The sequence below is a fragment of the Nicotiana tabacum genome, chromosome 18 (genome assembly GCF_000715075.1).
Source record: "Nicotiana tabacum cultivar K326 chromosome 18, ASM71507v2, whole genome shotgun sequence".
Taxonomy (NCBI): domain Eukaryota; kingdom Viridiplantae; phylum Streptophyta; class Magnoliopsida; order Solanales; family Solanaceae; genus Nicotiana; species Nicotiana tabacum.
In genome coordinates this window covers 64,139,137-64,283,315 of record NC_134097.1, presented here as the reverse complement: position 1 = coordinate 64,283,315, position 144,179 = coordinate 64,139,137, and the positions used below count along the sequence as shown (strand labels likewise).

Genomic DNA, 144,179 nt, shown 5'->3' with positions numbered 1-144,179 from the left:
GACTAGGTGCATTTAGAAGAGATGGAATGCTTCCCTGGCAGTAGAATAAGGGTCTAATTGTGATATATAAGAGGATGATACTTAGGCCTTTGATTGAGTAAAGATTTAACGAGAAAGGGATTTCATTAATTGCACGGGATTAGAATACCCCCATAAGATGAATCGCGTTGGGATGCAATGAAATACGGTTATTGAAGTATAGTATTATCCCTTGGTGGATCAGGAAAATCACTTCATATGTTCCCCGATAAGATATGAGCCCTAGTGACAGTGTATTACGTAAGAGGTTGCAAGTTATCAGTGATAGATTATAGATCAACATTAAGGTGAATAAACAATAGATGGGTACGAGTTCCAAAGTTCGAGATGAGATATGTTTGTTATTCTTAGATGAATAATAATGAGTAAGCACTAAAGGACTTAGATTTATACATATAAGATAAGCAGCGAGAGAGTAACCTGGAGTTGGGTAGCAAACCTCGGTGATAATAAACCGAAGTAAGTTTTATGGTATAGTATAACCAACCTAGATGTAGTAAACCCATAAGGATAGATATACAAGGCTATGAAACAAGAGATATAAATAGTCTTAAGTTCGATAAAGTACCAAGCAAAAGACATCAGTACACCTATAGATGCCTAGAGGGACAGCTTGTCATAATTCTGTATATGTTCATAAAGTGAGGCTTAGAGATTGGCTAAAAGATGGAGGAAAAAGAGAAGACGAGTCGCTAGGAGCTCATACAAGGACACAGTCGTACATACTGCATGACATAAGGTATCAAATGTTACAATGTTGGAAGAATTCCAACCAAATGTCATAGTGTGACAAAGAGGCCTAAAAGGGGGTGGGGGTGGGGAGGAATGCCCAAGCATTTGGATTTATTCACAAAACAGCTGCTTAGATGGAAAGATGAGCATTAAAGTATTCGTAAGAGCCATAGTTTACGAAATTTATAAATGATTTGGACGCCTATTTTTGCTCATTTTCAACTAAAATTCGTCTCCAAACCTCTCCTAACCCTCCTAAACATATACCACAAGGGTTTGAAGTGATTCCAAAGTGATTACACCATATTTCAACATCAAAACTTAGTTCTAGTGAAGAACAACACCTCTTTGAGGTTGTGTTGTCATTGAGGATTGTTGTGGGCTGTATTTGGATGAAATTCCAAGTTGTTTCTGCTGTCTAAGGTGAGTATAATAGCCTACTAATTGTTCTTAAGCTTGCTTGTATGTTGGTTAAGTTGTTAGGATGATAAACTACAAGATAATACTTGGATTAGCTTAAGTCACTTCTATGGTGTTGTATTGCTATTGAGGGTTATGGTAAACTGAATATAACTTGGATTTTGACTTGAAGTTACTGTAGGAGGTATTTATATTGTGTTCTTACTTGTGCCTAAGGTTATCTTGATGTTTATAAAGTAAATGGATGGGCTAGACATGAACTAGTGAATAAAGATGCTAGTTGGGGATAGTTGAAGTTGTGGATTATTTTCGTTGTTATAAATATATGGTATAAGGCTAGAATCATTGATTAATGACTTCATTATCATGTTAATGATACTTTTATGTTGAAGTAAGAAGTCTATAATGATTTATAAGGGGTATACGGATTCCAATCGGAGCTTGCCGCTCGTCGTAATGTAGTTGTGACTTGTTGTTGTTATATGGTGTCTTGATATTGATAATTATGTATTGATGAATTGCTCTGGTAATTGTTGTTGGTATATGGTATTGGAGGAGGCCCTTGTTACAAGGGAGATGCTGCCCAAATTTATTTAAACGAGCTACTAGCTTAAGTTATAGACTTAGCCTTTGCTCAGCACTGATTTTGAATCTCCTTATACTATGATAGATTGAGTTGACTTGTTTGAAGAGTTGCTTGGAAGGGATTAGGGACTCAACGGGTTTAAGGTATGTTAAGGCACTTTCTTCTTTCTTTTGGCATGATCTAAAGTGAAATGAATACGCTACTTCATAACGGATCTACTCCTAGCAACTAAGGTTGTCCATGTTGTTCTTTCCTTATAAAATTATTCTAAGCAAGTGTGTATGATCCTTGAATCCTACTAAGGTTCATATTGAGGGTATGGATGTCCATAGTGCTCTTAAGTCACTCCAAAAGGTTTAGAAGGTGATTCCATGAGTCGAGCATGCATTATATATATGTATCTATTTTACTCTACCGAGCCGCGCTATAGTCGGTCGGGTACGACACCTATTGTGCAACCACTGATCAGTTGGTTTACCGAGCTCCACGTGGCCGGGTACGATTCTACCGAACCTTATGACTGTCGGGTACGCTTTTACCGAGTCCTCTTTGAGGCCGGGTACGATATGATGATGATGATGCCCACAGAGGCGAATGTTTTAAAAAGTTTATGTATATATATGTATTATGCATTTCATATCAATAACCCCAGAGGCACTCTGATGTTACATATTGTATCTCCTCTATCTCTCTCTTTACATTACTGTTCTTGTTTATGCTTTCCTACCTAACATACTCGGTACTTTATTCATACTAATGTACCTTTTTCCTGGGGACGCTGCATCTCATGCCCGCAGGTCTTGATTGATAGGTTGACAGTCCTCCAGTAGGCTATTAGCTCAGCGAAGGTGTTGGTGCACTCCACTTGCTCCGGAGTTGCCTATTTGGTCAGTATGCTTTGGATATCTATTGATTGGTATGGCGGGGCCCTGTCCCGACCTTTATGATTTTCTGTACTCTTAGAGTCTTGTAGACAGATGTCAGATGTATGGATACTTGTATGGCCTTGTTGGCCTATGTTTCGATTTTACTAATGGTCATGTCGGCCTTATAGGCTCGTATGTCACATATATTAGTTTGTATATCATGTTGGGTCTTCATATGTTAAGTATTCCCTTATGTTTTATTCTTTTTATCTCATGACGGGTTTTTTGGCTCATTTACTCATGATTACATGATAAGAAAGATATGTTACGTTGGTACTCGGTTGAGTAAAGCACCGGGTGCCCGTCGCGGCCCTTCGGTTTGGGTCGTGACAACTGCCTCAGTCTCTTGTGTATCCACTCGGATGTCTTTACCTGAAATAATATGCCCAAGGAAAGCTACAGAGTTCAACCAGAGTTCATACTTAGAAAATTGTGCATACAACTTCCCTTCTTGTAGAACTCTGAGCACAGTACGGAGATGATCTGCATGCTTAGTCTCTGAACGAGAATATACAAATATATTGTCAATAAATATAATTATGAACAAATCTTAAAAAGGGCTTGAACGGTTCATCGAATCCATAAATATTGCTGGGGCATTGGTCAAACCGAACGATATAACATGAAACTCAAAGTTCCCGTATCTGGTTTTGAATGATGTATTCGGAATATCTTCATCCTTAACCCTTACCTGATGGTACCCGGACCTCAAGTCTATTTTTGAAAAATATTTGGCACCTTGTGACTGATCAAATAAGTCATCAATCATTGGGAGCGGGTACTTATTCTTGATCGTCACTTTATTCAACTGTTTATAATCAATACACATTCGTAAGGAACCATCTTTCTTTCTTACAAACAAAATAGTTGCTCCCCACGGCGACGTACTAGGTCTGATAAAGCCTTTTTCAAGTAAATCCTTTAATTGTTCTTTCAACTCTTTCAGCTCTGCAGGGGCCATTCTATAAGGAGAATAGATATTGGATGAGTATCTGGTAGTAGGTCGATGGCAAACTCAATTTCTCGCTCTGGCGGAAGACCCGAAAGTTCATCGAGCGAAACATCGGGAAACTTATTAACCACTGGAATGGACTGAATGGTTGGTGACTCTACTTTCATATCCTGAACCCGAGCTAAGTGATAAATACAACCATTTCTAATCATCTTTCTTTCCTTTAGATAAGAAATAAATCTGCGTTTAAGCGACGCCGTATTACCTTCCCACTCCAAAACAGGATCTCCTGGAAATTGAAATCGGACTATCTTTGATCTACACTTGATGTTAGCATAACAAAAGGCCAAACAATCCATACCCATTATAATATCAAGTTCTACCCAACCGAACACCACGTACGTTATCCTTGTTTATTATCAAATCTGTCATAAGCCATTTCGGGCCAGATTCATATATATAGGTAACAATATTAAAACTTAACTTGCATAAATAATTTACAAAAAGGTTTATATACATAGGGGTCGACTAGGCTGTAGACATGTCATACCCAAAACTATATACAGGATAATGTCTGCAAAACCTTTAAGTAGGCATAACCATAATATATACAAGTCGGGATGGGGCTCCGTACGTCCTCATAAAATGACCTAACACATTTCGAACCCTGACTTGGTAATATTCTAAGAAGAGGTGGAACTCACCAACCAAAAATTGACACTTGGAGGAAGTCTATAGTAGAGGGTCCTTGCCTCGTCCTATAGAAGAACCTCAATCGGACACACATCGAAGCAGAATCTTCATGTCCTTATCACCTTCCTCTTCTTGGCCCGACTACTATCTTCTTCCTCTGCATATCCCATAACATACACCGACGAACCTTGATTGACGGACTCCCAAGACTGTGGACTATCCAGAATCTCAGAAGAGCTGGTGTCCGCAAATACCTTGACATAGTTTTGAGCCTGAGGAATCCCGGCTGTGCCAATCCATGCACTAATCCCCTCATAACCTGATCAACGGGCTGTGAAACTAAGGGCCTTGGTGAGGTCGGAACTCCTCTCACCCCATCTACTACCGGAGTGGTAGAAACAACTCGAACAGATGACTCATATGGATCCTCGGATGGATCCTCCTCAATAGAACCCTTGATCCCCGATGAGTCTGAATCCATAGTATAACTTATCTCTATTTCTAACACCTTTATAGCCTTTTGACCCGTGCTAGCGGCTGTAGTATTCAGATGCATCGCTAAAAAAACGTAACACATCATTAGGAACATAAATGCTTATATAGCATAATCTAAGATAACAAGAGAGGATAACATCCTATATGTCCTGTAGCCTCCTGTCTATAAGTGTGGTGCACGACACACCCATAAACAAGACTCTACTAGACATGGTCTGTAGACAACTCTAGGACAGAACTGCTCTGATACCACTTTTGTCACGACCCAAACCGATGGGCCACGACGGGTGCCTGAGTCCTACCTGTCAAACACCCCTAAGCATGTGTCTAGGATATGAACATGTATAACATCTTCTGAATTATGAAGATAATATATATGAAGGAAACCTGCCATTAAGGCATATGTATGTATATCTGCAGAATATACGGGGCGAGCCGGCAAGGCTGCTATAGACAACTATACATCCAATAACTGAAAGCCAATAAGGCCACATACATCCCAACTAGACATACTTTCTACAGATCTCTAACAAAAACATATCTGTACAAAGATGGGACTAAGCCACATCATACCCATTTATATATATATATATATATATATACACAAACGTATACCAACATCAAAAGCAACTCCGGATCAAATGGAGCACGCCAACTCTCGCTGATCAGGGATCCTAAGAAGGTGGACCGTCAGCTTGCCTACCTGCACCTGCGGGCACGAAACGCAGGCCCCGTGAAATAGGGCGTCAATACAAAAAATGTACTGAGTATGTAAGGCATGAAAATAAGTAAGTAAAAGACATAGATGAAACATGGAATACAGAAATACATTTAAATCTAAATAACTCTGTAAATCTTGAAACGTTTATAATATCATGCACATACGTATAAATGTCATGCTATGCATAGGTATATGTGTACATGATATCATCAAGCCAGTGAGGGCATCCCATCATATCGTCTCAGCCACTATGAGCAACATCATCAACATATACCAGCTGATCAGGTGGTGGTGCGTATATAATGCCATAATCTCTTCCCATATCCCATATACATATACATACATATATACACGTATATAATGCCGTTTGAATCATATTTCAGCCACTGTGGGCAACATCATCATCATATACCAACTGATCAGGTGGTGGTGCTATATAACGCCATAACCTTTTCCTATATCCCATATACATATATTTACATATATACCCGTATATAACGCCATCTGGTCATGGGTCAATGCACATGTGCAAATGAGTGAAATGCATGACAAATACATAATAATGTCGATATTCCTTCCGGATAAACTTTTCCAACTGCGAATTATTCTGAGACCCATGAACAGAAAATAATAATAATTTTCATGGGGAATCAACAATATAGACACCCTTAATAATTCTATGATTAGTGTAATTTATGGAAACTGTGTGTTTGCTCGTTTCTTCAGTATAATTTGGACCATGCCAAAAGAAAGAAGGGATGACCTTAACATACCTGGAGTAGGGAAAACTCCGTATAATATTCTTGGAGAAGATTGCACCATACTTCTATAGAACCGTAAAATTTTACGTTGCTACGATTCTAACAATTCACGTTGGAATTGTTTTGATGCAAGAATTTTCGTTGGAAATTTTGCTAGATAGAGGTTGAGCCGTAAGTGTTCATAGAATTAAATTCTTGTTTGAGCGTAAGTGTTCTTTGAACTAAATTCTTAGTTTGACAGTATCTTGTTTGACATAAAATCAATTGTTGAATAGAACCAATTCTTGAATAGAATTGAAGAACTAAATTTTGGTAATGTTAAAAAAATAGATTTTTTGAATCTCACTTGTAAAAATGCCTTATAATCAATAAATGGCCACTAAGCCACTATGACTTAAGAGCCATAAGCCACATTAATCGCTTGTTGCCACGTTGATTAGGGATAATTATTAAATTTTTATCCGCTTATTAGTTAATAGGGTAGTGCCTCGTTACCCGGTAATTATCCAATTACCCGTATAATTTAAAAATTACCATAAATTACTTAAAATTCTATTTATTTTTTGAAAATACTTCATATATACGTTATATATTATACTACCGTGGTCATATGGTACCTTACTTGGTACTAGTTCATAATTATCGGGTATTATCGCTCGACCCGTATTTTATTTTAAATTGACCACTTTTAACGAAACTCGTTTTCTTTAATCCGTGTACCCCCTTTTACTTCATAATACTTATTTATCGCTTGCTATAAATAGTATAAGTACATTAACCTCAAGATAATATCATCTTGAGTCTACGTTGGTTAACTGAAAACGAAATTTTATTGTACGAAAATCGCGAGTTGTAACACCTTCCTTCTCAAACTGCACAAATCAGATCCAAGATGTTAAAACACGGGGATATGGAAAAACATTCAGGTAATGGAAAACGGGGACTAGATAACCTATTCAGTAAGGAGAGCCTTCTCATGCTCGAGACAGGTCACCTCGACATGATACCGGGTGAAGGTCTAATTGTAAAGCGCCTTGGCCTGAAGCCATGAAAAAAGACAAGTTAGAAAGAAAAAGGTCAAGGCAACCAAGGCCCGGAAGACAGGTAGGGTTCGCAAAAATTACCTGCTCGCAAAACCTGCTCATCTCACCAAAGAGGAGGGAAGCATCGATCTCAGGGACTCCCTCGGGAATGGTTGTAAGCCTTTTGATCACATCTCCGCCTCGGACAGGCATCCCGCATCGGGAGATTCTTCATGTCGGGCATCTTGCACACCTTTAGAAGGGTGGGTCATTCCCTGAGGAGAGTTAATCACGACCATGGCACTATCAGGGTCAGTCAGGACCATCCCTTGTACATTCAGGGCCCCGAAACTAGGCCCCTCCAAAATAACTAACGAAGGAACCCCAGATCGAGGGGAACTCTGACTGCTGACCAGCTCGGGGGAAGAACCCGATACTCCCTCAGTTGCCTCTCCACCACAAAATTGGACCACAATGACATCAAACTTCGGCTCGGAAGCCACCATCTCTACGGCCTAGGATCGGTCAGGTTTATCCCTTCTTTAGGCACTGTCGAGAAGCTATTTTCCTGCTCACCCTCACCTCGAGGTTTTCCCGCCGTCTCCGGGGTTAGAGCTGCCGGGTTGGCCTTAGCTTCTTCTTCCTTAACCTTCTTAGATTTAGAAGGCCCGTCCAACGGATCCCTCTTTCTCTTCTTCCCTTCATCGGGTACCAAATCATCCTCCTCGTCATGAAATGCTCCCTTCTTCAAGGGGACTTCCCCCAAACCTACACAAATGCAAGAGGCAAGCACAAGGAATGAGAGAGTTTCCAGTCGCGATTTAGGTCGAGAAGAATGACTACGACAGAGGTAGAGACTCACCATGATCTTTAGCTTCCCACCGAGCCTGGGACAAGTCATGCCACACTCGCTCAGCATACGGGCAAATCAAGTCTAGGCGGCCGACCCAACCCAGGAGATACGAAACTGCACTAGGATAAATTGCTGCAGCTGCATTAGCAAGAGAAATTAAGTTCCTAAGGGAATAGGGTCAAAAAGAAGTGAGGAAATAACTAGGTAGCATGTCTACTTTCGCTACACGTTCCACCTCTCGGGAAACGACATCTTTTCCGCCGGGATCAGGTCAGAAGTCCTTACTCGGATGAAGTAGCTTATCCATCCCCCATTCCCGGGCTCCTCGTTGCAGGCAAAGAGGGCCATTAGGGCTCGGCAGTAGTGTTTGATTTGACCCTCACGGAAGATATGGGGGCTATACATCCTGATCAGATGATCAAAGGGGAAGGGCACCTCCTCGATCATGTTCACGTAGTACCTGATCATATAAACAACACGCCGAAGAAGGATGAATTTGGCCAAGGGTCACTTGGCACCGTTGGCAGAAGTCGAGAATCATGGGGTCGATTGGGGGCAAAGATGACCGCATCGGCCCTAGAGTAAATAGATAAGATACACACTAAGAAAACCTGTTTTGTATGTCATAATATCCTCCTCCCAAGAAGGGATATCCATAAGCACTGCGTCCCCCCAACGACAATCAGCTTTCACTCTTCCGACGTCCGTCATCGAGCTAATATACTGAGTCATGGGCTCACTGCGTCCTGGCTTCGAAGAAGGCCTCTCGACCTTGAAATCGGAACCCATCGCGAAAGATCGTGGAATGCATTCCTCAGCACGAGGAGGCATTGCCGCTTTACCTTGAGATAAGAGAGAAGAGGATGAGGCCGCATTCTCCTGGGAAATGGAGGCGGAAGTTTTCGCCATTGCTAGAAAATTCCGGAAGAGAAAGGGGAATCGTGTTCCTAGGAAAGAACAAGGGTAAAGGAGGAAGGAGCCTTTTTTGAGTTTTGGAAATGTAATGAGTTGGGAAGAACAAGGAGGGGAGTATTTATAGAAGCCCCGCGTGTGCATTGAAGGAGGCCAAGGGGCAGCGAACTGCCATAATCAATGCGGAGGCCGTCAAGGGCTGCGTGTGCACCATCTTTTGGCACCTTATGACTGTTTTCATTACGAGAATATCGAAGGGGACAAAGGTTCAAGGTCGTTTCTTATCACTTCCACTCTAAGAAATGCGGAGACTATTTGTGTACGGTCAAATCGGAGGGTCCAATTCCTCGTTATCGAGGTACCCCGAAAGATCATCTCAAAGCCTCGAGGCTGCAAGGCTACAGTCGAATCTCCCCTTCGAGGTTCGTCGACGCCCGACCATGGGATAACGTCGACCACAGCTATGGTCGGAGTAGGGAGTTTCCAAGGTACACGGCTAGGACAGACAGAGCCTGGTAGATTACCCTAGCCCTGGATCAGGGTGTAATCTAGACGTCCCATCCCTTTGTCTTTGTAATTAATGTATTTTGTACTATGTTGGGATTCCCCTCCTATATAAAGGGGATCCTTGTCATCTTGTAAAGGCCTATTGCTTCAGTTGCTCCACAAGAAATATACAAAAACATTCTCTTTGCTCTCTAACATATTCTCTTGATATTATTGCTTTAATTTATTATCTTCATTGTTGTTCTTCATTTATTGCTTATCATTGGCCATAAAGAGTCTCGGTTAATTTTATTATAACTCTTAGCCATATTCCGACCCCACTCGATAGCTCCCTCCCGAGCTCCGAAATCGACCTCGAGGCCCCCGAATCAACATGCTCGAGGCCCCGATAATTGGCCTAACGGTTTGATTATCGCCCTATCCTTAACTCTCATTTCGTTTCTAAGTCTCACATACATAGAATCAACTACTTAACAACTAGCATAAAAATAGATCACATATTTTTAGAGTCTCTTAATCAAATTTAATTGTTATTACCATTTTTACGGTAAACAACCAATAGGAAATTAAGTTCATTTCCCCCTCCAACTTCGTGCAAATTAAGTGTATCTTTTCCTTTCAAATCATAGGTGTTAGTGCACCTGCGTTATATTTGCAACTTCATAAGAAATTTTACTCCAAAAAGAAAAAAAAGATCTCGCAATTATCCACCGTGCAAATTACATGCATTTTTAGGATTTGTGGCAATAAATTAAAAAAGAATGAAAAATTGTCATAATATTAGTTAATCTTTGGCACTATGCCAACTAGAATGTTACCGCAAAGCACCCTTCTTATATCTTAACCAGTTGTGTTTAACATTCCTTTAGTAGTAATTAAGTTTTGGCAGTGATCCATTTAGGACTCTATGCCAACTAGTGTGTGACTAGAAAGTTGCAACAATTTTAAATTAGCACCCCTCTTAGTTGAACTTGTACTATATTGGGATTTCTACCTAGCCTTTTAGACGTAGCTGTAGTAACTTGGTGGCATTTTGTCCTATTGAATTTTTGCTTCTCTATAAGTAAAAGGTACACTGGAAGGGCAAGTCTCACCTTTTTAATGTCTTCCTAGAAATATGCTCTGCTTTTCATTATTTGCTTTTGAATTAAGTTTCCTTATGCTCTTCTCGAAAATGGATACTGATGCTAGATGGACTTAGCATTTACTTATATGGACATGTTCCCACCCTTCTTTAAAGTGTAAACATCTAATCTGTTTGCTCTAGATACTTTTAATCTAGAAAAGTTGGTTCAAACATAAGGTTTTGTTTGAAGGCTAGGTATTTGGTACTAAGTTACTGAAGGACACATAAGGCGGAACCATTTCTTATTTTGTGTGAGAAGATACATAGAACATATAATAAAATTACGCATAACATGACGATGAAATAAAGAGAGTGCCGTTGAATGTTGAAACATATATGGCTATACTCCAGAATTATCGAGGTTTATCCACCAAAAGAAAAAAGAACAAAATTATCGAGATTTCAACGTGCAATCTAATCATGAGACTACGTAAATCTTATGCCTTTATAGTTTTACTTCTTGGTAATTTGCCTTCACAGGAAGCCCTTAGAGTCAGTCACGATCCGGAATTTTCACCTTCAGACCGTGATGGCGCCTCACATTTCATTTACTAGGCAAGCCAACATTAGAACAATTTATCCATTTCAACAGTTCAAATTAAATGAGATGAAAGAAGGTGAATAACTGTAATAATTTAAAGTAAAGTGCGGAAGCCATAACATCTGAAATATCTGATACAACCTTGGACCCGGTGTCACAAGTGCACAAGCTACTAGAGTAGTACAAATAAAGGTCTGAATAAAATATAAAGCTATCTAAGGTAAAGTACACAGCTAATGAAAAGGAAAAGGGACTCTAGGGGCTGCAGACACTGAGCAGATGTATCTCAAGTCTCCGCAACGCTAGCCAACCCGAGCACGCTAATGATCGTTGGGTCCGACTCTAAAATCTTCACAAGAATTGCAAAGTGTAGTATGAGTACAACGACCCCATATACTTTGTAAGTTTGGAGCCTAACCTCAATGAAGTAGTGACGAGGCTAAGGCAAGTCACTTATATTATAACCTGTACACAATATAAAATAAAGACAGGAAAGGAATATATAGAACGAAATAAGGCATTAACTGAAGATAATAGCTAAATCCTCGAAGAAAACCAGTAACTGGTGAATTATATTACTGATTTTGTGATATGGTCGGATCGGTTGCGTGCCGCAAAATATATTTATTTATGAATGTTGATATTATTACGGTGAAATAAAGGGAGATTGAGTTTTTGGTGGGATCAGGTTGCGCGCCGCAACAACCTATGTGTTTCTATTTTCTTGTGATGTGTTGGTTTTCTGTATTTTTCATACGAAGCCTTGTTTCACCTGCTGCGGCGTGCAACCTGATCTCACCATATCAGTACAAATTCACCCTTATTCCACTATATTAATCCACACTTATTTTACCCGTTGCGACGTACAACCTAATCCCACCATATAAGTATCAGATATTCAATGAGTACAATCAAATCAATAACTCAAATCACAAGAACCTCAACGATTGATGAATATGAAGCTGAATCATAAAGGAAGCCTCGTACCAACTTTGGAATTCACATATGAAACATTACATGGTAAGACAAGTCTAGTAAATGACAATTAAAAGGTGCAATTAAAAAATTAAGGCAAATAGAAGTGTGTCATGAAAGCATGGAAAGGTCTAACATTTTTAACACGAAAAACAATGATTAACAAGTAGCAAATAAAGCATGGGAGGCATTTAAAGCGCATAACAACTAAGGCATGAAAGGAGATAATTAAGGGAAAGCGGAAAATCAGGGAAACTAATAGTTCAGCAGCGTATAAGCACTCGTCACCTCGCATATACACCGCAACACATGAAATTAACATAGCACATACTCTGAGGGTTCCTAATTCCTTCAAATCAAGGTTAAACTCAACATTTACCTCACTCCGCATTCAACTCAAAGCTCTATCAGGGCCTTTTCCCTAGAATCCGGCTCTAAACCACTCGTATCTAACCACAATTGACTCGATAATGTCAAATATTGCTAAAGAAATCAATTACAATGCACAAATTTAGGATTTCCACACTTTTCCCCAAAAAAGTCAAATATCAACCCAAAACTCGCTTGTTCAAAACCCGATGTTCGGTCCAAAACCCAATTACCCATTCACCCCCGAGCCCAATTATGTAATTAGTTTCGAAATTCGACCTTAATTGAGGTCTAAATTCGTAATTTGAAAAAACACCCCAATTCTTTCTAAATCCCTAGTTTTCTACCTTGGAAGAACAAAAATTAGTGCTAGAAATTAATTGGTGACGTAAGAAATGTAAGAAAATGAGTTAAAGTGCACAAACATATGAATTAGTGTTGAGTTTATCTTTAAAATCATCGCTAGGCCGAGCTCTAATGGAAGGTTTATGAAAATGGGAGAAACCTCGCTTTTGAAACATTTAAATCACTAGGCATCGGGCCTTCTTCGCGTTCACGAAGGGCCTGACGCGATCGCGAAGGAACAACTCAATTAGCCTATGCATTCGTGAGATACCCTTCGCATTCACGAAGGCTTACACCCACCTGCCTATGTGTCCGCGAGCCTTGTGCAGCGTTCACAAAGAGTAACGGTCAGATTCCCCAGGTCCCAAGCCTACGGGTTGGCGAGAAGCTGGTCGTGTTCGCGAATGGTAAGGCCCCTATTGCTCCACAATTGTGACCTAGATATCGCATTAGCAATGAAGGAATTTCCACCCCAGCCAAGTTCACTCTTTGCGATCATGAGAGTCCATCGCGATCGCGAAGAAGGAAACACCATATCAAAGAAGAAGTTTAAAAACCAGTTTTTTCTAAGTTACAAACATCTGTAGCCTATCCGAAACTCACCCGAGCCTTCAGGTCTCCAAACCAATTATGCACACAAGTCAAAAAATATGATACGAACTCGCTCGCGCAATTAAAATACTAAAATATCACCTAGAACTACGAATTGGACATCAAATCAAATGAAATTTTAAATGGAACTCAAGAATTTCTATTTTAACAACCGGACGTCCGAATCATGTCAAACCAACTCTGTTTCTCACCAAATTTAGAAAACAAGTCATAAATATAGTAATGAACAAATACCAAGATTCGGAACCAAAATATGGACCCGGTACCATAAAGTCAAACTTGGGTCAAATATTTAAATTCATTAAACCTTGACATAAAGCGATAACTCGAGCTAGGGACTCCCGAATTCGATTCCGGGCATACGTCCAGGTCATATATCATGATACGGACCCACCGGGATCGTCAAAATAAGAATCCGAGTCCGTTTTCTCAAAACGTTGATCGAAGTCAACTCAAATAGATTTTTAATGCAAAATTTCACATTTTATCAATTTTAAACATAAAAGCCTTCAGGAAAGAGGCACGAGCTGCACACACAAATTGATGAAGGTTAAAATGGGATATTTGAGGTTTTGAAAAAATAGAATTAAGGTTTAAATCTATAGATGACCTATCTGTTCATCACATTCTCCACATCTAAAACAACCATTAGTCGTCGAACAGATATAGAAAAGTACTGGACTGGTGAAAAGGTGTGGATATCTACTTCGCATGTCCGACTCAGACTCCCAAGTAGCTGCCATGATCCGCTGACCTCTCCACTGCACTCAAACTAAAGGATAACTCTTTGACCTCAACTGTCGAACCTGCTGGGGTAGAGTAGCCACCAGCTCTTCCTCATAAGTCAAATCCTTGTCCAACTAGACTGAGCTGAAATTTAACACATGGGACAGATCACCGTGATACTTCTGGAGAATGGACACATTGAACACCGGATGGACTGCTGATAAGCTAGGTGGCAATGAAAGCTTGTAGGTCACCTCATCCACTCTCTGAAGAATCTCAAAAGGTTCGATGTACGTAAGGCTCAACTTGCCCTTATTTTTAAACCTCATCACACCCTTCATGGGTGAAACATGGAGTAATACCCACTCTCCGACCATGAATGCAACATCACGAACCCTACGTTCGACAAAACTCTTTTGCCTAGACGGAGCTATGCAAAGTCGATCCTGAATAATCTTGACCTTATCCAACGCATCCTATACCAAATCTGTACCAACAACTGAGCCCCCCCAGCTCGAACCATCCAACTGGTGACCGGCACCGCGTCCCATATAATGCTTCATAGGAGCTATCTGAATGCTCGACTAGTAGCTTTTGTTGTACGCAAACTCCGCAAGTGGCAAGAACTGATCCCAAGATCCCCCAAATCTTTAACACAAGCACGGAGCATATCCTCAAATATCTGAATAGTGTGCTCAGACTGTCCGTCCATCTGAGGATGAAATGTTGTGCTCAACTCAACCTGTGTGCCCAACTCACGCCGTACTGCCCTCCAGAAGTGCGATGTGAATTGTGTACCTCGATAAGAAATGATAGACACGGGCACACCGTGAAGACAGGCGATCTTGCAGATGTAGATCTCAGCCAACCATTATGAAGAATAGGTAACTGCCATAGGAATGAAGCACTGACTTGGTCAGCCTGTCCACAATAACCCATACCGCGTCAAACTTCCTCTAAGTCCGTGGGAGTCCAACAAAAAAATCCATAGTGATACGCTCCCACTTCCACTCAGGAATCTCAAACTTTTGAAGCAAACCACCAGGTCTCTGATGCTCATACTTTACTTGCTGACAATTTAGATACCGAGCTACATATGCAACTATATCCTTCGTCATCCTTCTCCACCAATAATGCTGCTGCAAGTCCTGATACATCTTGGCGCTACCCGGATGAATAGAATACAATGAACTGTAGGCCTTCTCAAGAATCAACTCACGAAGCCCATCTACATTAGGCACACAAATATGACCCTGCATCCTTAAAAACCTATCTCCAACAGTAACCTGCTTGTCACCAACGTGCCGCACTGTGTCCCTAAGGATAAGCAAATGTAGGTCATCATACTGCCACTCTCTGATGCGCTCATACAAGGAAGACCGAGCGACTGTACAAGCTAAAACATGACCAGGCTTTGAAATATTCAACCTCATGACTGATTGGTCAAGGCCTATACATCTGATGCAAGCGATCTGTCACCGACTAGAATGTACGCAATGTTGCCCACACTCACTGCCTTTCTACTCAAGGCATCGACCACCACATTGGCCTTCTTGGGATGATACAAGATGGTGATATTATAGTCTTTCAATAGCTCCAACCACCTCATCTGCCTCAAATTAAGGTCCTTTTGCTTGAACAAATCCTTCAGACTCCGATGATTTGTGAAAACCTCGTACGATACGCCATAAAGATAATGCCTCCAAATTTTCAGCACATGAACATGGTAATTCTTCTTATGAACTTGCTCTAATGCATATGTAATCACCCTACCAACCTATGTCATTAATGTACCAAGCCCAATGCGAGATGCATCACAATACACCGTGTAAGATCCTGAAAGCTCTCCCCACACCCGTCTGACCATATAAATGGGTCACCCTTCTGGGCTACTATAGTTGAAAACCCCTCCACAAACCGACAGTAATATCCCGCCAAACCCAAGAAACTCCGGATCTCTGTAGTAGAAATGGGTCTAAGCCTGTTCTGAACTGCCGCAATCTTCTTAGGATTCACCTATATGCCCTCTACTGATACGAGGTGCCCCAAAAATGCGACCGAGTCCAACCAAAACTTGAACTTTGAAAACTTGGCATATAAATGGCCGTTTCTCAAAGTTTGAAATAAAATTTGAAGATGTTGCTCGTCCTCCTCTCGACTGCAGGAGTAGATAAAGATATCATCAATAAGCACAATCAAAGGAATCCAAATAGGATTTGAACACCTGGTTCATCAAATTTATAAACGCTCCTGGGGAATTTGTCAACCCAAATGACATCACTAGGAACTTTTAATGCCCGTACCGAGTCCGAAAAGCTGTCATAGGGAAATTGGATGCCCTAATCCCCAGCTGATGGTAGCTAGACCTTAAATCAATCATCAAAAATACCTTGGCACTCTAAAGCTGATCAAATAAGTCATCGATCCTCAGCAATGGATACTTGTTCTTGATGGTGCCTTTGTTCAACTACCGGTAATCTATGGACATCTTGATCGATCCATCTTTCTTCTTTACAAAAAACACATGCGCACCCTAGGGTGAGACACTAGGCCTAACGAAGCCCTTATCAAGTAAATCTTGCAACTGCTCCATTAATTCGTTCAACTCTATCAGAGCCATATAGTATGGCGGAAATAGAAATGGGCTGGGAGCCTGAAGCCAAATCATTACAAAAGTCAATATCTCTATCCGGTGACATCCCTAGTAGATCTACATGAAACACCTCTGGAAACTCACGAACTACTGGTAAATCTATAGAAGGAACTTCCGCACTAGAATCGTGGACCTAAGCCAAATAAGCTAGACACCCCTTCTCAACCATATGCTTAGCCTTCACATAAGAGATAAACCTACTGGTAAAATGGCTAGGAGTCCCTCTCCACTCTAATAGAGGTAACACTGGAAAAACTAAGGTCACTGTCTTGGTGTGACAATCCATTCTAACATGATAAGGTGACAACCAATCCATACCCAAGATGACATCAAAATCTACCATATCAAGAAGTAGAAGATCTATGTTAGTATCAAGACTTCCGATAGTCACCCTACACGAATGATAGACACGATCTACAATAATAGAATCTCCCACACGTGTGGACACATACATAGGAGCACACAAAGAGTCACGAGGCACAACCAGATATGAAGCAAATAAGATGACACATCGGAATAAATAGAGCCCAGATCAAATAGAACTGAAGCATCTCTATGGCAAACTGGAATAATACCTATGATAACATCGTCATTTGACTCAGCCTCTGGCCTGGATGGGAAAGCATAAAATCGGGGCTGGGCCCCACCACTTTGAACTACATCTCTAGGACGGGCTCTAGCTGGTTGGCCTCTACCTCTAGCAGCCTGACTTCCACCTCTAGCCGCCTGACTTCCACCTCTAACGACATGATCTCCACCTCTGGCTGCCTGACCCCTGCCTTTAACTAGTTAAGCGGGCAGTGCTGCAATCGGTGTTAGAATCATAACATAATAACTCTATTGTGGCGTGCCGTCTAGTAATCTCGGATAAGTCCTCCTGATATGCCCAAAACCACACAATCGAAACATCTATCCTGGTGCTCTGGCTACAAAAATTGAGGCTGACCCGAACGGACCAGATAACCACGGTGATAACTCTAAATTGGAGGGGCACTGATAGGAGCTGATGGTGCACCATATATGTAGGATTCCCTAGATAAGGCACATAATGACCACGACTGCTTGAAGCACTATGAGATGGCTGAAGCGCTAACTGGAATATCCTAGGAGGATGGACCCTACAAAAAGTACCCCTACCTCCAGATGAGGCACCACTAAAACTATCGGAATAATGAGGCCTCTATTCATACCCCTGCTCTCTCTCCAGTGCAAGAACCATCTCGATCTGCCTAGCAACATTAACATCCGTTTGAAAGGAAATCTCACCCTCGATCTCCTTAGCCATCTGTAGCCTGATTAGGATGAACTAGTACATCAATTAACCTCTTCATTATCTCCCTATCAATAGGAAGCGAGATATGGGCATGATGAGCTAGATCCACAAAACAAGTCTCGTACTGAGTGACTAACATACTGCCCTGCTAGGACGCTCAAATTGCCTGCGGTAATCCTCCCTCAGTGTGATAGGAAGGAATTTCTTTAGAAATAGCTGAGAGAGTTGGTCCTAAGTAAGAGCAGGCGACCTAGCTGGTCTGGTAGATACATAATACTTCCACCACCTCTTAGCGGAACCCATCATCTCAAATACAGAAAAATCGACCCCATTGTTCTCAACTATACCCATGTTCCGCAGCACCTCATTGTAACGGTCAAGATAATCCTGTGGGTTATCAGAAGGCTCCCCACTGAAGTGAACTAGGAAGAACTTTGTAAACTTTTCCAATCTAAACAAGCCCTTAGAAGCCATGGCAGGATTATCACCGGCCTGTGCTACAACAACCGACTGAACTACCCAACTGGCAGGGCAGCTGGTGTCTGATACTGGGGAGCCATCTGCTCCGGAATGTGAGTAGCGGGAGTGTGTGCTCCTTCCCCAACCTGGGTGATGGCTGGTGCCACGGGAAATTTACCAGCTTGGGTCACACTCTCCATAAGGCCTACCAAACGAATTAGAGCCTACTGAAGCACCAGGGTGGCAATGAACCCCTCTAGGTCTTGAGCTGGCCCAATAGGTACGGTCCAAGCTGGAACCTCCTCATCAAAATCTACCTGAGGATCCACTGCTGGTGTTGCTGCTCGAGCTCTAGACTGAGCCCTGCCTCTACCTCTGCCTCGGCCTCTAGCGTGACCTCGATGTCGTCCTTTGCCCCTCGTAAGAGCTGCCATTAGGGGTTCCGGCTACTGTCTAGCCAAGGATGTAGTACATGTTCTCGCCATCTGCGAGTGAACAAGAATATAAGAGAAGAATAGAAGTGAAATTGTTCCTAAGCTCCATAACCTCTGGAAGATAAGTACACACGTCTCTGCACCTATCCTCCAGACTCTACTAAGCTTGTTCGATACCCTTGAGACCTAACTAACCTACAGATCTGATACCAACTTGTCACGACCTAGAATTCCCACCTTTCGAGACCGTGATGGCACCTACATTTCACTTGCTAGGAAAGCGAACATTAGAAATATTTATCCATTTCCAATAGTTCAAATTAAATGATAAGAAAGAAGCTGAAATAATTGTAATAATCTAAAGTAAAGTGCGGAAGCCATAATAACTGAAATATCTTATGCAACCCTGGACCTAGTGTCACAAGTGCACAAGCTACTAGAGTAGTACAAATAAAGGTACGAATAAAACATAAAATTGTTTGCGGGAAAATACACAGCTAATAAAAAGAAAAGGGGACTCTAGTGGCTGCAGACGCCGAGCATTTGTACCTTAAGTTTCCGCAATGCTAGCCAACCCGAGAATGTTAATAACCGTTGGGACTGACTCCAAAATTTGCACAAGAAGTGCAAAGTGTAGTATGAGTACAACCGACATCATGTACTCTGTAAGTGCCGAGCCTAACCTCGACAAAGTAGTGATGAAGCTAAGGTGACTCACTGACACTATAACCTGTACACAATATATAATAAAGACTGGAAATGAAAATACAGAACGAAATAAGGTAGTTAACTGAAGATAATAGCTAAATGCTCGAAGACAACCAGTAACGATCGGAATTACTGTCACGTCCCAAATCTCCCTCCATATGATGTCGTAACGGAACCTAGTCTCTAAGACTAGGTAAGCCAAATAGTTACAGAATAATTGAACAAAAACAGATATGACGTCTAAACATTAACAATAATATATATATATATATATATATATATATATATATATATATATATATATATATATATATATAACAACATCTGAGTATAAACATCTCCCAAAGACCCGGTAGTCACAAGCTCTAAGAAATTGTTCTAACTGTCTCTGTACATCAGTAACTAGGAAAAATAAAGGAGAAAATACGTAAAATGGATAGAGGGGGACACTAAGGTCTGCAGATTCTAGCAGATATACCTTGAAGTCTTCGTAGCACCAGCAAGTACTCTCAACTAATAGCGGGGCTGGTAGGAGCTTCCTGGGTCTGCACACAAAATATGTGCAGAAGAGTTTCATGAGTACACCATAACGGTACCCAGTAAGTGCCAAGCCTAACCTCGATAGAGTAGTGACGAGGTCAGGTCAGGCCCTACTAGAATATAACAAATAAGGCAGAAGATATAGCAATATAATGAAAGACTGAGAATTAAACAACGAGAAATACATGAAGAGGAAACTACACAGCTAATAGGGGTAAAGAACATGGGGCACTCCCGAAGTACCTCCTCGTAGTCCCAAAAGTAAATACTCAATAGGGGATCTCCTGAGGTAGCGCCTCGTAGTCCCAAAAGTTATTATGCAATGTGGGATCTCCTGAGGTACCGCCTCGTAGTCCCAAAAGTAAATATGCAATAGGCATCTACCGAGGTATCGCCTCGTAGTCCCAAAGGTAAATATGCAACAGGAGATCTCCCGAGGTACCGCCTCGTAGTTCCAAAAGTACACACATAGGGAACAACGAATTCACAGCAAGAAATCCTACAATTTAAGACTAAATACAAAAATCAAGGAAAAACAAGAATTCAACTAAACATGTTGCAGAGATTTCAAATAAGCATTTAAGACATATAGACATGCTATATTTGGCTAAACATGATAACTACGCATGCTGGGATAACTAATTTAAGATACAACATGTTACTATTCAGCAAAAACCGGAGTTTCAAAAATTAGCCCGTGTACGCACTCGTCACCTCACATACACAACACTCACATATTACAGATTTATCACAACAATACCAAAACCTAATGGGATTTCCCCCACGCAAGGTTAGGCAAGCCACTTACCTCAAGCCATGCTCAATCAATCAACAAGAATGCCTTTTCCGCAACTTTCCAACTCCGAATGGCCCAAATTTAGCCAAAAGCAATTACATACCATAAACATAACTATAAGAATCTAATATAATCAATGAAATCGACTTTAGCAAGAATTTAGAAATTCGCCCAGAAAAGTCAACTCGGTCCCACGTCTCAGAATCGGGTAATAGTCATAAAATACGAACTTCCATTCGACCACGAGTTCACCCATACCAAAATTACTCAAGTCCGATACCAAAACCTCAATCAAAACCCAAAAATTTTATTTAAGAACTTTCCAATTTATTCCCCAAATTTCTCAACCTAAATCTTAATTTAAAAGATGAAATTAATGATAAATTAGAGGAATATAACCAAGAACGAGTCAAGAATCATTAGCCAAATGCTTCCTCTGAAAATCCCTCAAATGCTCAGCTCAATCCGAGCTCTGAATGTCCCAAAATCAAAATGGGATCAAACCCTCAGAACCCGTTTTTGCCCAGCAATTTCGCTTCTGCAAGGGATTTAACGCATCTACGGCTATGCACTAGCGGAAAAACCATCACAGGCGCGGACTTCACTTTAGTCCACAGAGTCCACTTATTTGAGCAAAGGGCCGCACTTGCGCGCCCGCTTCTGCGCTCCATCTTCCGCCACTCCAAGTCCGCTTCTCTGGGACTCTGACCACATCTGCGTCCCAGCTAGGCAGGCCCAAATTCGCTTTTGCGGCTCGATGGCCACTTCTGTGGTGTCGCACCTACGGCCCAATGTGCGCAGATGCAATTACACCAGGTACTGCAATGCTTCAGCAAATCCAACACCACTCCAAATGATCCGTTAACCACCCGAAATCAACCTGAGGCCCCCGAAACCTCAACCAAACATACAAACAAGTCCTAAAACATAATACAAACTTAGTAGAGCCTTCAAATCATATCAAACAACATCACAAATATGAATCGCACCCCAATTCACGCTTAATGAATTTAAAAAATTCAAACTTCTAGAACCGATGCCGAAATCTATCAGATCACGTCCGATTGACCTCAAATTTTGCACACAAGTCATAATTGACATTACCGACATATCAAACTTCCGGAATATGAATCCCACCCCAATATCAAAAAGTTCACTCCCGATCAAACTTCCCAAAAATCCAACTTTCGCCATTTAAAGCCTAATTCAACTACGGGCCTCCAAATCATAATCTGAACACACTTCTAAGTGTAAAATCATCCAACAGAGCTAACAAAATAAAAGAAACTCTATTCCGGAGTTGTCTTCACATAATTCCAACTACGCTCAAATTCCTAGAACTGAAGCTTCCATTTTAAGGATAAGTGTCCCATTGCACTCCAAAACCAAAAACAAAACCTCCAGCATGTCACATAGGCATAAAATGATACAGGGGAAGCAGTAAATTAATGATCAGGGCTGATACTCTCAAAACAACCGGCCAAGTCATTATATCGTCCCCCTCTTAAAATAATCGTTTGTCCTTGAACAAGCATGAAGACATACCTGAAGTGGTGAAATGATGAGGATAACGGCTATGCATATCATGCTCGGTCTGCTAAATCGTCTCCTCAAACGGATGACTCCTCCACTAAAGCAATGTTCTTTGACCTCAGCTTTCGAACCTGTCTGTCCAAAATAACCATCGACTCCTCAACATAATACAAATCCTTGCCCAACTAGACCGAGCTGAATCTAACACATGAGACAGATCACCATAATAATTCTAGAGTACAAAAACATGGACTACTGGATGAACTCTTGTTAAATGGGAGGCAAGCCAAGCTCATATGCAAAGTCCCCAACTCACAACAACACCTCGAATGGGCCAATAAACCTTGGGCTCAGCTTGATCTTATTCCCGAACCTCATAACACCCTTCATGGGTGAAACTGGGAGCAAGACTCGCTCTCCAACCATGAACGCAACATTGTGAACCTTCCAATCAGCATAACTCTTCTGTCTGGACTGGGCTATACAAAGTTGATCCTAAATCACCTTAACCTTCTCCAAAGCATCTTGAACCAAATATGTACCCAATAGCCTCGCCTCGCCTCGCCCGGCTCGAACCAACCCACTGAAGATCGACACCCTCTACCATACAGAGCCTCATACAGAGCCATCTGATTGCTCGACTGATAATTGTTGTTGTAGGCAAACTCCACAAGTGGCAAGAATTGATCCCAAGAACCCCCAAACACCATCACACAAGCACAGAGCATATCCTCCAGTAACTCAATAGTGCGCTCGGACTATTCGTCCGTCTTAGGGTGATATGTTGTGCTCAACTCAACCAAGTACGTAACTCATGCTGTACGGCCCTCCAAAACCGCGATGTGAACTGCGTACCCCGGTCGGAGATGATAGATACTAGTATGCCATGAAGCTTGACAATATCACAGATATAAACTCGAGCCAGCTGCTCAGAAGAATAAGTAGTCACCACTTGAAGGAAATGAGCTGACTTGGTCAACCTATCCACAATCACCCAAACAGGATCAAACTTCCTCTGTGTCTGTGGGTGCCCAACAACAAAATCCATTGTGATCCGCTCCTATTTCCACTCCGGAATCTCTAGCTTCTGAAGCAATATGCTTGGCCGTTGTTGCTCATACTTCACCTGCTGGCAATTTAGACATCGAGCCACATACTCTACTATGTCATTCTTGATTTTTCTCCACCAATAATTCTATCTCAAGTCCCGATACTTCTTCACGGCACCCGGATGAATGGAGTACTGCGAACTGTGAGCCTTTTTGATAATCAACTCACGTAAACCATCTACATTCAGCACACATAGCCTGCCCTGCATCCTCAATGCACCATCATCTCCAATAGTGACCTCTTTGGCATCACCGTGCTGAACCATATCCCTAAGAACTAGAAGATGGGGGTTATCATACTGACGCTCTCTGATACGATCATAAAGAGAAGACTGAGAGACCATATAAGCCAAAACTCGGCTTGGCTCAGAAATATCCAATCTAATAAACTGGTTGGCCAAGGCCTGAACATCCAACGCCAATGGCCTCTCTACAGTTGGTAGATATGCTAAGCTCCCAAAACTCTCTGCCCTGCGATTCAAGTCATCAGCCACCGCATTGGCCTTCCCGAGATGGTATAGAATAGTGATATCATAGTCATTAAGCAACTCTAATCACCTCCGACGATGCAAGTTATGATCCTTCTGTTTGAACAGATGCTTCAAACTCCAATGATCAGTGTAGATTTCACAAGGGACACCGTAAAAATAGTGTCGCCAAATCATCAAGGCATGAACAATAGCTGCTAACTCAAGGTCGTGTACATGGTAGTTTTTTTTAATGCACCTTCAGTTGTCTAGACGCGTAGGCAATCACCCTACAATCCCGCATCAATATCGCACCGAGACCAATACGCGACGCATCGTAATAGACCGTATAAGACCCTAAACTTATAGGCAATACCAATATTGGGGTCGTAGTCAAAGTTGTCTTGAGCTTTTGAAAGCTCTTCTCACATTGATGTATCCACCTAAATGGAGCACCCTGTTGGGTCAGCCTAGTCATAGGTTCTACAATAGACGTGAAACCTTCTATAAATTGGCAATAATACCCCGCCAAAGCAAGAAAACTCCGGATCTCCGTAGCTGAGGATGGTATGGGCCAAGTCTGCGCTACTTCAACCTTCTTTGGATCTACATTAATCCCCTCACTGGACACTACGTGACCCAAAAATGCCACTGAGCCTAGCCAAAACTCACACTTTGAAAATTTAACTTCTTTTTTCTCATGGTTTGGAGCACAGTCCTCAGGTGCTACTCATGATCCTCCCGGCTCCGGGAGTACACCAAAATGTCATCAATAAACACAATGATGAATGAGTCAAGATAGGGTCGGAATATACTATGCATCAAGTGCATGAATGTTGCTGGGGAATTGGTCAGCCCAAATGACATCACAAGGAACTCGTAGTGACCATACAGAGTCCTGAAAGTAGTCTTCAGGATATCTGGCTCCTAAATCTTTGACTAATGATAGCCTGAATGCAATTTGATCTTGGAAAACCCTTTGGCATCCTATAACTGATCAAATAGGTCATTAATACGAGGCAATGGATACTTGTTCTTCACCGTAACTTTGTTCAACTGGCGATAATCAATGCACATACGCATAAAACCACCCTTCTTCTTCACAAACAAGACCGGAGCACCCCAAGGTGACACACTAGGCCGAATGAAGCCCTTATCAGGCAACTCCTCTAACTGCTCTTTTAAATCTTTTAACCCCCATCTAAAGGTTAGGCAAGCCACTTACCTCAAGCCAAGCTGAATCAATCAACAAGAATGCCTTTTCCTCGATTTTTTGACTCAGAATGGCCCAAATATAGCCAAAAGCAATTACATATCATAAATATAACTATAAGAAACTAATATAATTAATGAAATCAAGACTTTAGCAAGAATTTAGAAATTCTCCCCAAAATGTCAACCTGGGCACACGTCTTGCAATCAGACAAAAGTCTCAAAATACAAACTCCCATTCAACAATGAGTTCACCCACACCAAAATTAATCAAATCCAATACCAAAACCTCAATCAAAACCCAAAAATTTCGGTTTAAGAACACTCCAACTTTCCCACCAAATTTCTCAACCCAAATCTTAAATTAAAAGATGAAATTAACAATAGATTAGAGGAATATAACCAAGAACTAGTCAAGAATCATTACCAAAATGCTTCCACTGAAAATTCCTCAAAGTTTTGCCTCAATTCGTGCTCTTAGAGTCCCAAAATCAAAATGGGATCAAACCCTCGAAATTCCCCCTTTTCTGCCAAAAGATTTTGCTTTTGCGAGGGATTCACCGCATATGCGGCTCTGCACCTATGGAAAAATCATCGTAGGTGCGGACATCACTTAAGTCCATAGAGTCTGCTTCTTCGAGCAAAGGGCCGCACATGCACACCCATTTCTGCGCTCCATCTTCCACCATTGCGAGTCTGCTTCTGCGGGACTCTAACCGCATCTGTGTCCCAGCTGGGCAGGCCCAAATTCGCTTCTGCGGCTCGATGGCCACTTCTGTGGTGCCGTACCTGCGGCCCAAAGTGCGCAGGTGTGATTACATGTTGCGACCAAAAATACTCACGCAAGTGCACGCGATCGTCAAATAATAAAGTAGTGAGTAGAGTATCGTTCCCACGAAGACTTGTGATTGACTATTGACTGATTCAAACTCAATTAACTTATCGATTCAAGAGATTTTTCCCAAAATATAGAAGTGACTAATTTACTACCTAAAACTGTCAAACAATGAATTTACTAGAAATCAACCGAACAAATAGCAATTTCAAATAACAATCAATAGGAAAGAATATTCCAGTGTCACGGGTTAGCTAACAATCATGTTGCATTCTTGGCTTAAAATGACTAATTGATTTATCTGGATTATTGATTGACAGGGTTGATATTGCTCATAAGAATCTGTCGAATTCTTACTCGCCTATTCAAGCTAACTTAATGCCTATATGTCTATGGAATTAAGATTAACGAAAATGCATTTATACTTCCTGTATTTCAACCAAGCAAGACAATTAGGTATATGTCTATCCTAATTGCGAATCCGTTCCCCGATGCCCGGGCTCAAGAACTTGCTCTATTTAATTCTATATGCAATCTAGAAATCCCACTTTCAAGTTGAACTCTAGATTCGTAGATAGTATTTCACTGTTACCTACCCAGTAAAATAATTAAAAACATTATTAAATAAACAATCCAATATGATAAAATCAACTTCGTCAAATTAAACTTCAAACATCAACATTCATGTTTTACCCATGATCCTAGAACAATAGGGTTCTTAGCCATGCATGCTCATGGTAACAATATCAAGTAATTCCCAAGAACACATAAAAATCAATAAAAGAAGGAAAAAGTAAGAACTCAAGATGAATTTCGTGGTTCCCAAGCTTTGTCATGGCTTTTTATCCTTTCCCAATATGTTAGATGACCTAAAATAGGTGTTTTTGACTTATATATTGCGTACAAAAGTCGTGGGCCCAAGTTCTCCTATTCCTAGTCCAACTCAGCTTCAGGGATTGATGCTGGGTTGGATGCTTCACATCCACCTCGTCCTCCGCTTCTCAGCTTCGCATGCTAGGGTGGATGCTCTGCATCCACCCTTTATTCCTCTATCTCAACTTTGCCCAGGTGCAGATGCTATGGGCCGACTTCATTGCTAAGGGGTGCACCAAGTAACCTTCTTTCTGAGGTTGGATGCGATCTCCTCTAGTTGGAGCATCGTTTCTTCATATTTTTGCACTCCAAACACCCTAAATCATCACACACAACTCCATTAGTTATAAAATAAATAATTAAACCATATTGGGCATTTTTAACACCAAATAGCAACAAAAAGCGGTCAAAAACATGGGTAAAGTAACATCAAAACATATAGAAATATGCTCAACATCATTACACCAGGTACTACAATACTTCGGCAAATTCAACAAAACTCCAAATGATCTGTTAACCACCCGAAATCAACCCGAGGCCCTCGAGGTATCAACCTAACATATCGACAAGTCCTAAAATACAATACAAACTTAGTCGAGCCTTCAAATTATATCAAACAACATCACAAACACAAATTGCACACCAATTCAAGCTTGATGAACTTCAAAACTTCAAACTTCCATAACCAATGCCAAAACCTATCAAATCATGTCTGATTGCCTTAAATTTTGCACATAAGTCATATTTGACATTACTGACCTACTCCAACTTCCGAAATTGGAATCTGAGCCTGATATTAAAAAGTTCGCTCCTGGTCAAACTTCCCAAAAATCTAACTTTCGCTATTTCAAGCCTAATTCAACTACAGATCTCCAAATCACAATCCGGACACGCTCCTAAATCCAAAATCACCCAACAGAGCTAACAAAACCGACAAAACTCCATTTTGAAGTCGTCTTCATACAATTCCAACTACGGTCAAATTCCTTGAACTTGAGCTTCAATTTTAGCGACTAAGTATCCAATTTCATTCCAAAACCAAAAATAAATCCTCTTGGTAAGTCACATAAGAATAAAATGATATAGGGGAAGTAGTAAATAGGGAATAAGGGCTAATACTCTCAAAACGATCGACTGGGTCGCTACAATTACCAATCCTTAACGTTTCGCATAAAAAAATACAGAAAACCAACACATCACAAGGAAATAGAAACACATAGGTTGTTGTGGTGCACAACCCGATCCCACCGTACAACAAAATCCTCCTTTATTCCACCATAATAATATTTACAGTCATAAATAAATATATATTGTGGCGCGCAACATGATCCCACCATATTACAAAATCAGTATCATAATTTACCCTTACTTCACCGTACCAATCCACTACCCTTATTTCACCTGTTGCAGCGTGCTACCCCATCCCACCATATCATTACAATTTACCTGTATTCCACTATATCAATCTATCCTTATTTCACCTGTTGCGGTGTGCAGTCCGATCCCACCATATCATTATCAAATATTCAATGATTACAATCAAATCAATAATTCAAATCACAAGAACCTCTACGATTGATGAATATGAAGTTGAATAAAAAAGGAAGCCTCGTACCAACGTGGGAATTCTCATATGTAATATTACACGGCAAAATAAATCTAGTAAATGACAACTAAAAGGTAAAAGTAAGATGACTAAGGCAAATAACAGCGAGTCATGAACGCATGGAAAGGTCTAACATTTTTAACACGAGAAACAATGATTAACAAATAGCAAATAAAGCATGGGAGGAATTTAAAACACATACTGGCTAAGGCATGAACGGAAATAATTAAGGGAAAGTGGAAAATTAGGGAAACAAGTAGTTCGGTGGCGTATAAGCACTCGTCACCTTGAATATACGCCACAACACATGAAATTCACATAGCACATAGTTTGAGGGTTCCTCATTCCCTCAAATCAAGGTTAAGCTCAACACATACCTCACTCCGCAGTCAACTCAGAGCTTTACTGGGGTCTGTCCTCTAGAATCGGACACCAAACCAGTCGTATCTAACCATAATTGACTCGATAATGTCAAATATTGCTAAAGGAATAAATTACAATGCATAAATTTACGATTTCCATACTTTTTCTCAAAAAAGTAAAAAATCAACCCCGGGCCTACTTGATAATAACCTGATGTTTGGACGAAAATCCTTTTACCCATTCACCCTCGAGCCCGATTAAGTAAGTAGTTTCTGAATTCGACCTCAAATTGAGGTCTAAATCCCTAATTTGCAAAAACTCCCCAATTCTTCCTAAATCCCTAATTCTCTACCATGGAAGAACAAAGATTAGGGCTAGAAATTAATGGTGACGTTAGAAATAGAAGAAAATGAGTTAAATTGCACAAACCTATGAATTGGTATTGAGTTTTATCTTCAAAATCGCCCCTAGGCAGAGCTCTAATGGAAGCTTTATAATAAATGGGAGAAACCCCATTTTTGAAACATTTAAATCATTGGGCGTAAGGCCTTCTTCGCGTTTGTGAACGGCCAGACGCGATCGCGAAGCAGCAACTCAATTAGCCTACGCGTTCGCGACCCAGCCATCGTGTTTGCAATGAAGGAATTTTCACCCTGGCCCAGTTCACTCTACGCGATCGCGAGAGTACCTTCACGATCGTGAAGAAGAAAACACCAGATCACCCTCGGGTCTCCAAACTAATTATGTACACAAGTCCAAAAACATGATACGAATTCGCTCGTGCAATCAAAACACCAAAATAGCACGTAGAAGTACGAATCAGATACTAAATCAAATGAAATTTTCAATGAAACTCAAGAATTTTTATTTTAACAACCGGATGTTTGAATCACATCAAACCAACTCTGCTTCTCACCAAATTTAGCAGACAAGTCATAAATATAGTAATGAACATCTACCAAGCTCCGGAAACAAAATCTGGACCCGGTTGAAATAAAGTCAAACATTGGTCAAATCTTTAAATTCGTAAACCTATAAACTACAAATTTTGGCATAAAGCGATAACTCGAGCTAGAGACCTCCAAATTCGATCCGGGCATATGCTCAAGTCCCAAATCACCATACAGACTAACCGGGAATGTCAAAATACGGATCCGGGTCCGTTTGCTCAAATCATTGACCGAAGTCAACTCAAATTAATTTTTAAGGCAAAATTCCATATTTTATGAATTTTTAACATAAAAGCCTTCCAAAAAGAGGTATGGACTGCGCACGTAAAATGAGGAAGGCTAAATTGGGATATTTGAGGTTTCAAAACACAGAGTTATGGTTTAAAACTCTAGATGTCCTATCGGGTCATTACAGGAGTTAATGCCACTATGTTTATAGAAATATGTCCATTATTCTTTATCTTCTTTTGCCATCAGGTCAACTAGAAATATGCTACTTGAGGAGGCGAACAAGAACTTTGTGAAAAGCTCATAGCAAGACTGTCTAATAAGCTCCACAAAAATAGAACTTTGTAAAAACTGTGAATTTGAGATTTCTGGAATGCAAATCTGCTTTTTAATCTCCATAATTTAAGTTCGGCTATGTTTAATACTTTGTTCTTTTTGGTTCATACTTGTATTTAGCTCGGAGAAATTTGTGAAATGTTTGTGATGCCTCGGTTGGATAAACTATTTTTGTTTATGTGGTTAGTTTAATTATATCCTTCTACAATATTCTCCAAAATTTTATTTATTGCAATACCAATACGCGCAGGCAAAGCCACCGGTCCATCCGGTCCACTTTATTTGACTTTTGGTCTTTTTCCCATAGTCCATAAAATTTGATTTTTTCATATATCAAGAAGGAATTATTTTTTTTTCAAAATTTCCCTAGAAGTAAAGAGCCTTGGAGTATTTATTATAGTTCCAATGAGCAAATTAAGGTTAAAATAGTTAAATTTATTGTTAATTAATACTAAAAGATAGATTCCTTAATATGTGTGAAAGCAGCAAAAAGACCAATTAAAGAGGGCCGTTAAATACAAATATTGAAGCCTAACTGACTACGTTTAACTGAGAAACATGAAATTACATCCCAGCGTGTAGATAAAGAGTAAGTAAAGAGTCATAATAGGGGGATTTGCATCTAGACCCGCTTTTTGGGTCACATTTTAGTTTGTGCCCGCTTTGCAAAAAAAAATTACAAGCATACCCACTTTTTCGCGTAGCTTCAGCATACGGGGCTGAAGTAGCAAAGACAACCACGCAAAACTTCTGCATTCTAGTAGACGGGCCTGAAGTAGCAAAGGCAATACGCTGAAGTTTTTTTGTCCTGGATAAGATGTTGAAGTTATTTAGTTCATTTGTGTGACGACCTGACCAGTCGTTTCATGAGTTACCGCTCTGTTTTCCCAATTTCTGCTTCTTATTTCTTTGTTTATCGGTACTATATGTGATCGGGTTGGTTGGCTTGGGTTCGGAAAGATTTTGGTAAGGTTTGAGACACTTACTCTCTTTTGAGAAAGCTTAAGTTGAAAAAGTCAACCGGATGTTGACTTATATGTTAGAGGGCTCAAATATGAGTTCAGATGGTTCGGATAGCTTCGGGAGGTGATTTGAGACTTAGGAGCGCGATCAGAATGTGTTTTGGAGGTCCAAAGTAGATTTAGGCTTGAATTGGCGAAATTGGAATTTTGGCATTTTTCGGTTGGTAGTTGAGATTTTGATATAGGGGTCGGAATGAAATTCTTGGAGTTGTAGTAGTTCCGTTGTGTCATTTGGGATGTGTGCACAAAATTTTAGGTCATTCGGATGTGGTTTGGTAGACTTTTTGATCAAAAGCGTAATTCAAATGATTTTGGAACCTTAGGCTTGAATCCGACGTGTTTCGGTTGATTCAATGTTATTTAAGGTTTTTTGAAGATTGGTATAAGTTTGGATAGTGGTATAGGACTTGTTGGTGCTTTTGGTTGAGGGCCTCAGGGTGATTTCGGATGGTTGGCGGAAAATTTGAATTGGGTTTTGGCAGCTGAAGTTCTTCTCATTGTTGTCATAACCGCACTTGCAGTCCCTTTCATAACCACACCTGCGGCTAGGGGACCACAGGTGCAGTATCGTAGAGGCGAGTTTGGAGACGCAGATGTGGCCAAAGGCATAGTTGAGTGAAACCGCAAATGCGGTATGTGAACGTGCCCGCAGATGCGGAGGTAGGGTCACAGGTGCGGAAGGTGACTTATGTGATGACCGCGGAAGCGGTGATTGGACCGCAAGAGCAATTTCGCAGAGCGATGAGTTGGTCGTAGGTGAAAAAAGCCTTGGCTAAAAGGTATAAAATATTTCCTTCGTGAATTTTTGGTTATTCCACTATTTCTAAGTCGGTTTTGGAGCTTTTTGGGAGATTTTAAAGAGGGAATTCAAGGGAGCTTCGTTGAGGTAAGATTGTTGAACTGTGACGACCCGGTCGGTTATCTTAATAATTAACGCCCTGATCCCCTATTAAATTCTTTCCCCAAGTTTATTTATGCTATTTTTATTTGTCGGGATGTTCGGTTTCGAGTTTCGGAGAGTTTTGGGTCACTTAGTCCCTAAATAAGAGCTTAAGTGTTGGAAAATTGACCATAGTCGGAACAGTGTGAAGACAGCCTCAAAATGGAAATTCGATAATTCCGTTAGCTCCGTTGGGTGACTTCGGGCTTAGGGGCGTGTTCGAATTGTGTTTTGGAGGTCCGTAGCTAATTTACGTTTGAAATGCCGAAAGTTGAATTTTTGAAGTTTTCGGTTCGGTTGTTAGATTTTGATTCAAGGGTCGGAATGGAATTCCGAAAGTTGGAGTAGCTAAGTGTTTAATGTGATGTGTGTCAAAAAGTTTAGGTCATTCGGACGAGGTTTGATAGAGTTTTTGACCGAAAACGTATTTTTAGAGTTTTTTTGAAATTCTTAGGCTTGAATCCGATGAAAAATAGGTTTTTTGATGTTGTTTTGAGTGTTCCGAAGGATGGAACAAGTTTGAATGATGTTTTAGGATTGGTTGGCAGGGTAGGTTGAGGTCCCGCGTGCCTCGGGTGTGTTTCGGATGCTCAACGGACGATTTCTAGACTTGGAAAGATTGCAGATTTTCTGTTGTTGTGTTGCAGAGGAAACATTCATCGCGTTCAAGAGAGGGTCTCGCGTTCACGTAGAACATTTGGGTGAAGCAGCTGAATCATGCTTCGCGTTTTAGCGATGAGGTCCCGCGTTCACGAAGGTATGGACCCGTTTGTCTTCGCGTTCGCGACATGGTCCTTGATGTTGGCCAGTAGATTTCTTTGTGCATCGCGTTCGCGATAATAGTCTCGCGTTCATGAAGAAGAATGCGTCTGGGTAGAATATAAAATTTCAAAGTCGGGGGTTAGCCATTTTTATGAAAACTAAAGCTTGGGAGCTCGGATTTGAGCGAGGTTTTGAGGGATTTTCAGAGATATTAATTGGGTAACGATTCTTAACTCCTTTTGGCTTGTAACCCATTAATCCAAACATGAATTCATCATTTAATTTTGGATTGGAGATGAAAATTGGGGAAAAGTTGGAAGAAAGTTCTTAGACCTAGAATTCGACTTTTGATTGGGAATTTTACCTTAGATTTGGATAATTTTTGTATGGATGAACTCGGGAGAGTGTGAGGATTCTGAAAATATATATTTTACCCGATTCCGAGACGTGGGCCTGAGGGGCATTTTGGTTATTTTATCTAATTTTCGTGTATTAGCTTAGAATTTCTTTGGAGAATCAGTTACTTGAAGTGTTATTTACATTATGCAATTGAATTGAATAGATTTGGGCCACTTGGAGTCGAGTACTCGTGGCAAGAGCGTGGTTTCGGGTTGATTTTGAGCCGGTTCGAGGTAAGTGGCTTGTCTAACCTTGTGTCGGGGACCTTCCCCTTAGGGTTCAGTATGTTTGATATTTGAAATGCCTTCTACATGAGGTGACGAGTGCGTACTTGATCTAATTGTTGAAAATCCGATTTTCTTTAAGTAATTTCAGTTGTGTTGCTTTTCCTATTTCATTTTACTTGCAATTTAAACCTGCTGTTAGCTTAGAAAAAAAGCATGTCTAATTGACTTAACTGCTTATTTGCTTAAACTGCCTTAATTGAATTATGTGGAGCATGTTAGATTAGAATTACATGTTTACTTGATACTAAATCGAGCTTAATTGAGTATTCTTGTGTTGCTGCTATGTGTTTTACTTTGGGTCTACGGGACGACATCCCGGGAGATCCCCTGTACATATTTATGATTTGAACTGAGGTGCGGGATACCGAGAGATACCCTGGCACGTTTATTGAGGATTCCAAGAGATCCTCGAGATACCAATAAATCCCTAGCACATGTTGAGGATATCGAGAGATCCTCGGAATACCAAGAGATCCCTAGCATATATTGAGGATACCGAGAGATCCTCGGGATACTACGAGATCCCTGACATATATTGAGGGTACTACGAGATCCTCGGGATACTAAGAGATCCCCGGTTATTTCCTTGTGATTGTTTTTGCCTCTGTTTCAGTTATTGAATTCCTTGTTTTCATGTATTAAATTTTTATCGTTAGTTTTCAACTGTACTTCTTATCTTATACTGTCATGTCTCATATTCTTTATTTTATCTCAGTAGGGCCCTGACCTTCCTCGTCACTACCCGACCGAGGTTAGGCTTGGCACTTACTGAGTACCACTGTGGTGTACTTATGCCCCTTTTGCGCATGTTTTTCATGTGCTGATCTAGGTACTGTGACTCAGTCCTATCACCCTTGAGGAGAGGTGACTGTTCTAGCGACTTCAAGGTATATCTTCCACGTCCGCAGACCGAGGAGTCCCTTTCTATTCTAGCTTTTAAACATTTTCCCTTTTGTATTTCTTTTCCTTGTTAGATATTCTGGAGTTAGAGTATTGTGTAGTAATTCTTAGCTTATGATTCATGGGTTTCCGGATCTTGGAAGTATGCATTGGTGTGAGAGTTAAATATTGTGTATGCCGAGTGGCACTTTTAAATACTGTTTTATCACTCTTCATTCTGTTTTAATTTATTTTTATTCTGCACTTTGGTTATCTTTTGCAATTTAGGCTTACCTAGTCGTAGAGGACTAAGTGCCGTCACGATAGTTCACGGAGGGTGAACCGGGGTCATGACAAGTTGATATCAGAGCCCTAGGTTCATAGGAGTCATGGATCACAAGCCAGTTTATTAGAGTCTCGCTGATCGGTACGGAGACGTCTGTACTTATCTACGAGAGGCTATGTAACTAGAGGAATGAAATAATCAATTACCTCAAGCATGGGAAGTTTCCCGAAGACCCCAAAGCATCACGAGAGTTACGCACAAAAGCTGTACGTTATAGCTTAGGAAAGGCCAATTGTATAGAAAATTCTTCCAAGGCCCGTTGGCCCGGTGTTTAAGAGCATCAGAAGCTAATTATTTTATGAGAGATGTCCATGAAGGGATATGTGGTAAGCACTCGGGAGCAGATTCTTTGGTGCTGATATCCGTCCGGGCAGGATATTACTGGCGCCGCATGGAACAAGATGCCAAAGAATTCATATGAAAAATATGATAAGTTCCAATGCTACGCACCACTAGTACATCAACCGACAGAACCATTACATTTGGTTCTATTCCCGTGGCCATTCATGTAATGGGGTATGGACATCTTCGGACCGATACCACCAGCTCCTAGAAAGGTAATATTTCCTTTTGGTTTGACTAACTATTTTTCTAAATGGATGGAAGCAGGTCCTTATCAGAAGATCGAAGAACACGAAGTGGTCAACTTCCTATGGGAAAATATAATTTGTAGATTTGGAATACCAAAGGACATAGATGTGACTATGGGTCGGATTTTATCGATGCAAAAATTACAAAGTTTCTCGAAGATTTAAAGATAAAGAGGATCACCTCTTCACCTTATCACCTTGTCTTACATCTCGCACCAACTCCTTATTTATCAATAACACCTTGGGTAGGAACCCTTACTTCCTTTCCTTGACATCGTGCTTGCATAATATTCTGGAATCGTAGCGTATTAGTAGGATTTGGATTAGTGCAATCTCATTCCTTTCTTATTTTTGTCGCATTCTTCATTTACCATTCCATATTTACTAGAACCACTTAATTCTGACTTAATTATACATCACTCCATATTCCCTCTTTAGGGGAATGCTAAGATTTAGTGCAACAATGATCTGTATATAGATGTTTTACCTCTTTATCTTTGGCGTCTTTTCATATCATCGCTAACCCTTACTCGCCTCGCGGTAATCCTTCACAGTAAGGATAACAAATTTTCTTACTTGCGAGGCTGACAATTAGTATAACTGGCACATACAGTACTTTAAGATTAACTTTGCTCACATTTCTTGCTTTAGGGAAGCGTCTTCCTTAATGACCATTCTCATGAATCTTCTTATATTGTCAATTCTACTATCGCCGGAACAAAATATGAAATTCTCCTGATGTCAACCATTATCAAATAACTCAGTCCCTAATTCATGTTTAGCTTATCTTATTCACTAGCCCATACTGATTTCTACTACTCTGGGGTCTAATTTTTCCTGCTGATAGTTGCTTTGGAGTCACCAACTTATTTCTCGAAATGAGGATATGACTTTATGGCCTATACTCTTTTGTTGTCTCAAGGCCTGGTTCTTCTCGTTTTTTCCTTCACTTGACTATATATTCTATAATACTGTCATTTTTTTGATTTACCATTGTCATCCATGCATCACATCTTACTCATAATGCTTCATTAACTCTCTTCTTACTTCCCACTAACATTTCTGTCTTATCACTTTATTCTAAAAATTTCAATAGGATATTCTTTTGCTTTTAGCTCCCCTTGCTCCATCTACTGGCCCTTGGGTTGCCTAACATTCTTTTTCTACGAGGGACAAGAGCCACACTAACACAATAGTTATCCCTTCAAGGGTTCCAGTGCTTATCTTTGTAGTACTCATATCTAGCTGTACTATTTTAGAGTGCATCATCTGGGTGTCTCACAAGGAGATCTATTAGCACATTTGCAATATCCCTCAGAAATGTCAACTAACGCAAACAATTCATCCACTATTTTGTGTCACTCTAACCCTAGCCGGATCCCGATATCCGTCCTTCTCTTATACTACTTCTGTTAGCCCCTATAGGGCATAAATGAGATGCGTGTGGCCAATTGTTCATACCTCTGTTATTGTTGAAAGTAACTCAAAAGGCTTATATTCCTTCGCTTGAATTGTAAATACTGATAATCTCCATTAATTGGGCGCCTCGTACCCTTCTTCATCTTGCTTCTTTTACTTGTTAAAATTTGTATCTATCTTCTGAATCTCTCATTGCCTTTCACCATAGGGGTGGATAGATATTCCTGCCTTAAGTATCCTTATCAAAAGGCTTACACGTCTTAGTACACATATGATCTACTAAAGACATTACATTTAATCATCATAAGCATCATGAAAAATTGAGTTCCCCTGACTCAACTCTTCCACAGCCACATGCAACCTCTTACCAGTTGTCTTTCTGGATGTAGGTATCGCTGTATTATGAATACAATAGAATTTAGGAGTTTGGATTCTTACAACTGTTCTCTACCACACTATCTAGAGTAAGATCCTAAATGCCCTGTAGCCTCCTGCTTATAAGTGTAGTTCGCGACACACCCATAAACAAGGCTCTACTAGACACGGCTTGTAGACTCCATAGGACAGAAATGCTCTGATATCACTTTTGTCATGCACGAAACTAGGGGAGAGACCGGCACCCAGTGCCTCGCATATCCTTGCGTACCAATTTACGACTAAGGCACTCTGAACATATAATGTCATACTTTGTCCATGGGCCACATGGCAAGACACTTTATGAAGCAAAATATAAAATAGAATGGAAACTAACACTGACTAAACATCAATATAAAGCTGGGTCGACAAGGTACTCATAATTAATACAGCTGACAAACCAAATAACTATACATACAAGGCCTATAAGTCCAACATACTACACTAACTGATAGGATATGTCTACAAGTCTCTACTGTTGGATGTACTGTGATCAAAATAGGGACCCGACCTACTCATAATATATATACATATATGCATAATATGTGACAAAACTCCAAACCTGGCAACTTTGAAGGACGTGGAGCTTCCCAATCAGGCTGAACTCGGTCAACACCTACTGAGGAGGTCTACCCGTCTGTCTCTCTAAATGTGCACGCATGAAATGCAGCATCGTCAGAAAAAGGGACATAAATACGGAATAATGTACCGAGTATGTAAGGCAATAAAATAATTGAAAGCCAAAACTGAACTGATAATACAATATTAAAAGTAACCGGGAGTCACAAATAATTTGCAGATATGTTTACCTGCTGATACTGACTCAACTATCTCAATATAGTAAGTAAAATAGGTGTCCGACCTTATGGGGCTCGGTATATGTAACTGCTTTGCCGTAGTAGGCTCACTTATAGGAACTTGACCATACCAAGCTCTGTATCTCGGCCATTCTGGGCTCGCTCATAGGCACTCGGCCATAGTAGGCCCGGTATATAACTTACCATCTGATTAGAGGTTGCCCAATAGGGGCCTGCCCATCGATTATAGCTCGATGGTTGTGAAATACTGTAATACTATATATATAGACTCTCTGCTCTCTTGGCTGGAAGAAGACAAAACTAAACTGAATATTAAGTCCCGATAAGGGAGAATACTGCAACTTGTGAGACTAGGAAAATGTACATAAATTTAGGAATATGAACTTCTCTTCATGTCTCCTTATGAAGCACATGTAGTTACTGGATCATGCCAAAATGAAAGAAAGGTTTATCCTTAACATACCTAAACCGATTCTCTTGGCAATCCCTCTAACACACATTAATTGCGGCAAAACATGTAACGACGGATCAACGTAGGAGAAAATCCATATGATATTCTTGAAAAAGATTGCACCGTGTTCCCTTAGAGTTTGTAATTCACGTTGCAATAGCTTTGTAAAGGTTCACATGAATTCTTTTTGGAGAATCCCATCCGCAATCTCTAGCAAACATTTCCATTCCCTTTAGTGATATAGGGAGGTTATTTTACTTAATTAGAAAAGTTCTAAACCATAGTGCGTGTAGGCCCCACTAAGGTGATGACTTAGCCTTCAAATACGACATCTTATCAAATGAATTAAGAGTCATTCCTTTGAGCAAGGTTTGCTGCCATGTGGGTTCATCCACCCTTATACAAATATTTGAATTAATTATCCACCAATATCTTGATTAACTTGTTAATCTCCCGTTAACCAATTACCCATATAATTAAGAATTATCTTAAATTACTTAAAATACTACTCACTTTTAACACATTTTATAAATCCTACTATCATGGTCATATGGTACATTGTATGGCACTAGTCCATAAATACTGGTATTATAGCTCAGACCGCATTTTATCCCAAAATGTCAAACTTCGTCGAAACTTCTTTTCTTCGATTCGCTTACCCTCTCACCTTCACGAATTTACTTATCACTTGTTTGAAATAGCATAATACTTATAACATCAAAATAATCTCATTCCCGAGCATACGTCGATTATCTTGCGATGAAACTTTAGTGTACGGAAATTTGGAATGTAACATCTCATTTCCGAGCATTCATCATTTTACTTATGGCGTACTTTCATGTACGAAAATATGGGTTGTAACATTTGTTCAACAATACCAACCTCAACTTTGAAAACAATAGTCAATTATCACCCAAAGATCCGTAAACGTGATAAGAACAATCAATTTAATAATACTCATCTAAACATGGATAACATGATCTAAGGAAGCAATAATTACAAGAAACCAAGTCCCACCCACATGCTTTAACCCGACAATAATGCATAGGTACTCGTCACCTCACCTATACGTTGTACCCAACATCTAGACACGTAGCAAATAAGTCCTAATCCCTCAAGTCAAGGTTGACCACAATACTTAGCTCGCTCCAAGGACCAAACTCAATGACCAACCATCGCTTTGCCTTTCAAACAAGCCTCCGAACCAATAAAATCTAGAGATCAACCAACCAAATGATTAAAATTAAGACTTAGGAACTACCAACGATTGTAAAGAATTCAATTTAGGTCATTGTTGGAAAAGTCAACACCCGGGCCTGCTTGGTCCAAACCCGATATTCGGACCAAAAACTGATTATCCATTCACCCTCGTACCTGGTTATGTTATTTGATTTGGAATCTGACCTCAATTTGAGGTCTAAATCGCCAATTTACCAAATCCTTAATTTCTACCAAGAAACTCCCAATTCCCACCATGAAAACTCTAGATTTTAGGTTGAAATCTAAAGAAAAGTAGTGAAAGATTGAAAGAAACTAGTTTAGAATCACTTACCAATGATTTGGGGAAGAAAAGTTCTTTGGAAAATCGCCTCTAAGGTTCTTGAGTTTGAAAATTTGAAGAATGAATCAAAAATCCCGTCTAAGTCATATTTACCCAACTGTAGATGTCGCATTTGCGGCATGGGTTTTGCAAATGCAAATTTCGCAAATGCGAGAAATCCATTGCATTTGCAAAGACTCCCACATTTCTGCTATCTTTGAAAATGCGAAGAAATGTTCACAAATGGGAACTAGGCTGACCGCAAATGCTACCCCACGATCGAAAATGTGAAGATTCTCCCCTCATATTACCCATCATAATTGCGATATTTTGTTCGCAAATGCAAACTCTGGCCTTCCCAGCTACTCTTCGCAAATACGATGAGTAGATCACAAATGCGAACCCAACACTGGTTGCAAATGTGATGATTGACCTCGCAAATGCAAGGTCTGAGGCCTGCAACAAAAATCTGGAACACCGGCTGAGTTCTAAGTCCAATTTTTTACTCTGTGGCTTATCCGAAACTCACCCCAGCCCTCAGAGCTCTAAACCAAAAGTGCACACAAATTTAAAAATATCATACCAACTTGCTCGCGCGATCAAATAGACAAAATAACACCTAGACCTACGAATTGAACACCAAATCAAATGAAATTTTCATGAAAACTTTGAAACTTTTATTTTCACAACCAGACGTCCGAATCACGTCCAACCAACTCTATTTCTCACCATGTTTCACATAAAAGTCATAAATATGGTGTTAAACCTATACCGAGTTTCGAAACCAAAATACAGACTCGATATCCAAAAAGTCAAACATTGGCCAAACATTTCCATTTCATTAAGCCTTTAACTTTCAAATTTCGACAAAGTCCGATATCTCGGACTAGGGACTTCCAAATTCAATTCCGGGCATATGCCCAAGTCCCAAATCACAGTACGATCCGAGTCCATTTGTTCAAAATGTTGACTGAAGTTAACTCAAATGAATTTTTTAGGAAATAATTATTATTTTCATCAACTTTTAGCATAATTTGTTTCCAGAAATACGCCCGAACTGTGCATGCAAATTGAGGAGGGATAAAATGAGGTGTTTAAAACTTAAAAGCGCAGAATTGGGTTTTAATCTTAAGATGACCTAAAACAACAACTCATCCTTGAACGGATATAGAAAAGTACCTGGGCTAATGAAAAGGTGGGGATATCTACTCCACATGTTCGACTCAGACTCCCAAGTAGCTGCCTAAACGGGATGACCCCTCCACTGCACTCAAACTGAAGGATAACTCTTCGATCTCAACTGACAAACTACCGGGCTAGAATAGCCACTGACTCCTCATCATAGGTAAAATCCTTGTCCAACTGAACGGAGCTGAAATCTAACACGTGGGACGGATCGACGTGATATTTCCGGAGCATGGACACATGGAATACCTGATGAACTGTTGACAAACTAGGTGGCAATATGAGTTTGTATGACACCTCACCCACTCTCTGAAGAATTTCAAAAGGTCCAATGTACCTAGGGCTCAACTTTCCTTTCTTCCCAAACCTCATTACATCCTTTATCAGTGACACACGGAGCAACACTCTCTCTCCGACCATGAATGCAATATCACGAACCTTACGGTCGACATAGCTATTCTGTCTGGACTGAGTGTGCGAAGTATATCCTGAATGATTTTAACCTTATCCAAGGAATCCTGTACCAAATCTGTACCCAATAACCGAGCCTCCCCAGATCAAACCATCCAACAGGCGATCGACACCGTCTACCATATGATCCCTCATAGGGAGCCATCTGGATGCTCGACTGATAGCTATCATTGTAGGAAAACTCTGCAAGTGGTAAGAACTGATCCCATGAACCTCCGAAGTCAATAAACCAAGCACGTAGTATATCCTCCAATATCTGAATAGTGCGCTCGCACTATCAATCCGTATAAGGATGAAATGTTGTGCTCAACTCAACCTGCGTGTCCAACTCACATTGTACTTCCCTCTAGAAATGTGAGGTAAACTGCGTACCTCGATCAGAAATGATAGACACGGGCACACCGTGAAGACGAACGATCTCGTGGATATAAATCTTTGCCAACCGCTTTGAAGAATAGGTATGTGCCATAGGAATGAAATCTACTGACTTGGTCAGCCTATCTACAATGACCCAAACTGCATCGTACTTCCTCTAAGTCTGTGAGAGTCCAACAATGAAGTCTATAATGATACGCTATCACTTCCACTCATGAATCTCTATCTTATGAACCACCCAGTCTCTCATGCTCGTACTTTAATTGCTGACAATTTAGACACCAAGATACATATGCAACTATATCCTTCTTCAACTCATCCACCAATAATGCTACCACAAGTTCTGATACATCTTGGCAGCGCTCACATGAATAAAATATCGGGAACTGTGGGCCTTTTCTAGAATCAACTCACAAAGTCCATCCACATTAGGTATACAAATACGACCTTGCATCCTCAAAACTCCATCATCTCCAACCGTAACCTATTTGGCATAACCGTGTCGCACTGTGTCCCAAAGGATAAGCATATGAGGGTCATCATACTACTGTTCCCTAATGTGCTCAAACCATAAAGATCGAGAAACCGTACAAGCTAGAACACGACTGGGCTCAAAAACATCAAACCTCACGAACTGATTGGCTAAGGCCTCAACATCGATTGCAAGCAGTTTCTCACCGACTAGAATGTATGCAAGGTTGCCCATACTTACTGAATTTCTACTCAAAGCATCGCCTAACATATTGGCCTTCCCGGGATGATACATGATGGTAATATCATAGTCTTTCAATAGCTCCAACCACCTTCTCAACTTCAAATTGAGCTCCTTTTGATTGAACAAATACTGCAAACTCTGATGATCCAAGAATACCTCACATGACACGCCTTAAAGATAGTGCCTCCAAATCTTCAGCATATGAACAATGGCTGCCAATTCTAAGTCATGGACATGGTAATTCTTCTCGTGAACCTTCAGTTGCTGCAACGCATATGCAATCACCCTACTATCCTGCATCAATACCGTACCAAGTCCAATATGTGATGCGTCACAATATACTGTATAAGGCCTTGCACCTGTGGATAACACCAACACTGGCGCCATAGTTAAAGCCGTCCTGAGATTCTAAAAGCTCGTCTCACACTCATCTGATCATCTGAATAGGGCACTTTCTAGATCAATCTAGTCAATGAGGTTGCTATAGAGGAGAACCCATATACAAACCAACGGTAATAACCTGCCAATCCCAAGAAACTCTAGATCTCTGTAGCTGAAGTGGGTCTAGTCCAGTTCTTAACTACCTCGATCTTCTTAGGATCCACCTAAATACCCTCTGCCGACACAACGTGCCCTAAGAATGCAATTGAGCTCAACCAAAACTTGCATTTTGAAAACTTAGCATATAACTAGTTGTCTCTTAGAGTCTGAAGAACGATCCGGAGATGTTGCTCATACTCCTCACGATTGTGGGAGTAGATCAAGATATCATCAATAAAAATAATTACAAAGGAATCCAAATAGGGTTTGAACACCCGGTTCATCAAATTTATAAATGCGGCTTGGGCATTTGTCAGCTCAAATAACATCACTAAAACTCATAAAGCACATACCGAGTCCAAAAAGTTATCTTAGGGACATCAAATGACCTAATCCTCAACTAATGATAGCTAGACCTGAAATCAATCTTTGAAAACACCTTGGAACCTTGAAGCTAATCAAGTAAGCCATCAATCCTTGGCAAGAGATACTTGTTTTTGATGGTGACTTTGTTCAACTATTGATAATCTATGCACATCATCGCCAATCCATCCTTCTTCTACACAAAAAACACGGGTGCACCCCAAGGCAAGACACTAGGTCTAATGGAGCCCTTATCAAGCAAATTTTGCAACTGCTCCTTCAATTCTTTCAACTCTAGCGTGGCCATACAGTATGGCAGAATGGAAAAGGGTTGAGTGCTTGGAGCTAAATCAATACAGAGTCGATATCTCTGTCGGGTGGCATCGCCGGCAGATCTGCAGGAAACACCTTTGGGAAGTCACGGAAAATCGGTACTGAATCCATGGAAGTAACCTCCGCACTATATAAGCCAGATAAACTAGACACCCTTCTCAACCATACACCGAGCCTTTATAAAAGAAATAACCTTGTTAGTAGAATGTCCAGGAGCCCTCTCTAATCGAGGCAACCCCGACAAGCTAAGGTCACCATCATGGCGTGACAATCCAATATAGCATGATAAGGTGCCAACCAATCCATACCTAAAATGACATCAAAATCGACCATATATTGAGAAGTAGGAGGTCTACAGGTGTATCAAGACTCCAAATGGTAACCATACACAAATGATAAACACGATCTACAACGATAGCATCTCCCATAGTGGTAGACACATACTCAAGAGCACTCAAAGAATCACGAGGCACAACCAAATATGAAGCAATATAGGATGAAACATATGAATAAGTAGAACCCGGATCAAATAGAACAAAGGCATCTCTACTGCAAATAGAAACCGTACATATGATAATCGCGTTAGATCACTCAGCCTCAGGTCTGGCTAGTAAGGCATAGCATCTGGGCTAGGCCACACAACTCTGAACTACATCTCGGGGATGGGCCCTAGCTGGATAGCCTCCACCTCTAGAGGCCTGACCCCTACCCCTAGCTAGCTGAGCTGGCGGTGAAGCACCCGATGATGGGACCATGCCATGATAACCTTGATACAGAGAACTGCTCGATGCTCGAGGGCATAATCTAGGAATGTGCCTCGGATCCCCACAAGTATAACAAGACCTCAGCTGTTGTGACTGTTGACTCTAAAATTGACCTTGTCGGCTAGAGTAACCACCCTAAAAACTCTAGAGCGGAGGTGCACTAATAGGAGTTGGTGGTGCACTGTAGGCTAGCTGGTCAGAATAATGCATGTGAGGGCCACGACCACTTGAAGCACCGTGGGATTCCTGAAGTTCTGAATGGAATGGACTGGGAGGATGACCTCTATTAAAAGTACCCCTGCCTCAAGATGAGGTAGAATTGAATCCACCAGAATAACGAGACATCTTGTCAGATCCCTGATCTCCCCCCCGTGCTAGAACCATCTCGACTCGCTTGGCGACATTGGCGGCCGTCAGAAAAGAAATCTCACTCCCAGTCTCCTTGGCCATCTGTAACTTGATAGGCTGAGCAAGTCCCTCAATAAAGCTCCTCACCCTCTATCTCTCTAGGTAGGAAGCAGAAGAATAGCATGATGGGCCAAATCCACAAATCGGGTCTCGTACTAAGTGACAAACATAGAGCCCTTCTGAAATGCTCGAACTACCTCCGATAGTCCTCTATCAATGTGAGAGGAAGGAACTTCTTAAGAAAGATCTGAGAGAACTAGTCCCAAGTAAGAGTAGGTGACCTAGCTTGCCTAGTCAACACATAATCCCTCCACCATTTCTTGGCAGAACCTGACAACTGAAATGCAGCAAAGTCGACCCCATTGGTCTCCACTATACCCATGTTCTGTAGCACCTCATGACAGTTGTCAAGATAATCATGGGTTTCATCTGAAGATGAACCACTGAAGTGAACTGTAAAAAGCTTAGTAAACCTATCCAACCTCTATAAAGCCTTAGAATACATAGCTGGTCCATCACCAGCACGTGTCGCAACAACCGACAGAACTATCCAAACTAGCTGGGCTGCTGGAGTCTGAAACTAGGGAGCCATCTGTGCTCCTCCCCTATCTTAAGATATGACTGGTGCCATATGGAATGTACGGGCCTGGGCCACACTCTCCATAAGGGCCACTAAACAGACCAAGGCGTCCTGAAGCACTAGGGTCACAATGAACCCCTCCGGGACCTGAGCTGGTCCTGCAGGAACTGTCTGGGCTGGAACCTCCTCGTCAAACTCTACCTGAGGCTCCACTGCTAGTGCTGCTGCTCGAGCCTTGGGCTGAGCTCTGCCCATGCCTCAGCCTTTGGCATAGCCTCGGCCTCGACCTTGCCCTTCGTAGGAGCTTCCACTAGGGCCTCTAACTGCTGCTCGACTGAAGATGTCGTACGTGTTCTCGCCATCTATGAGAGAACAAGAGTAGAAGAGTTCAATTAGCAATGAGAGAACAGAATCGCACGACCTAGAATTACCACCTTCGGGACCGTGATATCACCTAACATTTAACTTGCTAGGCAAACAACGTTATAGAATTTTCAAATCAACTTCAGTGCACTTTTTATAATAGAATTAATTAAGCTAAACAATAGCTAATACAGAGTTTGCGAAATATGATAAAAACCCATAACATTTGATACAATTAGGATCTGGAGTCACAACTCACGAGGTACTTCGATTAACTACAAACAGAGTCTAAAAGGAAATACAATATTCTGAAGGAAAAGAAACAGTAAAACACTAAGACTAGGGAGAAAGTCCAAGGTCTACGGACGCTAGCAGATCTACCTTGGGTCTCCGGTCAATCAATCCAGTGACTAACCTCACAATCAGCTCGGGCCAGTACCAAAATCTGCACAGAGTGTCAAGCCTAACCTCGACGATGTAGTGACGAGGCTATGTCAAGACGCTCACATAATAAACTTGTGCAATTTAATGATAAATGTACAAAATAACATCAAATGGAAGCTAGACAAGTAATATTGGGAGGGGGACATGCTGAGGGGGTCACAAGATAAAGAATCATAGTAGTAATAAGAACTTGATCAACCAATATACTTTGAACCAACAAGAACATGTAAACACAGTAAAGGAAAATGCACGACATCACCCTTCATGCTTTTACTCTCAATCTCACCATATAATCAATAGAAACAGCACTGCACACCCTTCGTGCATTAACTCTAATAACATGGCACGACATCACCCTTTGTGCATTAACACTTACAACATGACATGACATCACCCTTCATACATTACAACATGGCACGGCATCAACCTTCGTGCATTAACACTCTTCCTTGCCATAAAGCAATGAACAAATGACAATAGAGAGATATAAATAATAAGAACAAGTCTTAACCATTTGGTTTCCAAATACCAGCCTCAAAGTTGAAATCATTAGTAAATTATCACCCAAAGATCCATAAGCGTGATAAGAATGATCAATTTAATAATACTAGTCTAAACATGAATAACATGATCAAAGGAAGCAATAATTAGAAGAAACCAAGTCTCGCCCAAATGCTTTAACCCGACAACAATGCATATGTACTCATCACCTCACCTATACGTTGTACCCAACATCTAGACACACAACAAATAGGCAAATAAGTCAAAATCCCTCAAGTCAAGGTTAACCATGACACTTACCTCGCTACAAGGACCAAACTCAAGGCTCAACCACTGCTTTGACTTTCAAAAAAGCCTATGAACGAATAGAATCTAGAAATTAACAAACCAAATGATTCAAATTAAGCCTTAGGAACTACCCACAATTGTAAAGAATTCAATTTAGGTCATTATTGAAAAAGTCAACAAAAATCAACACTCGGGACCGCTTGGTCTAAACCCAATATTCGGATCAAAACCTGATTACCCTTTTACCCCCAAGTCTAGTTATGTGATTTGTTTTGGAATCCGACCTAAATTGGATGTCCAAAACCCCAATTTACCAAATCCCTAATTTCTACCCAAAAAACCCCAATTCCCACCATGAAAACTCTAGATTTTAGGTTGAAATCTAAGAAAAAGTAGTGAAAGATTGAAAGAAACTAGTTTAGAATTACTTACCAATTATTTGGGGAAGCAAAGTTCTTTGGAAAATTGCATCTAGGGTTCTTGAGCTTGAAAATTTGAAGAATGAATCAAAAATCCCGTTTAAGTCATATTTTCCAAGCTGCAGATGTCGCATTTGCGACCTGGGTTTTGCAAATGCGAAGTCCACAAATGTGAGAAATCTATCGCATTTGCGAAGACTCCCACATTACTGCTATCTTCATAAATGCAAAGAAATGTAAGCAAATACGAACTGGGCTGACCGCAAATGCGACCCCATGATCGCAATTGCGATGTTTTGTGCGCAAATGCGAACTCCAACTTTCCTAGCTACTCTTCGCAAATGCAATGAGTAGATCGCAAATGCGATCCAAAGAGTTGTCGCAAATGCGATGACTGACCTTGAGACTGCGAGGTTTGAGGCCTGTATTAAAAATCTGTAACACTAGTTGAGTTCTAAATCCAATTTTTCACTTTGTGGCCTATCTGGAACTCACTGGAGCCCACGGGGCTCTAAACAAAAAGTGCACGCAAGTATAAAAACATCATATGAACTTGCTCGCGCGGTCAAGCCACCAAAATAATACTTAGAACTATGAATGCAATTTTCAAGAAAACTTTGAAACTTCTATTTTCATAATCGAACGTCCGAATCATGTCAAACCAACTCAGTTTCTCACCAAAATTCACAGACAAGTATACCGAGTTCTAGAACCAAAATACGGGGCCGATATCCAAAAAGTCAAACCTTGGTCAAACATTTCCATTTCATTAAGCCTTTAACTTTCAAATTTCAAGAAAGTATAGTATCTCAGACTAAGGACTTCCGAATTCGATTCCGGGCATACACCCAAGTCACAAATCACGATACACACTCATTGGGACCACCAAAACACAAATCCAAGTCTGTTTGCTAAAAATGTTGATCGAGGTCAACTCAAATGAAGTTTTTAGGCGAATGTTCTTATTTTCATCAACTTTTAACATAATAGCTTTCCGGAAACACACCCGGACAGCGCATGCAAATCGAGGAGGGATAAAATGAGGTTTATAAAGCTTACAAGTGCAGAATTAGGTTCTAAATCTTAAGATGACCTTTTGGGTCATCACAGGTTCTAATCCCGGTGGAAGTAGGAGAACCTACTTTAAGGTTATTCCAAGCAAATGAAGAATCGAACAATGAAGAGATGCTGATCAACTTGGAGCTGCTGTAGGAACACATAGACTTGGCGCGTGTAAGAATGGCAGCTAAAAAATAGAGAATGGAGCGGTATTATAATCCAGGAGCCAATCTCTGTTATTTCAAGGTTGGAGGTTTGGTTCTAAGAGAAGTAACTCAAAATACCCGGGAGCTCAACGCGGGGAAGCTGGGACCAACTTGGGAAGGTCCCTACCGGATTTCAGCCATCACTGGGATAGGTTCGTACGAGTCGAAAAATCAGAATGTAGATAAGCTACCTAGCAACTGGAACATGGCACACCTCAAAAGATATTTTGCTGATCAACATTATCCGAGCGGAAAGTATGTGCAAAACTCCTTTTCCCTTCATTCAGTTTTTGTCCCAATTTGGTTTTCCTGGCGAGGTTTATAATAAGGCAGCGACGGAAAGCATACAATAAGGATAGCAGCAGTAAGACATTTAATATCAAGGAAAATCAACAAATTTCTACTAGGGAATGGTTAGAAAATCCTTGGCTTTATAGCAAAATCCATTCGAACATTGGGGGGGATATGAGGATAGGACACCAGTAATTGCCACGTCGACCGGGAACAAATGCTTTTTAGAAACAAGCCTTGTAGAAACAAGTTGTACAAGATAGCCACAAGGAATGATAATTTCGTTTTAGCATAACAAATGCTATTGTACTTTTGAAAATAGAAGGAATTAACTGAAATGAAATACTTTTGTTTTTATCTTGTTTCTTGTCTGAACGATGAACTACCTTTGTCATTTGAAAGTTAAACACGTACTTCAAATGCTAGTGCCATAATGAATAGGAGAGGTCCTCTTCAAGATCACCGTAAACACAAGAGGGACCTCTCTTATGAAAACCCTCACGTTAAAGGGTTGGTTTCGGAAGAATTTATGCTCGAAATAAACATGCCATCGGGGAAAGAATGCACCCGAAGATGTATACGAAAAGACGCAAAAAGTAAACTTGAGAAAACACTTATAGAAACCCTCATGTAAAAGGGATATTGCTCGGAATCAAAGTAATTCAAAGAAATTGCATTCGAAACTACACATAGCAAAGCACGAAATGAAAACATGTGCAAAATTCTTAAGAAAATGCCAAGATTAAAGACTTGCATGGATATTCAAATGAAAATAAGACTCAAACAATACTTGAGCAAAAAGTGTCTTTATTTATAAGAACATGCCAAAATGACAAAGATACAAGAATGGGAAAAAGAAAAGCTAAATTGCTACACCTCCGGAACCAGGAGGAAGATAAGTGTCCGCGCCCCTGGGAGAAGTAAGTGGTTCCACCGATGGCTCAACATTTTCCCCGGTTTGGCTTCAGCATCGTCACCTTCCGATTCCTCTTCAGTTGTCGAAAACTTAGAACCAGAACCAGAACTAGAAGCAGTAGACTGCGCCGAGAGTCCATTTTTAGCGGTCAACTCAAGCTTCCGGGCCCTAGCAATTTCTGCATCAAAGTCAATAAATGCATTCTTTGGCCTCTTCCAAGGTTTTTCTCCTCATTCTATACATGGCATAAGTTTTTTCAACAATGAGGTAAATCGCTCGCCACTTAAGTTCTTCTTTAAGTTGAATTACTTTGGCAGAAAGGTTTTCCCAGGAGGACCTAACAGATATGAGGCTAATATCAAGGTTGCAGACGGTTGAATTAAAGATCCTGTTATGCTCGATAGTCTTCTTGTGCTTATCTTTCAACTGGGCATGTTTCACCCTCACATCAGTAAGCTCTTCAAATTTGGAGTTCAAGTCTACTTCTAATTCAGTCATTTTTCAGCAGTGGTAGCCTCGCGCTCGGTTGCAGCAAGAATATCATCCTGTACTTCAGCCTATTTTTCCCTATCTTCATCGAATCTAGCCCTCTCTGGTCCAATTTCTTGCCTAAGGTTTACCACCTCTTGCTCTCTTTGCTACAAATGAGTCTCATGCACAAGTGCCGCAGTGGCTTTGGTTTCCAATTTCGAGAGGCGGAGAACGGTTTCATTCCGTTCTACCAAAAGTTGATTCCACTCAGATATGAGTTCCTCCTTCTCACAAATCAACCTTTGAAGTCTTTCAGAAGCTAGAAAGTTGGACTACAAAACAAGAGAAACAAAAACATAGAATGCATTCAGGGTCCTTTTCCAATTACAAAGGAAAAAAAGGAATGCACTGATGCAGCATTGTGCATGATATTGTTTATAAAACACTCTCCCAAGAGTTCTTGGATCCTTTTCCAATCTCTTTTCGCAGCCAGAGGCTTCAGATAGTTAGCAAGCTCCATCGGTTGGGAAAGCAGGTTGCACCCGGTAGAGACCGAGAGGGTCACATTCCTCATACTTTGCGGATCTTCAGAACCCCATAATATTGCCCCTAATTCCCATGAACTGGGGACTGGGGAGGAGGAATATCTCCTTCGTTATCAGATGCGGCAAGTGGAGATGATGTAGCATCTGTCAATGGGAGAGTGGAAGAAGATGGAAATGATATAGCAATTGTTGGTGATGGCGAAGATGGGAATGAATGATGGAGTTGAAAGGTGTGAAGTGATAAGTAGGGATTTTAACTACTTATTTGCGCTCTTTTACTTTCATTTTAGCTCAAAATTGCTTAAATGTATTCCCGAAAACTAAAAAAGCACAATGTGGACAGCACAATATTGAGTGCGTTCGCAGATCATGAAGAAAACTTCTGACAATGAATGCTATGTAAAGTGCGGACCACAAAATTTTGGTATGGCCACAGAAGATAAAGATTAGATAGATAGGATTTTAAGGCCAAGAAAAAATGTGGACCGCACCATTTTTGTGCGGCCGCATAATCAAGAGCGCGTCCACACTCAGAATTGTGTGGTCCGTAGAATTCCAAAAATGCCAAAGCCAAGGTCAAGAAGTGCGGACCGCACTATAATTGTGCGGCCACATAAGCAAGAGCGCGACCGCACTCATAAATGTGTGGTCCGCAGAAGTTGGAGCAGTGCGGCCGCAACCCAGAATTGTGCGGCTACAGAACTGGAACTTGTCAAGCCAAGTCTCAATGTGCAGACCGCACACACAATTCTGCGGCCGCACAACCTCCGTAGGGGCAATTTGTAAGATATTTTCAGTTTAGTACAAATGGAACTTTTTGTCATTTTAGGTCAAGTTTTGTAAGTTCGGAGAACCTGATGTGTTTTTACTTAGTGTATTGGGTAACATTGTACTAGTTTAGCTTTTAAACATTAGATTTCTTCCCTTAATCAAGTATTATTAATTCTATCTTAGTTTCTTCTTTAATTTCTTTATTTTTCATGAGTAGCTAAATTTCTAGCTAGGATTGTGAACCAACCCTAATGTAGGTACATAATGGGTGTTTGATTTAGGGCTTATTTGTGATTGGGTTAGTGATATCTAGCCTAGTTCTTGCTTGAATTCAAGAATTAGGAGTGAACTCAAGAAATTGATAGCCCCAATTAAAGGGTTAAATTTAGAGATAGTAAGACCCGACTTGAGCATTTATCACTTGTTTTGTGCAATGCCCATTTGGACTTGAGAAAGCCAAATTGGGCAAAATCACTCTAACTATCGAGAGGTATTGAGTGGGTAATTGCGTGTGATTGCTATATTACAACCCCGACGATTCAAATATGCCCTAGAGTTTACAACCCATTAGGTAACCACCTAGGTAAAAGTCACGACCCTAGACCTTTTATAAACATGAAAAACAACAATACCAAAAACATTATCTCTTAGCTTCTCAATTACAATCAATAGCTTAAAAGTAGAAGTAGGAACAACAACTGAATATGTGGAAGTGTAATCTTGGGCATATCATACAGTAACACTAGGTGTATAGCTAATCCAAAATCTAACTCCTAGTTGATTCGACCCCGACTTGCGTTGGGTTTTTATTATTGCTTCGACCACCTCATAACCTATATTTGTGGTGTGAGTTTGGGTGACATCACAAAGCACTCGCATCAAGTGCAGTGCTAGTGGTTGGGTGTTCGCCAACCAAAAATGGCAGGGACTCGGTACCACACACAATAGTTGGGACCCGATAATGGAGTTGACATTTTCTACCAAATCAAACTTCCCCCAGAGCATCGAGGCATCATCCTCGGTTGGAACATTTAACTCAACAGATGGAGCATTCTGTTGAGTTGATGATGAACATCGCCTTCTGCATGGAAAAGACCCACATCAATGGCTTCTCCATCATTGTCGACCAACATGGTATCTATGACTGACCAGGGAAGAGAGCTAGTGATCACGACTTCCGGCGATGACTAGGGGGTAATAGTCTTTGCCCTTTTATTGTTTTCCTCGGCCGAGGAAGAACGCCTTCTTTTTGGTTGCTTGATCTCCAGTCGGGAACCCCGTAGTGAAATATGTGCCCCCGAAGCAGGCCTGGAGATACCTGTTCGAGTAAGTGCCTCCTGAAGCAGCCTCGTTGCATCATCAGGGTCAACCAAGACGTCCTCCTCAGGGACAGTAACAAAGGTCGCGGTTAGACATAATTTCATGAACAAGTCAGAGGGGTTCAACTATGTTCTTCACATTAAAAAATAAAAGCAAGGTAAGTTCAAATTACCATGATATTTGGCCTTCCACTCATAATTAAGGGACAGTACTTTCCAAAAACGAGTTTCGAGCGTTATAACATCCATGATCTTTTGGACCCAACGGTCTAAGCCTTTCACTGCTGGTGGGACCCATCGAGTTGCTAAAAACATGACATGATGAAGAGTCAATATAGTCATAAAGGAATATTTTGGTAAAAAGAAGTTTAAATTCAAAAGGTTTTACGAGTGTGATTCCTTGCAGCCAGAAAGGATGAAGTCGTTTCCAGAATGATTTTATCAGTGGCAACTGCAACGAACCGTTCCGTCCATTTACGGTCATTATCATCATCCATGCTGGTCAACAAAGCATCTTTGTCATGCTTGTCGATGTTTATCATTCCCTTACGGAAAATTGTGGGAGAATAGAGATTCATCATATGAGTTTTAGCTCTTCTCCAATCTCCTGGCGCAGGCGCCGAAGGCAGGCAACCATCCTCCACACGGAGGGACGCACCTGTGCCTAACATATTTGGTAGCGGAGGCAAAACTCTGCAATCACAGAATATATTCTCCACTCAAAGAAAACGCCCCAAAGTAAAGGGATACGTGTAAGAATATGTTAAACCCTCCATGGAAGGGTCACTCGCTCCGATAGATCAGGAGCAATAATATCTAACTCCTAGGAACAACAATATTCCTTCACAGTAGTAATACTGGAAGGGCAAATAGAAGAAGGTTACCTACTAATAGCCCAGGAATGGGGGTTAGTAGTGGGAAATTTTTCCTCTGACTTCTGGGATGAAGGAACTTACAATTAGAGTAACAGAGTCCTCAGCCTTGTTCTTTTTTTGTAAAGAGCCAACACATATAGAAGAAGAATCCATTGAATAAGAAGAAGGAGAAGGGTTTTCGTTAGAAGAGAATTAAGGAAAAGACAAAAAAACAAAAGATCCAAAGTTAGAAGTTTGAGAAATTATGAAGTACATAGGAGAAGGGTGATGCATATAAGTAAAATTTTGGCTGCTAAATTTATGGCCTTGATTACCTCAATAATTGGCAAAGGCCGTGCTGAATTGTGGAATGACGCGTGTTCGGGGCATTAAATGCAGATAGACGTGCGACTAATCAACTGTTAGAAGCCTGAAAAGAGAATTATAGTAATTCCCGCTAAAAGGAGTATTTCTACCAACTTTTCGGTAACACAAAATTGTATAACCGGATAGCAGGGGGACTATCTTTATAGGGAAAGATATGATATGACACGTGGTCATCTAAAGGAAGGACACGTAGAACCTAAGACGGAGATGGTCAACGAACGCAGTTATTCTGCTTGTCACCGGAAGAGAATGTTCATAAAAGTGTACTAAATGCTTTACGTCTTGTAGCATTTAATAGATAATATTCCACAACATTAAGAATGGTAACCCGTTACAAGGAATTTAGCATTTATTCTATCGTTACACCTTCATCAATGTCCCTCATAATTGACATTAAAGGAGGGCACGATCTTAGGACCTCCTTCCTAGACGTAGCTATAAATAGAGAGCTCAGTTATCATTGTAAAGGATCCGAATTTTCTGGCTAACTTACACACATTCTATACAAAGCTTAATACAATTTTACCCTCTTGCTTTTGATCTCATCTTTGTTGTGCCCGGTAAGCTTGTTCTCGGATTCTTCAATTCTGCTATTTCATCTACAATCTAAGGCTAAGTATCATATATTTTTTTTAATTATTTTATTATTTCTAGATCAAATTAGTTTACTTGTCTAGAAATCACGTATAAATTCATCTGTACCATTTTACGGATAAATAAGGTCTTATTCCATAAGGAGGCTATGGTTTTACTACATGGTTTTCCTAGGAGAAATTCGCCCACACGAATTTCGCTACTTTCGGACATTATTCGGGTCACACAGCAAAAGACTGTGGAACTAGAGGATGATCTCGTGGACGGTGTTTGCTCTTACTTGAAGGATCTTTTCACGATCTCCGTCATGCTTCAAGAGATAAGTACCGCTTTTATGTTTGATTAAAATCTGTGATTATATGTTATCTATATCATATGCAAGTGATCCTGACTATTTGCTTCCATTGTTTATACCTGTTTCCCATCAATTGGTATCAGAGTCAGCTTGCATCTAAATAGATAACGTAGATAATATATACATATTTGCGATTGTATATGTGAATAGTTAAAAGCTTGTTGGTTACTGCGACACAGGAATTGAAAGGGTTAAATTCATGTGTGCCGCAGATTCTGTTTGAATTGTTGCCAGTTGCAAGTTATGTGTGTTACAATTGTTTATTGAATTTTTAAAAAATAATGAAATAGCGTGCCATGGTTTGCGATGACGCTGGGCAGAATCATCTTAAGAATCGGTTGTTTTCGTTTGTTGATTGGTATATAACCGAAAAGAACCTGCAAAGTGTTAAAGGCGTTTGAGGATGAAGACAAAATTTGTCTTGTAAAAGGGTTCCTTTTGGGAGATTAGGTCATACAATTAAGATGTGGTTGCACGTGATTTTCTCCATTGTTAAGTTTATGACCTATGGCCCATCAGAGAGCAAATATTCTATGTGACATTTAGGCTTCATGGCTGTAGCTAGGATATTGCTAATTACATGTATATTAGCTAAGTTCATGGCACTATTTATTTGTAACTGGGATATTAGCCTACGGATATAGCTAATGACATGAGATTGTCTTACCTCTCCTTTCCTCTTACACATATATACCGTGTATAAATTAAAAAAATTATGATTAATAAATAGGTACCACTTAAGTGTTTTATTTATTTAAAATCATTGAAAAAATTTAATGGCTTTATATATGTGAGATGATATTATACATAAGTTAAGAATTTATAGTAAATATGATCTGCTAAAGTGGTCTATTTATTTGAGTCATGAATAAATGTACTTAGTGTACCATGTGAAAAATTATCGTTGATAAGTTTACGCTAGTAGTAGAGTTTTCATCTACACCAAAGAGGTTTACCTCTTGATACTAGTGATGTTAATCTAATTCATGAGAAAAGAAATTGAGGTATTCACCAAATATGATGAAAACTAATATCTTGAATTCTCATGTGTATAAAACAGGAGGACACTTGGATGTAAGAGGCGATTTTATGTACTTTACGCAAAAGGAAGGACATAATCAACGTCATGTGCTCATGGAATAATTATAAGGATAACAGAAATCATAATCATATTTATTTTAATCCATGAAAATGCCTAAAACGAATATTCTCCGGATTTGTCATAAATTTGGAGGTCATGATATTGACGAACTGCAATTGATTTGAAATTTGGTAGGTCCATCGGAAACGACTTCGTGAGAAACACTCACTGCTATTCACATTATTTTTGGGTGTTTCAAGGTCGTTTAGATAGGGGTTTATAACGACCCGACTGGTCGTTTCGAGAATTATAGCCTCGTTCCCCATCTTTTTCTACTTCTTTGTGTTCTAGAGCTGTATTATGACTTATCGGGTTAGTTGGTTCGGGTCCGGATTGGTTTTTGGAGGAAATTGAGACATTCAGTCTCTTATGAGAAAGCTTAAGTTGGAAAAGTTAACCGGATGTTGACTTATGTGTAAATAATCTCGGATTTAAATTTTGATGGATTTGGAGGTCCGTGGTAGAATTATGCTTGAATTGGCGTAAGTTAGAATTTTGGTGATTGACCGGCAGTGGAAATTTTGATATCGGGGTCGAGTTGGATTTTCGAAAGTTGGAATAGGTCTGTGGTGTCATTTATGACTTGTGTGCAAAATTTGAGGTTAATCGGACTTGATTTGATAGGTTTTGACGTTGTTTGTAGGCTTATGAAATTTCAAAGTTCGTTAGGCTTGAACCGAGGTGTAATTCGTGTTTTTGATGTTGTTGGAGGTGATTTGAAGATTCAGCTAAGTTCATATGATGTTATGAGCCATGTTGGTATGCTTGTTGAGGTCGCGAGGGCCTCAGGTGAGTTTCGGGAGGTTAACGAATCATTTTTGACTTTTGGAGCATTGCTGATAGCTTCTAGTATTTTTCTTCTGGTTTCCTTTTACGCGATTGCATGACTATGTACTTGATCGTCTAATCTTATTTGGGGGTAGAGGTATGCTTGTTCTAAGCGATCATAGAGTTAGGGATGCGATCGCGTATGTGTGTGAAGATGTGCTTTGCGAACGCGTGGCTAGTGCCGCATTCGCATAGAAGTAATAGAGTTGAAGAGGAGTAGGGTGATTGCTCTACGCGATCGCGAGAGGTAGGATGTGATCACGTAGGTTTGTGTGGTAGTGGTTCGCGAACGAGTAGTGAATTCCGCATTCGGGTAGAGTAAAAATGTGGGGCAGCATGTTTGTGCGTCACGATCGCGAGACTATTTCCGCGATACCGATGAAGGAAATTTGGGTAGGCAGTGTTATATTCAAAATTGAGGGTTTGAGTCCATTTTTCATATTTTAAGCTAGAGACCACGGATTTGGGCCATTTTTGAAGGAATATTCAAGGAGTTGATTGGGGTAAGTGTTCTTCACTTTATTTTGGTTAAAAACCATAATCACATGTTCATTTTTATCATCTAAATTGTTATTTGGGGTGAAAAATTTAGGGAAAAAGGGAAGAGTTCTAGAGATAGAATTTTAAGGTTTTGAATGGGATTTTGTTGTCGGAGTTGAGTAAATTTAGTATAGTTAGACTCGTGAGTGAATGGGCTTTCCGGTTTTGTGACTTTTGTCGGATTTCGAGACGCGGGCCTAGGGGCCAGGTTTGAATCAATTTCGGGTTTTGAGTCTAATTTTGTATATTTTTCTTTTGGAATTGATTCTTTTAGCATATATTAATGGTATTGCACTGTTCGTGGGTAGATTCGGGGCATTCAGAGGCTTATTCGAGAGGCAAGGACATTGCAAAGTAGGATTTTGCTTTGATTGAGGTAAGTAACAGTTGTAAATCTGGTCCTCATGGTATGAAACCCCGAACTTTGCATCTTGTGACTATTTTGGAGGTGATGCACATTCCAGGTGACGGGTGTATGGGCGTGCACCGAGGGGATTGTGACTTGGTTCGTCCCGTGGAAACTGTAAAGTTGAACAACATGTAGTTAGCTATATTCTCTCTATGTGTTATGGAAATTTGACCGTAAATCATGTTAGAAACCATGTTTAGGTTATATGTTTGTAGCGTTGGGTCCCCTAGGGGCCGCATTACATGTTGAATTTCTTGTTAAATGCTATTTATACTCAGTCACAATTATTACTCGCATATTTTATCTCAGTCTCTATTATTCTGTTTGATGCATCATGTTATTGCTATTTGGGCTGATTTCCCTAATATTTGAGAGCCCCAGAGACTTGAGAGATTGATGACTGAGTGAGTCCGAGGGCCTGATTGTGAGGATATTTATTAGATCGGGCTACACGCCGCAACATGTTTTATTGATTTTGTCATGATTGGATTGTTATAGCGCTTGGGCTGAAGGAGTCCCTCCAGAGTTTGCACACCCCCAGTGAGCGCATGTACCTATTGAGTGCGAGTGCCGAGTGCTGAGTGATTGTGAGAAATGAGTGACTGTGAGGAATGAGTGATTGTGAGGTTGGATTTAATGGGTGGACTGAGTGATGAATGCTCGAGGGGGCTGTATCAGATTCCATTATTCTTGCACGCAGATGCTTCGTATCATTATTTGAAAATTTTCAGAAAGATATTTTATCCGGTTGATTTACTTGAACTTGACTTAAACAAGCTTATGTGACTTGAATTTCCGGATTTGAAAGCATGCCTATCTTTTATTAAAATTTCTGCATTGAACTGTAATTCTATAGCTCGTCAGTACTTCTTAGTACCTTATTTATTTCTTTTACTTACTGAGTTAGTGTACTCACGTTACTCCCCGCGCCTCGTGTGCAGATCCGGGAGTTGTTGGATACAGAGGTTGTTGATAGAACTCGTAGCTGGTAATTGGAGATAGCGAGGTAGCTGTCAGAGTTCACAACCTGCTTTCTTCTTCCCTATCTTTCCTTATTTTCTGTGTTTTAGATTCCAAACTATGTTAGTGTTATGCCCCGCAACATTACATCAATACCACATCCCGTAGTATTATATTACGATGATGTTACGTCTTGCAGTATTACGTTACGATGATGTTATACCTTGCAGTATTACATTACGATGATGTTACGCCTTGCAGTATTACATTACGATGATGTTACGCTTCGCAGTATTAAATTACGACGATGTTTTACCCTATAGTATTGTACTTTGAATTTTTTGAAAGGTAATTGACATAAGTCTAAGGAAAAGATTATTTGGAGATTATAAGAATTATGCCATTTCAAGCAAGTAATGAGTAAATTCGTGAAGGTAAGAGGGGAAACAAGTCAAAGAAAATGAATTTTCGTCCAAGCTTGGCATGTTGGTATAAAATATGGGCCGAGCGTTAATACCCGATATTTATGGACTAGTGCCATGCAAAGTGCCATATGACCACGATAGTATGATGTATAGGGTGTATAAAAAATGAGTAGTATTTTAAGTAATTTGAGATAATTCCTAGTTATGTGGATAATTGGGTTATTTAATGATTTTGATGGGATAATTAACTAAGAAATCAAAGTTTTTAGATAAATTTAAGGGCCCCAACGTGGCAACGAAGAAACTAGCTTAAATATGACTCTTAAGTCATAAATTAACGTGGCACCCTTAGAGAAGTATATGCATTAGTCATCTTATCAAGTGGAGCCTACTTAAAGGTTAAATAACCTTTCTAATTCAAATTCAATTTCTCATCTCTTAAGAGACTTTCAGCCAAAGAGCGTAGAAAGAGAAATCATAATACTTGTACCTACACTCCTCTTAAATTAATACCAAACTCCATTTGCTAATGGAGAGTTGGAGACATAAGGATGCAGAAGCCAAGAATGATTGTCACTCCCCTTGAATTAATACCAACCTTCATTTGGTAAGAGAATTATAAAGAAAGACAAAGCCAAGAATAAAGTGAGGGGATTTGTAAATTCATACGGATTTTTCCCTACTCCGGGTATGTTAAGGCTATTCCTTCTTTCTTTTTGGCATGATCTGTACGACATGAACGAAAAGAGAAAATGCACAACTTCCATAAATGACTCTATTCATAGAAATACTAGAGATGCTGATGTTCTTGATTCCCCATGTGTTATATTATTCTATCATCTGTTCACAGGTCTAAAAAATACGTAAGTTGTAAAGTTAATTTCATGATATTAATCAGAGGCATAATGGTCTTATGACGTACCGAGAGATTTTCTTAACATATTTTCACGTGCATTTCATGCATTTACATATGCACATTAACCCATGACCATATGGTGTTATGTATATGGGATATGGGAAATGTTATGGCATTATATATGCACCACCACCTAATCAGCTGGTATACGTTGATGATTTTGCCCACAATGGCCGAGATGATATGATGGTATGCCCTCAGAGGCCTGATGATGTTATGAAACAAGTACCTATGCACGACATTACATTCATACACATGTGTATGACACTATAATTATTTTGTGAATTACAAAGTTATCCAGACTTACAAGTTGAGTCATTTCCTCTATATTTCTTCCATGTATGTTATATACTTATTTATGTGCCTTATATACTCGGTACATTATTCATACTGACATCCCTTTTTTCTAGAGACGCTGTGTTTCATGCCTGCAAGTCCCAATAGACAGGTCGAGAGCCCTTCAAGTAGGCTATCAGTTCAGCGGAAGATGTTGGTGCGCTCCATTTGCTTCGAAGTTGTTTGTTTGGTTAGTATGATTTAGACATGTATTGTTTGGTATGGCGGGACTTTGTCCTGACCTATATGAAAATTATGTATTCTTAGAGGCTTGTAGACAGATGTCATGTATGTAAAAAAATTTATGGCCTTGTCGGCCTATGTTAAGTATACGAGTGGTTATTTTGGTCTTATTGGCCAGCATGTCTTATGTATAAGTTGGTATCCTATGTTGTATTCTACTTATCTCACGGCAACCATCCAGCTTAGTTATCTATGATAGTATGACATGAAAATATATGTTATATTGGTACTTGGTTAAGTAAGGTACCGGGTTCCCGTCGCGGCCAATCGGTTTGGGTCATTACAATTAGGCTTGTTACTTTCGGATTGGTTATGTTAGATGCTCATGACAAGTGAAACCTCGATGTTGGGTTTTATTTCCGCACTTATGTTTTGGGTTTGCCCCTTCTATGGCAAAGATTGAGTTATTCTAAAAGTATTGATTTAATTCTGGTTATTGTTGAAAGCATTTTGGTAATGTTGGCTGGCCTAGTATCATCGATAGGTGCCATCATGACGGGTCGAGTTTTTGGGTAGTGACAAGTTGGTATCAGATCCTAGGTTATATAGGTCTCACAAGTGATGAGCATGTTTAGAAGAGTCTTGCAGATCTGTATGGAGACGTCTGTACTTATCTTTGAGAGGTTGTAGAACCCTTAGGAAAACTTTACATTCTTGAGTTCTTGTCGTGTGAATCTGTTGATCCGGGTAACTAAACTTCATTTATTCTATTCTCTCATAGATGGTAAGGACACGTGCTACCGGTCAGGATGGACAACCACCAATACCACCAGTTGGGGTCTTGAGAGGTAGAGGTACTACTCGCATTGCAGCTAGGGCATCACCAGCAAACTCGCCAGTTGCCGTAGTTCAGGATTAGGTTCTAGTTATGGATGCACCGGTGGAACCAGCCTAGGCACCAGTTGTGCTTATTGTTATCCCAGGCCTTCAGGAGGCCTTAGCTCAGATTTTGACTGTGTGCACCACTATTGCTCAGGCAGTCTCTGTTTCGGCCGCAGCAGCTATTTCTTAGGCCGGGGGAGGTGCTCAGACTCCCGCCGCTCGCACACCTGAGCTGGTGGTACAGGGACTTCAGACACTGGGGGCATCACTAGCCCAGCCGATTGCACCTGCTCAGGACTATGTGGTTCTTGTCATACCTGATAATGAGCAACATAGATTGGAGAGGTTTGGTAGACTTCAGCCTCCTAATTTCAGCGGTGTAGAGGGAGAGGATGCCCAAGGTTTCTTGGATAAGTGTTAGAGGATTCTCCGTACAACAGGAATTCTAGAGACCAGTGGGATATCATTCACCACCTTTCTGTTCTCTGGGGATGTGAGAGGCATTGGCCTATTGGTGCAGCGCCCCTTACATGGCAGTAGTTCTTCGTTCTCTTCCTGGAGAAGTATGTGCCGCAGTCCCATAGAGAGGAGCTGAATAGATAGTTTGAGCAGTTGCGTCAAAATGATATGATGGTGATGTAGTGTGAGATGAGATTTTCTGAGTTGGACCGTCATTCTATTTGGTTGGTTCCCATAGATAGGAAGAGGATCAGGAGGTTCGTTGATGGCCTCACCTATCATCTGCGGATTCTTATGACTACAGAGAGGGTGTTTGGTGATTCTTTTGAGGAGCTTGTTGACATTGCTTCTGATATAGAGGCGATACACTGCTAGGAGAGAGTAGAGAGGGAGGCCTCGTAGATCTGATAGTCTTGGTGGTGTTCCTTCTAGAGGTCAGTTTTACCACGGCAGGGGTCGTCCCTTCAGGCATACTGAAACGGTTCATCCATCCCACCGTGGTGCATCATCTGGTAATGATTTTCACAGTTCTCAGTAGGGTCACTCATCGCTTAGTGCTCTTACAACTTAGAGTTCGTCCCATGCTCCATCGGTTCAGGGCTTGTCTATGGCATGTTCTTCTCCAGTTATCCCCATGCTCGAGGCTCCCTTAAGTCCCCACCACCAGTACTAGGGAGTTGTTTTGAGTGTGGGGAGTTTGGGCATGTGTGGATGCAGTGTCCTCATCGTGAAGGAGGTCCAGTGCAGTAGAGGAGTCAGACTGCATTTTCAGCACCAGTTATATCACTACTTGCCCAGTCAGCTCGGGGTCGCCCAAGAGGGGGAGGTTGATCAGGTGGAGGTCAGGCCCATTTCTATGCTCCTCCTGCCAGACCAGATGTCATTGCTTCAGACACAGTGATCACAGGTATTGTCTCAGTATGACACTGAGATGCCTTTGTGTTATTTGACCCTGGTTCCACCTATTCATATGTATCCTCGTATCTTGCTCATTATCTATATGTGCCTTGTCAGTCTTTAGCTTTATATGTTCATGTATCTACTCCGGTGGGTGGTACAATTATTGTGGACCGTGTGCGTAGGTCGTGTGTAGTGACCATTGGGGGATTGGAGACTAGAGTGGATCTTCTACTGCTTAGTATGGTTGATTTTGATATGATATTGGGTATGGATTGGCTGTCTACCTATCATGCTATTTTAGACTGCCATGCTAAGACTGTAACATTGGCAATGCCGGGATTGTCTCGGATTGAGTGGCGGGGTTCTTTTGATTGTGTCCCAGTAGAGTGATTTCATACTTGAAAGTCCAGCGGATGGTTGGGAAGGGTTGTTTATCCTATTTGGATTTTGTAAGAGATGTCAGTGAAGAGACCCCTGCTATTGATTCTGTTTTGGTGGTGCACGATTTTCCGGATGTGTTTCCTGCAGACTTGCAGGGCATGCCGCCAGATAGGGATGTTAACTTCGGTATTGTTTTGGTGCCGAATACTCAGCCTATTTCTATTCCATCGTACCGTATGGCACCGGCTAAGTTGAAGGAGCAGATTTAGGAGCTCCTTGAGAATGGTTTTATTAGGCCTAGTATGTCACCTTAGGGTGCACCTATTCTATTTGTGAAGAAGAATAGTGTCATAATGAGAATGTGCATTGATTATAGGCATTTGAACAAAGTCACAATCAAGAACAAGTATCCTTTACCGTGCATTGATGATCTAATCGACTAGCTTTAGGGAGTGAGGGTGTTCTCCAAGATTGATCTCAGGTCAGGGTATCACCAGTTGAAGATTAGGGACTCAGACATTCTTAAGGAAATTTTCAGGACTCGATATGGTTATTAGAAGTTCCTTGTGATATCTTTTCGGTTGACCAATGCCCCAACAACGTTCATGCATCTGATGAATAGTGCGTTCCAGCCTTATCTCGACTCGTTTGTTATTGTATTCATTGATGATATCCTGGTGTACTCTCACAGCCAGGAGGAGCATGCCTAACGTTTGCGGATTGTGTTACAGCGGTTGAGGGGGGAGAGGCTTTATGCTAATTCTCCAAGGGTGAATTTTGGCTCAGTTCAGTGGCGTTCTTGGGGAACATGGTGTCCAGTGTGGGTATTCAAGTTGATCTGAAGAAGATAGAGGCGGTCCAGAGGTTGCCCAGGCCGTCCTTGGCTACAGAGATTCAGAGCTTTCTTGGTTTGGCTGGCTACTACCGTCGGTTCATGCAGGATTTCTCTTCTATTGAATCGCCCTCCTTTTAGGTTGTCGGACGAGTATGAGGCAAGCTTCCAAAAGCTCAAGACTGCCTTGACCAAAGCTCCAGTATTAGTTCTACCATCAGCTTCTAGTTCATATTCAGTATATTGTGATGCTTCTCGGATCGGTATTGGATGTGTTTCTATGTAGGAGGGTAGAGTGATTGCTTATGGAGTGATTTCTTATGCTTTTCGTCAGCTGAAGTCCCATAAGAAGAACTACCATATTCATGATTTGGAGTTGGATGTCATTGTTCACGCATTGAAGATTTGGAGGTATTATCACTATGGGGTGTCTTGTGAGATGTTTACGGACCATCGTAGCCTTCAACACTTGTTCAAATAGAAGGATCTCAATTTGAGGCAGCGAAGGTGGTTGGAGCTTCTAAAGGACTATGATATTACTATTCTGTATCACCTGGGAAAGGCCAATGTGGTGGCCGATGCCTTGAGCATGAAGGAAGTTAGTATGGGCAGTCTTGCACTTATTCCTGTTGGGGAGAGACCTCTTGCGGTCGATGTTAAGGCTTTGGCCAACCAGCTAGTAAGATTGGATATTTTGGAGCCAAGTCGGGTTCTAATTCCTTGTTTGATCACATCAAAGAGAGCTAGTATGATGATCCTCTTTTACTTGTCCTCAAGGACAAGGTTCAGCATGATGATACAAGGGATGTGACTATTTGATATGATAGGGTATTGAGGATGCAGGGCTGGATATGTGTGCCCAATATAGATGGGCTTCAGGAGTTGATTCTGGAGGAGGCCCACAACTCGCGGTATTCCCTCCATCCAGGTGCCGCAAATATGAGCAGGATTTGAGACGACACTATTAGTGGAGGAGAATGAAGAAATATATAGTTGGGTTTGTAGCTCGATGTCTCAACTGTCAGTAGGTGAAATATGAGCATCAGAGATCGGGTGTCTTACTTTAGCAGATAGAGATTATAAAGTGAAAGTGGGAGCGGATCACCATGAACTTCGTAGTTGGGCTCCCACGAACTTCGATGAAGTTCGATGTTATTTAGGTGATTGTGGATCGGCTTACCAAGTCTGTGCACTTCATTCCAGTGAGTACTACCTATTCTTCAGATCGGTTGGCAGAGATTTATATCAGAGAGAAGCATATGGTTTACATTGCAGTTTTGGAGAGTCGTGCAGCGAGAGTTGGGCACTTAGGTTGAGTTGAGCACAGCATTTCATCCTCAGACGGACGGGCGTCCAAGTGCACTATTTAGATTTTGGAAGACATGTTACGTGCTTGTATTATTGAATTAAATCAAGACTTTTCCACTAGTAGTGATGTCTCAAATCCTGATACATCTTCGCGGCACCCGGATTGATGGAATACCGCAAGCTATGGGCCTCCTTCAGAATCAACTCCCGAAGCACATCTACATTGGGTACACATATCCGGCCCTGCATCCTCAATACCCCATCATCACCAATAGTCACATCTCTGGCATCGTCGTGCTGAACTCTGTCCTTTGAGGACAAGAAAATGAGGATCATCATACTGATGCTCCCTGATATGATCAAACAAGGAAGACCAAGAACCCACACAAGCTAAGAACTGACTGGGCTCCGAAATATCCAACCTCATAAACCGATTGGCTAAGCCCTGAACATCAACTACAAGAGGTCTCTCCCCAATAGGAATATACGCCAAACTGCCCATACTCACTGCCTTCCTACTCAAAGCATCGACCACTACATTGGCCTTCCCCGGATGGTACAATATAGTGATATCATAATCCTTTAGCAGCTCCAACCATCTAAGTTGCCTCAAATTGAGATCCTTCTGCATGAACAAGTGCTGGAGGCTCCGATGATCTGTAAACACCTCACAAGACATACCATAAAGATAATGTCTCCAAATCTTCAACACGTGAACAATGGCAGCCAACTCGAAATCATAAACATGGTAGTTCTTCTCATGGGGCTTCAACTAAGGAGAAGCATAAGCAATCACTCTACCCTCCTGAATCAACACACACCCAATGCCAACTCTAGAAGAATTGCAATATACTGTATATGAACCTGAAGCTAATGGCAAAACTAACACTAGAGTTGTTGTCAAGGCAGTCTTGATCTTCTGGAAGCTCACCTTACACTCATCCGACCACCTGAAATGAAGCATCCTTTTGAGTCAATTTGGTCAAGGGTGATGCAATAGATTAAAATTCCTGAACGAACCGATGATAATAACCCGCCAACAAAGAAAACTGCGAATATCTATGGCTGAGGACAGCCTGGGCCAACTCTGAACTGCTTCTATCTTCTTCGGATCATACTGAATACCCTCACTAGACAACACATGCCCCAAGAAAGCTACTGAACTGAGCCAAAACTCAAACTTGGAGAACTTTACATAAAGCTTCTCCTCCCTCAACCACTGCAATACAACTCTCAAATGCTCGGCGTGCTCCTTCTGACTACACGAGTACACAAGAATATCATCAATGAAAATAATCACAAACTAGTCGAGATAAGGCCGAAACACGCTATTCATAAAATGCATGAATGCTGCTGGGGCATTGGTCAGCCCAAAAGACATCACAAGGAACTCATAATGATCATATCGGGTCGTGAAAGTTGTCTTAATAATATCTGGGTTCATGATCTTCAACTGGTGATAACCTGAACAGAGATCAATCTTGGAGAAAACTCTCGCTCCTTGAAGTTGGTCGAATAAATCATCAATGCAAGAAAAAGGATATTTGTTCTTAATTGTGACTTTGTTCAATTACCTATAATCAATGCACATCCTCATAATGCCATCCTTCTTATTCACAAATATAATAGGCGCACCCAAGGTGACACACTAGGCCGAATGAACCCTTTATCAAGGAGTTCCTGAAGCTGCTCCTTTAATTCCTTCAACTTCGATTGTGCCATACTATTCAATGTAATAGAAATGGGCTGAGTGCCCAACACCAAATCAATACCGAAGTCAATATCTCTGTCCGGTGGCATGCCCGACAGATTTGTAGGAAACATATCTGGAAAGTCCCTCACCACCGGGACTGAATCAATGGTATGAGTCTCTGCACTAACATCCCTTACAAAGGCTAAGTAAGAAAGGCAACCCTTCCCAACCATCCACTAGGCTTTCAGAAATGAAATCACCCTATTGGGAACAAAATCTGTCGAACCTCTCCACTCAATCCATGGCACACCCGGCATAGCCAACATCACTGTCTTAGCATGACAGTTCAATATAGCATGACACAAAGATAACCAATCCATGCCCAATATCACATCGAAATCCACCATATAAAGCAACAAAAGGTCCACTCGGGTCTCCAAACCCCCAATAGTCATCACACACGACCAATACATACGGTCTACAACAATAGTATCGCCCACCGGAGTAGATACACGAACAGATGAAACAAGAGACTCAAGGGGCGTATCCAAATAACGAGCAAAATATGATGACACATATGAAAAAGTGGAACCATGAACAAATAACACAGAGGTATTTCTGTGTCAATAGAGACAATACTTGTAATCATGGCATCTGAAGCAATATCATCTGGTCTAGCTAGGAGTGCATAGAAACGGGCCTGACCACCACTGAATCGACCTCCCCCTCTAGGGCGAGCCCTAGCTGACTAATACCAACTCCTAGCTGTCTGGGCCGGTGGTGAAGTAACTGGAGCTAAAGTCTAGGGGTGACTCCTCTGCTAAGATGGACCCCTAGGAAGACGAGTACACTATATCCTCATATTCCCAAACTCTCTAAACTCATAACAACTCTCGAGTGTGGGGATGGGGACTGAAGGGAATCCCTAGCACCGGGATAACTAGTAGAAGAATCTGGTATGGAGGAGCTCTGAACTGATGGAGCACATGACGAAATCTGGGCTGGAAGGGCACTAAGTGATGAAAGGCCCTGATAAGAACTATGAGAACCATGGCCCGATGATGCCCCGTATTGAACTATGCGAGCTGACTGAGCATGTTTGAATGGATGGCCTCTACCGTGCTGAAACGGGCCTCTCGAAGGAGCACCACCAAAACTACCGGATCTTGGAGACCTATTGGCCTCCGTCTCATCTCGCTCCTGGCGATGAACTGACTCAATATCTCAGGCAATATCAACAACCTGCTCAAAAGTCGGACATAAAACCCTCTCTCTAGGCATGAGAATCTGAAGCTGATATGTGAGGCCATCCACAAACCTCCTGATCCTCTCTCTATCCGTAGGAATCAACCAAACAGCATGATGAGCCAGCTTTAAAATCTTATCTCATACTGAATCACAGTCATATCATCCTGGCGCAACTACACGAACTGCCTGTGTAGCTTTTCTCTGCGAAACTATGGCACATACTTCTCCAAAAAAAGAGTGGATCAATAGGCCAATGCCTCTCATAAGCCAGGTAAGGGGAGCTGCATCAACAGGCCTACGCCTCTCATAAGCCTCCCACCAAGTAAAGGCAGCTCTTGAAAATTGGAAAGTAGTGAACAAGACCCCACTAGTCTCCAAAATACATGTGGTTTAATACTTGTCCAAGAAACCCTAGGCATCCTCGCCTTCTGAACCATTGAAAGTCGGAGGCTGAAGTCTACCAGACCTCTCCAATCAACGCTGCTTATCGTCAGGCATAACTGGTACCACATAATCCTGAGCAGGTGCAACCGGTTAGGCTAGAGGTGCACCCGGTGTCTGAAGTCCCTGCACAACCTGCTTAGGTGTGCGAGCGGTGGCAATCTAGGTGCCTCCTCGTTCTAAGAAGTAGCTGGGGCCATAGTAACTGAGGCAGCCTGATCCAGGCCAGTATATATTGATAGAATTTGGGCTAGGGCCTCCTAAAGGCCTAGAATAACAATCGGCACAACCGGTGCCCGAACTGGTCCTTCTGGAGCATCCGCAACTAGGACCTGATCATGAACTGGGGCGGCTGGTGGATCTGCAGGTGCTGACCTAGCTGTTGTGCGGGATACAACCCTACCCCTACAACAGCCTCGACCGCGACCTCGGCCTCTAGTAGCCCCAACTGGTGGTATTGGTGGTCGTTCGTCCTGACTGGTAGCACGTGTTCTCACCATCTGTGAGAGAATACAATAACAGAAGTTTAGTTACTAGAATCAATAGATTCGCATGACAGGAATTCAAGAATGTGAAGTTTTTCCCAAAGGTTCTGCAGCCTCTCGAAGATAAGTACAGATGTTTTTGTACCGATCCGCAAGACTCTACTAAACCAGCTTATGACTGGTGAGACCTATGTAACCTAGGCTCTGATACCAACTTGTCACGACCCCAAACCACCCCAGTCGTGATGGCGCCTATCACAGTACTAGGCCAATCGATTCAACACTAATATCATAAAGGTCTTTTGTAAAATCATTTTTCTAATCAAATGTGATCACAAATCTTTCATTTTTAATATATCGAAAGTAGCAGAAAACAAATACGCAAATACATCAAACACTGTTCGATTTTGGTGTCACTAGTCATGAGCCACTAAAATATAGTCCAATACTGTCTACTCAATACAAGATAAGACTGAAATATATAATACTAAGGATAGGAAGGAGAAAGACTAGGTTGCGGACACTGTACAACTACCTTGCTAACTCCGAAAATGCTCTGAAGATGGAAACAACTCCCACTCAGATGCCCTGGTGCCTGGATCTGCATACAAGGTGCATGGAGTAATGTAAGTACGCCAACTCAGTAAGTAACCAAAGTAAATAAAGTCTGAGTGAAATGACGAGCATTTAAATCATATACATAATCTATCATAGAAATCTCAATAGAAATAACAAAGTCAAATCCATAGTTCAATTTCCGAACATCTCGTAAAAACTCCCATTTCAATTAAAGTTATTTAAAACATTTGTTCAACATTTTTCAATAGAGGCTCAGTTTAAAAGAAGAGTGAAAATAGTAATTTCATAACAAGCCCCTCGGGCAAAGTATCACTCATATATATAGCCTCTCGAGCAAGCCTCTAAGTCACTCTTGACCCAACTCTCATCAATCATTACTAACGCTCAATTGATACCTCATAATAATAAACGTTGCAGCGTGCATCCTGATCCGTAAATGTATATACTTGACTGCGCTCATTGGGGGTGTGCAGACTCCGGAGGGGCTCCTATAGCCGAAGCGCTATACCACTGCGGCGTGCAGCCCGATCCATAAATATATAATCCTCACCATCAGGCCCTCGGCCTCTCTTAGTCATCAACCTCGCAGCCACTCGGGCATCTTAGTGAAAATCAGGTAACTCCGCCCAAACAACTTGCATATATTTAAAATAGAGTAATGAAGCTGAACAAAAAATAAGCAGGTAAAAATCATGACTGAAGATATGCTTTCGAATCAAAATAGTGTGAGGAAAGTAGTAAAATACCCCTGAGGGTCCAATCAGTACGGCCCAAGGCCCCAAACATGGCATTTAGCCCAAGTTTACAGAATTATTTCTAAACACATAGATTTCATATAGAGTTTATCAAAATATGCAACTCTTCAGTTGCCATGGGACTGACCAAGTCACAATCCCCACTGGTGCACGCCCACATGCCCGTCACCTAGCATGTGTGTCACCTTATTTATCAAAATAGTACAAAATTCTGGGGTTTCATACCCTCAGGTCTAGATTTGCAATCGCTACTTAACTCAAGCAAGATGGATATCTACTCCGCAATGCCCTTGCCTCTCGACTCGGCCTTAAATCGTCCCGAATCTATCCAAAATTAGAATCATAACATCAATACATGCCAAAGGAACAAATCCCAGGCGAAAATTATCAAATTAACTCAAAAATCCCGAAATTGGTCAAACCCAACCCCCGGGCCCACATCTTGAAATTCAATAAAAATTACATCACTAGGATCCTTATCCTCCCACGAGTCTATACATACCAAGATCATCCAAATCATACCTCAAATGGCCCCTCAACTCCCCAATTTAAACTCTCCAATTTCATGCCCTAATCTCCCAATTTCTTCTCTAATTTTCCCACTAATTTCATGATTAAACAATGGAATAATCACCATAAATACATGATACAAAGTCCAAGTAGCTTACCTCACTGAAAACACTTAAATTCTCCCTTGCAATCAAGGTCCCCAAGCTCCAACTCGACCAAAAATGGTGGATAAAAGACTGAACTTAGCAAAGTGATGCTTATATAGTTTCTGCCCTGCGATTTTCGCACCTGCGGTCTCCAAGTTGCTTCTGCGATGCTACACCTTCGGAAAGACCATCGCAGGTGCGATTTTCACTTAACCCTGAGAATTCCGCTTCTACGATCCACATCTTCATCTGCGGTCCTTAGTGCGCACCTGCGGTCTTGCCTGAGTTCCAAATCTTCCGCATCTGTAGCCTTGCTCTCACACCTGCGGTCCTCAATCTGCAGGTGCGGATATGATAGAAGCAGCAACTTCAGCTGCTCCAATCCAAGTCCAATATTTCCGACAACCTTCCAAATTCATCCTGAGACCCTCGGGACCCCAACCAAAAAGACCAACAAGTCACATATCACTAGTCAAACTTATTCCAACCTTCGGAACACTCAAAACAACATCGAAACATCAAATCACCCTTGGATTCAAGCCTAAGGATTTCCAAACTTCCGAATTCCGCAACCAATCCAAAAACCTATCAAACCTCATCCAAATGACCTGATATTTTTCAAACGCATCACAAATGAGACAAAAGAGCTACTCCAATTTCCAAAATTCCATTCCGACCCTAATATAGTGATTTTCACTGCCGACCGAAAAATGCCAAATTTCCAATTTTGTCAATTCAAGCCTAAATCTACCACAGACCTCCAAATTACATTCCGAACATGCTCCTAAGTCCAAAATCACCTAATAAAGCTATCAGAACCATTATAATTCACATCCGAGAACTTCTACATATAAGTCAACATCCGATTGACTTTTCCAACCTATGTTTCCAAATAAAAGACTAAGTATCTCATTTTACTCCATGACTATTCCGAACACAAAACAGCTAACACAATATGATTAAATACAGCAGAACAACACAAAAAGAAGTAAAAACAGGGAAAACGAGACTGTAACTCATGAAAGAACCGGCCGAAGTTTACTCCATAACTATTCGTACTAAATGATTATTTACAATTGACTAAAAATAACAATTTGCTCTTCATCTGAGTTTGCCCTGTTTTTTTAAGGATAGTATAATTCTTGCTTTATATAATATACTTGCATGAATAATGGCTTGCATTTGACCTTGGCTTCGGGGCTGGCTCATATTTTTCCATCAAAATTTGCTATTCGAGATGCATGTATGTGTATATATTGAATGTATTATGAATTTTATTATTCAATGAATCGACTTATTATCATCTATTTAATGTTATATATCTCAACTCCACAATGACTTCATGTAGTTTCTCATATCACTTGTTAAAAAAAAAATCTTTGGTCGTGATAATACATTAACTTAAAGGATGCAATACATGTACCTTTTGCCATAAGAAATTTAATTCCGGGCTTTAGGCAAAATAAAAGATGGATATATATTTTATTTTCGAACTATTTCATTATTGAGATTGATAAATATTTTATCTTTTGTGTTATATGGATGCATGACCTTGTTATTGTTAATGTCTCTCTTGAACTGAACAATATTAATTTACCTTGTAAGAGAAAATATTATTCAAAATTGAGTGAAACTTATCTGTGCACTTGCGTCTAAGTCATAATTATCTGGATAAGATTCTGTTGGTCAATGATGAACCTTAAGGTTAATTGAAAGTAGAGACACTACCAACTTATGGATCCTCTTTAGAAGGAAATATGACTAAGAGACATTTCTGTTCCAAAGGAAAAAGAGTTGGTGATAAGTTTGAACTAATCAATTTTTTATTGTGATGTCTAATGAACATATAAACAAGAGGTAGTTTTGAGTATTTTTATGATGTTCATAAATGATACACAGACTATGAATATATTTATTTGATCCATCGTAAGTCTGAATGCTTTGAATAAGTTTAGACCTTAAGGCTTGACATGGAGAAGCGCCATGAGAATATATTAAATTACTATGATCTTATCGTAGGTGGCTAGAACTCTACAAAGTTCATTAGTTACTTATCAGAATAAGGAATTATATCTCAATTGACTTTACCGGGTACTTAATAATAGAGTGATGTAATAGAGAGAAGAAATAAGAAACTTATGAAGATGTTTAGATTAATGATGAGTTATTCAGATTTATTTCTTCTTTTTGTTATGGGATATGCCTTAGAAACTGCAAATTACATTATGATTTTAGTTTCTTCTAGTTCAGTAACTTGGACACCCATAGAACTGTGGACATAACATAAGTTCAGTCTGCAAAAAGTTCGGATATGAAATTGTCCACTATATATACTAAAATGGACATCGATAAGATGAAATCAAGGACGAATGTATGCATATATATTGAATATCCAAGGAAATGAAAGGAGATTTATTTTATTTTCCTAAAGAAAAAATATAGTTGGTAGCACAAATACCAGTTCTATATAATAGAATTTTTTAATAAACTATGTTCCTAGAAGTAGACTAGTTTTACAGGAGCTAAGCAAAGAAATAACAAATGAATCATCTAAAAATTCAAAGGCTCAAGAACATACAACTCTATCAGTCGAAATTAATGTTCCATTATATTTAAGTAGTTCTAGAAACATTAATAGACGAAATGAAATATACTACATTCGAGTAATGGGAGTGATGTTGAGCAGAGAACACTACAGGAATAAGTCATTAATATTTTAACACCGCAAGATAATGAAGAAAATATTAGCAGTACTTCGTCGTAGTCGGAGGATAGTAATCATATTTTGGTATGTACTATTGGGAGAGTTTCATAACAAGATCCGTGAAGAGCTGAATACCAAACTAGTTAATTACGACAATGCACTATTAGACAAAGATTGCATTTGAAAATAACTTGGCACGTTCCTTTTAGCAAAAGCTTATTGGTAGAGACTTTTAATAGTCGTGCAAAAGGATAGCTGTGAAAATTATAGATGCATGATTATGAGTCTATGCGAGACATTGTTAAGGCATATACTATTAACCATACATTTAGATATAGTATATTTTATTACTTGTCATGGTTAAAAGTGTAAGTGAGAGATTGTTGAGATATATACTATTAACCATGGATTTTAGTTTTAATATAATATTTATTATCAAATAATTGTTTATTCAATTTTATTAAAGTTTTAAATAGATCATTTGTTCAATTTTTTCCTTTACTTATATAATAAATGAATTAGTGTATAGAGTTTAGCTTATACAAGTGTAAAAACCCGAGTGGTTACTTTGAGCTCTAGCGCGTCATTCAGCGGTTTAAGGCCTTGAGTAGCTTCACTTTAAGTATTTTGACTTGTACGTGTGGCCAGAATGGAATTTCGGGAAGATAGAAGTAGATTTGGGAAGAAATTTCTAATTTCAGAAGCTTTAAGTTTGAAGAATTGACTAAATGATGATTTTTGAGTAAACAACCTCGAAATCAGGAGTTGAAGGTTCCAATAGGTTCTTATGATGATTTGTACTTAAGAGTATGTTCCGATTGAGCATCGGCTGGCCCGGGAACATTTCAATGCTTATTATGAAATGTTGCATTTTGAAGGTTTAAAGATTTCTTAAGTTTGGTTTGAGGTGGACCTTGGTGTTATCGATGTTTCTTTCGGATTCCGAGCCTTGGAATAGGTTTGTATTGTGAATTATGACTTGTGCATAAAGTTTGGCGTCATTCTAGAATGTTTTGATATTATTTGGACGTGTTCGTCGATGTTTGAATGTTTGAAAAGTTAAAAATGGATTTCGATCGTCGATTCGTATTTTCGATTTTGTTTGGCGTGATTTGATGTCATGAATAAGCTCATAATATTTTTTGGGACTCATTGGTATAATTGGTTGAGGACCCGAGGGCCTCGGGTGGATTCCAGATGGTTAACGGATAGAGTTTCGGTTTGGGGGAAATGCTGAGGCAGCTGGTATCTGGAGCAATCACACCTGCATGAAAAGGGCCGCATATGCGAGCTCGTCGAATTGGCGCAGGGTTCGCCGAAGCGGAATGGAGTGAGGAACTGATGAATTGCAGGTGCGGGTGCTATAGCTCACATGCGGAGCCACATATGCGATCATGGGTGTGCAAGTGCATAATGGTGCTCGAGCTGGGAGTCCACAGGTGCAGAAGTTTTTCCGCGGAAGCAGATGTGCACCTGCGTGTGAATGGCTGCAGAAGCAAGAGAAGCTAGACTTGAAGGAAGCCGCATCTGCGAGGGAGCTTCCACAGAAGCGGCTATTGGACCATAACTGCGAAATCTCATCTGAGCAGAGGTGTTTTTAAAAAAAATGGGATTTGGCACATTTTCTCTCATTTTCACTTGATTGGGGCGATTTTTGGAGAGCTTCAAGGGGAGATTTTCATCAAGCAACACAAGGTAACTGATTCGCATCTATTATAAGTTAATACATGGTTTATATATGGGTTTAAACATGAAAATTAGGAGGAATTTGGGATTTTGGTAGAAAACCTAGAATTTGGTATCTTTGAATTTTGACCACAAAACAAAACTGGACATGAAATTAGGAATATATTATATATTTGTGTTCGTAGTGTTATGGTAAAGTTTATCTTCGAGAATTTTCAAAATCCGGGCAAGTGGGCCTGAGGGTTGACTTTATCAATTTTTCAAGCGGAGTTGGAAATTGTTATAAATTGATTTATTATGAGTATTAGAGTATATATTTATGGATTTTCTCATCAATTGACTAGTTTTGGAGCGACGACATCAGTTTGGGGTGTTAGAGTGGCAATGGAGCCGGTTATGGAATTTTAGTGCGAGGTAAGTCTCATGTCCAACCTTTTGAGGGAGAAACTACCCCCTAGGTGGGTTTTATTATTATGTGCAACTAGTTATGGGTGCTACATACATACGAGGTGACGAGAGTCCGTACGTAGCCAAAGCTTGTTTATGTCTAGGTAGACTTAGGACCTTATCATGTAATAATTGAATTATTTGAACTTGTTTTGTTGGCATAATTAATTAAAGTTATAACTGAAATTGATTTAGAAATAAATATATTAGGACAAGCTTTATCACCTCGAGTTATTTCCATGATATTTGATAAATGTAAAGGGGTGTACTTATTCTTGTGCTCATGTGTTGTATCGTAAACATGTGTCTTGTAATTCAGTAACTTCATTTCTTTCTTATGGAGTGGGACAAATGCCTCGACAGTATATAGATGTATCTATGAATTGTGCTGCACGTCCCTCGACAGTGTACACGTTATTCTGGATCGGGCTGAACGACCTCAACAGAATCGTGTGTTACACCTCTAGTAGTTTGAATATTCACGAGATAAACCTTCCACTGAGGCCCGACATTTTATGGTATTTTTTATTTAATTGGTGTTGACACTTGGATTTTTTCAGAGATATAAGATAGGATACAATATCTAGAAATTTAGAAATTTATGCTTTAAAAGAAATAATTGGAACATTACGAAATTAAAGATTTACTCCACTATTGTTGTGCACTTCATATTCGTTATTAATTATCATATTATTTATTTATTTGGACCTCTAGTAGGTGTTGATTTCAACCCCTCGTCACTACTTCTCTGGATTGTAGCGACCCCGGTCGGTCATTTCAAGATTTATAGCCTCGTTCCCTATTTCCTGCGCCTTTCTATTGGATTTTTTACTCCTGATGTGCTTGGTTTATCTTCGATCATATCTCCTGTATTTATTTCTAGATTTGTTTTTATCTTTTCCGTTTTTTCTATTAGTTCTGTGTATGTTTCACTTGTTTCTGAATAGTCTTCTCCTAGATTTGTGTCGTTATCACTTTGGTCATTTATTTCGTTCATGCTTATTTTTGGTGTATTATCCTGTATTTCTTCTAACTGTAATTTGAACTTTTCTATCTCATTTGTCAGTTTTAGCTCTTGTTCTTCTTCTTTACGTTTTTCTTTTTCTTTTAGTTTATTAGCGTATAGCTGTTTTAGCATTTCTAATTCTTTTTATAATTCTGTTATCTTAGTGTTTTTTACTTCTTCTATCCGTTGTATTTTTTCTTTAGCTTGTTGTTGTATTTCTTTTATTTCTCTTTTTCTGTCTATTTCTTCGTTTTCTTTTGTTATTCTAACCATTGCGGTTAAACTATCTTCTAGTTTTACAGTTTATTTTTCTAACATTAAGTTCAGGTTATTTCCTATTTTCTTGTATCTTCTTCCTAAGTTGGAAAATATTATTGTTATTTTTAATCATTCTGGATTTTCATATGTTTTCGCTTCTAATGCGAACTCTTCTTTATTCATCTTTTCTTTTTAAGATAGCAAATATATTTATATTTTGTTTTAGATATTATATCGATTAATCTAGATAGCCTAGCTTTGTTTGTTTTTGTAATACTTAGGTATTCATACCAATTTTTTTTTTTGGGGGGGGGGGGTCATTTTAATTTTAATACTGCGATGTATACCTGCTGATACATAATATTTAATTATGTCTTTGCAGGTTTTAATATTGTGTTTAACACAATCTATTTTTCTATTTATATTACTGAGGTTTTTAAGAAGTTTCCATTTCTGGGTGTTATAGAATCTTATGTAATGAAAAGTGTTATGTTTCATTTATAAACAGATTTTATTAACTTGATATGTGATCATTAATCTGAATATAAATCTAATTCATATAGATCTAATATATCTATTTCTTGTGATACAATTAGTTCTGTAAATGCTTGTTCCATTACATATATTATTTCAAAAGTAACTAAAATATCATAAATTTTTCTTTTAACATCGTTATTAAGTCTGTTAAAGATATATAATATAAGTATTTTGTAGTCAATATTTTCTTCTAATAAATACGTGTGGTTGTTCATTCAGATTTACTATTTATCCTTATCATGTGTTTACTAAACATATTCCCTCTAACCTCTTTGTTTATCATAGAGTTTATCATATTTTAATAAGTTATACTGAACAATCTTTTCTGGTCACTACCATGTTTTTCATGCTTCAATCATTTACCCTAACAGCGCCTCAACTCTGTGTACTCCCCTAAACGGCTTCCTTGCCTACTGGTTTCCACTTTAGGATGGCATAGTCTGGGCTTAACTACTCTCAGCATTATTAGACAGGCAAACTTTCTCAAGATGTTCTTTATAACAGTACTATAACATGATAAACAATTATGATATTCAAGAGATTATAAGGAATATAAGAGTTTAGTTAAACATGATTATGAATAAACTTACCTGGTTTTGTAATTCGTTTGAATGCTCCATAGCTTTCAGAAGTTTGTATATAATCAGATATTTTATTGAGAGAAGATAAGAGAGAGAAGGTGAGTATGAGGATGTCCTTTCTTCCTCGGATTTACATTATATATATAGAAAATTAAAACGACTCCTACTGTTCACAAATGACTCTTACTATTCATGAACGACCTTTACTGTTCATGATTATGACTCTTACTATTTACTTTACGACTTTTTTACATGACTCTTACTATTTATGAACGACCTTTACTGTTCATGATTATGACTCTTACTTTACGACTTTTTTACATGACTCGACCCTTTACATTATTTGTTTTCAATAGTTGTTTCCTTCATTTGTCTTCTTGCTGATACCTTTATTCTAGTTGGACTTCTGGTACATAGTTATCATCTCCGTTGCACTTTGAACATATGTGGTCTGGATATTTGTGTCCCACTAGTTTGCAGTATCTTGTCAATAACTCGTTTGAAATAAATTCTTTTTTCAATGCTCTGGTAGTTGGTTGCATTTCTGGCTTTAATAATGATAAAATCCATTTCTGGACTTCATCCATATCTCCTTGTCGTAGTTCTTTTGAGTTGGCATATATCATTAACTGGTCTCTGGAATAATAGCTCCAGATAGCATTTCCTTGTAGATAATTGTTAGCTAGTTCTTGAATAATAGTTGTTATACCAATTATTCTTTTGTTGGCATAGAAACTTGGTATCTCCATTTTCTGTATCTCCGGTTGTTTCTCTATTTCTTCCGGTATTATCATATCTCGTGTTAGTCCTATCTTTATCACCTGTATAATGGGTTTTATTTCATCATATAGTATTTCAGCTGGTGCTGTATAGAATTTGATGAAGAATAGGTTGCCTTTTGTAATTCTTTTGAAGGTGACAAATGCTTTGTATAGCTCTGGTATTCCAATTATTTCTTCTCCGTCGTGGGTATATATGGTGCTGAGTAGTCCGTAGTTGTAACATGTCTTTACTAGGTTGGCTTTTGTTTTTGGTTGGGCTATTAGCCTATTATATCCCTGTAGTTTTTGGGTTCTATAATCTTGTATTGGATCTATAGTAGTAGTTGATCTGGGGTTTAGGTTTAGAAATGTCTGAATTTTATATATATTCTCAATATATGTTTGAGTAATATGGTTATATACTTTTTTGTTGTGGTGTAGGCTATTAGCATAGGTTGTAGTTTGTGGGGTTATAGCTATTGCTTCTTTTGGCTTTTTTGATGTAAATGGCTTATCAAATACGTTGTTTAAATTTACATTGGTATGTAGCTTCTTATTCACCTGTTTGCTTATGCCTGCAGCTGTAGGTAAACAAACTTTGTCATGGGTTTTTTGGAGTTTCCCAACGTCTCCTTCTAATTCTGGAATTTTTAAGTCTTCCGATCGACTTAGCTCCGCATTTTTATAGTCATGCTGCTGACTTTCTAGCTGTTGTAATCTTTTGCCCATACTATCCATCTGTAATGATAGGGTAGTAAGGATTGCAAATATATCTTTCGATTCTTGATTCTCATCAGTTTGAGTACTTTTGTCTTGATAAGTAATCTGCAATAACATTCTTGTCAGTTCGTATTACTTCAATTGTAAATGTAAAATTTTGTATATTCAATACAAGTCTTCTTATTTCCTTTGTAGTTACTGAATCTTGTACTTTCCGTGTTATCCACCATTTTACTTGTGTATTATCTGTTCTTACAATAAACTTGTTATAAACAATATATGGCTCAAATGCTAACAAACATTTATATAATCCAAATAGTTCTTTCCTATTTATCTCCCATTTAATTTGTGGTTCCGTGTATGATCCTGAATAATATCTACAATGGTGTTCAATATTTTTATTATCATATTTATATTTTAGAAATCCTCCATAGCTGTGATCACTAGAATCAGTTTCTACAATATATGTGAACTTTTTCTTTTCATCTGGGAAATATAGTTTTGGTAATTTTTTACACATATTTTTTATCTTCTGTATATGTATTTTATCCTTTTCGTCAAAATGATATTCTATATCCTTTTTTAATTTTCTCTGTAATGGTTTTAAGTTTTCTGCTAATTTAGGAATATATTCTCTTACTTGGTTAACCAATCCTAAAAATGATTGTAACTTCTTTTTTGTATCAAGTGTTTCATTTAAGTTAATTATTTTTTGTACTATATGGGTTTGCATTTTTATTCCGTTTTTGTCTATTTGTATACCTAAAAATTCTATTTGATTTTTCATTACTTCTGCTTTCTTTTTACTTAAACTTATTCCTGATATTTCTACAATGTGTATGAATTTTTCTAGTAGTTTTATATGTTCGTTCTCTGTTCTAAAGTATAACAGTATATCGTCTATATATATTATACAATTTTCTAATTGGTTAAAGTAGTTATCCATAAAATGTTGATATCTACCTGGTGCATTTTTATATCCAAATGGAAATACATTCCATTCATAAAATCCTTGTGGTACTGTGAATGCTGTTAACATCTTAGATTCGTCTTCTAGTTTTAAATGGTAAAATCCTGATTTACAATCAAACTTACTGAAATAGTTATATCCTTGTATTTGTCTGATTTTTAGTATTTTATTTGGTATCAGATAATTATATGTTTTTGTTTTTGCATTTAAATTTCTATAATCTATAACCATACAGCTTTTTCCTCGTTTTTGTTCACTATGCTTATTTACTGTAAATGCCGGGCTAGTATGTTTACTATTACTTTCTTGTATGTACTTATTGTCTAATAATTTCTTTATATGCATTTTAAATTCTGTTAAATCATTAAAGTTGTATTTTAAAGGTTTTTGTGTTACTATGCTATTTTCATCTATTAGTTCAATTTTATTTTTGTTTTATGTTTTTCACATCCTTGGAGTGGATTATCATTATATAGTAATTCTAATTTATCTTGCAGTAGTTTTATTTTATTTATTGAGAAAATGATTATCTCTATATTATGGTTGTTTTGTATTACATTTTCTAATTTTTGGGTAATCTTTTCACTTCCTTTAATCCAGGGTGTTGTTTTTCTTACTTTATTATTTACTCTTTTTGCTCCTAATTTTTGTTTACACGGGGTAGTAAACCACCAATGTGTTTTTATTATTATATGTGGGTATAATTTATCTAAAAATGGCATTCCTAATAATATATCTTTATTTGTGAATTCATAACTATATATTTCTTCTATGGTTAATATTTTATCCCATATTTGTATCTTTATATTTCTTGCTTTGTATGTTATCATACTTCCCTCATTATTGAATCCTGTTACTACTATGGGATTTTTTAGCTTTTCCCATTTACTTTCTGGTAAACAATTATGTCTACACATGTTAGCTTCTGCTCCTGTATCCATCATAGGTGTATAGTATCTATTATAATATCCTTCTACTATTATCTTGGCAAGTATGTATATCTTTGGCATTATATCAAAGTTCTTTTTATTATTATTTTCTTATTTTCATAACTTATCGTTAATTGTCTATCTTCTAATTTATATGGTTTGACTTTTTCTAACCATTTTATTCCTAGTGTAATGTTTTTATCGCCTTGATATATTTTAAAATTTATTAATATTGGTATTCCTCCAATAATTAATTCTTTTTCAGTTGTTTCTTCGTTTTTTCTTAACGCTTTTGGTAGTTCTGAATTTTGCTGTTCTATTGTCACTATCTCTTGTTTCGGTATTAATTCTCTTATAACATAATTCTCTTCCTGCCCTGTATTTATTAATATTAAATATTTTCTTTGGTCCATTATTCCTGTTATATAATAATGGTGTGGGTTTATTTCTTCTATTTTTTGTTCTATTAATTTTTGTGGAGTTATATAATTTATTCTTCTTGATGTACTTCTTGATGTACTTATTCTTGATGACGTTTCTGGCATTTCATTATTTGTTCATTTTGACGTGCTTAATCTTTCTTTTACTATTTCTAAATCTTCTTCCATGTCCATTTCCGTATAACTGTAATCATTGTTGTCTATAACTGATACTATTCTTTCGAATGGATTTTCTATTTTATTTTATTTATTTTATTTTTAGTTGTTATCTTATGTTTTGTTGTTAAAACATATAGATTTTTACATCTTGCTGTGAATATTTTACTTCCTGGTGCTAATTCTATTCCAGACATTTTCCAGTATAGCACTAATGATTTATCTATATTTTTATCATCTATTGCTACTGAATAGTTGGCACTTACTATAAATTTAAATTTTTGGTATATTAAGTTACCTCTTACGGCACTTATTATACTCTTTTCTATAGGTTGTACAATTCTATCATCTGCCAAGTATATTTCTATAGGGGTATCTATTCCTTCCCTAAAACATGCTTTTATTAGGATCTCCGTTCCTCCTAAGTGTACATATTTTATTGGATTTTTTGCTTTTATATCTTGTATTTCTTTATTTAGTAGTTTTTATTTAAAATTGGTATTTGTGCTTTACCTTTGATGTATTTACAATCTATTATATGTTCTCTTTGGCTTACTACATAGTATTCTTCTTTCTGTCTTTTAAACCAATTCTTTATTGTTGGTACTTCTAATATTTTGTCTATGCTTAGATCCAATTCTTTTCCTTTTATTTGTTCAAATATATTAGCGTCAAATATTATTTTTTGTTCTGAAGATTGTTCATCTTGGTGTTCTTCTTGTTGTATAATTTGTATATCTTTTTCAGTCATTACTTTCTTCGTCTGATTCTTCTATGTTATTGTCTATTTCTTTTTCATTTTCGGGGAACTCGTTTTCTGATATCTCATATATGTTGTCTTCACTGCTTAATTCATAATCTACATATTCTATTTGTGTATATTTATCATTATCTATCATTATTTCGGTAATTTGTTTTTTCTTTGGGTTTTTTGGTAATCTACAATCTTTGGCTAAGTGTCCTAGCTTTCCACAATTATAGCAAGTACATTCTGTTAGTTTTTTCTTTTTCCTATATGGTTTTTTATGTTTATAATTTTTTACATAATATCTTCCTCTTGGTTTCCTATATTTATATTTTGAATATTTTGATTTAAATTTCTTTCTCTTTCCTTTTTTTTGTAATATTTATCTGTGCAGCCAAATTGGGGTGCTATTCTACTTTTGCAGCATGCCAAATATTTTACTAATATTTTATCCATTTTGATATTTTCTTTATACTTTTCGCATAATTCTATAAACCAGTTTTGTAGAAATTTTATTCGAGCTCCTAGAGTATCTGCTAGTCTGCTTCATTCCAATTTTTTATTATTTTTGAGCTAAACGGTTCTGGTAATTTTGTAAAATATAATTTTCTTATTTCCTTACTTTCATATGGACTATATGTTCTTTTATAATAATAGTCTCTAAATGCACAAGTATATTCGTCTATATAACACATATTACATATTGCTAATTTTGTCATCAAATTTCTATTTGTAGTTTTTTCTTTATTTTGTTCTTCTACTTCTGTTGTCATACTACTAAACTCATTTTTTATTGCTATTTCGTATTTATTCAATATATCTGTCACTGTTGTTGCTGTTGTTCCATCAAGTTTTTTATTACTTCTTAATGTATCTAGGCTTTCACTTGATAAATTTTGTAACCATAGTTTTACCGTTCCTATAAGTGTTCTTTCTATATATCCTGGTGTTTCAACTATTGCAATTTTATTATATATTAGTTGTTTGGAGATGTACCCTATCCATAATTGGATTGTTTTATTTATATCTGCTACACAATCTAGATCTAAAAAATTACATTGTTCAGTTATCTGTCTTGGTGTCCATTTCCTATTTAGCCTTTTATCCCATAATGTTTTATTTCTATCATATGAATCATAACTTACTCTGTAATAGGTTGGGTTTAGTTGTCTTGGATTTTTTACTTATTTCTTCCACCTTGATCTTCTTGGATTTTGAAGGTTCATTCGATGATTCCCTTTGTCTTTTCTTCCCTTCATTGGGTCCCGAGGTACCCTCTTCACAAAGCGATGTTCCCTTCATCAAAGGGACCTCCCCCAGACCTACCCGAATGTAAGAGGGAAGCACATGGAGTGAGAACGCTATCAGTATCAGTTCAGATTAGAAGGTACGACTGCAACAGGGGTGAAGGCTCACCGTGGTCCTTGGCTTCCCATCGAGCCTAGGACAGATCACGCCACACTCGCTCAGGTTATGGGAAAATTGAGTCCAGCCGGCCGACCCAGCCCGGGGTAAATTGCTACGACTGCATCAGCTGAAGAAATTAAGCACGCGGAAAGATGTATCTAAAAAGAAGCAAGGAAATACTAGATAATGTATCTACTTACGTTCCATGTTCCACCTTTCGGGGAACGACATCCTTTCCACCAGGATAAGGTCCGAATTCCTAACTCGGACAAAGCGGCTCATCCACCCTCCGTTCCCAGCTTCTTCGATGCAAGCAAAAAGAGCCCTGGAAGCTTGCCAGTGGAGCTTAACCATACCCTCACGGAAATGACGGGGTATGTACATCTTGATCAAGTGATCGAGGGTGAAGGGCATCTCCTCAATCATGTTCGCATTGTACCTGATCATGTAGATAATGCGCCAAAATGAAGGGTGGATTTGGCTGAGGGTCACTTGATAATGTTGGTAGATGTCGAGAATCACGGGGTCTATAGGAGGCAAAGATAGCCCCACTGTCCCAAGGGTAAATGGGTAAGTATACACATTGAGAAAATAGGCTTTGTATGTCGCTATATCCTCCTCCAGAGAAGGGATCTCCACAAGCACCGCATCCCCCCAGCAGTAATCAATCATCACCGTTTCGACGTCTATTATTGAGCTAATATACTGAGACACAGGATCACGATGCCCCGACTTTGAAGAAGGTCTCTCGACCTTGAAATAGGAAGTCGTTGTAAAAAATCCTGGAACGCATTCCTTAGCACGTTCTCCTGAGAAGCAGAGGCGGAAGTTTTTGCCATACCTAAAAGATTTCAGAGGAGAAAGGGAAGTTGCATTTCAAAGAAAGAACAAAAGTAATGGTAGAAGAAAACTTTTTGGGGGCTTGGTGGTGAGTTATAAATAACAAGAGGAGAAGTATTTATAAAGGCCCCACAAGCGCGTTGAAGGAAGCCAAGGGACAACCAACCGTTGTAATCAATACTAAGGCTTTCATGGGCTGTGTGTACGCCATATTTTGAAACCTTATGATTGATGTCATTTCGGAAGTACCAGAGGGGCAGAAATTCAAGGTCGTTTCTTATCACTTTTACTCTAAGAAACGCGGGGACTATCTATATACGGTAAAATCAGAGGGTCCAATTTTCCAGAAGAAGAACAAGAGCTAAAACTGACAAATGAGATAGAAAAGTTCAAATTACAGTTAGAAGAAATACATGATAATCCACCAAAAATAAGCATGAACGAAATAAATGACCAAAGTGATAACGACACAAATCTAGGAGAAGACTATTCAGAAACAAGTGAAACATACACAGAACTAATAGAAAAAATGGAAAAGATGAAAACAAATCCAGAAATAAATACAGGAGATATGATCGAAGATAAACCAAGCACATCAGGAGTAAAAAATCCAAGACAACTAAACCCAACCTATTACAGAGTAAGTTATGATTCATATGATAGAAATAAAACATTATGGGATAAAAGGCTAAATAGGAAATGGACACCAAGACAGATAACTGAACAATGTAATTTTTTAGATCTAGATTGTGTAGCAGATATAAATAAAACAATCCAATTATGGATAGGGTACATCTCCAAACAACTAATAGATAATAAAATTGCAATAGCTGAAACACCAGGATATATAGAAAGAACACTTATAGGAACGGTAAAACTATGGTTACAAAATTTATCAAGTGAAAGCCTAGATACATTAAGAAGTAATAAAAAACTTGATGGAACAACAGCAACAACAGTGACAGATATATTGAATAAATATGAAATAGCAATAAGAAATGAGTTTAGTAGTATAACAACATAAGTAGAAGAACAAAATAAAGAAAAAACTACAAATAGAAATTTGATGACAAAATTAGCAATATGTAATATGTGTTATATAGACGAATATACTTGTGCATTTAGAGACTATTATTATAAAAGAACATATAGTCCATATGAAAGTAAGGAAATCAGAAAATTATATTTTACAAAATTACCAGAACCGTTTAGCTCAAAAATAATAAAAAATTGGAATGAAGCAGAACTAGCAGATACTCTAGGAGCTCGAATAAAATTTTTATAAAACTGGTTTATAGAATTATGCGAAAAGTATAAAGAAAATATCAAAATGGATAAAATATTAGTAAAAAATTTGGCATGCTGCAAAAGTAGAATAGCACCCCAATTTGGCTGCACAGATAAATATTACAAAAAAAAGGAAAGAGAAAGAAATTTAAATCAAAATATTCAAAATATAAATATAGGAAACCAAGAGGAAGATATTATGTAAAAAATTATAAACATAAAAAACCATATAGGAAAAAGAAAAAACTAACAGAATGTACTTGCTATAATTGTGGAAAGCTAGGACACTTAGCCAAAGATTGTAGATTACCAAAAAACCCAAAGAAAAAATAAATTACCGAAATAATGATAGATAATGATAAATATACACAAATAGAATATGTAGATTATGAATTAAGCAGTGAAGACAACATATATGAGATATCAGAAAACGAGTTCCCCGAAAATGAAAAAGAAATAGACAATAATATAGAAGAATCAGACGAAGAAAGTAATGACTGAAAAAGATATACAAATTATACAACAAGAAGAACACCAAGATGAACAATCTTCAGAACAAAAAATAATATTTGACGCTAATATATTTGAACAAATAAAAGGAAAAGAATTGGATCTAAGCATAGACAAAATATTAGAAGTACCAACAATAAAGAATTAGTTTAAAAGACAGAAAGAAGAATACTATGTAGTAAGCCAAAGAGAACATATAATAGATTGTAAATACATCAAAGGTAAAGCACAAATACCAATTTTAAATAAAAAACTACTAAATAAAGAAATACAAGATATAAAAGCAAAAAATCCAATAAAATATGTACACTTAGGAGGAACGGAGATCCTAATAAAAGCATGTTTTAGGGAAGGAATAGATACCCCTATAGAAATATACTTGGCAGATGATAGAATTGTACAACCTATAGAAAAGAGTATAATAAGTGCCGTAAGAGGTAACTTAATATACCAAAAATTTAAATTTATAGTAAGTGCCAACTATTCAGTAGCAATAGATGATAAAAATATAGATAAATCATTAGTGCTATACTGGAAAATGTCTGGAATAGAATTAGCACCAGGAAGTAAAATATTCACAGCAAGATGTAAAAATCTATATGTCTTAACAACAAAACATAAGATAACAACTAAAAATAAAATAAATAAAATAAAATAGAAAATCCATTCGAAAGAATAGTATCAGTTATAGACAACAATGATTACAGTTATACGGAAATGGACATGGAAGAAGATTTAGAAATAGTAAAAGAAAGATTAAACACGTCAAAACGAACAAATAATGAAATGCCAGAAACGTCATCAAGAATAAGTACATCAAGAAGTACATCAAGAAGAATAAATTATATAACTCCACAAAAATTAATAGAACAAAAAATAGAAGAAATAAACCCACACCATTATTATATAACAGGAATAATGGACCAAAGAAAATATTTAATATTAATAAATACAGGGCAGGAAGAGAATTATGTTATAAGAGAATTAATACCAGAACAAGAGATAGTGACAATAGAACAGCAAAATTCAGAACTACCAAAAGCGTTAAGAAAAAACGAAGAAACAACTGAAAAAGAATTAATTATTGGAGGAATACCAATATTAATAAATTTTAAAATATATCAAGGCGATAAAAACATTACACTAGGAATAAAATGGTTAGAAAAAGTCAAACCATATAAATTAGAAGATAGACAATTAACGATAAGTTATGAAAATAAGAAAATAATAATAAAAAGAACTTTGATATAATGCCAAAGATATACATACTTGCCAAGATAATAGTAGAAGGATATTATAATAGATACTATACACCTATGATGGATACAGGAGCAGAAGCTAACATGTGTAGACATAATTGTTTACCAGAAAGTAAATGGGAAAAGCTAAAAAACCCCATAGTAGTAACAGGATTCAATAATGAGGGAAGTATGATAACATACAAAGCAAGAAATATAAAGATACAAATATGGGATAAAATATTAACCATAGAAGAAATATATAGTTATGAATTCACAAATAAAGATATATTATTAGGAATGCCATTTTTAGATAAATTATACCCACATATAATAACAAAAACACATTGGTGGTTTACTACCCCGTGTAAACAAAAATTAGGAGCAAAAAGAGTAAATAATAAAGTAAGAAAAACAACACCCTGGATTAAAGGAAGTGAAAAGATTACCCAAAAATTAGAAAATGTAATACAAAGCAACCATAATATAGAGATAATCATTTTCTCAATAAATAAAATAAAACTACTGCAAGATAAATTAGAATTACTATATAATGATAATCCACTCCAAGGATGGGAAAAACATAAAACAAAAATAAAGATTGAACTAATAGATGAAAATAGCATAGTAACACAAAAACCTTTAAAATACAACTTTAATGATTTAACAGAATTTAAAATGCATATAAAGGAATTATTAGACAATAAGTACATACAAGAAAGTAATAGTAAACATACTAGCCCGACATTTATAGTAAATAAGCATAGTGAACAAAAACGAGGAAAAAGCCGTATGGTTATAGATTATAGAAATTTAAATGCAAAAACAAAAACATATAATTATCCGATACCAAATAAAATACTAAAAATCAGACAAATACAAGGATATAACTATTTCAGTAAGTTTGATTGTAAATCAGGATTTTACCATTTAAAACTAGAAGACGAATCTAAGAAGTTAACAGCATTCACAGTACCACAAGGATTTTATGAATGGAATGTATTACCATTTGGATATAAAAATGCACCAGGTAGATATCAACATTTTATGGATAACTACTTTAACCAATTAGAAAATTGTATAATATATATAGATGATATACTATGATATTCTAGAACAGAGAACGAACATATAAAACTACTAGAAAAATTCATACACATTGTAGAAATATCAGGAATAAGTTTAAGTAAAAAGAAAGCAGAAGTAATGAAAAATCAAATAGAATTTTTAGGTATACAAATAGACAAAAACGGAAATATATTTGCAATCCTTACTACCCGATCATTACAGATGGATAGTATGGGCAAAAGATTACAACAGCTAGAAAGTCAGCAGCATGACTATAAAAATGCAGAGCTAAGTCGATCGGAAGACTTAAAAATTCCAGAATTAGAAGGAGACGTTGAGAAACTCCAAAAAACCCATGACAAAGTTTGTTTACCTACAGCTGCAGGCACAAGCAAACAGGTGAATAAGAAGCTACATACCAATGTAAATTTAAACAACGTATTTGATAAGCCATTTACATCCAAAAAGCCAAAAGAAGCAATAGCTATAACCCCACAAACTACAACCTATGCTAATAGCCTACACCACAACAAAAAGGTATATAACCATATTACTCAAACATATATTGAGAATATATATAAAATTCAGACATTTCTAAACCTAAACCCCAGATCAACTACTACTACAGATCCAACACAAGATTATATAACCCAAAAACTACAGGGATATAATAGGCTAATAGCCCAACCAAAAACAAAAGCCAACCTAGTAAAGACATGTTACAACTACGGACTACTCAGCACCGTATATACCCACGACGGAGAAGAAATAATTGGAATACCAGAGCTATACAAAGCATTTGTCACCTTCAAAAGAATTATAAAAGGCAACCTATTCTTCATCAAATTCTATACAGCACCAGCTGAAATACTATATGATGAAATAAAACCCATTATACAGGTGATAAAGATAGGACTAACACGAGATATGATAATACCGGAAGAAATAGAGAAACAACCGGAGATACAGAAAATGGAGATACCAAGTTTCTATGCCAACAAAAGAATAATTGGTATAGCAACTATTATTCAAGAACTAGCTAACAATTATCTACAAGGAAATGCTATCTGGAGCTATTATTCCAGAGACCGGTTAATGATATATGCCAACTCAAAAGAACTACGACAAGGAGATATGGATGAAGTCCAGAAATGGATTTTATCATTATTAAAGCCAGAAATGCAACCAACTACCAGAGCATTAAAAAAAGAATTTATTTCAAACAAGTTATTGACAAGATACTGCAAACTAGTGGGACACAAATATCCAGACCACATATGTTCAAAGTGCAATGGAGATGAAAACTATGTACCAGAAGTCCAACTAGAATGAAGGTATTAGCAAGAAGACAAATGAAGGAAACAACTATTGAAAACAAATAATGTAAAGGGTCGAGTCATGTAAAAAAGTCGTAAAGTAAGAGTCATAATCATGAATAGTAAAGGTCGTTCATGAATAGTAAGAGTCATGTAAAAAAGTCGTAAAGTAAATAGTAAGAGTCATAATCATGAACAGTAAAGGTCGTTCATGAATAGTAAGAGTCATTTGTGAACAGTAGGAGTCGTTTTAATTTTCTATATATAGAATGTAAATCCGAGGAAGAAAGGACATCCTCATACTCACCTTCTCTCTCTTATCTTCTCTCAATAAAATATCTGATTATATACAAACTTCTGAAAGCTATGGAGCATTCAAACGAATTACAAAACCTGGTAAGTTTATTCATAATCATGTTTAACTAAACTCTTATATTCCTTATAATCTCTTGAATATCATAATTGTTTATCATGTTATAGTACTGTTATAAAGAACATCTTGAGAAAGTTTGCATGTCTAATAATGCTGAGAGTAGTTAAGCCCAGACTATGCCATCCTAAAGTGGAAATCAGTAGGCAAGGAAGCCGTTTAGGGAGTACACAGAGTTGAGGCGCTGTTAGGGTAAATGATTGAAGCATGAAAAACATGGTAGTGACCAGAAAAGATTGTTCAGTATAACTTATTAAAATATGATAAACTCTATGATAAACAAAGAGGTTAGAGGGAATATGTTTAGTAAACACATGATAAGGATAAATAGTAAATCTGAATGAACAACCACACGTATTTATTAGAAGAAAATATTGACTACAAAATACTTATATTATATATCTTTAACAGACTTAATAACGATGTTAAAAGAAAAATTTATGATATTTTAGTTACTTTTGAAATAATATATGTAATGGAACAAGCATTTACAGAACTAATTGTATCACAAGAAATAGATATATTAGATCTATATGAATTAGATTTATATTCAGATTAATGATCACATATCAAGTTAATAAAATCTGTTTATAAATGAAACATAACACTTTTCATTACATAAGATTCTATAACACCCAGAAATGGAAACTTCTTAAAAACCTCAGTAACATAAATAGAAAAATAGATTGTGTTAAACACAATATTAAAACCTGCAAAGACATAATTAAATATAATAGATTACGTAATAAAGCTTTATTAACTATAGAGAAAGAAATTGAATTTTATAGAGATAATCTTGAGACCTATCAACACAGAAAAACAATAATTCTTACAAATATTAAAACAATGAATATATGTATCAGCAGGTATACATCGCAGTATTAAAATTAAAATGACCCCCTCCAAATTCCCTTTTCTGTTAGATCAAGTTTACGCTTAATTATATGGATATGATTTGTTTAGGCAAGGACATTGTTGATGTAGTAGCCCAATTCAGAAGGCTTCTTTGACTCAGAGGCAGACCATTTCCTTTGTTTGGGGCCTCCAATCCTTTTGTGTGGGATCAAGCCTTTTTTGTGCAATAAATTAGTTTTCCGTCACACAAGCCTTTTGGCTAATTTAAATGGAACCTTTAACTACATTTAGTGTTAATTAATTAAGCCTATCAAGTAGATTGGCGGTGAGTCATAACTAGATAACTCATAGTTCATGGCCCTTCAAGCTATAGTTTGAATATCCTTTAAAAATGGAATTGAGGTGCGCTGCGCCAAGTAAGATGACAAATCGCGTGGCCCTCTTTAATTATGTCTTTAATAACATTTAGAATTCAAGGCGTGCCATTTAGTAAATTTCCATGGCCCTCGCAAAGTTAAAAACGCGTAGTTGCTTTAGGTGCGATATTTTAATAAAATTACTTTTCCTAAATTCGGGTGAACATTTATGTGACCCAAATCCGAATCCCAACGATGTTAAAATATGTTAAAAATTACGGTGCATTTATGTGACGTGGTTCGAGACGTGTTTTAATAACGTTGCAATCTTCTTTAAAAATGATTAAAAGCGGTTAAAAGTAAAAATGCACATAGGTCTTAAAGGTGTTTTAAAATCAGATAATTAAGCTGAATATAACAGTTGAGCGACCGTGCTAGAACCACGGAACTCGGGAATGCCTAACACCTTCTCCCGGGTTAACAGAATACCTTACCCGGATTTTTGGTTCGCGGACTGTAATGCAGAGTCAAACTTTTCCTCGATTCGGGATTCAACCGGTGACTTGGGACACCATAAATCTCCCAAGTGGCGACTCTGAATCTTTTAACAATAAATCCTGTTTATATTGTCCTTTAATTGGAAAAACTCCCTTTATTTATACCCTTCTGGTGGTGTGGGTAAAAAGGAGGTGTGACAGCTCTTGCGACTCTGCTGGGGACCGAATCCAGAACCTCTTTGTTCAGGGTTCAAGAATTCGAGCATAGAATAATTTTTATGTTTGGCTTTATTTATTATCTGATTTTATTACATGATTGTGGCTAATGTGCTAAATGTTGCTTTTTGTCGATTTGATATTATCTGAACTGTATATATAAACTGCTACGAAACCCCTCTCTTCTCTCTCCTGAGGAGTGCACGCTGGTCGTGACTTCTTTCTGTTAGTGTCAAATCCCAAATAGAACGAGGCTGGGACAAGTAGCAAAGCCGGATAATCCTTTGGTTACCGGTACGCAGCCCCCTCCTCGGCTTGAGTTGTCCGCTCGGGTAAGCCAGGTCTAGAATAAATAAACCCAGGGTTTTAAATGTAGTATAACAATACCTCATGCCGGATACATAGTAGTAGCGTTTTGCTTGCATCATGTGCATATCTGACTTTGGAGACTCAACACAGGGGTTGGGTCTGTCTAGGATAGGTGCACTCGAAATAAAAGACCACCCTGATGCATCTTACTTGCTACTTGTGTATTTATTTGCTTCAGATTTGCATGTTGACCGGCTTTTGAATAAAAGGAGAGAATTTGGAAAAGAAATAGCTCTATGAGGGTTAAAGAGAGTTAATCGCCTGTTTTGAAAAAAACCAGTGTCCAAATCGTGTCGAAACTTTGCTGAATTTTTGAGAAATTGAATAATCTTTGTCTTCAAAAATAGTTTGTTTTATTTGCCAACGGAATGAAAAAAAAGAGTTTTGCCAATGGAGTGAAAAAAAAGAAGAGAAGAAAAAGAAGTTTTTTTATTTGCCAGAACTACACCAGTTTGATTCTCACAGGATGTGAGATACGTAGGCAACCCCCATCGGGTCCAACTTCCTTTTTGCAAAAATAATCCAAAAGAACAAAAATTTTACTTTTATTTGAAAATAGTTAGGGTGATGCCATTCTTGTCAGAAATAGCCGAATGTCCCTAAAAGGGCACCGAAAGGATATTTTTGCAAGAACAACTGTCTGTGGTCATTTTTTAAGGTTTTCACCGGTTAGCCAACACAGCCTTAAAATCTTCGTATTCGAGGTGCTGAAAGGCCATATTTGCAAAACCGGATTTTATTTTTTGAAAAAAAGGGAAAAGAAAAAGTGTGTTAATTTTGTCTTTGTGTCAAATGAGTCTTGATTTTTGCTTAATCACCCTAATAAATGTGCAGAATGAGCACGAGTCCAAGTTTGCTGATATCAGTCATGAACAAGATCCCTTTGGAATTGAACAAGTGGTGGGAAGATCTGGGAAAATCATAGCAAGATACGGTAAATATACATTTAGGAGGTCTCACCGGGTTGTTAAAAATCAGGCACAAAGGAGATGTCATAAAGGCTTTGGTTACATTTTGGGACCCGGCCCATAATGTGTTTCACTTTTCGGATTTTGAACTCACCCCAACCTTGGAAGAGATAGCAGGTTATATGGGAAGTACTGAAGGGCTGAGACATAAGTATCTGATCGCTCCAAGAGCCGTTAACTCTCACAAGTTCATAGATTTGCTAAAGATAAGCAAGGGAGTACTGTATTCCGAGTTGGAAGATGGTTTTGCTACTCTACGTTCTATATACCAGAGGTACGGGCATGTAGGAGGGTTCAATGATCCGGCAAGCGGGGTTTGTAGCAAAGGAACCGAACAAAGTGGGATGAACATAGGCGTTTTGCCTTCATGGTAGCTTTTTTAGGCCTTGTGGTATTTCCCCGAAAAGACGGGAATATTGATTTGCGGGTGGTCGAAGTCGTTAAGGTCCTGATTACCAATGCCAAGAGCATTCTCGCCCCTATGATAGTGTCTGAGATATACCGAGCTCTCACAGCCTGTAAAGCTGGGGCAGATTTCTTCGAGGGGTGCAATTTGCTATTACAGATGTGGATGATCGAGCACCTGTGCCATCGCCCTCAGTATATGAGTTACGGATCCATAGAGAAAAGTTGTATTGAAGAGTTTGACACAAGAATTGCAGGGTTTAAGCGGCCAGAGGGTTTTAAAGATTGGGTATCCTACCTTCGCTCCATTACTGCAGGGCAAATAGAATGGACATTGGGTTGGCTTCCTGTTGAAGAAATTGTGTATATGCCCGCCACTGGTCCTTATTTCCTCCTGATGGGTCTACGAGGTATTCAGCCTTACACTCCTTACCGGGCGATGAGACAGTTGAGAAGGTGTTAGGTGATGCATCCAGATGAAGATCTTAGTACGCATGCGGTCGAGGTTAGTTTTGACGGTCAATTTCATGAAGAGACAGTTCGTTCTATTTGGAATGAATGCCAGTACTTGATAGTAAACACTCGAGTGCGTGATTTATCTAGAGGGGAAGTCTCACCCGCCTATCTTTCTGGGTATAGAAAAAAGAACACTGCAAGGGCTGAACCAGAAAGACCAGCCAAAAAGCCTCATGTTCAGGAATTCGTTGAAGCGTCAGAAGAACAGTGGGCTTGGGTGTCTAAGGAGAATGAGGACAGGGCCACAATAGGAAAATTGGAAAAGCAAATCAGGGAGCTTCAATTATAGAGTAGCTTGCAGATTGCGGCGGATGAAGGGGAAAAGAAAAGGCTAGCCAAAGAAAATGAAGCCCTTCGAGCTCAAGTTCAGAAGATGAAAGTAGCGGCAGAAAATCCAGCCCGAAGCGACAGGGATGAAAAACTCATAGCTAACCTAAGGCAGAAAGTGAGTGACTATAGTTTTGATTTGAACAAAGCAGAAAATGAACTAGCCAAGGCTCAAAAACAATTGGCTAAAAATGAAAGCGAATGGGTACGCCTGGTTAAGCAGTTAAGAGAAAGGTACGACGATGAGGTCGCAGGGTTAAAGAAAAAGGTGATCGCCACGGAAAACAAAATGATCAAGCAGGCAAAAGACTTCAATGTTGAAAGGGAACATTGTTATACGGTATTGGTGCAGTTAGAAATAGATTTGCAACAGCTTCAGGAACAAAATTATGCTGCTGAGCAAACTTTGGAGGCCAGGGCCCAGCAGATTGGGCGTTTGTTACAAGAAAAAGGCGTCATAAGAGAGAGAATTAGAAACATCGCTGACTATATCGTTATGAAGTGCCACGTCTATGAGGATATGACTCGCACTACATTCTCTGCGGCGGTGATGACCTTTGTTAAACAAATAATGAACGACTTGGACCGAATTCAAAGGGATCTTGCACATAGGCCCGTGGCGAGACCGAATGATGTCCCGCGGGCACCAAGAGCATTGATGTACTCGTGATTTTCCGTTGAGTCTGTATTTCCTTTTCTGTCAAAGTCTATAAGTCATGTTAGGTTTGTATTTTCTTTCTGTTTTTGAGTCTGTATTTCTTTGGAGTATGATAACTTAATTTCGAAGTCAGTATTTTGTCTTTGCACCAGAGTCTGCTCGTCTTTTGAAATTTGTTAGTATTGAGCCTTTGTATTCGAAGCATCTGTGTTTATAAAACTGAAAAACCCCAAAAAAATGTTTTATTTTACTCTCACACTTATCTCCCAGAACTACGCTCGGTCTGGTTCATGCGGGGTCATGATACGTAGGCAATCTCCATATGATTCGACCATAACCAAAAGAAAGGAAAGAAATAAAAAGAAAGATAAAAAGGGGGAAAAGAAAAGAGGGGAAAAACAAGAGAGAGGAAGAGAAAGAAAGAAAATAAGAGAAATAAGAGGAAAGAAACGATGGCGAGGAGAGGATAGAGAAACAAAGAAAAGCAAAGAAAGAAAAAGAAAGAAAGTTGCAAAATGACCAAGTCGGGATGACGCAAGCGGCCGAACAAATGCATGATAGAAACGGTTAACTACTTAGGTGCATTCATCCCTCAAATGTGCGATTACCAACTTGTTGAAAACCTAACCACTAACAATGTTGTTGTTGATGAATTAAGTTCAGGCAGGTGGTTAGCTGGTCGGCATTCTGGCAACTCACTCCTTCAACACCCGATCGAAAGACAGGCTGAATATGGTCGACCAGGAACTAGAAACAAGTATTGTCGACCCATCGAAAGAGGTGGAAGAAATGGACGTTAACGCAACGAGGGAAGAAATGTATAAGCTGAAACAACAGATGGCTGAAATGTACCAAGCTTGGGCGAATGGGCATCTACCGCCAGTCTATCCCGCTAACCCCGCTTATATCCCACCATTAGCTCAACCTCAGGAACCTCCCACTGTGAACTTATCTCCAGCCTTTCCCCTCTACCAACAATGCCAAGGCACCACTTCCCATACTTCTCAAGCTCCACCACCCAAATAAGTCTCGTACCCTCCCACACCAATTACACCTGTTTTTGTGGCACCCCCACCTGCTACATTATATTGATCTTCCAGTGAACCTCTGTTCCAAACTCACGATAACCAGTACTATCCCCCTGAACCCACCTTCAAAGTTCTAGAACCATATCCTTACACTCCTGATCTTGATATCTCGGCAGAGACCGAGAAACTGCCCAAAAATCCCGAGCATGAAGAAATGATCAGAAAGGTGAAAAGCATAGAGCAATCGTTCCGAGATATGTGGGGGATGGGAGGTTAAGTGAGTGTAGCCTATAAGGACTTGTGTTTGTTCCCAGATGTTCAGTTGCCAGCAGGGTTCAAAATGCCCAAGTTTGATTTGTACGATGGGCATGATGACCCGGTAGCACACTTAAGAGGATTCTGTAGCAAGATGAGAGGAGCAGGTGGAAGAGACGAATTGCTGATGGCATATTCAGCCAAAGTTTGAGTGGGTCAACACTAGAATGCTACACCAGACAAGATCATAGTAGGTGGTACACATGGGACGATTTGGTCCACGCCTTCGCCTATCATTTTCAGTATAATCTTGAAATCATCCCAGACTGTCTGTCATTGACGAAGATTGAGAAGAAGCCCGGTGAGAGTTTCCGAGAATATGGGTTCTGTTGGATAGAGCAAGCAGCGAGGGTTGACCCCACGATGAAAGAGAGTGAGATGGTTGATTATTTCTTGCAGGCTTTGGAGCCCACTTATTTTGGTCATATGGTATCAGCAGTGGGCAAGTCCTTTAATGAAGTTGTGAAAATGGGAGGCATGGTTGAGGAGGGACTCAAGTCCAATAAGATCATGAGTTACTCAGCCATCAAAGCAACCACCCAGGCCATTCAAAACAGTACTGGGGGTGTACTCGGAAAGAAGAAGTAAAAGGATGTTGCAACGATCGAGTCGGCAGCTTGGGGTGGATCCAGGAACCGTCCACCATTCTACAACCAGCCTCGACCCTATCCCCAAACATACCCCCACACTCCATATAGCCCACCACAACACTACTACCCACCGCTAGATCCCCATTTTTCTGTCTATCACGCACAAAACTATACCCAACCTCTTGGTTACGCGCAATGGCGTGCTCCAGCTCCACAGAGTCTCTACCAAGCTCCACAAAATACCCATCCACCCCAAAAGCCTACAAAAACCCTCCTGGAACAAGTTTTCGACCCAATCAAGCCTTTAAGAATGAGAGGTTGCAGAAGCAGAAGACTTTCACTCCATTGGGAGAATCATATACCAGCCTATTCCACATACTGAGATAGTTAGGTATGTTGAATCCAATCGAGGCCAAAATGTCGAATCGCTTTCCCAGAAATCTTGATTGCTTGGTGAATTGTGAGTATTGTGCAGGGGCCCTAGGCCATGACACAGAGAAATGCTGGAAACTAAAAACAGTTGTACAAGAGCTCATTGATACTCATCGGATCGAGGTTCAGGCCCTAGAAACACCAAACATCAATCAGAATCCGCTACCAGCTCACCATGAGACCCATATGATTGAGTTGATACACAATGGAGGGGAGGCTAAGAAACCCTCGCAGACGGTGATGATGATCCGCTCCAGTGAAACCAGTTCAAAGGAATAGGTAACCAGTAGGGAATCAATGGTCTAGTTGACAGGGGTAGACAATAAGCCAGCTGTGGTAACCGGGAAAGGGTCGCAAGCGCTGTCACAGTGAAACCAGAGAAAACAAAAGTGGTGGTATCAGGGGTTACAAGTAAACCTATTGTGGTCGTGAAGGGTGCTCGCACAGAGCCTGTTATTATAAAACCAGTAACTCAACTCCCAGTGATCAACAGCAAGACGGTCCCGTGGAATTATGAACGAGTGACAGTAACTTACCAAGGGAAAGAGGTTAAATAAGAAGTGTGTGAGACCCATGGTTTAACTCGATCGGGGAGATGCTTTTCCCCCGAACAGTTGAGAAAAGCTAAGACCTCAAAAGATAATCCAGTGTTAGTGAAGAAAGCGGTGACTGAGGAAGAAGCAAAAGAATTTTTGAGAAAGATGAAAGCGCAAGACTATTCCATTGTGGAGCAGTTAAGGAAGACACCAGCTCAGATCTCGCTCTTGTCATTACTGATCCATTCAGATGAACACCGTCGTGCTTTGATGAAGATCTTGAATGAAGCCCACGTTCCTGACAAAATCTTAGTAAACCACTTGGAAAAGATAGCTAACAAGATATTTGAGGTAAACCGAGTCACTTTTTCTGATGATGAGTTACCCATGGAGGGTACCGAGCACAATAGAGCCCTCTATCTGATGGTGAAATGCGAAGATTATGTGGTTACTCGGGTGCTGGTTGATAATGGATCTAGTGCAAACATCTGTCCTCTCTCCATATTGAACAAATTGCAAGTGGAGTATGAAAGGATTCACAAAAACAGTATTTGCGTTCGGGGATTCGACGGTGGAGGGAAGGATTCAGTCGGGGACATAGTGCTTGAGCTCACAATAGGGCCAGTTGAATTTACTATGGAATTCTAGGTGCTCGATGTGGCTGTTTCATACAATCTGTTGTTGGGACGACCCTGGATCCTTGCTGCCAAAGTAGTACCGTCTACTCTACATCAAATGGTCAAGTTTGAATGCAATCGACAGGAAATTGTTGTACATGGCGAAGATAATTTGTGTGTGCCCAATGGTGCCATTGTTCCATTCATAGAGGTTGACGATAGCAAGCGACCATGGGTTTATCAGGTTTTCAACATAGTATCGGTAGAGAAAATTCCGGAAGGAAAGTGTGTGCCAACTCCAAAGATGGCTGCGGCATCAGTCATGGTAGCTGTCGAAATGTTGAAAAACGGTTTCGCACCGGGCAAGGGTTTGGGTACATCTCTGCAAGGTATTGTGCAACCAGTCTCCCTTCCAAGGAATCTAGATACTTTTGGTCTGGGGTTCAACCCTACCGTTGCAAACGTGAGAAGAGCTAGGAAAATGAAAAAGAAAGCACGGGCATTGCCAAAGCCAGTCCCGCGTCTATCTAGGTCATTCGTCAGGCCAAGTACCAGAAAGCAACTGTTGTCAAAGGTCCCTGGACCACTGATTGGAGCCGATGGAGACTTGGAGAAGGGGTTCGAAATGTTATTCGCTGAGGTTAATATGGTTCAGGTCGGGGAAGGGTCCATCAAGATAGATGTGCAATTTGTGGGACCACGTGCAAAAGTCAACAACTGGGAAGCTACTCCTCTTCCTATCCGGAGGGAGTCTTCGTAGTGGGTTTTGATTTTCTTTTAGTTATCTGGATTATTCCAGGGTCTGTAATTCAGATATTATGTTCCGTCCAGTTGGATGTGTTAAAACCCTGTTATCTTTATATTCAATGAAATGCAATTGTTCCTTTTCCTTCATTTCTTCTAATTTTATTTTTGTTTTGTTTTCTTCTTTTGTACAGTTCTTTTTATGCTGATATCAATGACATGACATGCGTGAGGAATCTTTGGCCCAGTTTTAAAAGCCAATCTACCTCTAAAATAATAATACAAGAAATTGAGTGTGATGATTAGTTGGAATTTGAGGATGATGAGGCCTATAAAGAAATTAGTAAGTAACTAAGTCATTTTGAGGAAAAGCCCAAACCAAATTTGAATGACACAGAAGCAGTTAATCTAGGGGACCAAGAAAATGTCCGTGAAACTAAAATAAGTGTCCATCTGGAACCTCAACTCAGGGAAGATTTCATTAAAGCACTGGTCAAATATAAAGACGTTTTTGCATGGTCCTATGACGACATGCCGGGTCTAAGCACTGATTTAGTAGTTCACAAGTTGCCCACTGACCCGACATTCCCTCCTGTGAAACAGAAGATGAGAAAATTCAAAACGGATATGAGTGTAAAGATCAAGGAAGAGGTCACCAAGCAGTTCGATGCCAAAGTCATTCAGGTCACCCGGTATCCCACCTGGTTAGCCAATGTTGTGCCTGTACCGAAGAAGGATGGCAAGACCAAGGTGTGTGTTGACTATCGGGATCTCAACAAAGCAAGTCCAAAAGACAATTTCCCGTTGCCGAACATCCATATCTTGATTGACAATTGCGCCAAACATGAGATTGGTTCTTTTGCGTATTGTTACGCGGGTTATCATCAGATCTTAATGGACGAGGAAGATGCAGAAAAGACGGCATTCATCACGCCGTGGGGAACGTACTGCTATCGGGTCATGCCATTCGGTTTGAAAAATGCTAGGGCAACCTACATGAGGGCAATGACAACAATATTCCATGATATGATACACCAAGAAATCGAGGTGTACATGGATGATGTGATTGTGAAGTCTAGAAAGTAGTCTGACCATGTCAGGGATCTGAAGAAGATCTTCCGAAGGCTTCACAGGTATAATCTCAAGCTTAATCCTGCAAAGTGTGCTTTTGAGGTGCCATCTGGAAAGTTGTTGGGGTTCGTAGTCGGCTGCCGGGGTATTGAATTGGACCCATAAAAAATCAAGGCCATCCAGGAATTGCCACCTCCGAAGAACAAGACCGAGGTGATGAGTTTGTTGGGGAGATTGAATTATATCAGCAGGTTCATCGCTCAGCTCAGGACAACTTGTGAGCCTATCTTCAAGCTGTTAAAGAAAGACGTCGCGGTCAAGTGGACAGATGAATGTCAGGAGGCGTTTGATAAGATAAAGGGGGATTTGTCAAATCCACTCGTGTTGGTCCCGCCAGAACCAGGGCGGCCTTTGATTCTATATTTGACGGTATTGGACAATTCATTCTGTTGTGTATTGGGTCAACATGATATCACTGGCAGAAAGGATCAAGCCATGTATTATCTCAACAAGAAATTCACACCGTACGAGGTCAAGTACACTCAGCTTGAGAAGACATGTTGCGCCCTAACCTGGGTGGCGCAGAAGCTGAAACATTATTTGTCATCTTACACTACATATCTCATATCTCGCTTGGATCCATTGAAGTATATCATTAAGAAGCTTATGCCCATAGGGAGGCTTGCAAAGTGGCAGATCCTGCTCACAGAATTTGACATTGTCTACGTGACTCGAACTGCAATGAAAGCACAGGCCTTGGCGAATCATTTGGCCGATTATAAACCTTTGAAAACTTATTTCCCTGATGAAGAGGTGATGCACATTGATGAGTTGGAACAAGTCGAGAAGCCGGGATGGAGACTTTTCTTTCATGGGGCTACAAACATAAAGGGTGTGGGCATAAGAGCAATACTTATTTCTGAAACAGGGCACCACTACCCTGTTACTGCTCAGCTTTATTTTTACTATACCAATAACATGGCTGAGTACGAGGCCTGTATTCTGGGTTTGAGGTTAGCTGTGGATATAGGTGTCCAAGAAGTCTTTGTCTTGGGTAACTCGGACCTCCTGGTGCACCAGATTCAGGGAGAATGGGAAACACGGGATTTGAAACTTATACCATACAGACAATGTTTGCATGATCTTTGTCAACGGTTTCAGTTGATAGAATTCAGGCATATCCCAAGGATCCATAATGAAGTCGCCGATGGTTTGGCTACTCTAGCGTCAATGTTACAACATCCAGATAAGTCTTATGTGGACACTTTGCAGATTCGGGTTTGTGATCAGCATGCTTACTGTAATATGGTAGAAGAAGAACTTGATGGGGAGCCATGGTTCCATGATATCAAAGAATACCTCCGGATGGGGGTATATCCGCTACATGCTACAGGTGATCAGAAAAGAACAATTTGACGATTGGCAAGTGGATTTTTCTTCAGTGTAGGGGTGTTATACAAAAGAACTCCAGATCTTGGATTGATAAGATGCATATATGCCAGACAAGCCACAGTCATCATGACTGAGGTACACTCCGGAGTTTGTGGACCACATATGAGTGGGTACGTTCTAGCAAAGAAGATTCTCCGAGAAGGTTAATACTGGCTCACTATGGAGCGGGATTGCATCAGTTTTGTGCGTAAATGTCATTAGTGCCAAGTGCATGGAGATTTGATTCATTCTCCACCATCTGAATTACATACAATGTCTGCACTATGGCCTTTTGTTGCTTGGGGCATGGATGTCATTGGCCAATCGAGCCGGCAGCATCGAAAGGACACAGGTTTATCCTGGTAGCCATTGACTATTTCACTAAGTGGGTTGAAGCGAAAACGTTCAAATCTGTGACCAAGAAAGCAGTGGTCGACTTTGTGCATTCAAATATCATCTGTCGGTTTGGGATTCCGAAAGTAATCATCATGGACAATGGCGCTAATCTCAAAAGTCATCTGATGATGGAGACATGTCAGCAGTTTAAGATTACACATCGCAATTCCACCCCATATCGCCCTAAGGCGAATGGAGCAGTCAAGGCAGCCAACAAGAATATAAAGAAGATACTTCGAAAAGGGTGGAAGGTTCTAGACAGTGGCATGAAAATCTGCCATTTGCATTGTTGGGATATCGCACTACTGTCCGTACTTCAGTAGGGGCTACTCCTTATTTGTTGGTGTATGGCACGAAGGCGGTAATACCCGCAAAAATTGAAATCCCATCCCTTCGGATTGTTGCTGGGGCAGAAATTGATGACGTTGAATGGGTCAAAACCCGCTTGGAGCAATTATGTCTGATTGATGAAAAGAGATTGGCGGTAGTATGTCATGGCCAAATGTACCAACAAATAACGGAGAGAGCATATAACAAGAAGGTACGTCCACGGAAGTTCGAAGTGGGTCAACTAGTGTTGAGACGTATCTTGCCTCATCAGGCTGAAGCAAAAGGAAAATTTGCCCCAAACTGGTAGGGGCCATTTGTTGTATCCAGAGTATTGTCCAATGGCGCATTATATTTGACAGATATAGAAGGCAAATATGTAGAAATGGCTATCAATTCTGATGCAGTCAAAAGATACTATGTATGATTTCCTTGTTTGATTGTACTTGTTTGTATTTGGCATATTTTGAAGATTAAAATGACGAAGGCGTTTTGTTCTGCTATCTAAAAACTTTATCCCTTGTCACCCCTTTTTTAGCCTTATTTATTTTCTTTCATACCCCTCTTTCGGGATCAACGACACAATTCAGAAAAGCAAGTGCGGAGGATAAATAAGTGAAAGGGAAAAGAAAGAGTGAACAAGAAAGGAAAATGAGAAGAAAAATGAAAAGAGAGAAGAAAGAGAAAGAAAAGAAAAGAAAAGAGAAAAGCAAAAAGGAAAAAAAGAGAGAAAAGAAAAAAAAAGAAGAAGAAAAGAAGAATAACAGAAGAAAAAGAGAGAAAGAAAAGAAAAGGAGAAAAGAAAAATCACAACAACGAAGTAATTTCTATGATATGAACTATGTTCGACCTGATTCCTTTAAGGATACGTAGGCAACCTCACAGTTCAGTCCCATCAAAACAAAAATCCAAAAGTCCCCAAGTAAGAAATTGGGGCAGAAGTTGTGGATGTTGTAAGAAACTCGATTCTGAAAGTTGTAATTTTAACCCATTTGAATTGTTTTGAACCTTTTTATTACCCTTTCTTTCTAACCCTGTTCAAAATCCCACATTACGGTCCAAAGAAAGACCTTCTGATCAATCTTCAAGAAAGGCCAAGTCGAGCAGGTAAAGGTAATTCATGTCAGGGGCAACACTCCGGTTAAAGGAGGAAAAATAAAATGAGAGAGTCTTATTGGTGAAAACCCTCACGGGTACTATAAGGTGAAAGTGAGTTGAGAGATGAACGTATGAAAGAGGTCTGCTGGTGAAAACCTTTCAAGTCACTGCAGGATGAACAAGGTCAAGGTTCGGGTAAAGTAGTCAAGTCATGGAAGTTCTGAGACAATGAAGTACGACAACTGAAAGTTGATTGGTCAGACAGATTGGGCCGATTAATCCGAAATGCATGTCATGATCATTGGTACCGGCTGTTCCACTCAGATAAGTTTCTTTTTCTTTTTCCTTTGGTAGCAGTCATCTGGTTTTGGATTCTTTTTATCCTTAACCTGAAAAGTCATTGCATTTCATTTTTCTTTTGGGTTTATTTGTCTAAGATGATTCAATGTCAGTCTTGTTCAAAGCAAGTCAAGGCTCACTACAAAATTCCAAAATTACAAAGCACGTCGTGGTCGGAGCATACTAAGGATAACATGATGTAAGAGGGGGGTACAAGGAATCACCGGAAGTTTCATCGGTGGAATGGTTTGGTAATGTCATGGGAGACGCAAAGGTTCGGATAAAGGGGTCAGAGGCAAAACAATCGGTGGGTATAGGACACTCGGTTTGTCAAAGGTCATGGGGTTTGAAAGTCAGTCAGAAAATCATAGCAGTTCAGGACCAGTTCGGGGAAGCTAGTCAAAACAAAATAATACAGCGGAAGGATCTTCAGCAAGAATGTCATCAGCTAACCACCATTATAAACTGACAAGATTTTCTTTGATTAAAACATGGGCAGAAAATTTCGGTTGTTTCAGAGAAACCCCCCATAAAGAAAGGCAGTCACCAAACAGGTTTGATTTTTAATTTTCAGGACCCTCGTGGAAAATGGGACCTAGCTTGAAGTTCAGAAATAGCATAATCTAGCATAAATGTATCCCAAAAGAATATAAGTTAGATTAGAAGTTTGCATGTTCGAGATAGGATTTAATTAGAAGTCTCCAGGACCCTCCTAAATAATGGGACTTAGATTTAAGATTTCAATTGGATAACAACATATAGCGTAAACTCTGCTGTAGGGTAGTATAATTCGGCCGTGAAAATTGTCACCCTTAAGATAAAATTTGACCTTTGATTTTCAGGACCCTCCTGGATAATGGGGAGTAGTTTAAAGATTCTCTTACATAGAAAGATTTAGCAGAAGTCATACCTATAGAAGATATAACTTAGATTTAAAGTTGTCGTTTAGTTAAGAGTTGTCAGGACCTCCCTGCATAATGGGACCTAGCTTTCGAATTCTTAGTAACACTTGGTAATATGATTTAGTTTTACACTCACATCTGTTCCCGTATACCCAAACTGGGGCAGAAATTTTTTTCTCTATTTTGTCTATTTTGTTGAAGTCAGGAGCCCGCCTGGAGAGCAGGGAATACATTTCAAGTTGAAGTCAGGAGCCCTCCTGGAGAGCAAGGAATATTTTCAATACGCAACAGTCAGGAGTCCGCCTGGAGAACAAGGGAGTACAATTTAAGTTTTAGCTTTTGAATTCTTTGTTTTGCCTATGTTTAAGTCAGGAGACCGCCTGGACAGCACGAGAATACTTTCAAACGAAGCAGCCAGGAGGCCACCTGGAGAGCAGGGAATACTTTCAAATACAGCAGTCAGGAGCCCGCCTGGAGAACAAGGGAGTACCATTTAAGCTCTAGCTTTCAAAATCTTTGTTTTGTCTAAGTTGTAATCAGGAGCCCACCTGGTTAGCATGGGAATACATTCACGTTTTGAAGTTAGGAGCCCGCCTGGAGAGCAGGGAATACGTTTCAAGTCTGTAGTCAGGAGCCCGCTTGGAAAGCAGGGAATACATTCAAGTGCAGCAATCAGGAGCCCCCCTGGAGAACAAGGGAGTACCATTTAAGTTTTAGCTTTCAAATTCTTTGCTTTGTTTATTTTGAAGTCAGGAGCCCGCCTGAATAGCAGGAAATACATTTCAAGTCAGTAGTCAGGAGCCCGCCTAGATAGCATGGGAATACATTCACATTTTGAATTCAGGAGCCCGCCTGGATAGCATGAGAATACATATCAGGTTCAGCAGTCAGGCTCACCTGAAGAAGGGGAAAACATCTTAGTTTACAATTCAAGGTGGCAACAAACGGATGTCTCTGAGAGAACAGAGAACAACAAGGCAACAAGAAGCACAAGATCAAGTTTGAAGATATAGATAGAACCTTTGTAATCCATAGATCATAGTCTAGTCTAGCTTCTTGTTTTATTTTGACATGGTGTAATAAGGAGGTTCAGTAAGCAATAGCAGCAGCAGCGGCAGTGAAATCACAGCTTCATGGTAGTCCCAGCTACCAAATATTCCTGAACTACATTGACCTGATTTCTTTTTAGCCAAGGATATGTAGGCAATCTCGGAAGCAGGGTGCGGTCAAATCTTTCAAAAAATGTTTCCCACAGAGTATTCAAACGGGCAAAAATCGCTCGTATCCGCTCACTTTATTTTTACACGAAAACTCTTCGCGTTTCCGAGCAAAGAGGGGCAGCTGTGAGCACGTGATTTTTGCCCTACGTGGGTTACTCCCATAAATTCAAGAAAAATAAATTTTTCGCACTATTTGCAATTTTGTGGATTTTTGTGGCATTTTTTGTCGACTGTTTGCATTTGTCTGTGCACGTTTATTTTATTTAATTCATGAAAAAATACAAAAATATCGTGCGTTGGCATTTGGGATTGATTTTCACATTTTAAGGTTAATTATTAAATTAGGTGCTCCATTAAAATGAAAATCACAAAATTGGCTTACTTTTGCATTTCTAGCCTTTTAATTCCAAATCAATAATTTCCCCTTTAATTTACAAGTAATTAATGCTTGTAAATATTATATTAGTTATTTAGCTTAATTTAGTAAATTAACTATTTTTAGGAGTTTTAATTTAAGTTTTAATTAATTAAGAAGGGAAAGAAAAAACAACAAATGAAAAGAGAGGAAAAAGAGAATGAAGAAAATAGGGTTGTTGAGTAATGGATTAAAATGCAAGGCCCAAATTCCATTCAACCCAAACAAATTCGACCCAGTCCGCCTAGGCCCAACCCAATTCCAGCCTTATACCCGCCCGTCTTCCTTAAACCGACCCGACCCGTTCCCAAATAATTCATAACTAAAATAAGCGAACAGGCGAGCCCTAAGTCCCAAACCCAACGCGTTACTGTTCTTCTTCTCCGAAGAACACGCGAACAAGCCCCAAATTCAGGCAAAATCCATGGCGAGTGAACATCAAACCTCACACCACGCGTTTCCCCCTTCTCTCTTCTTGCCATTTCTAATGGTTCTGATACCAAAGATTCTCCCTCCTCTCACTCGCTCGAAGGTGAGATATAGCACGCGATTGGAAGGTTCTGAGAATAATTCGTTGGATGAGTGTGAGGTGTTGGATCAATTTCACTGAATCCAAGCCCCATATTCATCAGAGGTTCGTTTTCAAAAGGGCCATTTCTGATTTTTGTAAAGGGAGAGGATTTCAGAGAAATCTGGGGTAAAAAAAATCAGAGGAAGAAAAATGGAGGTTTGGTTATGAGTTTTCTTTGGTTTTATTCATTCTGTTTTCTTTTCTATTTTTGAAAGAGTACGGGAAAATTTTCGAGTTCTTTTCTTTTGCTTGTTCTTAGTTTGCTTCCAAAACTCTGAAAATTCGAAGAAAAAAAAAGCTCCATTTTCCTTCCATGATTTCCGTTCAAGTGAAGTTGATTTAAGTGAGCTCATCACTGTTGAGAGCTGCTGGTCGAGTTTCCTCCATGGCTTCTAAGTCCTGTTTCTCTGCTATTGCTTTGATTTTGGATTTCCACTACTAAACCTCCTTGTATTCTGCTCTTGGAAGTAGTTGAAGTTTTGCGCATTCAGGTGCATTTCCTCTCCTGTACTACTTTGTTTAGACGGCTTAAAATATGGTTAAGAAGTTCAGTCTTGCTTAAGCTAAAATTTATGCATTGTCGACGTGATAAGTTACATTTTGATGAAACCTGTGGTTGCTAGCAGAGTACGAATCTGCGACGCTTTTACTTTTGAATTTTTGTTGTTTGTTCCATTAGTTTGATTTGTTTGGTTGAAGTTTGGGTAGTCATGAAAATGTTAGCCGAATCTCATTCTAGCGACGTATTATGTTGTGATTTTTATGAACATTTAGTACATTCTTCTTATTTGGAGCCCGAAAGACTTCTGGAAACAAGTGTTGTTTTCTGCCTAAGAGCTATCACTGAATCCTCAATTCGGCCAGCCTTCTCGAGCACATTTATCATGGTGTTATACATTACAATGTCAAGGTGTTATGACCATTCTCATGTCATTTTTATTTGGCCTCATATTTTGGATTTAAGAACTCATTCCTTAGATGACATCTGTTTCTTCTTGGTTCAATGATGATGCAAGTACAGTTAAGTATATATTCCCTTTTCTGTTAGATCAAATTTAGGCTGAATTATATGGATATGATTTGTTTAGGAAAGGACATTGTTGATGTAGTAGCCCAATTCAGAAGGCTTCTTTGAGTCAGAGCGAGGCCATTTCCTTTGTTTGGGGCCTCCAATCCTTTTGTGTGGGCTCAAGCCTTTTTTGTGCAATGAATCGGTTTTCCCTCATACAAGCCTTTTGGCTAATTTAAATGGAACCTTTAACTATATTTAGTGTTAATTAATTAAGACCATCAAGTAGATTGGAGGTGAGTCATAACTAGATAACTCATAGTTCATGGCCCTTCAAGCTATAGTTTGAATATCCTTTAAAAATGGAATTGAGGTGCGCCGCGCCAAGTAAGATGACAAATCGCGTGGCCCTCTTTAATTATGTCTTTAAAAACATTTAGAATTCGAGGCGTGCCATTTAGTAAATTTCCATGGCCCTCGCAAAGTTAAAAACGCGTAGTTGCTTTAGGTGCGATATTTTTAAAAAAATTACTTTTCCTAAATTCGGGTGCACATTTATGTGACCCAAATCCAAATCCCAACGATGTTAAAATATATCAAAAATCACGGGTGCATTTATGTGACATGGTTCGAGACGTGTTTTAATAACGTTGCAATCTTCTTTATAAATGATTAAAACCGGTTAAAAGTAAAAATGCACATAGGTCTTAAAGGTGCTAGAACCACGGAACTCGGGAATGCCTAACACCTTCTCCCGGGTTAACAGAATTCCTTACCCGGATTTCTGGTTCGCGGACTGTAATACAGAGTCAAACTTTTCCTCGATTCGGGATTCAACCGGTGACTTGGGACACCATAAATCTCCCAAGTGGCGACTCTGAATCTTTTAACAATAAATCCTGTTTATATTGTCCTTTAATTGGAAAAACTCCCTTTATTTATACCCTTCCGGTGGTGTGGGTAAAAAGGAGGTGTGACAGCTCTTGCGACTCTGCTGGGGACCGAATCCAGAACCTCTTTGTTCAGGGTTCAAGAATTCGAGCATAGAATAATTTTTATGTTTGGCTTTATTTATTATCTGATTTTATTACATGATTTGGCCTAATGTGCTAAATGTTGCTTTTTGTCGCTTTGATATTATCTGAACTGTATATATAAACTGCTACAAAACCCCTCTCTTCTCTCTCCTGAGGAGTGCACGCTGGTGGTGACTTCTTTCTGTTTGTGTCAAATCCCAAATAGAATGAGACTCGGACAAGTTGCAAAGCTGGATGATCCTTTTATTACCGGTACGCAGCCCCGTCCTCGGCTCGAGTTGTCCGCTCGGGTAAGCTAGGTCTAGAACAAATAAACCCAGGGTTTTAAACCTAGTATAACAATACTTCATACCGGATCCCTAGTAGGAGCATTTTTCTTGCATCATGTGCATATCTGACTTTGGAGACTCAACACAGGGGTTGGGTCTGTCTAGGACAGGTGCACCCAAAATAAAAGACCACCCTGATGCATCTTACTTGCTACTTGTGCATTTATTTACTTCGGATTTGCATGTTGACCGGCTTTTGAATAAAATGAGAGAATTTGGAAAAGAAATAGCAGTATGAGGGTTAAAGAGAGTTAAACACCTGTTTCGAAAAAAATTAATGTCCAAATCGTGTCGAAACTCTGCTGAATTTTTGAGAAATTGAATAATCTTTGTCTTCAAAAATAGTTTGTTTTATTTGCCAACAGAATGGAAATAAAAGAGTTTTTCCAATGGAGTGAAAAAAAAAGAAGATAAGAAAAAGAAGTTTTTTTATTTGCCCGAACTACGCCAGTTTGATTCTCACAGGGTGTGAGATACGTAGGCAACCCCCATCGGGTCCAACTTCCTTTTTGCAAAAATAATCCAAAAGAACAAAAATTTTACTTTTATTTGAAAATAGTTAGGGTGATGTCATTCTTGTCGGAAATAGCCGAATGTCCCTAAAAGGGCGCCGGAAGGCTGATTTTGCAAGAACAGCTGTCTGTGGTCATTTTTCAAGGTTTTCACCGGTTAGCCAACACAGCCTTAAAATTTTCATTTTCGAGGTGCTGAAAGGCCGTATTTACAAAACCAGATTTTATTTTTTGAAAAAAAGGGAAAAAAAAAGTGTGTCAATTTTGTCTTTGAGTCAAATGAGTCTTGATTTTTGCTTAATCACCCTAATAAATGTGCAGAATGAGCACGAGTCCAAGTTTGCTGATATCAGTCATGAACAAGATCCCTTTGGAGTTGCACAAGTGGTGGGAAGATCTGGGAAAATCATAGCAAGATACGGTAAATATACATTTAGGAGGTCTCACCGGGTTGTTAAAAATCAGGCCCAGAGGAGATGTCATAAAGGCTTTGGTTACGTTTTGGGACCCGGCCCATAACGTGTTTCACTTTTCGGATTTTGAACTCACCCCAACCTTGGAAGAGATAACAGGTTATATGGGAAGTACTGAAGGGCTGAGGCATAAGTATTTGATCGTTCCAAGAGCCATTAACTCTCACAAGTTCATGGATTTGCTAAAAATAAGCAAGGGAGTACCGTATTCCGAGTTGGAGGATGGTTTTGCTACTCTACGTTTTAGATACCAGAGGTACGGGCATGTAGGAGGGTTCAATGATCCAGCAAGCGGGGTTTGTAGCAAACGAAACTGAACAAAGTGGGATGAGCATAGGCGTTTCACCTTCATGGTATCTTTTTTAGGCCTTGTGGCATTTCCCTGAAAAGACGGGAATATTGATTTGCGGGTGGCCGGAGTCGTTAAGGTCCTGATTACCAATGTAAAGAGCATTCTCGCCCCTATGATAGTGTCTGAGATATACCGAGCTTTTACAGCCTGTAAAGCTGGGGCAGATTTCTTCGAGGGGTGCAATTTTCTATTACAGATATAGATGATCGAGCACCTGTGCCATTGCCCTCAGTATATGAGTTACGGATCCATAGAGAAAAGTTGTATTGAAGAGTTTGACACAAGAATTGCAGGGGGATATCAATTTGTCTACCGAGCTCGAGAGGGTGAAGACCCTAGATAAGAATGTTGCTGCCCTGTTTTCTTCCGAAGGTGTGCCGGGTAGTGGCTTAGATGATGATGAGAATGAAGTAGGAATCCCTTAAGGGGAAGAGGCTGTTGAAGGTCCTCATACTGTAGCCGAAACCATTAGGGCACAACCTCTGGTGGAGCCGACAAAGATGTAGGCTCGATGATAAATTAGGGTTCTATTTGGCTCCTTCCTTGTAAGAGTTTTTCAAAAGTCTTGTAAAGTTACCTCTGCGAGCAATATGTATAAAAGGCTTTTCGTTTTTTATCACTTCTTTTCTCCTTTTCCTTTTGAGAATAATGTGTGATATTTTCGATAATCGATTCGAGATCTTAGACCTTAGGTTATACCCTCGGGTTTTCGCTATTGTTGAGCAGCTCAGTCCCCGAGTGTTCTCGGGTTAGACCTGGCTTTTATACGTTGGGTCACTGTGACCTTCGATTTAAGCGCTGGCGACAGTGGTTCTTACGAGTTTAGTTAGTACGACCTTCGATTTTAGTGCTGGTGATAGTGGTGTCACGACCCCGGTTTGCCCTTCGTGGACTATCGTGACAACACCTAGTTTCTACGACTAGGTAAGATTAATTTGCAGCAGTAAAACAATTTAAAATAGAAATAAAGTAGTAACAGTGTTTAAATGTTGTGCTCGGCTTACCATGTTTAACTCTCAATACCAATACATAAATCCAAGATCTGAAAACCCACGAATCACAAGCTAAGATCAATACTACATAGCTCTAACTCCAGAATGTCTAATAAGAACAGAAAAATACAGAAGGGATAAATACTAAAAGCAGGAATAGAAAGGGATTTCTTGGTCTGTGGACGCGGAAGATGTACCTCAAAGTCTCTAGAGCAGTAACCTCCTCAAGGATGATAGGCCTGAGTAGCGGTACCTGGATCTGCACATGAAAAATATGCACAGAAGGAGCATTAGTACACCACAGCGGTACTCAATAAGTGCCAAGCCTAATCTCGGTTGGGTAGTGATGAGGAAGGTCATAGCCCCACTGAGGTTAAATAAAATATTAAGATGACAAGATAAGATAAGTAGTGCAATTGAGAATCTACAGTAAGAATCTATACAGGATAATAAGAGTACAATAATGGAAACAGAGATGAAGGCAAACCACAAGGGAGTACCACACATAACAAGGATGATAACCGGGGATATCTTGGTATCCCGAGGATCTCTTGGTATCCTCAATATATGCTAGGGATCTCTTGGTATCCCGAGTATCTCTTGGTATCCTCAATATATGTTAGGGATCTCTTGGTATCCTGAGGATCTCTTGGTATCCTCAATATATTCTAGGGATCTCTCAGTATTCCGAGGATCTCTTGGTATCCTCAATATACGTGTCAGAGATCTCTTGGTATTCCGCACCTCAGTTCAGATAATAAACACGTACAGGAGATCCCCCGGGATGCCGTCCCGTAGTCCCAAAGTAAAAACAAACAGCAACAACACAAGAATACCTAGTTAAGCTAAATTTCCTACCAAGTAAACAATTAATTCTAGCCTAACATGCTTCACGTAATGCAATTAAGGTAGTTTAAGCAAATAGGAAATTAAGTCAACTAAACATGCTTTTCTAAACTAGCAACAGACTAACTTCACAAGTAAAATAAAATAGAAAAAAAGAACTCAATTAAAATACTTAAGGAAAACCCGGATTTTCAACAATTAGCTCAAGTATGCGCTCGTCACCTCACGTACAAGGCATTTCAATTATTATATCATATCCTAAGGGGAAGGTCCCCCACACAAGGTTAGACAAGCCACCTAACTCGAACCGGCTCAAAAAAATCAACCTGAGACCACGTTCTTGCCACGAGTACTCGACTCCAAATGGCCCAGATTTATTCAATTCAATTTCATAATGTAAATAACACTTTAAGTAACTGATTCTACAATTAAATTCTAAGCTATTACGCGAAATTAGGTAAAATGACCAAAACGCCCCTCGGGTCCACGTATGGAATTGGGTAAAATTTATAGTTTCAGAATCCTCAATCTCTCATGAGTCTAACCATACCAAAATTATCCAAATCTGATATCAAATCCCCAATCAAAACTTCATTTCTTGGTCTAAGAGCTTTTCCCCAATTTTCATACAAATTTTGAAATTAAAGGATGAATTCACGTTTAGGTTATTGGGTTACAAGCAAAAAGGAGTCTAGAATCGTTACCCAATCGATATCTCTGAAAATTCCTCAAAATCTCGATCAAATCAGAGCTCCCAAGCTTAAGTTTTGATAAAAATGGCTAAACCCTCGATTTTGAAATCTTATACCTACCCAGGTAATTCCTTCTTCGCGAACGTGGTAAAACGCTCGCGTTCGCGAAGTACAAAATGACTTTGACCATTTTCCCTCTTATGCGATCACGACCAATACCTTGCGAACGCGATGCTTTCCACATGCAGACCTTCGCGATCGCATTCCACCTATCGCGAACGCAATGCACTAACTCGACCACAGACCCTGCTGACCAATTACTCTACGCGAACGCGCTGCCCTTCTCGCGAACGCGATGCACGAACATCCAGCCCTTTGCAAACGCGAAGGCTAAAATTCCACTATCTTCCACTGACTCTTCGCGAATGTGAGGGTCCACTCGCAAACGTGAAGAGTAAATATCTGCAACAGCTGAACCTGCAATTCTTAACTCCAAACTTCATGAAATGGTCCGATTGACCACATGAAACTCACCTGAGGCCCCCGGGACCTCAACCAAACATACCAACATATCCTAAAACCCCATTAGAACTTGTTCCAACCTTCGGAACGCACAAAACAAAATTAAAACACCTATTTATCATCGGATTGACGCCTAAGAATTCCAAAAACTCTAAAAATATGCTTTCGATCAAAAAGTCTATCAAACATCGTCCGAATGACCTGAAATTTTGCACACATGTCACATTCAACACTACGGAGCTACTCCAACTTCTAGAATTCCATTCCAACCCTTGTATCAAAATCTTACTATCGAACCGGAAACTTCAAAAATTCAACTTTCGGCATTTCAAGCCTAAATTAGCTACGAACCTCCAAAATACAATCTGAAGACGCTTTTAGCCCCGAAATCACCCAACGGAGCCAACGGAACCATCGGATTTCCATTGTGAGGTCGTCTTCCTATTCTAACTACAACTAACTTTTCAACACTTAAGCTCTCATTTAGAAACTAAGTATCCAAAAACTCTCTGAAACTCAAAACCGAACATCCCGGCAAATCAAAATAGTAGAAATAAACTCGGGGAAAGCAGCTAATAGGGGATCGGGCATAAATTTTTAAGATAACTAGCTGGGTCATCACAAGTGGCTCTTACGCTTTTGCTCTTAGGCATATTTAGTTAACTGTTTTGGGTTCAGTCTCCGAATCGGGTTTTGACTCGAGCTCATTCGACCCTCAAGTTTTTGAATTTAAAGCTAGACCTTAAGCTCTTATGCATTGGGCTAGTACGGCCTTTAGTATGGGCTGGCAATAGTAGCTCTGACGCATTGGGTTGATATGACCTTTTGTATGGGCTGACAATAGTGGCTCTTATGCATTGGGTCGGCACGACCTTTTATATACGATGGTGATAGTGGCTCTTAAGCATTGGGTCGGTACGACATTTTATGGGCTTTAATTTTCCCTTGTTAATGACTTTTTTAACTTGTGTTTGCTTGACTCTTCGACGGTTCGATAGGAACCATGATTGTGAGTCCTTATATGTCGAGGGTAGCCTGTTTAATCGGTTCTTTTCGAAGTATATTCGAAGTAGTTGAAGGCATGTGATTTTATAGCGATGGTCGGGCGTCCCCGAGTCATGTTAGTTTTGCTGGTACAGACTTGTGATCGTAGTCATTTGTGTTTGACCAGAGCCATTCAGTTTGGAGTGAAGTTGTCTCAGCTTCTATATCGAGGGTATGCCTTTTTAGGGGTCTTACAATTCCGATATATAGCCTTAACATTGAGATTTATTCCTTTAGAAAGGTCTTACAAGTTTTACATACCTTTGAGGTCTTACATTTTTGGATACTTGATACAAGTATGGTTTATGCCTTGCTTGAGGTCTTACAGATTTTGTCACTTGGTACAAGGGTGGTTCATGCCTTACTTGAGGTCTTACAGATATTGTCACTTGGTACAAGTGTCGTTCATGGCTTTCTTGAGGTCTTACAGATACTGTTACTTGGTACAAGTGTGGTTCATGTCTTGCTTGACGTCTTATAGATATTGTTGTTGCCTTATATAGGTCTTACGAGACCGAGGTTGCCCGCATATGGTCTTACGGCCTCGGGTTTTGATAAGTCGATGGGGGTGGCGATTGGCGGCAGTCCCCGAGTCATCGAGGGTTTCTTGGCTCGGGAGCCATTATTTGTAAACTTGGTATTGCCTCATTGAGGGCTTGCAATAATGGAGTTTCTGACCCGGAGGTCATGTGGCCTTGAGTTTTCGATACCAGACCCCGAGTGTTTGGGACATTTTTTGGCTTTGGAGCTATTTTGTGATCTTGATATTATATCATTGAGGGCATATGAGTTAGGATCTCCGACCCGGGGGTCGCATTGTTTTGAGTTATTGACGCCAATCCCCGAGTGTTCGGGACATTTTTGACAGAGGAGCCGTTTTTGCAAAAATACTAAGTTCCTTTGATTACTTGGTACAAGAATACATGTTTTGGTTGTTACGGGCTCGGTTGTTCTATGCAGACACGGTACGTTCGATCATTTGGCCCGGTACATTATTTTCCTATTGAGAACCCACTTAGCGCATGTTGGCTTCTCCTAGTGGGTAACCTTCTGGGAGGATGCCCCGCAGTATTTGAGGTTGATTGCAAAGGAAGCCTTGAATAATTGTTGGGTCTTCCTTAAATAGCATATAAATGTTGACTCGTTAAAAACCTTGCCAGTAAAAACCCTTCTAGGGACAAAATCTGGTCGAAGGAAAAGAGTGCAGCGCATGCTTTTAAGATCCCGATGTCCTCGAGCTCAAGGATGTTTTAGAATCTTTCATCAGACACCTCTGCAGTAGTATCGCTTCAACATTGATATGTTCTAATTGCTTGGAAGCTGCTCACCTTCCATAGTAGAGAGCTTGTAGGACCCTTTTTTGATTACTCCGATGACGCGGTACGGTCCTTCCCAATTTTGGCCTAGGTTTCCTTCATTAGGTTTTCGGGTGTTGAGGGTGACTTTTCTTAGGACCAAGTCCCCGACTCCGAGATGTCGGAGGTTTATTCTCCTGTTATAATACCTTTCGATCCTTTACTTTGGGGTGGCCATTTGGACCAGCGAGGCTTGTCGCTTTTCATCCAATAGTTCGAGGGCCGTAGTCATGGCCTCATTTTTCGAGCTCTCAGTGGTGTGTCAGAATCTTGAACTTGGCTCCCCAACCTCAACTAGTATCAAAACATCGACACCATATGCTAGAGAGAAAGGTGTTTCCCCTATGCTTGATTTTGGAGTTGTTCGGTATGCCCATAGCACTTCGAGCAATATTTCTCTCCATTTTCCTTTAGCACTTTCCAACTTATTTTTTAAGTTTTGGATGATGGTTTTGTTTGTGAACTCGGCCTGGCCGTTTGCATATGGGTGGTAGGGCGTCGACAAGATTCTTTTGGTTTTGTGATTCTCGAGGTACTATATTACTTTGCTTCCGATGAACTGCCTCCCATTATCGCATGTTATCTTGGAAGGAATCCCGAATCGACACATAATATGGTCCCATATGAAGGCAATGACTTCTTTTTCTCTTATATTTTCGAAGGCCTGCGTTTCCACCCATTTTGAGAAGTAATTAGTCATAAACAGAATGAATCTAGCTTTACCTGGTGCCATTGGCAAAGGGCCGACGATGTCGATAAGACCGAATGTAGTTGTTCGCCGGATTGGTTAATCATAGGGGAAAATATCTGGCCTTTGTCGCAATTTCGGATGAATTACTTAGTGTCTTTTTCCATGTTGTCCTAGTAGTAGCCTGCCCTGATTACCTTTCTGACTAAGGAATCGATGCCGGAGTGGTTTCCGCAAGTACCCTCATGAATTTCTCGGAGTACATAATATGTGTCTCCTGGCCCCAGACATACTTCTAGGGTGCCATCGAAAGTTCTTCTGTACAAAGTCTCATTTTCGTTGAGCGAGAACCGGGTTACTTTGGTTCGTAGGGCCCTCTATTCCTTTGTATCCGTGGGTAATTTTCCTTCTTTCACATAGTCAATATATTTATTTCTCCAATACTATATTAGGCTAGTAGAATTAATCTCGGCATGACCTTACTCGACCACTGATTTGGACAGCTGAATAATAGCCCCGGGGAGTAGGTCATCTTCTTTAACAGATGATCCTAGGTTTGTGAGGGTATCGACCTCACTATTCTAATCCTGAGGTATGTGGACCAGGGTCCATTCTTTAAAATGACGTAATGTGACTTGGATTTTGTCCAAGTACCTTTGCATACTGTCTTCTCGGACCTCGTAGCTCCCATTTACCTGATTTACTACCAGGAGTGAATCGCATTTTGCTTCGACGATCTCATCTCCTAGGCTTTTGGCCAATTCTAAACCTGCAATCATAGCCTCATACCCGACTTCATTGTTAGTCAATCTTGCATTTTTATAGATTGCCTGATTATGCCACCCGTAGGCAGCTTCAGAACTATACCAAGTCTGGATCCTCTCACGTTCGTGGCGCTGTCAGTGAACAGGGTCTATATCCTGGAATATGTGCTTGATTTTAGTAAAAGTTCACTTTCTACCTTGGGTACGAGGGAGGGAGAGAAGTCGGCCACGAAATCCGCCAGAATCTAGGACTTGATGGACACTCAGGGTTGATACTCGATATCATACCCCCCGAGTTCGATGGCCCATTTGGCCAATCGGCCCGATTGTTCGGGCTTATGCTATATGTTAGGGAGAGGGTACGTTGTTAAAACACAAATATGGTGGCATTGAAAATAGGGTTTCAATTTTGGCGATGCGCTTATTAACGCAAAAGCTAATTTTTCTAGGTGCGGATACCTGGTTCTAGCATCCCATACGGTCCGACTCACATAATAAATAGGGAATTGCGTACCTTGCTCTTCTCAAACTAGCACACCGCTTACCGCTATCTCAGATACGGCCAGGTATAGATATAGCGTTTCATCCTCTTTTGGCGTGTGGAGCAAAGGCAGACTAGGCAGATATTGCTTCAATTCCTCTAAGGCATGCTGGCATTCTAGAGTCCATTCAAAGTTGTTTTTCTTTTTGAGAAAAGGGAAGAAATGATGACTCATGTCTGGTAATCTTGATATGAATCTGCCCAGAGCTGCTATCTGCCCTGTCAGCCGTTGCACGACCTTTACATTATTTATCATCGTGAATTCTTTAATGGCCTTGATTTTGTCGGGGTTGATCTCGATCCCTCTGTTCGATACCATGAAGCCTAAGAATTTGCCCGAACCCACTCCGAAGGCACATTTCTCAGGGTTAAGCTTCATGTTGTAACTTCTGAGATGTTGAATGTTTCCTGCAAATGAGTCAAATGGTCCTCTGCATGTTGGGACTTAACTAGCATGTCATCAATATAAACTTCCATGGATTTGACTATTTGATGCATGAACATTTTATTAACTATATGTTGGTACATAGCCCTTGCGTTTTTCAGCCTGAAGGGTATTACATTGTAACAGTATGTACCAAACTTCATAATGAACGAAGTCTATTCCCTATCTTCGGGGTTTATTTGAATTTGATTATACCCTGAGTAGGGGTCGAGAAATGTAAGGGTCTCGTGGCCGGCCGTGGCATCGATCAGACGATCGATGTTAGGCTATCAGAATGAATCCTTGGGGCACACCTTATTTAAGTCTTTATAATCTACGCACATTCTTAACTTATTTCACTTTTTGGGCACTACCACTACATTGGCCAGCCATTCGGGGCACTTTACCTCCCTAATATACCCTATTTTAAGGAGTTTCGTTACCTCATCCTTGATAAATGCGTGTTTTACTTCTGACTGGGGTCTTCTTTTATTCTTCACCGGTTTAAACCTGGGGTCGACACTCAATCGGTGGGTGGTTATTTCCGGCGGGATTCCTGTCATATCTAAGTGTGACCAAGAGAAATAGTCGATGTAATTAATAAGGAATTGAATGAGTTTTTTTCTGAGTTCAGGGGTGTCACGACCCGGATTTCCCACCATCGGGTGTCGTGATGGCGCCTACTATCGGAGCTAGGCAAGCCAAATATTTAAAACACCTTTCCTGCTTTCTTTCAAACAATATAATAAATGAGACAAAATCTAAGCGGAAGACTTTAAATCTAAAGCAACTGAAAACCAAAAGTGCTGAAGTTTGAACCAAAATGCTACCCAGGGTCTGGTGTCACTAGCTCACGGACTACTACAAAATACTACAATAAATGTGTGAAGGGAAAATACATCATGTTTGTCTGATACAAGATAAACAAACAAAAAAAACATGGAAAGGGACTTCGGCCTGCGAATGCCAGCTAGGCTACCTCGAGAGTCCCTGGACTGAAGATAGCTCCCAGAAGTCCTACTGCTGCGGTCAGTAAGCTGCTCCCTGATCTGTGCACCAAAAATACACAGAGTGTAGCATCAGCAAAACCGACCCCATGTGCTGGTAAGTGCCTGGCCTAACCCCGGCGAAGTAGTGACGAGGCTAGACAGTACCTACCACAATTAAATTGTATAGATATATATACAACAAGTGCAAGAAAAAAATAACAAGATAATACAAAGTAAAACTGGGAGGGGACATGCTATCGGGGAGTAACAGATAAAAATGAAATATCGGAAATAAATAGAAGAAACTCCGGTTTCCATGATATATATATATATATATATAGTGGACGGCGTGCCACACGATCCCATAATATCATATATAAGTGGACGGCGTGCCACACGATCCCATAATATCATATATAAGTGGACGGCGTGCCACACAATCCCATAATATCATATATAAGTGGACGGCGTGCCACACGATCCCATAATATCATATATAAGTGGACGGCGTGCCACACGATCCCATAATATCATATATAAGTGGATGGCGTGCCACACGATCCCATAATATAGTTTATAATATCTGACTTCATATAGTAGATCCCTTCAGGGGAGAATAACAACTCAATACCTTTAACCCGGCAAGGGTACAGCTAACAACCCAAAATATCCCGACAAGGGAGAATATATATATCAGTCTACACATCCCGGCAAGGGAGTATTCACAACACATTCTCCTTTTAAATCATTCTTCCTCAATCGTTCACATTATATGAAACTTATCAAATAAACAAGGAGCTTGTGTCACATTATTCGAATTAAAAGCAATCAAGACTCATGGTCATGCTAGACTCCGGTGCATAGATAACCGTCACCATGCCTATACACCGTACTCCACATTAGCAAGTAGCAAATATCATCCTAATCCTATTCCCTCAAGCCAAAGTTAGAACAAACACTTACCTCGAATGCTCCAAACTCAACTCACGCTTCTAGTATAGCTTTACCTCTTGATTCCACCACCAATCCACTCGAATCTAGTCATAAGTTACTTAATCACATTAATAATTACTAAATGAATCATCCCCAATGCATGAAAATAGATTTTTCAAGGTTTTTACCAAAAAGGTCAAAAATACCCCCGGACCCACGTGGTCGAAACTCGAGGTTCGGACCAAAACCCGGTTACCCATACCCCCATGAATCCCAATAGATGATTTGTTTTTAAATCGGACCCCAAATTGAGGTCCAACTTCTCAATTTGTAGAAAACCTAAGTTCTACCCAAAACACCCAATTTTCCCCATGAAAATCATTGTTTTGAAGTTGAAATTATGTTAAAAGATGTTAAGGAATAAAGAAATTAAGTTAGAAATCACTTACCAATCGTTTTGGAGAAAAAAAGTTGTTTGGAAAATCGCCTCTTAGGTTTTGGGTTTTTGAAAAGTGAAAAATGACTGAAATTTTCCGAACTTGTATACCTTTCTGAGGACCTGGCGCGTACCGCACAAAAATGAGTTGCGGCCGCACCGAGTGGGAGAAAAGTGGGGCTTCTCTGAACCCTTCCAGCACAGACCGCACTGTTTTGGTGCGCGGCCGCGCTGGCTAACCTGAAACCCTAGCCCTCAGACTCAGCCATGCAGACCGCACAAAAATGCATTGCGGCCGCGCGGCTCCAGCACGGACCGCGCGGAAATGACCGCGGCCGCGCTGGTGTCTGCAACACCTGAACCTGCATTTTCTTAAGTCCAAGACCTCCCGGGCCCCATTCAAAAAACACCCGAGCCCTCGGGGCTTCAAACCAAACATGCACACAACCTTAAAAATATCTTACGGACTTACTCGTGCGATCAAATCGCCAAAATAACATCATATACATAGGATCAAGCCTCAGACACATGATTTTCTTTCTTCAACTTTCATAACTCAAACTCTCCATTTTTAGTCCGAAACACGTCATATGACGTCCGTTTTTAGCCAAACTTTACAGATAGTGCTTAACACATATTAAAGACTTATACCGGGCGTCGGAACCAAAATACGAGCCCGATACCTATATTTTCTAACTCCTTTTCATTTCAAATTTTCATATCAAACTTCATAAAAACAATTTCTTTCAAAAATTCATTTATCGGGCTTGGTACCTCAGAATTTGATTCTGTGCACACGCCCAAGTCCCATATTTTTCTACGAACCCTCCGGGACCGTCAAATCACAGGTCCGGGTCCGTTTACCCAAAATGTTGACCGAAGTCAACATTATGCATATTAATACCAAAATTCATCAAATGTTTCACATAATTCACATATTCTACCATAAAAACTTTCCGACTACGTGCCCGAACTGCGCACGACAATCGAGGCAACTAAAAGCGAGGTTTTCAAGGCCTCGGGAGCACGGAACAAGGAAGAATTACGGTGATGACCCCTTGGTTCGTCACATTCTCCACCTCTAAAACAACTGTTCATCCTCGAACGGACAAAAGAAAGAAGTACCTGAGTCGGGAAATAAATGAGGATAACGGCTCCGCATATCGGACTCGGACTCCCAAGTCGATACCTCAGGAGGCTGACCTCTACACTGAACACGCACCGAAGGAAAACTCTCCGACCTCAACTGTCGAACCTGCCGGTCTAGAATAGCCACCGGCTCCTCCTCATATGACAGATCCTTGTCCAATTGGACAGTGCTGAAATCCAACACGTGCGATGGATCTCCGCGATACTTCCGGAGCATAGATACATGAAACACGGGATGCACAGCTGACAAGCTAGGTGGCAAGGCAAGTCTATAAGCCACCTCTCCCACACGATCAAGAATCTCAAATGGACCGATGAACCTAGGGCTGAGCTTGCCCTTCTTCCCAAATCTCATCACGCCCTTCATAGGTGATACACGGAGCAATACCCGCTCACCGACCTTGAAAGCAACATCTCTGACCTTGCGGTCTGCATAACTCTTCTGTCTGGACTGAGCTGTACGAAGTCTATCCTGAATAATCCTGACCTTGTCCAAAGCCTCCTGAACCAGATCCGTACCCAATAATCGAGCCTCTCCCGGCTCAAACCATCCAACTGGAGACCGACATCACCTACCATACAACGCCTCATATGGAGCCATCTGAATGCTGGACTGGTAGCTGTTGTTGTAGGCGAACTCTGCTAAAGGCAAAAACTGGTCCCACGAGCCTCCAAATTCAATGACACAGGCTCGGAGCATGTCCTCAAGAATCTGAATAGTCCTCTCAGACTGACCGTCCGTCTGGGGATGAAATATTGTTCTCAACTCAACCTGGGTGCCCAACTCTTGCTGAACCGATCTCCAGAAATGCAAGGTAAACTGCGTACCCCGATCCGAAATGATAGATAGCGAACAATCTCCCTAATATAAATCTCGGCTAACCTTTCGGACGAATAGGTGGCTGCAACAGGAACAAAATGCGCTGACTTGGTCAGCCTATCAACAATGACCCAAACTGCATCAAACTTTTTCCGAGTCATCGGGAGTCCAGTAACGAAATCCATCGTAATCCTCTCCCACTTCCACTCGGGAAGTGCAATCCTCTGAAATAGACCACAGGGTCTTTGATGCTCGTACTTAACCTGCTCACAATTCGAACACCGAGCCACGTGCGCAACGATGTCTTTCTTCATCTTACGCCACCAATAGTGCTGCCTCAGATCCTGATACATCTTCGCGGTGCCCGGGTGAATAGAATACCGAGAACTGTGGGCCTCCGCTAAGATCAACTCTCGAATCCCATCAACATTGGGCACACAAACTCGCCCCTGCAATCTCAATACACCATCATCATCTAAGGTTACTTTCTTGGCACCTCCACGCTGCACCGTGTCTCTCAAGACACACAAATGGGGATCCTCAAACTGCCGCTCACGGATACGCTCTAATAGTGAGGAACGAGCAACCGTGCAAGCTAACACTCTGCTAGGCTCAGAAATATCCAACCTCACAAGACGATTGGCCAAGGCCTGAACATCCAAAGCAAGTGATCTCTGGCTGACTGGAATATAAGCAAGACTACCCATGCTGGCGGACTTCCTGCTCAATGCATCGGCCACCACATTGGCCTTCCCCGGGTGGTATAAGATAGTAACATCATAATCCTTTAGCAACTCTAACCACCTCCTCTGCCTCAAATTCAACTCTTTCTGCTTGAACAGATACTGAAGACTCTTGTGATCAGTGTAAACCTCACACGTCACGCCACATAAGTAATGCCTCCAGATCTTCAGGGCATGAACAATGGCTGCCAACTCGAGATCATAAACCGGATAATTCTTCTCGTGGATCTTCAACTGCCTCGAAGCATAAGCAATGACCTTGCCTTCCTGCATCAACACTGCACCAAGCCCAATATGAGACGCATCACAATAGACCGTATATGGCCCTAAACCTGTGGGCAGAACCAATACCGGTGTCGTAGTCAAAGCCGTCTTGAGCTTCTGGAAGCTCGCATCACACACGTCTGACCACCTAAACTGGGCACCCTTCTGGGTCAATCTGGTCATAGAGGCTGCAATGGATGAAAACCCCTCCACGAACCGACGGTAGTAACCTGCCAACCCCAGGAAACTCCGAATATCCGTAGCTAAAGCTGGTCGAGGCCAGTTCTTGACTGCCTCTATCTTCTTCGGGTCTACCTGAATACCTGCTGCTGATACGACATGACCCAGGAATGCGACCGAACTCAACCAAAACTCGCACTTTGAGAACTTAGCATACAACTGACTATCCTTTAGGGTCTGAAGGACCACTCTGAGGTGTTGCTCATGCTCCTCCTGACTTCGGGAGTATATAAGAATATCGTCAATGAAGACTACCACGAACAAGTCCAAATAAGGTCTGAACACTCGGTTCATCAACTCCATGAACGCTATTGGGGCATTAGTCAATCCAAATGACGTAACCAAAAACTCATAGTGCCCATACCGAGTGCGAAATGCTGTCTTAGGGACATCATACGCCCTAATCCTCAGTTGGTGGTAGCTAGATCTCAAATCTATCTTTGAAAACACCCTCGCACCCTGAAGTTGGTCGAATAAATCGTCGATCCTCGGCAGTGGATACTTATTCTTAATTGTAACCTTGTTCATTTGCCGGTAATCGATGCATATTCTCATCGAACCATCCTTTTTCTTAACAAACAACACCGGCGCACCCCAAGGCGAAAAACTGGGTCTAATGAAACCTTTCTCAAGCAAATCCTACAGCTGTTCCTTTAACTCTTTCAACTCCGGCGGGGCCATACGATATGGCGGGATAGAAATGGGCTGAGTGCCCGGGGGCAAATCAATACAAAAGTCGATATCCCTGTCGGGCGGCATACCCGGCAAGTCTGAAGAGAAAACCTCAGGAAACTCCCGAACAATAGGCACAGAATCAATAGAAGGGGCCTCCGCGCTAGAATCTCGAACATATGCTAAGTAGGCCAAACATCCCTTCTCGACCATACGCCGAGCTTTCACATACGAGATAACACTGTGGGTATAATGACCATAAGTCCCTATCCACTCTAAACGGGGTAAATCCGGTAAGGCTAAGGTCACGGTCTTGGCATGGCAATCCAAGATAGCATGGTACGGGGATAACCAATCCATCCCCAATATAACATCAAAGTCGACCATGTCCAAAAGCAACAAATCAACACGGGTCTCAAGACCCCCAAACACTACGATACAAGAACGATGAACTTGGTCGACCACAATAGAGTCACCCACCGGTGTTGACACATAAACATGAATACTCAACGAGTCACTAGGCATAACCAAATAGAGTGCAAAATAGGACGACACATATGAATACGTAGATCCGGGATCAAATAGCACAGAAACATCCCTGTCACAGACCGGAATAGTACCTGTAATCACAACATCTGATGACTAAGCCTCTGGCCTAGCTGGCAAAGCATAACAACGGGGCTGGGCCCCACCTCCCTGAATCATATCCCTCGGACGATCTGCTGCTGGTTGACCCCTACCTCTAGCGGTCTGAGCTCCACCTCTAAAACCTCGACCTCCACCTCTATGTCCTCTACCCCCACCTCTAGCTGGCTGGGCAGGCTGTGGGGCAACTGGTGCCTGGATCATCGGGCGAGAACCTTGCTGCTGCAAGATGCTGGAAACTCGAGGGCAATATCTGGCAATGTGACTCAAATCGCCGCAAGTATAACAAGCCCTCGGCTGCTGAGAATAATGAAGTGGTGGTGCACTGATAGGTGCTAATGGTGAACTGAAGAGCTGCTGGTCAGAATACTACGGCTGAGAACCACGACCACCTGGTGTACCATGAGAAGCCTGGAGAGTTGACTGAAAGGGCCTCGAAGGATGGCCTCTACCATAAGAATCCCTACCTCCAGACGAGGTACCACTGAATCTACCAGAATGACGGCGCCTCTTATCAGACCCATGACCACCTCCCTGAGCAAGTGCCATCTCTATCCGGTGGGCACCATCTGTCGCCTCCTGAAATGAAATCTCACTATCGGCACTCATGGCCATCTGAACACGGATCGACTGAGCCAACCCATCAATAAACCTTTGCACCCTCTCTCTATCGGTGGGGAGTATCACAATGGCATGACGATCAAGATCAATGAACCGGGTCACATACTGGGTGACCGTCATAGGACCCTGCTGAAGACGCTCAAACTACATGCGAAGAGCATCTCGCTGAGTAACTGGGAGAAACTTCCCCACAAATAACTCTGAAAACTGATCCCAGGTCAATGATGGCGACCCTGCTGGCCTGGCTAAACAGAAATCCCTCCACCAAGTCTTGGCGGATCCTGCCAGGCGAAAAGTGGCGAAGTCGACCCCATTTGTCTCTACAATGCCCATAGTCCGTAGAACCTTATGATAGCTGAATATGAAATCCTGAGCATCCTCTGAGGGGGTGCCACTATATGTGGTTGTGAAGAGCTTGGTGAAACGATTAAGCCTCCACAAAGCATCCACGGACAGAGCCGCACCATCGCTGGACTGAGCCGCAATACCTGGCTGGGCTGCCACAGCTAGCTGAACTGCCACGGCTGGCTGAACTGCTGGAACCTAAGCTTGAGGAGCTACTGGCTCTGGAGTACGAGTATCGGGAGTCTGAACTCCTCCCCCAGCCTGAGATGTGGTTGGAGCTACGAGAAGCAAACCCGCTCTAGAAATGCCCTCTATAAAGCCTACCAGTCGGACCAAAGCATCCTGAAGCACTAGAGTGGCTATAAAACCCTCAGGGACCTGAGCTGGGCCCACCGAAACAGCTGGGGCCGGAACCTCCTCCTCAAAATCGACCTGAGGCTCCGTCGCTGGAAATGCTGCTTGGGGCTAAGCTCTGCCCCGGCCTTGGCCTCTGGCACGACCTCGCCCTCTGCCCCTACTAGGGGCTGCTGCTGGGTGCTCATGCTGTTGCGCGGTAGAAGAGGAAGCACATGTCCTCGCCATCTGCGAAAGAACAGAGTGGAAAGACAATCAGTACTTGAGAAACAGAATCTCACGACAAGAATGAACAAGGTGAAGTTTTCCTAACTTAGTAGCCTCTGCGGGATAAATACAGACGTCTCCGTACCGATCCCTCAGAATTTACTGAGCTTGTCCGTGAGTTGTGAGACCTGAGTAACCTAGTGCTCTGATACCAACTTGTCACGACACAGATTTCCCACCATCGGGTGTCGTGATGGCGCCTACTATCGGAGCTAGGCAAGCCAAATATTTAAAAAACCTTTCCTGCTTTCTTTCAAACAATATAATAAACGAGACAAAATCTAAGCGGAAGACTTTAAATATAAAGCAACTGAAACCCAAAAGTGCGGAAGTTTGAACCAAAATGCTACCCAGAGTCTGGTGTCACTAGCTCACGGACTACTACAGAATACTACAATCAATGTCTGAAGGGAAAATACATCATGTTTGTCCGATACAAGATAAACAAACAAAAAAACATGGAAAAGGACTTCGGCCTGCGAACGCCAGCTAGGCTACCTCGAGAGTCCCTGGACTAAAGATAGCTCCCAGAAGTCCTACTGCTGCGGTCCGTAAGCTGCTCCCTAATCTGTGCACCAAAAATGCACAGAGTGTAGCATCAGCACAACCGACCCCATGTGCTGGTAAGTGCCTGGCATAACCCCGGCGAAGTAGTGACGAGGCTAGACAGTACCTACCACAATTAACCTGTACAGATATATATACAACAAGTGCAAGAAAACAATAACAAGATAATACAAAGTAAAACTGGGAGGGGACATGCTATCGGGGAGTAACAGATAAAAATGAAATATCGAAAATAAATAGAAGAAACTCCGGTTTCCATGATATATATATATATAGTGGACGGCGTGCCACACGATCCCATAATATCATATATAAGTGGACGGCGTGCCACACGATCCCATAATATCATATATAAGTGGACGGTGTGCCACACGATCCCATAATATCATATATAAGTGGACGGCGTGCCACACGATCCCATAATATCATATATAAGTGGACGACGTGCCACACGATCCCATAATATCATATATAAGTGGACGACGTGCCACACGATCCCATAATATAGTTCATAATATCTGACTTCATATAGTAGACCCCTTCAGGGGAGAATAAAAACTCAATACCTTTAACCCAACAAGGGTACAGCTAACAGCCCAAAATATCCCGATAAGGGAGAATATATATATCAGTCTACACATCCCGGCAAGGGAGTATTCACAACACATTCTCCTTTTAAATCATTCTTCCTTAACCGTTCACATTATATGAAACTTATCAAATAAACAAGGAGCTTGTGTCACATTATTCGAATTAAAAGCAATCAAGACTCACGGTCATGCTAGACTCCGATGCATAGATAACCGTCGCCATGCCTATACACCGTACTCCACATTAGCAAGTAGCAAATATCATCCTAATCCTATTCCCTCAAGCCAAAGTTAGAACAAACACTTACCTCGAATGCTCCAAACTCAACTCACGCTTCTAGTATAGCTTTACCTCTTGATTCCACCACCAATCCGCTCGAATCTAGTCATAAGTTACTTAATCACATTAATAATTACTAAATGAATCATCCCCAATGCATGAAAATAGATTTTTCAAGGTTTTTCCAAAAAAGGTCAAAAATACCCCCGGACCCACGTGGTCGAAACTCGAGGTTCGGATCAAAACCCGGTTACCCATTCCCCCATGAATCCCAATAGATGATTTGTTTTTAAATCGGAACCCAAATTGAGGTCCAACTTCTCAATTTGTAGAAAACCTAGGTTCTACCCAAAACACCCTATTTTCCCCATGAAAATCTTTGATTTGAAGTTGAAATTATGTTAAAAGATGTTAAGGAATAAAGAAATTAAGTTAGAAATCACTTACCAATCGTTTTGGAGAAAAAAAGTTGTTTGGAAAATCGCCTCTTAGGTTTTGGGTTTTTGAAAAGTGAAAAATGACTGAGATTTTCCGAACTTGTATATCTTTCTGAGGACCTGGCGTGGACCGCACAAAAATGTGTTGCGGCCGCGCCGAGTGGGAGAAAAGTGGGGCTTCTCTGAACCCTTCCAGCGCGGACCACACTGTTTTGGTGCGCGGCCGCGCTGGCTAACCTGAAACCCTAGCCCTCAGACTCAGCCACGCGGACCGCACAAAAATGCATCGTGGCCGCTCGACTCCAGCGCGGATCGCGCGGAAATGACCGCGGCCGCGCTGGTGTCTGCAACACCTGAACCTGCATTTTCTTAAGTCCAAGACCTCCCGGGCCCTATTCAATACTCACCCGAGCCCTCAGGGCTCCAAACCAAACATGCACACAACCTTAAAAACATCTTACGGACTTACTCGTGCGATCAAATCGCCAAAATAACATCATATGCATAGGATCAAGCCTCAAACACATGATTTTCTTTCTTCAACTTTCATAACTCAAACTCTCCATTTTTAGTCCGAAACACGTCATATGACGTCCGTTTTTAGCCAAACTTTACAAATAGTGCTTAACACATATTTAAGACTTGTACCGGGCGTCGAAACCAAAATACGAGCCCGATACCTATATTTTCTAACTCCTTTTCATTTCAAATTTTCATATCAAATTTCAGAAAAACAATTTCTTTCAAAAGTTCATTTCTTGGGCTTGGGACCTCAGAATTTGATTTCGGGCACACGCCCAAGTCCCATATTTTTCTACGAACCCTCCGGTACCGTCGAATCACAGGTCCGGGTCCGTTTACCCAAAATGTTGACCGAAGTCAACATTATGTATATTAATACAAAAATTAATCAAATGTTTCACATAATTCACATATTCTAACATAAAAACTTTCCGGCTACGCGCCCGAACTATGCACGCCAATCGAGGCAACTAAAAGAGTGGTTTTCAAGGCCTCGGGAGCACGGAGCAAGGAAGAATTACGATGATGACCCCTTGGGTCGTCACAGGGGGTTTATCTCGTTCCCAGGTATACCTTCCGTTCTTGGAGATGCTCGAACAAACCGGCTTGCTCCAGTTCTTCAATTGTCAATTTCGTTGCATCCAACTCTTCGGGGGCAACGAAAGTTTGAGGGGTGAGGAAATATTCTTCATCATCCTCGGGGGTCTGTACGCTCCCAAACTCATCCGAGGTAGAGTGTATAGGATTCAACGCATCCCGGTAAACTGCAAACATTTCTTTTGCCGCATTCTATTCTCCATATACGGTTGTTATACCATCCTTTGTTGGAAACTTCATCATCTAGTGTAGAGTTGACCGCACTGCCCTCATGTTGTGTATCCACTGCCTGCCAAGCAATGCATTGTACCTCATGTCACCGCTGATGACATGGAACTTAGTGTTCTGAACTGTACCAGACATGTAAACCGGGAGGGCGATCTCCTCTTTCGTTACTTTGCCGACCATGTTGATGCCGTGGAGGACCCGGGAGGCGGGTACGATCTGATCTAGCAACCCAAGTTATTCTACTAACTTTGACCTACGTTGGCCAAGCTTCCTGGATATACGAGCGCATGTTTAATTCGAATGTTACTTAAAAGAAATAAAATTACTAGTGCATCATTGTGTAGTTTTGTCAAGGTCTCGAGATCCTCCTCGCTGAATGCAAGGGTGTCTTCGATCATGCGTTCTCGGATCGGCCCTTCTATTGCAGCGGATATTTTTATCCGTTTGATCACGGGTCCTTGGAGAATGTTGGTCCCCCCGATAATCATATGAACGACATATCGAGGAATCTCTCTTTCTGCCCAGGTTGGATTTTTTCGAGTTTCCCGTTGAATCTCTCAGCATGCTCCCTTCTTAATGTGGAGAACGGTGTTAACGTATTGAGCATCGCACGATGTCGTACCCTTGGGAATCAGTTCCGGTGTACTCTCAGGGTTTTGCGATGGCACACTCATACCTAGAATAACCATACCGCCCTTTCCATAGTTTTTGAGGCTGTTATTTTCAGGTACATTTACTGGTTTAGGCATCTTGACCTGAAATCAAAGATCTTGGACAAGAAAAAGTGTGAAAGGTAACCTATGTTATGTAGCTAAACCAACAAGAAAATAATCACTATTATTTTTAGCCCCATTGTGGGCGCCAAACTATTTACCATGAAAATGGTAATAATAATTAAATTTGATTATGGGGTTCTAAAAATACGTGATCTATTTTTATGCTAGTTGTTTAAGCAATGGATGCTAAGTAAATGATTAGAAGGCAAGATTATAGCTTAAAAAGGGGTAATAGTCGAACCGAACGGCTAGAGGTTGGAGCCTCGAGCTGCCATATATGAGGCCTCGAGGTCGAGTCTAAAGGCCAACTTAGAGCAATTGAGAGGGAACTAACAGTTATGAGAGATAAAATGGTGGCTCTTTATGATCAATGATAAGCAATAAATGATGAACAATAAATAGAACTCAATGAATGTAAGCAATAAATGGGAGCAATAAGATCAAGAGAATATGCTAGAGAGCAGAGAGAATGTTCTTCTGTATTTAGTATTGAGCATCAGGTGACTACAAAATGACAAGGATCCCCTTTATATATGAGGGGAAAACCCAACATAGTACAAATACATTTATTACAAAGATATGGAGATGGAACAGCTAGTCGATGTCATGATTCAGGTCTGAACTTAGCTTACTAGACTTTATCAGCTCTAGTTATGCGCCTTGGGAACTCCCCAGTTTTTCATCATAGCCGTTGGTCTGTACTGCCCCGAGGTCGAGCATCGATAGTCCTCGAGGGTGAACATCAACCATAGTCTTGAACCTGTGAAATATGCTTAAGAGGCATTGTCGCGCCCCCTTTTTTTTCTCTCTTTTTACTGGGACGAAAAGGTCCGGATTTCGACATTTATGTGTAATAACTCATTTTCTTTTGGGAATTGGGCATTTTGAAGAGTCACCACCTAACGGATTATGGTGCATTAGGGCACCTAGAGCGATTAACTCTTGGATTAGTTCGCGTTGCCAGAGATTTAGGGTAAGGTCTCAAAATAACCTTAAGGGGAAGGTGTTAGGCACCCCTCTCGGTCCACAACTGTGGGTCCCGGCCGAACTTATTTTTATGAATTAGTCCTTTAATAAATAAGTAGTTGAAGCAAAAAAACTACAAATAAAGCATGTTGGACAATGTATGACTCAAATAATAAGACACAAAATTTGAACAAGTTGTGTGCAGAAAAAAGAAAGTAAAGTTTTATGCAAAGGGAATTTGGGAAAGAGGGGTCCTAGGATGGTTAGCCTATGGGATCACCCCACGCAATGCCCGATAAACACTCCTCAATGAGGAGCTACGCGTGACATTAGCGCGTAGTCATCATATCTCGTTCTACCCAAGTCCCTCCCCTTGGTTATAACCTAAAGCGTTTTAATAACCTTGACAATGCTTATGCATGCACTACCCGTCCCTTCCTTGTGGCCTTGGAGGTATTTTAGGACCTCTAAATATGGGTAGTTCTAGACAACCCCTAAGGTGTTTGAAAGGAGAAAATTCTAGGCGACAGGCAAGTACATATAGGACTTAATAGCTAAATACAGAAAGAAACAGTTAAGAGGACCAGGTTTACCTCCACAAGTAATGCACATAAGCAGCACATCGCAAGCACAAACAAGATCAATTTTTATTAGAGAAAAGACCTAACCAGGACATCTAAGTGAGTGTCAATGCACAGAAATATGCAACTCTATTTTTATAAACTCGACAGTAAGGTCCTAATCAATTCGCCTACTAATTTTAAAACCTGTTAAATCTAAACAACTTTAAATAACAAAAATATATAGTTATCAGAGTTGCAGAATTTAAAATCGCCCTATAGGCTTGCCTAAACGCAAAATAGTGATGTCCTAAGAGCATGATAACTACATTTGATGTAGTAAAATAGCGAGTAAATTTTAAAAACAGGCTCTTGAGTTTCTATAGGCATGCTTTCTAGCAGTAGTAAATGAAGGCAATGTTTAAAAGATCGATTAAAGAAGCAGACAGTTGATTAAGCCAATTTCAAATGAAATAACAGAAATTGGACTGACTTGTATAACTAAATTGATTTTAATTCTATAGGAAGAATTCCAATTCTATTCCCTATAAGCATGGTATCTAATTGTTAAGAACTGGTGTTAGAGACATATAGGCATGGTATCTAATGAAAACAAATGTAAATACCCATTGTAACAGAAACTGAACCTAATCACATTCTATAAGTATGGTATCTACTTAAGGAGTTGATTTTTAAACCTATAGACATGATTTCTATTATTGGAATCACTTAGACCCTATAGGCATGATTTCTAGCATGGTAAGGCAAATATAATAAGTATATTAATATAATTCTATAGGCATGGTTTCTAGCATGGTAAATCAGACATAACAAGTATAAAATCCTATAGGCACGGTTTCTACCCATACTACCCCACAGATATGTAACTACCCACCCATTTTCACTAATCACCCTAATATTTGTTTAAAAATAATTATTACAAACCGGATGAATAAATTACATAAATAGATAGAAGAAGTTACAATATAGGGAGCCTAAAGCTGGACCAAGTGATTTCCCAAACCTCCAATAGCCTCAGATGCCAAATTCCATAGACAATATCATTATCTAGGTGCGTCAAAGTTCCCTAAGGATCTCAGTATCCCGGGCAGTGCTCACACCTAGACTTTATAACCAAAACTGAGTATGTGCAGTGTGGAAGAGCCAACTCCAGTGCGTCAGAGTTCAGAGGGATCTCATAGGGATCCCAAGGTAGTCACACACTAGAGGGGCAGAACTTAAGGACCTAAGAGTAGAGTGGGGTGCTTAACATAGTTTGAAAGAGTTTTAACAAGAAAACAGTGTTAAAAGATACTTGTTTCAAATTGTTTTGTAAAACCAACATAGGAAGTTATTCAATAAGACAATTTTGAAAAGGGTAAGGTGATCAACAAACAACAAACCAAACACAGAACTAGAAGGGGTTCATCAACACTCCAAGACATAGAATCAAATATGTACAAACATTCACATAGGGGTAATGTGGGATTTGGGGCATGTATAGGGCACATAGTAGGCAAAGATGCACATAGGTAACAGAATCAGAGAAGTCCTGAAAGGGGTTCAAGGGATTAAGGTACAACATGAACTTCAGAATTAGTACAGAATCAGACAGACTTAGGATAGCAAACTACTTTACACATGAAGGTGCATACCAGAAATTAGAGAAACATAAGTAAAGAAGAGTCACATTAGGGGTATAGTAGAAATGGATTCATAAGCAGGCTAATCCTAAGGGGGTTGGAAATATTCAGAAGCATGCAGTAAAAAAGACAGTGAAGTAGACATGTTAGTTACAGGTTGAACAATAAAACCATTGACAAAAATATACTAGAAACATGACAAACTGAAGTAGTAGAAGAAGCATATTGTTTTTTAAACTGGAATCAAAATCATCACATACCAGTGAAGAAAAACAGTAAGCACAAAGTGAAAGATAACCCAATATTTAGCCTTGGCTTGCAGCCGGCTAACATAGAACAATAGTAAGTAACACAAAAGGGAGCAGAAAGTTTTGAGTGTGTGTGAGAGAGAGAAAGAGAGTTTTGAACCAATGTGTTCATGTCTTGATTGTTAATTAGAGAGCATGTATATAGTAGTTCGAAATTAGGTAAAATAAGGCAAGAATCACAATTGTACAATAATTATGGAACTCAGAACCAATTAGAGCAAAATTAGTACAAGTACTCCCTTAATTAAGGGAATCAGTTCAAACGGCAAGAACAAGTAACAAATAAGTAAAGAAATCAATGTGTAACAGGAGCATAATAGACAAGGGAAATAATTCGAACATAGTAGGCAAAAAGTAATCAATTAGGGCTAGGTTCAGAAAAACTCTATTTAAGTAGATAGTAAGTAAGAATCAAGTACCAATGCAGACAAGGTAAGAAAATCAATCAAATTGAGTAGAAAGGTAGGAATCAAAGGTTTAAAGGAAAGTGTTCGAATCAGACCAAGAAATAGGGAATGCAGAATCAATCAAAGAGAAAGTCATGTGTCAGTGTTTAGCATATAAATAAAGTAAGACTTGGATAGTCAAGAGTCGGCATGCAACTCTAGCAAACATGAAAGTTAAACAATACTGATTCAGTGAGAAAGATGCAAGTCTTGATGTGAACAGTCAAAATGAACATAAGCATATAGAATCAATTCAGGCTAAGAAACTCAGTAGAAACATATCAAGGCAAAATAGTCACGGGAACTCACAGAAACTCAAAAACGAGAACCGGTAAGTCATGCTGATACACAGAACCAAATGAAGAACCCTAAAAAAAATTAGGGCTTTCAATATAGACGAGTTAAAGATGTAGTAAACTCATAGAATCAGTCAAGATATGTGAGAAATAGAAGTTTAAACACAAAGAATTAGTTAAACAAGGTTTTAAAAAGAAGTTCTGAAAACCCTAGTTTTAGAAGAAGATGAAAAACACTTGAAATCATATGATTTTTGTAAAGAACCTCAACGACAGTGTAAAACATTCAAGAACCAAACTCAAATTGTTCTAGATCCATACAGATCTAGAAAGGTGTAGAAAAAAATTAGGGTTTCGAAAGAGCCCATATAGAGATAAAGAAACCTGTCCAGAAACTCAAAGATCGTAGCAAATATAGAATTATTTTTCTTGAAATCACATTGGAATAGCCAAGAACATGTAGGAGATGAACCCTATATGCAAGTCGGCATGGCCCTGGGCCCTCAAAGACCCTAGAGATGGCAAGCATGGCATGAGAGAAGCCATTGGAGGCTTAAGAGAAGACGAGAGGTCACCAGAGATGAGAGGTCGATGGTTGAAGATTAGAGTTAGGTTGAGAGTGTTTTGAGAGCAGAGAGGATTTTAGGGTGGCGGATGTAGAGAAGTGATTAGGGTTAGGGGGTCGTTTGAAATTAAAAAGGAAAGAACAAACGAGGGTCATTGATCTTTTAGATCAACGGCCATGATCTGGTGGGGCCTTGGGTCGGGTAGGTGCATTTAGGGCCTAGGTCAGGTAATTTAATTAAGAATTGGGCTGGGTGTTGGGTTGAAATTAGGCTACAATTTAAATACAATTTGGCTAAGTTTTAAATAGCCATTTTAACACTATATAATTTATAATAAATAATATATGATTTCTAAAACAATAATTTCATGTACTAAAATGATTTAAAATAGATATTTAACATTTTAAAAATATAGAAGATCATTTTTATGCATATAAATATAATTATGCGTTAATAGGGCTAGTATTGCAAATATATGCAAATTAGTTGTAAAAATACAAATGCAATTATAAAAAATGCACTAAAAATACTTAAGAACTATTTTGGCATAAATATATGATTTAGATGGCTAAATTACCACAAAAATAATTTGAATGATAATTATTTGAAATTTTATAAGTAAAAGGGGAAGAATTAAATCATTTTAAAGCCTTTAAAATTATAGAAAAATTATAAAAACCCTGTGCATGCTTATATATGCATATATATGCTATTTTGAAAGTATATATGTCTATAAAAATATATAGGAAAAAATTGGTTATCAACAATTACCCCTCTTTATACGGGAAGGATGAAAGAGTTTTATCGTAAAGAAATAATGGCCAGCTTTGACCGGGCGGGATGTTTTGAAAGACAAAGGTTGGACTCCAGTATTTGTGTTGCCTATATATACCTGGTTTTACAGGAATCAGGCCGTATGTAGTTCTGGATTCATCTGCGGAATATGCCAATGAAATTATTGCAAGAACGGTCACGCGATGCGGAAGAGACTATGGTGAGTGGTTAAGGCTCAAGACAGCTGAAGGAATTGAACCGAGATCGCTCCTACTAGAGTAGAGGTTGCTTATTAGTTACATGCAGATAAAAGATGCTTCAAACATGTATTTGCGAAAATTTAAACATGATGCAGATTCTCATTGGACCATGAAGGTTGTCTTTGGACAGTTAAAGATGACGTCCTGGGTCTTTAATTGTTTAGTGAGGGATTTCAGGCTATGAAATGATGTTCCCGGGCCATGAAAATGGTGCCTCCAAACCATGACACCTTTGAATAATCATACGCAATTTTGAGAGATCTTCAGGCCATGGAATGGTGTCTTCCGACTATGAGAATGATGTCTTTAGACTATGACGTCTCCGGATAGATTGGCGATATTTTAGCCCATGATATGCAATAATATGATGTTAACAAGACAAGGCTTAGTCTTGTGAAATGGAGGGTAGAGCTTATCCCGATCAAAAAATAGATAGTAAGGTTTAGCCTCATGCAAATATGGAGACAAGGATTAGCCTCATGCAGATGTGGAGGCAAGGATTAGCCTCATGAAGATATGGAGGCAAGGATTAGCCTCATGCAGATGTGGAGGCAAGGATTATCTTCATGCAGGTATGGAGGCAAGGATTAGCCTCATGCAAATTGGGAGGCAGGGATTAGCCTCATGCAGGTATGGAGGCAAGGATTAGCCTCATGCAAATAGGGAGGCAAGGATTAGCCTCATGCAAGTAGGGAGGCAAGGATTAGCCTCATGCAAATTGGGAGGCAGGGATTAGCCTCATGCAAGTAGGGAGGCAAGGATTAGCCTCATGCAAGTATGGAGGCAAGGATTAGCCTCATGCAAGTATGAAGGCAAGGATTAGCCTCATGCAGATAGGGAGGCAGGGATTAGCCTCATGCAGATATAGAGGCAGTGATTAGCCTCATGCAGATATGGAGGTCGGGATTAGCCTCATGCAAATTGGGAGGAAGGGATTAGCCTTATGCGAAGAGCTAGCGGAAAACGAGAGTAGCATATGTCTTAGCTAGAGATCTGTTTGGTGTCTGATGGCCTGATTGACAGTGATCTTGTCATATGTATATGTTTGTGGACGCTATTGCTACGTCAAATGTACCTATGCCCAAAGAAAAGTTGTAAGTTCTATGAGGGGGAGGTTGGTTCGTGCTTCATCTGCCAGCCTTCGCTTTGCTCCGTTCTGAAAGCCTTTCGAGTTCCCCGGAGTGACACCTGACTGTTACGGAAATAGAGTTTACGAAAAATATGCAATTATTGATAAAAATAGAGTTATTTAGAAATATGTTGATACATTAGGTAATTTTAGATGAACCAGTGACTATAACATATCTCAAAGGCATCGCGGCTCTCTTATGTTGGAATTTTAAGGGCTCTACTCAAAATTCTGCCCCAGTTTGGTAGATGATCTTTGACTGTTTGTGGATAATAGGCCTTGCTGAATTTTCTTCGAAATTTTGAGAATCCTTCCCAAAATTCTGCCCCAGTTTCTTAACTGACTTTCTGGTATGTGATGGCATTGGTTGGACTTGCTCCGGAATCTTGAGGGTCCTCCTCAAAATTCTGCCCCAGTTTCTGAACTTGGGGGAAATGAAAATTTTATTATGATATGACCGAACCCATAAGGCTGCCCACGTATCCCCTCTTAAACGGGAATCAGGTCAAGCATAGTTCAATTACATAAGAAGAGAAATGTAAAATAATCTAGGCATAGTATCTCTTGACTGCGTCTGAATTGATTGGTTTTGGCCAGATTTCTCCATCCATTTCTGCGAGTATGAGTGGTCCTCCCGTCAATACCCTGTGAACCATGTACGGACCTTGCTAGTTGGGAGAGAATTTCCCTTTGGCTTCATGTTTATGTGGGAAGATTTTCTTCAATACCAGCTGCCCTGGTGCGAACTGTCTTGGTTTTACCCTTTTGTTGAAAGCCTTGGTCATTCTGCTCTGGTAAAGTTGGTCGTGACATACTGCGCTCATCCTCTTTCCATCTATGAGGGCCAATTGTTCATAGCAACTCCTTATCCACCCTGCATCGTTGAGTTCAACTTCCTGTATGATTCTTAAAGAAGGAATCTCCACCTTCGCTGGGACGACAACCTCGGTACCATAAACCAACATGTAGGGAGTTTCCCCGGTCGATGTGCGAATCATAGTACGGTATCCCAATAAAGAAAAAGGTAACTTCTCATGCCATTGTTTGTGTTTCTCTACCATTTTCCTTAGTATCTTCTTGATATTTTTGTTGGCGGCTTCTACGGCTCCATTCATCTAAGGTCTGTAGGTTGTGGAATTCTTGTGCTTGATTTTGAAAGTCTCATATATGGCCTTCATCAAATCACTATTGAGATTGGCAGTGTTATCAGTGATAATGGACCCAGGAACCCCGAATCGGCAAACGATACGATCCTTGACAAAATCTATGATGACTTTCTTGGTTACAGCTCTGTAAGATGCAACCTCTACCTAGTTTGTGAAGTAATCAATGGCTACCAGAATAAACCTATGTCTGTTTGAAGCGGTGAGCTCAATCGGACCAATAACATCCATTTCCCAGGCGGCGAATGGCCAAGGTGAGCTTGTTGCATTGAGCTTGTTTGGCGGCACTTTTATCATATCGGCATGCACTTGACATTGAAAGCATTTGCGGATGTACCGAATGCAATCTGTTTCCATGGTCATCCAAAAGTAACCGGCCCTGAGTATCTTCTTAGCTAAGAGGAAACCATTCATTTGCGGGCCACAGGTCCCGGCATGTATATCCTCAAGTAGCTTAGAAGCTTCCATTTCGTCGACACATCTTAGTAACCCAAATCAGGAGTTCTTCTGTATAAGTTCCCTACGCCATGGAAGAAGTGATTGGACAATCTATGGAGTGTGCATTTCTGAATTTGATTTGCCTGCTCCGGGTATTCTCCTTTCGATAAGTACTCCTTGATATCATGGAACCATGGATTTCCATCCGTTTCTTCTTCAACATGATCACAATATGCCGATGATTATGGATCATTACTGGAATGGGATCAATATCTTTCTTATCTTGATGTTGTATCATAGATGACAACGTGGCCAATGCGTCGGCAAACTCATTCTGAATTTTGGGCACATGTCAGAATTCTATCTTCGTGAACCTCTTTCTCAATTCCTGCACATGGTGCAGATATGAAAATATCTCTGAATTCTTGGTAGCCCATTCTCCTTGTACCTAGTGCACAAGCAAATCTGAATCACCGATCACCAGTAGCTCCTGAATGTTCATGTTGACTGCCATGTTGAGTCCTAATATGCAGGCTTCGTATTCTGCCATGTTGTTGGTGCAGGGAAATCTGAGTTAAGTAGATACCGGATAATGCTGACCCATTTCTGATACCAAAACTGCTCTAATGCCTACTCCTTTGAAATTTTCAGCTCCATCGAAGAACATCCTTCAACCGTCATGTGCTTCGGTAATGTCTTCTCCTACGAATGACACTTTTTCATTAGGAAAATATGTTTTCAAGGGTTCGTATGCTCCTCTTACCGGATTTTCAGTAAGGTGATCTGCCAATTCTTGTCCATTGACTGCCTTTTGAGTTACGTAGATGATATCGCACTCACTTAGTAGTGTCTGCCATTTGGCCAACTTTCCAGTTGACATGGGTTTCTGGAGTATGTACTTTAGAGGGTCCATCCTGGATATGAGATATGTTGTGTAGGCGCAGAAGTAGTGCCTCAATTTCTAAGTTGTCCAGGTCAAAGCACAACAAGTGCATTCCAGCAGAGAGTACCGTGCTTCATAAGGTGTGAATTTCTTACATAGGTAGTATATGGCATGCTCCTTTATCCCTGTCTCGTTATGTTGTCCCAGAACACATCCGAAGGCTCCATCCAACATAGATAGATAAAGTAGCAATGGTTGCCCTAGCTCTGGCGGGTCTAGTAGTAATGGTGTGGATAGGTACTCCTTGATTTTGTCAAAAGCTTTCTGATAATCCTCGGTCCATCTTGTTTCGGCATCTTTTCTTAGCATCTTTAAGATGGGTTCACATATGACTGTGGATTGTGCTATGAAGCGACTGATGTAGTTGAGACGTCCTAGGAAGCTCATTACGTCCTTTTTGCTCTTAGGTAGTGGTAACTCCTGAATAGCCTTGATTTTAAATGGATCCAGCTTGATCCCTTTGACGACTGATGATGAATCCCAATAACTTTCATACGGGAACCCCGAATGCACACTTTGCGGGGTTCAGTTTCAAGTTGTACCTCCTCGGTCTATTAAAGAACTTCCTCAAGTTTGTTATGTGATCTGCGGCCCACTTGGATTTGATAATGACATCGTCCACATACACCTTTATTTCTTTGTGTATCATATCATGGAAAATGGTTGTCATGGCTCTCATGTAAGTGGCACCATCATTCTTTAGAACGAATGGCATCATCTTTTAACAGTATATACCCTACGGTGTGATGAAAGCTGTCTTCTCTGCATCTTCTTCATCCATCCAAATCTGGTGATAACCCGCAAAGCAATATACAAAGGATTGGAGTTCATGCTTGGCACAAGTATCGATCAGGATGTGTATATTTGGCAGTGGGAAGTCATCCTTGGGACTTGCTCTGTTTAAATCCCGATAGTCAACACATACTCTAAGCTTCACATCCTTCTTCGGAACTGGCATAATGTTAGCT

At 40.0% G+C, this 144,179-nt stretch overlaps 2 protein-coding genes across 2 annotated transcripts; one reads left to right on the top strand and one right to left on the bottom strand.

Moving 5' to 3' along the window:
- Nucleotides 1–51,856: 51,856 nt before the first annotated feature.
- LOC142172525 (uncharacterized) lies at nt 51,857–81,246 on the bottom strand. The gene is made up of 5 exons (XM_075236163.1): nt 80,279–81,246; nt 54,271–54,575; nt 54,096–54,187; nt 53,882–54,008; nt 51,857–51,936 (listed from the first exon to the last, which is right to left on the bottom strand). Exons 1-5 carry the CDS (start codon nt 81,244–81,246, stop codon nt 51,857–51,859), a joined length of 1,572 nt encoding a protein of 523 aa, XP_075092264.1.
- A 9,695-nt stretch (nt 81,247–90,941) lies between these two features.
- LOC142172524 (uncharacterized) lies at nt 90,942–96,936 on the top strand. The gene is made up of 2 exons (XM_075236162.1): nt 90,942–91,810; nt 96,771–96,936. Exons 1-2 carry the CDS (start codon nt 90,942–90,944, stop codon nt 96,934–96,936), a joined length of 1,035 nt encoding a protein of 344 aa, XP_075092263.1.
- Nucleotides 96,937–144,179: the final 47,243 nt, after the last annotated feature.

What these genes read in the sequence shown, in the direction of transcription:
- LOC142172524 (XM_075236162.1), top strand. Translation starts at nt 90,942, where the DNA reads ATGGATAGTATGGGCAAAAGATTACAACAGCTAGAAAGTCAGCAGCAT. An exon ending in AGCTATTATTCCAGAGACCG is followed by an intron (nt 91,811 to 96,770) that starts GTTAATGATATA and finishes TTCTGGGTATAG; the next exon opens with AAAAAAGAACACTGCAAGGG.
- LOC142172525 (XM_075236163.1), bottom strand. Translation starts at nt 81,246, where the DNA reads ATGTTATTGCAGATTACTTATCAAGACAAAAGTACTCAAACTGATGAG. An exon ending in AGCTATTATTCCAGAGACCA is followed by an intron (nt 54,576 to 80,278) that starts GTTAATGATATA and finishes CTGTGATTGCAG; the next exon opens with AGTTTTGCCTCCGCTACCAA. An exon ending in TCGAAACTCGTTTTTGGAAA is followed by an intron (nt 54,009 to 54,095) that starts GTACTGTCCCTT and finishes TGAAGAACATAG; the next exon opens with TTGAACCCCTCTGACTTGTT.